General features: G+C 39.9%; 1 protein-coding gene and 1 long non-coding RNA gene across 2 annotated transcripts; both read right to left on the minus strand.

Annotated features, from left to right (window-relative positions):
- Positions 1–15503: 15503 nt before the first annotated feature.
- Positions 15504–23752, minus strand: LOC133542261 (uncharacterized). Its single transcript, XR_009804106.1, has 3 exons — positions 23216–23752; positions 23047–23130; positions 15504–16083 (listed from the first exon to the last, which is right to left on the minus strand). It is a non-coding gene; the product is annotated as an uncharacterized LOC133542261 (long non-coding RNA).
- A 3474-nt stretch (positions 23753–27226) lies between these two features.
- nudt14 (nudix (nucleoside diphosphate linked moiety X)-type motif 14) lies at positions 27227–109122 on the minus strand. Its single transcript, XM_061886449.1, has 5 exons — positions 108931–109122; positions 62274–62317; positions 50567–50631; positions 49856–50156; positions 27227–34811 (listed from the first exon to the last, which is right to left on the minus strand). Exons 1-5 carry the CDS (start codon positions 109009–109011, stop codon positions 34562–34564), a joined length of 741 nt encoding a protein of 246 aa, XP_061742433.1. The 5' UTR covers positions 109012–109122; the 3' UTR covers positions 27227–34561.
- Between the last annotated feature and the right edge of the window lie 21217 nt (positions 109123–130339).

Raw genomic sequence — 130339 nt, forward strand, 5'->3', positions numbered from 1 at the left:
GGTATTTAAACCCTTCAGCAATCCAAGAATTCACCGTGTAGGAAAGGGGTGCACAAAAAACATTTATACCATTTTTCATATATATGTGTGCATGTATATATGTATAGGTTCAAGGTTCACAGTTTATTCGTCACATGCAGACTACACCAAAGTGAAATGCTTTTTTCCATTTTCTTCAGATATTGCGTACAGTGGGATCCAAACACTAATTGCAGAATCTAATACACTACATACAAAAAAAATACAAAATATATATTTTTGTTAGAAAAAATAAATATATATTCATATGAAAAATATATTGTTATACATTATTATATATAGTGTTAGGGTACAGGGTATACATAGATATATGAATATATTATATACACACATACACACACACACACACACATATATATATAATATTCATATATATATGTATGAATATTTATGTATATATATGTATGTATGTACAATATATTTTTATATATATGTGTATATAATATATTTATATATATGTGTATATATATTTACATATATATGTACGGATATTTAAAAAAATATACATAAAACCATCCATTCATCTATCCATTTTCTTCCACCACCACATCGCAAATAGACAACATTCACACTAACATTCACACATGGCAATTACACATATACATATATATATATATATATATATATATATATATATATATATATATACATACATATACATATATATATACATATACATATATATACATATACATATATATACATATACATATAGATATGTATATATACACACACACACACACTATATATATATATATATATATATATACATATATATGAACTAACACATATATATAGACAGAGAGAGAGACAGCGAGAGAGAGAGAGATACATGTACAGTCGTGGTCAAAAGTTTACACACACTTGTAATACACAAAAAAACATTCATGAAGTTTGGTTCTTTTATGAATTTATTAAGGGTCCACTGAACCAAATCTGCTGGGTCAAAAGTATACATAAAACAATGTTAATATTTGGTTACATGTCCCTTGGCGAGTTTCACTTTTGGTAGACATCCACAAGCTTCAGACAAGCTTCTGCTTGAATTTTTGACCACTCCTCTTGAGTAAATTGGAGTAGTTCAGTTAAATTTGTTGGTTTTCTGACATGGACTTGTTTCTTCAGCATTGTACACACGTTTAAGTCAGGACTTCAGGAAGGTCATTCTAGAACGTTAATTCTGACCTGATTGAGCCATTCCTTTACCACTTTTTACGTGTGTTTGGGATCATTGTCCTGTTGGAACACCCAACTGCGCACAAGACCCAACCTCCGGGCTGATGAGTTTAGGTTGTCCTGAAGAATTTGGAGGTAATCCTCCTTATTCATTGTCCCATTTACTCTCTGTAAAGCACCAGTTCCATTGGCAGCAAAACAGGCCCAGAGCATAATACTACCACCACCATGCTTGACGGTAGGAAAGGTGTTCCTGGGATTAAAGGCCTCACCTTTTCTCCTCCAAACATATTGCTGGGTATTGTGCTCAATTTTTGTTTCATCTGACCACAGAATTTTCCTCCCGAGGGTCTTATCTTTGACCATGTGATGTCAGATGAAACAAAAATTATTGCAGTGAAACTTGCCAAGGGACATGTAAGCAAATATTAACATTGCTGTATGTATACTTTTGACCCAGAAGATTTGGTCACATGTTAAATAAACCCATAATAAATTCAGAAAAGAACCAAACTTCATGAATGTTTTTTGTGACCAACAAGTATGTGCTCCAATCGCTCGATCACAAAAAAAATAAGAGTTGTAGAAATTATTGGAAACTGTAGTCATGACATTATGTTCTTTACAAGTGTATGTAAACTTTTGACCACAACTGTATATATATACATACACATATATACAAATATACTAGTTTTTAATAAAAGTCTAATGATCCGTTATTTATTATTATTAATTGGGTAATGGGGTATAATCAAGAGCTTTGGTGGGTTGGATTTAGCCCAAGTGTGCAGGATAGAATAGGATAGGATAGACATTATTCCTCCCACAAAGGGAAACTTATGTGGTTGCAGTGTAGATATAAAAAGTCTAAAAAACAAGGTTAAAACCAATGAAAACAAGAGGGAAACATTAAAGAACACAAAGGAGGAGATGCTGCAACCAGCTGCCACTTCAGTGGCGCACTTTTTACATATAAAACCAAAAGTAAAACCGAGTATAAAATGATATACACCGCGCAAAATGGCTACAGAAATAATAACTTTAAAGAAAACACCATCTTAACATCTCAGCTTCTCATATCTTCACGGCTTAATTGTGTAAAAAGAACAGGGTGTGTCAAGAGGTGATAATGTGTTCTGTCAAATGGTACAATCTTAAAAAAAATGAATAATATGAGAGTCCCCACTCGGACCATAAAAGTGTTTCTTCTCCCTGTGGGTTCATTCAACTTTGAATGATAAATGACCTTGACTGCTGAACTCCTGCTTGTAGGTTTCAGCATCATTGATATATGTTTCCTGGCCACCACCACCCTTCCCTGTTCAGCACAATGGCATGTACTGCAAAATCAACATGTGAAAGAATGAAATAATGCAGCACTTTTGTCATTTGCTGGGGTTATTTTTTTTTTCCTTTTCCTTCCGACTGTTGTATTGTTCACTCTGTGCTTTTTATTTTGTTTTCCGAGAGATCTCTCGGCATCAAATAGTTATGGACTTTTGACTTGCTGAAACGTTTTTCTGTTTTTTTCTCTCCTGTTTATTATCCAATTTGGCACAAACTGTTTCAACTAACTAATAAATCAAACAACGGTCATTTAATAACAACAACGAAAAATGTGCTAAACAATTTATAGACCTGTAACATGAATATTCTTGCTTTAAATCAGTACCAATTCCCATTTTAGATTGAATATGACTTAATATTTGTTGTTGATTGCATAGTATCAGTGAAGATGGATGACTGCACGAGGTGCCACAATCTACAATGTTCAGGGTGGTCTTTGGGGGGAAACAAATGGCAAAATCACAAAAAAGGTCAATAAAAGTACAGTATTTTACAGTATCATAAAATGAGGTGATATTTTTGGAGTATGCAATGGTTGTAAGAATCCTGTAAATATTCTCATTCATTCAGGTCCTGCACCAAGGTGTCAGATTAAAGAGGGCTCCTTTACCATGGCCTCAGACTAAAGTGGACCCTGCATCATGTCCTCAGACTAGAGTGGATCCTGCATCATATCTTCAGATTAGATTTGAACCTGCATCATGCCTTCAGAATAAAGTAGATCCTGCACCATGGCGTCAGACTGGAGTGGTTCTGCACCATGGCCTCATACTAGATCCTGCACCAAAGTCTCAGATTAAAGGGGGCTCCTTCAGCATGGCCTCAGACTAAAGTGGACTCTGCATTATGTCTTCAGATTAGAGTGAAACCTGACTCGTGCCCTCAGACTAGAGTGGATCCTGCATCATATCTTCAGATTACAGTTGAATTTACATCATGCCTTCAAAATAAAGTAGATCCTGCACCATGGTGTCGGACTAGAGTGGTCCTGCACCATGGTCTCATACTAGATCCTGCACCAAGGTCTCAGATTAAAGGGGGCTCCTTCACCATTGGCCTCAGACTAAAGTGGATCCTTCATCATGGCCTCCGACAAGAGTTGAACCCGCATCAAACCAGAGTGAATCCTTCACCATTGCCTCAGACTAAAGTGGACTCTGCATCATGTCCTCAAATTAGAGTGAAACCTGACTCATGCCCTCAGACTAGAGTGGATCCTGCATCAGATCTTTAGATTAGAGTGGAACCTGAAACATGCCTTCAAAATAAAGAAGATCCTGCACCATGGTATCAGACTAGAGTGGTCCTGCACCATGGCCTCATACTAGATCCGCCACCAAAGTCTCAGATTAAAGATGGATCCTTGATCCATTGGCCTCAGACTAAAGTGGACCCTTCATCATAGCCTCCGACTAGAGTTGAATCCACATCAAACCAGAGTGAATCCTTCGCCATGGCCTCAGACTAAAGTGGAGCCTGCATTATGCCTTCTAAATAAAGCAAGTCCTGAACCATGAAGCCAGACTAGAGTGGTCCTGCATCATGGCGTCAGACTTGAGTGTTTCTGCACTATGGCCTCATACTAGATCCTGCACCAAGGTCTCAGATTAAAGGGTGCTCCTTCACCATTGGCCTCAGACTAAAGTGGATCCTTCACCATGGCCTCCGACAAGAGTTGAACCCGCATCAAACCAGAGTGAATCCTTCACCATGGCCTCAGACAAAAGTGGACCCTGCATCATGTCCTCAGATTAGAGTGGATACTGCATCATATCTTCAGATTAGATTTGAACCTGCATCATGCCTTCAGAATAAAGTAGATCCTTCACCATGGCGTCAGACTGGAGTGGTTCTGCACCATGGCCTCATACTAGATCCTGCACCAAAATCTCAGATTAAAGGGGGCTCCTTCACCATAGCCTCAGACTAAAGTGGACCCTGCATCATGTCCTCAGATTAGACTGGATCCTGCATCATATCTTCAGATTAGATTTGAACCTGCATCATGCCTTCAGAATAAAGTAGATCCTGCACCATGGCGTCAGACTGGAGTGGTTCTGCACCATGGCCTCATACTAGATCCTGCACCAAAGTCTCAGATTGAAGGGGGCTCCTTCACCATGGCCTCAGACTAAAGTGGACTCTGCATCATGTCCTCAGATTAGAGTGAAACCTGACTCATGCCCTCAGACTAGAGTGGATCCTGCATCATATCTTCAGATTACAGTTTAATTTACATCATGCCTTCAAAATAAAGTAGATCCTGCACCATGGTGTCAGACTAGAGTGGTCCTGCACCATGGTCTCATACTAGATCCTGCACCAAGGTCTCAGATTAAAGGGGGCACCTTCACCATTGGCCTCAGACTAAAGTGGATCCTTCATCATGGCCTCCGACAAGAGTTGAACCCGCATCAAACCAGAGTGAATCCTTCACCATAGCCTCAGACTAAAGTGGACTCTGCATCATGTCCTCAAATTAGAGTGAAAAACTGACTCATGCCCTCAGACTAGAGTGGATCCTGCATCACATCTTTAGATTAGAGTGGAACCTGCATCATGCCTTCAAAATGAAGTAGATCCTGCACCATGGTATCAGACTACAGTGGTCCTGCACCATGGCCTCATACTAGATCGTGCACCAAAGTCTCAGATTAAAGATGTATCCTTGATCCATTGGCCTCAGACTAAAGTGGACCCTTCATCATAGCCTCCGACTAGAGTTGAACCTGCATCAAACCAGAGTGAATCCTTCACCATGGCCTCAGACTAAAGTGGACCCTGCATCATGTCCTCAGATTAGAGTGAAACCTGAATCATGCCTTCAAAATAAAGTACATCCTGCACCATGGTGTCGGACTAGAGTGGTCCTGCACCATGGCCCCATACTAGATCCTGCACCAAGGTCTCAGATTAAAGGGAGCTCCTTCACCATGGCCTCAGACTAAAGTGGATCCTGCATCATGCCTTCTAAATAAAGTAAGTCCTGAACCATGAAGTCAGACTAGAGTGTTCTTGCACCATGGTGTCAGGCTTGAGTGTTTCTGCACCATGGCCTCATACTAGATCCTGCACCAAGGTCTCAGATTAAAGGGGGCTCCTTCACCATTGGCCTCAGACTAAAGTGGATCCTTCATCATGTCCTCCGACAAGCGTTGAACCCGCATTAAACCAGAGTGAATCCTTCACCATGGCCTCAGACAAAAGTGGACCCTGCATCATGTCCTCAGATTAGAGTGAAACCTGACTCATGCCCTCAGACTAGACTGGATCCTGCATCATATACCTTCAGATTAGAGTTGAACCTGCATCATGCCTTCAGAATAAAGTAGTCCCTGCACCATGGTGTCAGACTAGAGTGGTCCTGCACCATGGCCCCATACTAGATCCTGCACCAAGGTCTCAGATTAAAGGGAGCTCCTTCACCATGGCCTCAGACTAAAGTGGATCCTGCATCAAGCCTTCTAAATAAAGTAAGTCCTGAACCATGAAGTCAGACTAGAGTGTTCTTGCACCATGGAGTCAGACTTGAGTGTTTCTGCACCATGACCTCATACTAGATCCTGCACCAAGGTCTCAGATTAAAGGGTGCTCCTTCACCATTGGCCTCAGACTAAAGTGGATCCTTCATCATGGCCTCCGACAAGAGTTGAACCCGCATCAAACCAGAGTGAATCCTTCACCATGGCCTCAGACAAAAGTGGACCCTGCATCATGTCCTCAGATTAGAGTTGAACCTGCATCATGCCTTCAGAATAAAGTAGATCCTGAACCATGGCGTCAGACTGGAGTGGTTCTGCACCATGGCCTCATACTAGATCCTGCACCAAAGTCTCAGATTAAAGGGGGCTCCTTCACCATGGCCTCAGACTAAAGTGGACTCTGCATCATGTCCTCAGATTTGAGTGAAACCTGACTCATGCCCTCAGATTAGAGTGGATCCTGCATCATATCTTCAGATTACAGTTGAATTTACATCATGCCTTCAAAATAAAGTAGATCCTGCACCATGGTGTCGGACTAGAGTGGTCCTGCATCATGGTCTCATACTAGCTCCTGCACCAAGGTCTCAGATTAAAGGGAGCTCCTTCACCATTGGCCTCAGACTAAAGTGGATCCTTCATCATGTCCTCAAATAAGTGTGAAACCTGACTCATGCCCTCAGACTAGAGTGGATCCTGCATCACATCTTTAGATTAGAGTGGAACCTGCATCATGCCTTCAAAATAAAGTAGATCCTGCACCATGGTATCAGACTAGAGTGGTCCTGCACCATGGCCTCATACTAGATCCTGCACCAAAGTCTCAGATTAAAGATGGATCCTTGATCCATTGGCCTCAGACTAAAGTGGACCCTTCATCATAGCCTCCGACTAGAGTTGAACCCGCATCAAACCAGAGTGAATCCTTCACCATGGCCCAATACTAGATCCTGCACCAAGGTCTCAGATTAAAGGGAGCTCCTTCACCATGGCCTCAGACTAAAGTGGATCCTGCATCATGTCCTCAGATTAGAGTGAAACCTGAATCATGCCTTCAAAATAAAGTACACCCTGCACCATGGTGTCAGACTAGAGTGGTCCTGCACCATGGCCCCATACTAGATCCTGCACCAAGGTCTCAGATTAAAGGGAGCTCCTTCACCATGGCCTCAGACTAAAGAGGATCCTGCATCATGCCTTCTAAATAAAGTAAGTCCTGAACCATGAAGTCAGACTAGAGTGTTCTTGCACCATGGTGTCAGACTTGAGTGTTTCTGCACCATGGCCTCATACTAGATCCTGCACCAAGGTCTCGGATTAAAGGGGGCTCCTTCACCATTGGCCTCAGACTAAAGTGGATCCTTCATCATGGCCTCCGACAAGAGTTGAACCCGCATCAAACCAGAGTGAATCCTTTACCATGGCCTCAGACAAAAGTGGACCCTGCATCATGTCCTCAGATTAGAGTGAAACCTGACTCATGCCCTCAGACTAGACTGGATCCTGCATCATATACCTTCAGATTAGAGTTGAACCTGCATCATGCCTTCAGAATAAAGTAGATCCTGCACCATGGTGTCAGACTAGAGTGGTCCTGCACCATGGCCCCATACTAGATCCTGCACCAAGGTCTCAGATTAAAGGGAGCTCCTTCACCATGGCCTCAGACTAAAGTGGATCCTGCATCATGCCTTCTAAATAAAGCAAGTCCTGAACCATGAAGCCAGACTAGAGTGGTCCTGCACCATGGCGTCAGACTTGAAGGTTTCTGCACTATGGCCTCATACTAGATCCTGCACCAAGGTCTCAGATTAAAGGGGGTTCCTTCACCATTGGCCTCAGACAAAAGTGGATCCTTCATCATGGCCTCCGACAAGAGTTGAACCCGCATCAAACCAGAGTGAATCCTTCACCATGGACTCAGACTAAAGTGGACTTTGCATCATGTCCTCAGATTAGAGTGAAACCCGACTCATGCCCTAAGACTAGAGTGGATCCTGCATCATATCTTCAGATTAGAGTTGAACCTGCATCATGCCTTCAAAATAAAGTAGATCCTGGTGTCTGACTAGAGTGGTCCTGCACCATTGCCTCATACTAGATCCTGCACCAAAGTCTCAGATTAAAGATGGATCCTTGATCCATTGGCCTCAGACTAAAGTGGACCCTGCATCATGTCCTCCGACTAGAGTTGAACCTGCATCAAACCAGAGTGAATCCTTCACCATAACCTTAGACTAAAGTGGATTCCGCACCATGTCATGAGACTGAAGTGGATCCTGAGTCATGTTAGGTTAAAGTGGAGCCTGCACCATGATCTTGGACCAGAGTAGATCCTGTATCATGCCTTCAAATAAAAGTGGATCCTTCACCTCATCATTGGGAACATTCTGGTACTTATTAGACAAGTACATAGGTCTCTGTTTGATCATCTACTTTCAAACTACTGACCTATTTCAGCATCTTATAGCAGTTGGTGAAATTGGAATCAAACGCGTACAATGGATTGGCGAAACAGTCATGTGACTATCTTCCGGAAGCGTGAGAATATGTCTTTGCAAGCCTTAATCGATAATTATAAAAAATTGCGACATAAATATATGGAACGATCAGAATGACACTCAATGCCATTCAAAAGTAGCGTTTCTTCTCCTCAAAAATACTAAGGTAAAAGTAAACAGTATGTTACTTTAAAACTACTCCGACAAAAACAGTTTCTCTGAAAAGTTACCTAAGTAAATGTAGTGCGTTACGACCCACCTGTGTATACGAGTATAATAAAGTAGAAGTGAGTACAACTCTGACAACTCACGCGTTAGTGATGCGTCTACAACATGAGAAGTTGAAGTTGGCACGTTGTGTCAATCGCAAATAAAAACAGAAAACAATCCTTTTCAACTTATATTCAATTGAATAGACTGCAAAGACAAGATATTTCATTTTGGAACTAGATAAAAATATTCTTAAGAACACTTTATTTTGTTCTTCTGCTGCTACCATTGTTTCTTCAAATGTGTAAAAAGGAGAGAAAAAAACAAAGACAGCGCCTGTTTTTTTTCCACTCAGGTGTACCACAAGGGTCAACTCTAGGTCCCCTAAACTTTCAATTCATACTATTTTTTTTGGAAGGGATTATATTGGCAGTCCACGGTTCCATGTCCATGGTTCTCGCATGGGAATCTCCAGGTTGGGGAGGAGATCTTACCCCAAGTGGAGGAGTTCAAGTACCTCAGTCTTGTTCACGAGTGAGGGAAGAGTGGATCGTGAGGTCGACAGGCGGATCGGTGCGGCGTCTTTAGTAATGCGGACGCTGTATCGATCTGTAGTGGTGATGAAGGAGTTGAGCCGGAAGGCAAAGCTCTCAATTTACCGGTCGATCTACGTTCCCATCCTCACCTATGGTCATGAGCTTCGGATTTTGACCAAAAGGACAAGATCTCGGGTACAAGCGGCCGAAATGAGTTTCCTCCACCGGTTGGCGGGTCTCTCCCTTAGAGTGAAGTGAAGTGAAATATATTTATATAGCGCTTTTCTCTCGTAACCCAAAGCGCTTTACATAGTGAAACCCAATATCTAAGTTACATTTAAACCAGTGTGGGTGGCACTGGGAGCAGGTGGGTAAAGTGTCTGGCCCGAGGACACAACGGCAGTGACTAGGATGGCGGAATCGGTAATCGGTTGCTGGCACGGCCACTCTACCAACCGAGCTATGCCGCCTTAAAGATAGGGTGAGAAGCTCTGCCCACGGGAAGACCCAGGACATGTTGGGAAGACTATGTCTCCCAGGCAGGCCTGGGAATGCCTTGGGATCCCCTGGGAGGAGATGGACCAAATGGCTGGGGAAAGGGAAGTCTGGGCTTCTCTGCTTAGGCTGCTGCCCCCGCGACCCGACCTCGGAAAAACGGAATAAAATGAATGGATGGACGGATGGGTTGTATTGGATTTTGGGGTTTGTCATCCTGTTTTAGCAAAACAACCTGCCCATCGATACCTTTTCTTCTTTTCACCTAAAAATGTCCAAGCTAAAAAGAAAGCTGCCCAAGCGACATCTTCCTCTTCAAGTGTCATTGCAATGTTGTACTGAAGCCAGACTGCACATGTGTTTAATGAAGCATGCCACGGTATTTTAAGAATGATTCGCGGCAAATGAATGCCGCTTTCCTTTTGGTTCCCATGGTTGACTGAGCTATCAAGTGCGTGGAAAGGGCAGTTCCGCTGCGATAAGAGGAGACAAGTTGTCACCACTGACACACAACGCTATCTTTTTCATGCCCTCATGTCCCGCTCGGCTGGTGGCACCGTATGCATTTGTTGGCCGCGGTGCAGAACGCTCGGGTTTCATCCACTGCACGTCAGTCAGCCTGTGTGAAATGTTTGCTGAAATGACTTTCCCCACAACAAACGGGAAGTGCATATTTGCATGTCATTAACGCTGCAGCCCTACCCGCAGACAGACATGTCAGCCAGTTCAGCCGGTGAATGACGCCGATGCCATTCGAAGTATCCATCGCTTTCCCATGAGGACTTGCTGCGAATCAAACTACACCTACATTTCTTTCATTGATTGAACTTCCACGCAGCTCACTTTGCAGTGCACCTTTTCATTTCTTTTCTGCTGACTGGCCGAGTTAGAAATGTTGTGTTGAGAAGCCTGGTCCAGCCTGTACTCCTAGTGAAATGGCCTTCCTTTGTTATTATTAGCATTTTAACACATTTCTTATGTTTATAACGAAAAATCATACACTTTGATACTTTGCACTATATTAGAAGTACGATGATTTCTTTAACGTTTTACACTAGCATTTTCCACTAATTATGTTCGTTTGTACCTAAAAAGCAAAGCTTTTGATATTTGGCTCCGTCTTCGAAGTATGTTAAAGGGCTACTGAAATGAGATTGTCTTATTTAAACGGGGATAGCAGGTCCATTCTATTTGTCATACTTGATCATTTCGCGATATTGCCATTATTTTGCTGAAAGGATTTAGTAGAGAACATTGACGATAAAGTTTGCAACTTTTGGTTGCTAATAAAAAAGCCCTGCCTTTACCGGAAGTAGCAGACGTTGTGCGCGTGACGTCACGGGTTGTAGGGCTCCTCACATCCTCACATTGTTTATAATCATAGCCACCAGCAGCAGGAGCAATTCTAACCGAGAAAGCGACAATTTCCCCATTAATTTGAGCGAGGATGAAAGATTTGTGAATGAGGGAAGTTAGAGTGAAGGACTAGAAAAAAAAAGAAAAGGCGACGGCTCCAGGCGGCGGCAGTGGGAGCGATTCAGATGTTATTAGACACATTTACTAGGATAATTCTGGAAAATCCCTTATCTGCTTATTTTGTTACTAGTGTTTTAGTGAGATTATAAAGTCATACCTGAAAGTCGGAGGGCTGCGGTGAACGCCAGTGTCTCTGAGAGAAGCCAATGGAGGAGCCAAGATCACAGCTACCTTTTTGACAGCTGCAGGAGGAGGTCGCATAATCTGCTGAAGTCTCCGGTGAGAGCCGACTTAATATCAATCAATCAATGATTACTTATATAGCCCTAAATTACTAGTGTCTCAAAGGGCTGTACAAACCACAACACAAACCACTACGACATCCTCGGTAGGCCCACGTAAGGGCAAGGAAAACTCACACCCAGTGGGACGTAGGTGACAATATCCCAATTGGTTGACATGTGGTAGAGAAACATGTTCGCTTGACCACTCTGTGTTAAAGCTTCACAACAAACAATGAAACACAGTTGCTAAAGACAGCTGCAATCCACCGCTTTCCACCAACAGCATTCTTCTTTATAGTCTCCATTATTAATTGAACAAATTGCAAAAGATTCAGCAACACAGATGTCCAAAATACTGTATAATTATGCGAGGAAAAGAAACGACTTTTAGCCGTGAGTGGTGCTAGGCTAAAATGTCCGCTCAACCAATAACGTCACAAACACGCATCGACATAAGCGTCATAATTCCGCGACGTTTTCAACAGGATACCTCCCGGGAAATTTAAAATTGCAATTTAGTAAACTGAATTGGCCGTATTGGCATGTGTTGCAATGTTAATATTTCATCATTGATATATAAACTATCAGATTGTGTGGTTGGTAGTAGTGGGTTTCAGTAGGCCTTTAAAGCTCCTTTTTTAGCATGCTAGCAATTTATGGTAGCATTTTAGCTCATTTTTGTGTGCTTAAATCTAAAAGAAATCATAGATTGTGATACTTGGCACTATCTTAGAAGTATGATCATTTATTCAATGTTAGCATGCTAACCCTTTGTGCTAGCGTTTTAACTAATTTTGTTCGTTATACTTGACACCATCTTAAAAGTATGTTAAATTCTCCTATGGTAGCATTTTACACTAGCATTTCAACTAATTATGTTCGTTTGTACCTAAAAAGCAAAGCCTTTGATATTTGGCGCCGTCTTCGAAGTATGCTAATTTATCCTAGGTTAGCATGCTCACATTTTATGATAGCATTTTAGCTCATTTTTGTGTGCTTAAATAAAAAAAATCATGGATTGTGATACTTGGCACTATCTTAGAAGTATGATAACTTCTTCAATGCTAGCATGCTAACTTTATGTGCTAGCATTTTAACTAATTTTGTTCGTTATACTTGACGTCATTTTAAAAGTATGTTAAATTCTCCAATGTTAGCATTTTTACACTAGCATTTCAACTAATTATGTTTGTTTGTACCTAAAAAGCAAAGCTTTTGATATTTGGCGCCGTCTTCGAAGTATGCTAATTCATCCTAGGTTAGCATGCTAACATTTTATGATAGCATTTTAGCTCATTTTTGTGTGCTTAAATAAAAAAATAATGGATTGTGATACTTGTCACTATCTTAGAAGTATGATATCTTCTTCAATGTTAGCATGCTAACCTTATTAGCTAGCAATTTAACTAATTTTGTTCGTTATACTTGACGCCATCTTAAAAGTATGTTTAATTCTCCTATGGTAGCATTCTTACACAAGCATTTCAACTAATTGTGTTAGTTTGTACCTAAAAATAATAGCTTTTGATACTTGGCGCCGTCTTCGGAGTATCCTAATTCATCCTATGTTAGCATGCTAACATTTTATGATATCATTTTAGCTGCTTTTGTTTTTTTAAATCTTAAAAATCATAGATTTTGATACTTGGCACTATCTTAGAAGTATGATGATTTCTTCTATGTTAGCATGCTAACGTTTTATGCTAACATCGAAACTAATTTTGTTCGTTATTCTTGACGCCATCTTAAAAGTATGTTAACTTCTATGTAGGCATTTCTACACCTGCATTTCAACTAATTATGTTGGTGTGGAGGTGGGCGTGGCCTGCCGCAGAACGAGGTGTGCAAGGACCAGCCTCAAAGACAGCGACAGGTGAGTGGATGGCCCAGGTGGGCTTTGTTATCTAATCACATGTCGCCTTTATTAGCAGCAGTCGGACGAGACACGGTGTTTTCAGGCGCTGATGAGTGGACGCAGGAGCAAAAGACATTGTGCAGAAGCCTATTGATACATATGAAAATAAAACAGTGTTATACCCTGAATTCCGGGCTCTCCTGGCAGTGTGTGGTGGTCCGAAGAACCCACTAGAGGGCAACATCTACAGTTCGTGTGTACCTAAAAATCATAGCTTTTGATACTTGAGAGAACGGCGCCAATAACAGAGAATAAAGAAATAGGGTCTAAATTGGTATGGTATGAAAAAGGACATGATTAAATAAGCTCAGCTTCTTCCTACTCCTTCTCGGACGTGCTGTAATGAAACAACTGGAAATAAGTGATGCATTACATTGGATCGTATGCATGTTTGAAATAAACTGAAACTGAAACTCCTGTAAATGCTGTTTTTTGTGCTATTTTTAGGATGCATGACAGTTGCCAATGACAACCCCGGTCATAAACATATAGTTGAATGAATACATATTGACAGTGTCTATTAAATCTGAACATACTCTCTCAAGCTATCATTGCAAAGAAGCAGAGGCAGCTTTGAAGGAGTCCCTTATACAGTAAATCGCCCGCCAGTAAAAGCTGCTGTGATTGGCTCCATCACGCTACTTGCTGCACATAACGAATTTGCTTGCAAAGCAAAACGTATTTACTGAGCATCCCAGATAAGACCGTCTCCTTCCACACACACAGACTTGCCCTGAACCCGACCGTCCATGGCTTCACGTAAAACCTGAGGTGCTCGTAAATATGTATTAAAGCCAAACCACAACTCACTGGGCTTGCAGAAAGCGGGGCAGGAACCTCAAGAGGCGGGTCAACTTTAAAGCAGAAACAGGTTGTCAGCATTCCCTTTGGCTTCTTATCTTAGACCGGACCACTTCTTCACCCCGCTGCGCCTTCCCAGAGCTGGATGCTGATCCATTAAGGTCGTGACCTGGCTGCTGGAGGGAAGGACAGGGATACTTCACACACGCTGGATGGAAATGTGGATGTAAAATATGTACAGCGTGCTTTGGTAAAATGATGAGGGATTCCCTCGATTGGGGTCAAAAGGCGTCACAAGTAATACAAGTGTTCCAAGTCACTTTGACCAACACGCCACACAACTATTAAAACAAGCAGACCTCCACCGAAGCCAAACAATTGCAGTTTTGATCATTCCTCCAAAAATAACCCCCAAAAAGTTATATATTTCAGTGAATGTTATTAGAGTGATGGAGAAATATCTTCTTCCTGTAAGGCTACAATAATAAACTATTGATACTACCAGAAAACTAATATATATATATATATATATATATATATATATATATATATATATATATATATATATATATACATACACACTGTAAATCACACCCATTTAAATCCATTGCAAGGCATGATCACAGCTGCATTCGGGTGCAAGCACCCCCCCAGAACCCCAAAAGGGACAAGCGGTAGAAAAATAAATGGAAGGATGGGCAAGGCATGATGGGAAAAATGCAAAACTTTCTCTCCACACTTAATTAACAATTTACTTTTAGTCGCTTGATATTTCTGATTGATTACAAAGCTTTAAAGATGCCATCGTGGAAGTAAATAAGGTAGGAGTTGAACTTTCACCTACTATTAACATTCAATTGTAATATTTGTTAATTATTCATTAAATTATTACATGTACACACACATATATATGTATATATAGTTATATATACATATACTGTATATACATGTATATACATACATACATATTTACATGTGTGTGTATATATATATATATATATATATATATATATATATATATACACACACACAGTATATATACACACATTTACATACATATATATACACAGTATATATATATACATATATACACAGTATATACATATGTATATATACACAGTATATATATATATATATACATATATACACAGTATATATATCCATATTATATATATATATATATATATACACAAAGTATATATATTTATATGTATATAAATAATGTGAAATCACTGCGTCACTGTATGCTTAAAATTAGTAAAATACTTAATTATTACATGTGTATTATGAATGTGCCTGTTACGACAAAACATATATACTTGCAACGTGTATATAAAACTTTGATTGAGGTTTTTGAATTTTTTTTTTTTTTTAGAGCGCTTTACAAGCAGATTAGATCTCAATAAAGTGTATATAAAATTGGTTATGAATTGACAGTTGAACAACACTTTTTGTGGCAAATGTAGTTGTTTAAGAATTCTGGTGAATAAACCCACCAAAATGCATGTTTGGTCCGTGGTTCATTATTTGTCAGCTGACACAATTTAATATTTTTTTTCTCTGCAATCCTTTTAACATTCACATTAAAAACAACAAAAAACATTATATTGGTAGCACCAACATATTTCCCAGATGGACAAGCTTATATATTTATATGATGTATTGACCAATGGATAAAAGACTGAAAAATGGATCTTTTCCCCCGCCCCCTTGCGCGAGGTCTCATTATCATACAGATGGGGAGTGTGTTGGAATCGTGTTAGCTTCAGACTGTGGCCGTGGATCTTGTCCTCCTGTCAAAGAGCTCCTCTTCGCTCCCACCTGTGAATAGGACACATTGACAAGGTAATCCATCTGCTGGCCTGGCACACATACAGATGGCTTCTGGAGAGTGGAGGTACTGCCATTGTGTCCCGTTACAACATGAAAGTAGCAGGCACGCCATATATATACAGTGGGGCAAAAAAGTATTTAGTCAGCCACCGATTGTGCAAGTTCTCCCACTTAAAATGATGACAGAGGTCTGTAATTTTCATCATAGGTACACTTCAACTGTGAGAGACAGAATGTGGGAAAAAAAATCCAGGAATTCACATTGTAGGAATTTTAAAGAATTTATTTGTAAATTATGGTGGAAAATAAGTATTTGGTCACTTCAAACAAGGACGATCTCTGGCTCTCACAGACCTGTAACTTCTTCTTTAAGAAGCTCTTCTGTCCTCCATTCGTTACCTGTATTAATGGAACCCGTTTGAACTTATTATCGGTCCTGCTAGACACCGAACTCTATTTAATTGTACAACTCTAGCATTTGACAACCAGACAATTGGACAGGGCGACACGGTAAAGAATCTGGGTGTCGTCTTTGACCCAGCTCTCTCCTTTGAGGCACACATTAAAAGCGTTACTATTACGGCCTTCTTTCATCTCCGTAGTATCGCTAAAGTTAACTCCATTCTGTCCACTGGAGACGCTGAGATCATTATCCATGCGTTTGTTACGTCTCGCCTCGACTACTGTAACGTATTATTTTCGGGTCTCCCCATGTCTAGCATTGGAAGATTACAGTTGGTATAAAATGCGGCTGCTAGACTTTTTTCAAGAACTAGAAAGTTTGATCACATTACGCCTGTACTGGCTCACCTGCACTGGCTTCCTGTGCACTTAAGATGTGACTTTAAGGTTTTGCTACTTACGTATAAAATACTACACGGTCTAGCTCCATCCTGTCTTGCCGATTGTATTGTACCATATGTCCCGGCAAGAAATCTGCGTTCAAAGGACTCCGGCTTATTAGTGATTCCCAAAGCCCAAAAAAAGTCTGCGGGCTATAGAGCGTTTTCCGTTCGGGCTCCAGTACTCTGGAATGCCTTCCCGGTAACAGTTCGAGATGCCACCTCAGTAGAAGTATTTAAGTCTCACCTTAAAACTCATTTGTATACTCTAGCCTTTAAATAGACTCCCTTTTTAGACCAGTTGATCTGCCGTTTCTTTTCTTTTTCTTCTATGTCCCACTCTCCCTTGTGGAGGGGGTCCGGTCCGATCCGGTGGCCATGTACTGCTCGCCTGTGTATCGGCTGGGGACATCTCTGCGCTGCTGATCCGCCTCCGGTTGGGATGGTTTCCTGCTGGCTACGCTGTGAACGGGACTCTCGCTGCTGTGTTGGATCCGCTTTGGACTGGACTCTCGCGACTGTGTTGGATCCATTATAGATTGAACTTTCACAGTATCATGTTAGACCCGCTCGACATCCATTGCTTTCCTCTTCTCCAAGGTTCTCATAGTCATCATTGTCACCGACGTCCCACTGGGTGTGAGTTTTCCTTGCCCTTATGTGGGCCTACCGAGGATGTCGTAGTGGTTTGTGCAGCCCTTTGAGACACTAGTGATTTAGGGCTATATAAGTAAACATTGATTGATTGATTGATTGATTGAACTTGTTATCTGTATAAAAGACACCTGTCCACAGCCTCAAACAGTCAGACTCCAAACTCCACTATTGCCAAGACCAAAGAGCTGTCAAAGGACACCAGGAAAAGAGTTGTAGACCTGCACCAGACTGGGAAGAGTGTATCTACAATAGGCAAACAGCTTGGTGTGAACAAATGAACTGTGGGAGCAATTATCAGAAAATGGGAGACATACAAGACCACTGATAATCTCTCTCGATCTGGGGCTCCACGCAAGATCTTATCCTGTGGGGTCAAAATGATCATGAGAACGGTGAGACAAAAATCCCAGAACCACAAGGGGTGACCTGGTGAATGACCCGCAGAGAGCTGGGACCAAAGTAACAAAGGTTACCATCAGAAACACACTACGCCGACAGGGAATTAAATCCTGCAGTGACAGACGTGTCACCCTGCTTAAGCCAGTGCATGTCCAGGCCCGTCCGAAGTTTGCCAGTATCGTGAGATTTTGAGCCAAAACCTCCTTCCATCAGTGAGAGCTTTGAAGATGAAACGTGGCTGGGTCTTCCAGCATGACAATGATCCCAAACACACCGCCTGGGATTCGAAGGAGTGGCTCCGTAAGAAGCATTTGAAAGTCCTGGAGTGGCCTAGCCAGTCTCCAGACCTCAACCCCATAGAAAATCTGTGGAGGGAGTTGAAAGTCTGTGTTGCTCGGCGACAGCCCCAAAACATCACTGCTCTCGAGAAGATCAGCATAGAGGAATCGGCCAAAATACCAGCTACTGTGTGTGCAAACCTGGTAAAAACCGATAGTAATCGTTTGACCTCTGTTATTGCCAACAAAGGTTGTATTACTAAGTATTGGGTTGAATTTTTGTTATTGACCTGAGATAGGCGCCAGCGCCCCCCGTGACCCCGAAAGGGAATAAGCGGTAGAAAATGGATGGATGGATGGACCTAATACTTATTTTCCACCATAATTTACAAATAAATTCTTTAAAATTCCGACAATGTTTTTCACATTCTGTCTCTCACAGTTTAAGTGTACCTATGATGAAAATTACAGACCTCTGTCTTTATTTTAAGTGGGAGAACTTGCACAATCAGTGGCTGACTAAATACTTTTTTGCCCAAGAGGGGTTAGTCCGTCTGTCTCACGATACAAAGGTCCTGAGTAGTCCTGAGTTCACTCCCGGTCTCGAGATCTTTCTGTGTGGAGTTTGCATGTTCTCCCCGTGACTGCGTGGGTTCCCTCCGGGTACTCCAGCTTCCTCCCACTTCCAAAGACATGCACCTGGGGATAGGTTGATTGGCAACACTAAATTGGCCCTAGTGTGTGAATGTGAGTGTGAATGTTATCTGTCAATCTGTGTTGGCCCTGTGATGAGGTGGCGACTTGTCCAGGGTGTACACCGCCTTCCGCCCGATTGTAGCTGAGATAGGCTATGGCTTTGTCCACACTGTATGTGGGGAATGACGTCACACCAAGAGGGGGCGATATATGGAGTCAGGTGATGGGAAAAGGGGGCGTTCCAGGTACAATAAATTATATACTGATTACTCTAAATCTAATTGACTGCCAGATACATTTTCAGGAACAAAAGATACCTAACGAGAACTTTTTAGTGTCATGTCAGTCATTTAGACGCTATGGGTGGAAGGGGTAGTGGGACAATTGGGATTCAGCCCAAGTATTTAGTAAGTTCACAAAATATGCTCCGAAAAACAACATTTTGGGGTAAGTATTAGATTATATTCTATTCTCTGTGGGAAACCTTGCTGTGCCACACTTACACCTAGTAGCACCTTAGAAAAAACTTGGCTACAGTCCAACATTAAAATACAGTATTCAATAAAAACAAGGCAGAGGTGTTATTTGGCAAGTATATAATAACATTACACTGAGTTTGAACAGTAACACTGTTTGAACTGGGGTTGTACAGTATACCGGTATTAGTACCGCGATACCAATTAATCATATTCTGTCCTATACCACCTCTGAAAAGTAGCTGTTCTCCGCCCCCCTCCAGCCCCCCTTCATCACGTCATCACATTGCTGGTTTAGGAGCAGACAAGCATGTTTGGCAGTGCACAATCACGGAGTACTTACAAACAGACACAGACTGTAGACAGAAAAGGGGGAACAAACGCAGTTTTATTTATCTATTTTTTTTGTCCTGTCCAGCTTCTCAGGCAAATCATTTAGTTGATGTAGATGCCCATATTGGCTGTTTGGATTTACTTTACAAAAGAGAAGTGTAGGATACTTCTCTTGTTGCCTTATTTGAATTTGACTTTATTAAATGTATTTATATTATCATTTGGTGCTGCCGGGCTGAAGCAGGAGAGGATAGAAAGAGAAAACAAGTAAGACAGAGGGGGAAATTGTGGGGATAAGCGGGGGATTAGACAGAGACAAAAACAACAGCAAACACAACAATAACAACAACAACAACAACAATAGAACAACACCAGCACATACGATATGTACAAATGATCGTACAAGTGATAGCAAAGACGCAGTTAGCGAAATACATAATAATACAGAAATGACAATTAGCATTTTTACACTGCAAATAGCAATAAAATACAATACTAATACCAATAGAAAAAGCGCTATTGATCATGAACAATACCAATAATTGACCTCTATTATCAACAATACATTTGTTCAAATGCAACAATACATATATGTAATGATAACTAGAGATTAAAAAAAAAAGGAATACCGAAAGATGGAGGGGAAGGGAGAGGCAACTTATATTAACCTTGTAGATTGTTATAGTAACAATGGGTTAAGCTTTGTCAGTGTGCCATGTGTTACCCAGTTTACCCTAGGGCAACAACGTTAATATATGTTTGATGAAACGTGATTATGTGCATGAGTGTATGTATGTATATGTACTTGTATGTGAAGAGAATGTGTATATGAATGTTTGTACAGTAAATGTATGTGTACAGTATGTGTACATGTGTGTTTGTACAGTAAATGTTTATGTACAGTATATGTATATGTATGTTTGTACAGTGAATGTATATGTACAGTATGTGTATGTTTGTACCGTGAATGTGCGTGGAGAGGAACTAACTTGGAGTATGTAGGTATGTACTGTATTTGTGTATGTATGTGGGAGCGTAGGTACCAATGTATGTATGTTTGCATGTATGAATAACAGTGTGTGTGTGTGTGTGTGTGTGTGAGTACATGTGTATTTGTATGTACAATATATTTGACTCCCAGTGTGCGTGGGAGCCAGAGTACGGCCCCAGCCGCCCAGAGAGCCCAACCCAAACAGCAGGTGTGACGCCCAGGGGAACCAGGGACCACGGGCCCCACGCAGCCAGGCCGACCAGCGACGGGAACCAGAAGCATTTTGGCTTAGAAACTAAAAATAAAGGTAAAGAAACTCCCTCATGAAGAGGTGATTTAAGACATGGCTAGCTAACTCGCGGCTACAGTCCAGCACCAGTATGCAGTGTTGTAGCTACTTCTGGATCACTAATCCTCGCCTCCATGGCGACAAATAAAGTAAGTTTCTTACAAGTATCATCCCTGCTAAACATGCTTCACTACACACCGTAGATGACCGGCGTCACATTGCAAACAAACACCATGGTTGGATCTACACCTGAAATCCACTGTAATGATACCAAGTACAGGAGCGTATCTAGTTGATAATATGATTACATCGATATTTTTTGGAGCCACAGCATCTTCTTTCGTTTTTTTTTAATGTATATTATGTTTATAAACTCAGGAAATATGTCAGTGGACACATGAGGACTTTGAATATGACCAATGTATGATCCTGTAACGACATGGTCTCGGATTGATACCCAATTTTATGGTGTCATCCAAAACTAATGTAAAGTATCAAACAACAGAAGAATAAGTGATTATTACATTTTAACAGAAGTGTAGATAGAACATGTTAAAAGAGAAAGTAAGCCGATATCAACAGTAAATGAATAAGTAGATGAATAATTAATTTTCTACCGCTTGTCCTTAATAATGTTGACAAGATAATAGAATGATAAATGACACAATATGTTACTGCATATGTCAGCAGACTAAATTAGGAGCCTTTGTTTGCTTACTTACTACTAAAAGATAAGTTGTCTTGTATGTTCACTATTTTATTTAAGGACAAACTTAAAGTTAGTTAAAGTCCCAACGATAGTCACACCCACACTAGGTGTGGTGAAATTTGTCCTCTGCATTTGACCCATCACCCTTGATCACCCCCTGGGAAGTGAGGGGAGCAGTGGGCAGCAGCGTTTCCGCGCCCGCGAATCATTTATGGTGATTTAACCCCTAATTCCAACCCTTGAGGCTGAGTGCCAAGCAGGGAGGCAATGGGTCCCATTTTTTTTATAGTCTTTGGTATGTTTCGGCCGGGGTTTGAACTCACAACCTATCGATCTCAGGGCGGACACTCTAACCACTAGGCCACTGAGTAGGTTTCTTGCAATAAGAAACATATGTTAAATGTACCCCAAGATTTGTTTCATGAAATAAAGCCAATAATGCCATATTTGTGGTCCCCTTCATTTAGAAAAGTATTGAAATAAATTCTGGTATCGGTACCAAAATATTGGTATCAGGACAACACTAATTTGAACGTAGGAACTTTACAATATTGAATGAAACGATTCTTTGGCGTACCAATAGTGGTAATCGTACCGCAGTTTGAGAATTACTGCTCTAGAGCAGTGGTTCTCAATTCGGGGTACGCGTACCCCTGGGGGTACTTGAAGGTATGCCAAGGGATACGTGAGATTTTTTTTTTAAGTCTAAAAATAGCAACAATTCAAAAATCCTTTATTAATATATTTATTGAATAATACTTCCACAAAATATGAATGTAAGTTCATAAACCGTGAAAAAAATGCAACAATGCAATATTCAGAGTTGACAGCTAGATTTTTTTGTGGACATGTTCCATAAATATTGATGTTAAAGATTTCTTTTTTTGTGAAGAAATATTTAGAGTTAAGTTATGAATCCAAATGGATCTCTATTACAATCCCCAAAGAGGGCACTTTAAGTTGATGATTACTTCTACGTGTAGAAATCTTTATTTATAATTGAATCACTTATTTATTTTTCAACAAGTTTTTAGATATTTTTAATATCTTTTTTTCCAAATAGTTCAAGAAAGACCACTACAAATGAGCAATATTTTGCACTGTTACACAATTTAATAAATCAGAAACTGATGACATAGTGCTGTATTTTACTTCTTTATCTCTTTTTTTCAACCAAAAATGCTTTGCTCTGATTAGGAGGTACTTGAATTAAAAAAATGTTCACAGGGGGTACATCACTGAAAAAAGGTTGAGAACCACTGCTCTAGAGAGCATATTTACCGACAGGATGTTCCGCGTTGGTCGTGTTGCTCAAGTTATTAAGACGCTGTGCAGCATTCCATGCCACCATTGGGCCTTGAAACTCTGGCAAGTGGGGGGGAAAAAAAACAAGTTCAAGTCGAAATGTCACTAAACAAACTTATTTAAATTTCATTCATTCATTTCCTACCAGTTATCTTGATCATGGCAGAGCTGGAGCCTATCCTAGCTTTTAGTGAGGTGAGGGGTGAGATGGTGCGCCCTGGACTGATCACCAGTCAACCACACTACGGACAGTTTACAGTCTCCAATTAACTTTTCCGGTTTTTGGAGAGGGAACAGAGGTTGTGACGCTGAGGTGAGAGTAGAGTGTAAGCAAAACCTGTCTTCTTGTTCCCAAGCAACAATAAGCAGAGGGAAAGTGCTTGAAAATGCACTGCGGGGGAACCAATATGTCTCCGAACGTGTCTGGTTAAGGCATCAAATGGTCCCTTTTGTGACTGGCGTTTCCTCTGCAAAAATCACATCCTCATTTCTGGGAAAAGGATCAAGATCAAGTGTTGAAAATCTGCATTGCATCTACGCGGAAGGGATTCTTTGCTTGAATGGGTCAGCTCGTTTTCTCGTCCACTATCTCCCTTCCGGTCTTATCAGCACGCACTGACTGTCAGCTTGCTGAACGGGAGGGAAGACTCGGGGACGCTACATATTTTATGTGAAAGTGAAATTAAAGTTAGATTCTACTTTTACAATGTCAATAGAAGTGCAGTACATGCGCTTATCAGAGAGGGCTTGTGTTTTAAACTAGGCTGACAATATTCTGAAATCCCAAAAAGAGGACAAATACAGGACTGTCTCAGAAAATTTGAATATTGTGATAAAGTCCTTTATTTTTTGTAATTCAACTAAAAACATGAAAATGTCATGCATTCTGGATTCATTACACATCAACTGAAATATTGCAAGCCTTTTATTATTTTAATATTGCTGATTATGGCATACAGCTTAAGAAAACTCAAAAATCCTATCTCAAAAAATTAAAATATTTCCTCAGACCAAGTAAAAAAAAGATTTATAACAGCAAAACAAAATCAAACATTTGAAAATGTCAATTAATGCACTCAGTACTTGGTTGGGAATCGTTTTGCACGGATTACTGCATCAATGCGGCGTGGCATAGAGGCAATCGGCCTGTGGCATTCCTGAGGTGTTATGGATGCCCAGGATGCTTCAATAGCGGCCTTCAGCTCATTTGCATTATTGGGTCTGGTGTCTTTCAGCTTCTTCTTCACAATACCCCACAAATTCTCTATGGGGATTAGGTCAGGAGAGTTGACAGGCCAATGGAAGACAGTAATGCCATGGTCAGTACACCAGTTACTGCTGGTTTTGGCACTGTGAGCAGGTGCCAGATCATGCTGGAAAATTAATTAATCATCTCCATAGTGCTTTACAACAGATGGAAGCATGTACACAGCTGCATTGACTCTGGACTTGATGAAACACAGTGGACCAAAACAAGCAGCTGACATGGCTCCCCAAACCATTGCTGACTGAGGGAACTTCCGTTGTCTAGAGTTCAGGAGTGGCTTGACCATGGGAATACGGCTATTGAAGCTGTATCTGTTGAAAAGCTCTATGGAGATCATGATTTAATTTTCCAGCATGATCTGGCACCTGTCCACAGTGCCAAAACCAGCAGTAACTGGTGTACTGACCATGGCATTAATGTCCTCCATTAGCCTGCCAACTCCCCTGACCTGAACCTCATAGAGAATTTGTGGGTTATTGTGAAGAAGAAACAGAAAGACACCAGGCCCAAAAATGCAAATGAGCTAAAGGCCGCTATTGAAGCATCCTGGGCATCCATAACACCTCAGCAATGCCACTGGCCGATTGCCTCCATGCCACGCCGTATTGATGCAGTAATCCATGCAAAAGGATTCCCAACCAAGTACTGAGTGCATTAATTGATATTTTCAAATGATTGATTTTGTTTTGCTGTTATAAATCTTTTTTTTTTACTTGGTCTGAGGAAATATTCTAATTTTTTAAAATATGATTTTTGAGTTTTTTTAAGCTGTATGCCATAATCAGCAATATTAAAATAATAAAAGGCTTGCAATATTTCAGTTGATGTGTAATGAATCCAGAATGTATGACATGTTCATGTTTTTAGTTGCATTACAGAAAATAAAGGACTTTATCACAATATTCAAATTTTCTGAGACAGTCCTGTATATGCGTGCCAAGGCGGGCAGCACGCCAAGGCCAGGACTGGGTGAAAGTTTACCAATGATACTTGAACTTGCGTTATGAATAATATATTTACTTAAATAAAGCATTTTTTTCTCCTCAGTTGACAGCAGTGTTGGTGCTAGGAATTTTCAAAATGGGGTCCAAGGGACCCCATCAAGTCATAAAAATGGGGTCCCTTTGTTTTTGTAAGCATTTTGGAAATAAATGATGAATGTATGCATTGTCCTGTTATATCTCACATTATATACTGTGTTTTGGAAAAAGGTGGTCGTAAACGTTACTTAATTCATTAAAAGAAATAATATAACTAATATAAATAATAATATAATATAATATATAAATAGATATAATACATATAAATATAATATATTTGATAAATATAATCAAAATAAATAATATGAAATAATATAAATACAACTGCCTTGACTCACATATGAACTTGAAGTGCCATCCCATTCCTAACCCATAGGGTTCAATATGATGTCGGTCCACCTTTTGCTGCTGTTACAGCCTCAACTTTTCTGAAAAGGCTGTCCACAAGGTTGCGGAGTGTGTTTATAGGAAATTTCCACCATTCTTCCAAAGGCGAATTGGTGAGGTCACACACTGATGTTGGTCGAGAAGGCCTGGCTCTCAGTCTCCGTTCTAATTCATCCCAAAGGTGTTCTATCGGGTTCAGGTCAGGACTCTGTGCAGGCCAGTCAAGTTCATCCACACTAAACTCTGTCATCCATGTCTTTATGAACCTTGCTTTGCACACTGGTGCACAGTCATGTTGGAAGAGGAAGGGGCCTGCTCCAAACTGTTCTCACAAGGTTGGGAGCATGAAATAGTCCAAAATGTTTTGGAACCTTGGAGCATTCAAAGTTTATTTAACTGGGGCCAAGCCCAACTCCTGAAAAACAACCCCACACCATAATTCCTCACACACCAAATTTCACACACAGCACAATGCAGTCCGAAATGTACCCTTCTCCTGGGAACTTCCAAACCGAGACTCGTCCGTCAAAGTGTCAGATGGAAAAGCGTCATTCATCACTCCAGAAAAGGCGTCTAGAATCCAGTGGCGACGTGCTTAACACGACTGTTTGCGACGTTTTGCATTGGACGTGGTGATGTAGTGGTTAGATGCAGCTGCTCAGCCATGGAAACCCATTCCATAAAGCTCTCTGCGTACTGTACGTGGGCTAATTGGAAGGTCACATGAAGATTGGAGCTCTGTAGCAACTGAATGTGCAGAAAGTCTTTGCGCTATGCGCTTCAGTATCCGCTGACCCCTCTCTGTCAGATTACGTGGCCTACCCTTTGGTGGCTGAGTTGCTGTTGTTCCCAAACTCTTCAGTCATCTTATAATAAAGCCCACAGTTGACTTTGGAATATTTACGAACGAGTAAATTTCAAGACTGGATTTGTTGCACAGGTGGCATCCTATGACAGTTCCAGGCTGGAAATCACTGCACCTGAGAGCGGCCCATTATTTCACAAATGTTTGTACAAACAGTCTCCATGCCTAAGTACTTCATTTTGTACACCGGGCCAAGTGATTAGGACACCTGAGTGTCGTCATTTGGATGGGTGGCCAAATACTTTTGGCATTATCGTGTGTATACAACAGACATTTCTAAATGACAGAAAGAAATCTTCGACTTTTACTGCCACAACATTTCTACTTACCCCTTCACTTGGAAGCCCCTGCCTGCACAGTTAATAAAAGTTGTATGATGGTGACATCCTGACACTGGAATATTATATCTGATATTTCTTGGGGAGAAAAAACAAACAAACACAATATTGTTACATTAATGTCATTAAAAGGGTCAAAACGGAGCGTGATTTATATAAAAAAAAAAAAAGCAAGTTTAAAAAAAATATACAAATCAGTTCTCTTGTAGTGGCTGTGCAAGTGTACTGAATGTGTGAAAAAGGCAAAGATGACATCGTCTCAAAATGATTTCTGGGTATTGCACCCATTTTATTTCAGCTTAATCCACCACAGTTAGTGCACATGCAAAGTATCTTATTTTGTTTGTACCAAGAGTCATGTTTTTAAAATTACCCTATATTAACACTGAGTCAGTAGAATGAACTGAATTGGAACAATACCGAAAAACAACGGGCAGAGAGATCCAACACTCTTAATAAAGCGTAAAACACGTATTTGTGTCTATTTTTTTTTTTTTTAAGAAAGAAAGTCAGACAATAAAAACATGACTGAAGACTTTGTGATAAAGAAAAATGTAAATACCTTGTATTTCCAGTACATATCTTGTCAATATGAAGAGTTTTATAGCGGATTACTTTCCTGTAGATTGTCTAAATCCAGCTACCAGTCTGCTAAAAAGAACCCGGAAAAAGGTAAATGAATAAAGCTGTGGTGCCTGATGAAGAAAGTGAGACAAACAGTTAATATATGAACTGCGACGTCCGCATATCAACTCCTAATTTAACAGTACTCCACCTGTCTTACTAAATAGGACACATTTAGCACCTTTATCAAAGAAATCGCAGCGACATGAAAAAAAAAAAAAATGAAAAAAAAAGTGCAGAGATATAAAATAAACAGTCACAGTTAAATAAGCAACTACAGCATAGTCATGGGGAATAAGATATAACACTGAAATCTGCTGAAAGAAATCGTTTTCTGATGCGATGCTGAGAGTCGGATATGTCAGCGCCGTGTTAGACAGCAAACAGGCACAAAATAGTTGGGTTGTGTGCCTGAGTGATGGAGGTAGAAGTGTCTTTAACGTTGAGCTCATGGTCCTATCGTTACCGCAGGCAAGGAGGAATTTGAAAACCACCAGCTGCATACCTCGCCAGCGTTAAAAGAGAGCGAGCATATGGCTTTTTTAGTGGCAAACGTCACTTCCGACTGGAAAAAAATGGCTTGGAAATCAATTGCAAAGATGCAGATATTGTGCAGGTGTGATGTCTCTTAAAGGAGGAATGCACTTTATTTTTTTCTATTTTGCCTATTTTCAAAATTCCTATGCCAGACAAGAACACACGGAATGTTTTACTTTTTTTTTAATCCCTTCTAAATCGTAAAAAATTGTTTGCAAGTCAGCTAACAATGGAACCAATTGGAGTCGCTTTATTCCGCCTATAAAGCATTTTGAAAAAGCTCCATCAACGTTTTATATACAGACTGTACATATATATGTAATGCAGTAACTGACACATGCAGAAAAACTAGAGATGTCCGATAATGGCTTTTTTGCCGATATCCGATATTGTCCAACTCTTAATTACCGATACCGATATATACAGTCGTGGAATTAACACATAAGTATTTCTAATTTTGTTGTGATGCCCCGCTGGATGCATTAAACAATGTAACAAGGTTTCCCACAATAAATCAACTCAAGTTATGGAAAAAAATGCCAACATGGCACTGCCATATTTATTATTGAAGTCACAAAGTACATTATTTTTTTTAAACATGCCTCAAAAGAGCAGCTTGGAATTTGGGTCATGCTCTCCCTGAGGGGGTATGAGGAGGTTGAGGTGGGCGGGGTGTGTATCTTGTAGCGTCCCGGAAGAGTTAGTGCTGCAATGGATTCTGGGTATTTGTTCTGTTGTGTTTATGTTGTGTTACGGTGCGGATGTTCTCTCAAAATGTGGTTTTCATTGTTGTTTGGCGTGGGTTCACAGTGTGGCACATATTTGTAACAGTGTTAAAGTTGTTTATACGGACATTCTCAGTGTGACCTGTATGGCTGTAGACCAAGTATGCCTTGCATTCAGTTCTAGATAAAAGTTGTAGATATTATGTGACTGGGCACGCAAAGCCAGTGCCTTTAAAGTTTATTGGTGCTCTATACTTCTCCCTACGTCCGTCTACACAGGGGCGTTTTAAAAAGTCATAAATATTAACTTTTGAAACCGATACCAATAATTTCCGATATTACATTTTCAACCATTTATCGGTCAATAATATTGGCAGTCCAATTTTATCGGACATCTCTAATAATAACAAATGCCGTACTTTCCGGACTTTACAGCGCACCAGGATAAGGCGCAACCACAAAATTCTAGAAGAAATTTTTTTCCCCATGTATTAGCCGCACCCGACTATAAGTCGCACATACATACGTTGTTACATAAGTTATTTACACAGGAATATTTTGTAAATGTTTATTTACATATCTTAATTGTTTCCTGTAACACGGCAGTAAAACGTATGATCAAACAAAACAGAAGTCATCGTATTGGACCCACAAGCTGCGGAAGCTAGCTCTCCAATCAGCTAAACAGACTCAATAACCCCACGGTGACGTTTTGGCGAATGTAATGAGGAATTTGTGAAATTGAAACAACACCAAAAAGTAAGTGATTAACACTAACACAGACACCGGTAAACATGTTAACATATTAGCTAATGTTAACAACGCAAGCTTGATTACATTACCATAGCACATAAAAACATGCATGAAAACACTCCTACAGGCGTCACACATGGGACGGTTCAGTAAGTAAGACATTTTTAGTTAAACTGTGAAACCTACAAAGGTTGCTTGGAGTGATGAATGAAGAATTCTTTATAGCAAAACGCGACGGACGCTTATTTCTGGTTTATCCCATCAAAACAGGAAGTACATTTTCAACCCGCAATATCTGCAGTGAGCAAACTCGCCCAAAAGTTGGTGCCGAGGCATAGACAATAACACACCATTTCAGTTTAATGCAAACTATTGATGACAAAACCTTATGGGCATTAGCGGAAAAAAATAGCCGCTCCGTTTTATAGGCCGCAGGGTTCAAAATCTAGGAAGAAAGTAGCAGCTTACAGTCCGGAATTTACAGTAACATTTACTTATTTTGCTCATTTTAAGCATACAGTGGCGTATTAATTTCACGTTTACATTTCCCTTTAACAACAGCAAATCTACTACTCACGGCAGACTTTGTGAGAAACAACAAAGAATACTTTTGGACAAATTATGATCAGAACCTTATATTTTTGAGCCTGATTATACGGACGATGAGCTGTGTGCTTAACAGATCCAATATTAAGTGAAACACGAAGCATCGTGTAGCAGTATTGCTAAGTGGTAAACAAGAAATATAAACTATGAACATACTAAAACAATTACTTACTGCACAATGTCTGCTTTCACTGGGATGACCACTGATGGGATTTTTATATCTTCCCGTTTAGATGAAGATTTAATCGTCCTTGTGAAAAAAGTTGCCCCAAACAAGCGTCTTTTTGTGTCTTTCCTGCCATCTTCGGGTATAAGTTGAATGTCAAAGATGGCCACTTCTTGGCCTATGGTAACAACATGCTACTCTCCAGGTGATTTGTAATCTAGAATTAGCTTTTACCAAACCAGAAGATGAAGCAGCAGCCGGACACCAGGTCAACGTTTCAATACAGCAGCATAGGCTAGTTAGCTCTTCGTGATCAATGCGCCGCTAAAAATAGATCGTCTTACAATAGCAATATTGCTGATACTTAGTTAATATTCAGATCACGATATTTAAATAGGCATTGTTGGCGGTTTTTAGATGGTTTTTCAGAGGGCTTCGCGGGCAGAGTAGAGGAGCTCCCATTGACTCCATTGTTAGCTGACTTTTATTAACATTTATTTACGATATAGAATGCATAAAAATATAAAAACATACATTTTCTTGTCTTACATAAGAATTTTGACTCATGGGCAAAGTGCAGTATCTCTTTAACATTTCCAAACATGGATCACATTTTGACAAGTTTGCACAGGATCGGACAGTCTTGTGGTAAAATGTAAATGAAAATTAAAAACCTGTCTCACCAAAAAAAAAAAAAACGTATAAAGTGTCGCTGCCTTAGAAAGTGCAACTCCTTTTGAAATTGCAAGAATTTGGTGATGAAATGCCAGATAAAACCTAACTGCGGATTATAAGGATTAATATTGTACATCACAGCATATCATAACAATGCTCTATGGCAGTCCCCGGATACTATTTAAAGTAGGCCCCTGTGGGCTGTGAGCAGCAAAGGGATGACATCAAAGAAATCTGATTGGAGGCTTTTAAAGACAGCCCTTTTTTACTGCACAGTACCGACTTGGCTCACCTTAGTGTTTCTATTTGTAGAAAAAAATTGTTATTTCTAGTACCCGGTCCATGCGGGCGGTGTAAACTACTGCTGGTTGCTCATTGGTTGAGCAGTTTTTGAATAGAAGTAACAAAAATACTGTAATTTCCGGACGGAAAGCAGCTACTTCTTTCCCACCCTTTGAACACTTAGTTTTATACAACGCTCCGGCTAATTTATAGATTTTCCGGGTTCACACGCTTCACATGCCACCAATAAATTTAGCCTCGTCACATCAGACCACTCAAACCTTTTCCGGCAAGGCCTGCGGAAAGCAAAATTGAAGGACGTGGGGGCCACTGTGATACATTTTGTAGATTAAAGATGCTTAAAGCGACCCAATATGCGTCAATACATGTGTAATTAATTCTAAAATATATTGCAATAAACACGGAAAATAAATGTGCTCTTTTACCTTCTATCAATTCTAACAACAAAATTGCATTAGTGAGTTAAGTTAATAGAATCATTTGCCAATTGATAAGCAAGTTTATACTAATGGTAAAACATGTACTTAATCCAAATGTAAAACTGTGATTAATCTGATTATAAAAATGTATCGTTTGACAGCATAACTAATAACATCTTGATGATAATGAATTTATTTACTTCTTATGATCTGCTGAGGGCCAATAAAAAACAAGGTGAGGGGCGATATTTGGCCCCCCGAACCACACTTTGAACACCACTGCATCAAGATCGATGAAATTGCCGAACGGGTCATGGTGGGCCAATTAAAAAAACTTCACATTAAATCAAACCCACACACGCAATCATTTAGTAAGCCATTTAGCGCCATATGGACTCACCGTTATCATTAGCAGAAAAGACAAAATGCACAAGACGCGGCCCCACATCCTAAGCCGATCAACCGGGCTATCGAAAAAGGAGACAGACAAACAACACAAAGAATGGAAATCCACCACCACTAACGGACCACAAAAGGCAGCAGCGTGGGACAAATACTGCGCTCAATGACTTTTACAGTAGACGCCTGTGTAAATATTTCATGTTTCAATGTGTACACCTGCGGCTTATAGACTTGTCTGGGAACAAAAATATTCGTCCAAAAATAATTATTACAATGTTATCAATTTTGCACAAATAAAATGTGCTTGTTTTCTCATTTTTGGAAATATTTTTTTTAGCTCACATGCTAACTAACATTAGCGTACCCTGTTGCCATACCTCATTTCTGTCCGCTACGGTAACATACTCCACAGTTCATACTTTGCTGCAGTGGCCCTCAATCTCCTCTTGAATAAATTTAGTTTTTAAAAATAATAATAATAATTTGAAAAATAAACTAACAATATTTGTTTCCAAATTATATTTTCACTGTAGTTAACAGCCACATGTTGGGAAAAAATAAATACATTGAAAAACCACCCAAAGTAACTGGAGCCAAGTTAAAACGAGTACTACATAGTGAGAAAGCGGCAATAGTTCGTCCCTGCCCTTATTTGTGTATTCTATATGGGCTGCAAATGTTGAGAAATGACATTTATATGCATTAGTGTGAGTGCTTGACTACCTCAGAATTCAAAAAATTACTGCAAAAACATTCAACTCTGCATAAAAGAATGCCTAGAAAAGACACAGAGGAGAGTATCGCTGATATTGGTAGAAATTGTGTGGGTGAAATCCAAACTGTACCGAATTATTGCACTAGGACACCTGGAACTATTCTATTGCTTCTGCAAAAACTGGGATTATCACTAACATTGTTGAGATCATTACTCTAACCTACTCTGTGAAGGAAGTGACCGCGTATAAATGTTGATTGTCACCTTATTTTGCAACAAATAACGTGTTTTTTCACATGGTGTCTACAGCTCACATTTCTGTGTTAAAGTTCAGTCAATAACATTTCAACACATTTTTTTCAGTCACTCAGGTCCATAAGAGAGGTTCCTACCAAGAGATTGGTTATCTACAATACGTTTTTGCATACTTGTCCAAAAGGAAAATTAAGATATGGTGGGAAATTCTTCCACCTGACATGCGGAACATTACGATGCGGTACCAGCCCTTTATTCGAACGAGGAGGAATACTCATAGATAGTAGGACGATTGGAGACTTTGCTGCAGGTGAGTTTGAAGTATGATATTAAAATGCTGGTCAGCCTCACACATCCAGAGATTCATCCAGAGTTTTATTATCGGACCTGAGCTTTTAGCAAACAGCAAAGTAGGATCCAGTTTGTGTGTGACGCAGCAATTTTTTTTGCATTACAATAGATAGTTAACGAGTTAACGTCCTACCTAAACATTGCCTTATATGATTAGAATGTAAGCCAACACATGAAGATTACTATTTTTCTTTTTATCCAGTCAGACTTCATTCCAGCAAAACTGACGCAACCGAAATGGAATTAAAACCAACCTTTATGTGAACGGAGTCGTTCACGTTCTTATTACTTGTTGGGTGCAGCAGGAGTTCAATACCATTCAGGGTGGCTTTCATCGTGTTTGGTACTCACGCAATCACACAAACTGTGCTTAAGCTAATAGTGCTAAGCAACAATCTGCAAGTATGTTGATACATTTCCAAAAATGTGCGTATTGCGTTGGTATCAATTAAAAGTCTGCAGAACAAGGAAACGGTTTGAGGCATTGCTAACAACACGGTGCAACCATCACCATGATCAAAGGCCGCCGCCATTGACTAGCATAGTTTTTGCATTACTGGCTCGCAGTGTAAAGGAATGCTCCGCTGTTTGCTTTCTTTTTTTTTTTCTTTTTCAAAACCGCATCTTAAATAAGAGATTTCAAAGGGCACATTTCAAAAAAATATATATTTTTCCAAAACTGGGCATTTGAAAAATAGGGCTCAACACAGTAGTTCAAAAAATAGATGTCTGCAGCTGAAGCTTGTGTCAACGCAAAAGTTTAAGCAGTGGAGCATTCGTTTACTTAAAACCAGGGATATGTGATACCATTTTCGATGCCTGGCAACAAACATTTTCATGAAAAATGACATAAAACTCGGGGGAGAAAAGTGCGAGTGACAGCCTGCTGAGGCAGTCTGCATTTAGGAACAATACACAAAAAAAGTTCGACAAAATAGTGGCAGACGTCCACCTGTCATCACGTGCCATTGAAGAAAAAGGCAAACAAAAAAAAAATGTGAGGGGCTATGAGGAGGCGAGTAGGTGTGCTGGGCCAGTGATTTGACATCAAAGTTACTAGTGGTTACACGTTGGTGGAGATCTTGTACTTCGGGGACATGTTGTTATGGAACCAAATGAAGCTAAATATGACGCCCATGGTTTTGGGGATGCGCTCGTTGTAGGCGAACGTCATGGCTTCATGCAACGGGACTTTGACTACCTCAATGAGCTCGCCCTCCCGCGGCTCACCTCCGCCTGCGCTCACGCAGTTGTCGTCGGACACCTCGGCGTAAAACATGGTCTGCTTGGCGCCTGTGACGCCCACGCCCGACCTGGAAACAGAAGAGGCAAATGTAAATGGAAAATGTGTTTTTCCACCAAACTACAAAAGTGGTACCTCCACTTAAGAGTGTTTTGAGATAAGAGCTCTGTCTCGGCGAATTGTTTTGGGAATGTTAGTAACAAGCGTTCCCGCCACTGGTAGGCAAAGCAAAGGCCTACATTAAAGTTACGAAGCAAGGTTGGTTGCATGAACAAAAGCACTCGCTCTTTAATAACCGAGCAAAACAGGAAGGGACGGAAGGGACACATTAACAGCCAATCAAATCACAGTATCACCATTATCACGGAAACAACCGGTCGGAACTAAAGTGCAGGAATGTATAAATAAAATAAATTACAAAATATAGCAATTACTGCGTAACATAAAATATTTTTCTACGAGTCCATATTTTCAATAAGTCTCTAAAATGTATCAATAATTAACTAATTAATCCATCCATCCATCATCTTCCGCTTATCCAAGGTCGGGTCGCGGGGGCAACAGCCTAAGCAGGGAAACCCAGACTTCCCTCTCCCCAGCCACTTCGTCTAGCTCTTCCCGGGGGATCCCGAGGCGTTCCCAGGCCAGCCGGGAGACATAGTCTTCCCAACGTGTCCTGGGTCTTCCCCGTGGCCTCCTACCGGTTGGACGTGCCCTAAACACCTCCCTAGGGAGGCGTTCGGGTGGCATCCTGACCAGATGCCCGAACCACCTCATCTGGCTCCTCTCGATGTGAAGGAGCAGCGGCATAGCTCGGTTGGTAGAGTGGCCGTGCCAGCAACTTGAGGGTTGCAGGTTCGATTCCCGCTTGTGCCATCCTAGTTACTGTCGTTGTGTCCTTGGGCAAGACACTTTACCCACCTGCTCCCAGTGCCACCCACACTGGTTTAAATGTAACTTAGATATTGGGTGTCACTATGTAAAGCGCTTTGAGTCACTTGAGAAAAGCGCTATATAAATATAATTCACTTCACTTTACTTTGAGTTCCTCCCGGATGGCAGAGCTTCTCACCCTATCTCTAAGGGAGAGCCCCGCCACACGGCGGAGGAAACTAATTTCGGCCGCTTGTACCCGTGATCTTATCCTTTCGGTCATGACCCAAAGCTCATGACCATAGGTGAGGATGGGAACGTAGATCGAGCGGTAAATTGAGAGCTTTGCCTTCCGGCTCAGCTCCTTTTTCACCACAACGGATCGCTAATTAATCAACTAATATAAAACACTTACCATGTGATACAGTTTTAAGACACTTAATCAACAAATATAAATAAAAAATGTGTTTGATAAAACAGTCGAAATGCACACACACACACACACACACACACACACACACACACACACACACACACACACGTATACACATTTACATATATCTATACAGGACTGTCTCAGAAAATTAGAATATTGTGATAAAGTCCTTTATTTTCTGTAATGCAACTAAAAACATGAAAATGTCATGCATTCTGGATTCATTACACATTAACTGAAATATTGCAAGCCTTTTATTATTTTAATATTGCTGATTATGGCACACAGCTTAAGAAAACTCAAAAATCCTATGGCAATTTATTTAAGTGTGTATCTAACTGGTAGCCCTTCGCATTAATCAATACCCAAGAAGTATCTCTTGGTTTCAAAAAGGTTGGTGACCCCTGCATTAGCGTATAGCTACAAGGGACATAACTTTGTTTGCTAAGCATTGGGGGGAGAAAGTGAGTGTGAAGGACAGAGCTGAGAAGAAGTGCACGACATACATCAAAGTAAGACAGAAGTCATCGAAAACATTACGGGGCAGGTCGGCATTTATCCACAAAAATATAGAAAACACGGTCAGTGTTTTTGATGGAATAGCAGCAGCTGGAAGGAGATACCACAGTAGTCCTAGGGCAGGGGTCGGCAACCCAAAATGTTGAAAGAGCCATATTGGACCAAAAATACAAAATTAAAAGCCATATTACATACAGATAGTGTGTCATGAGATATAAATTGTATTATGAGGACTTAAAGGATATTAAATGAGCTCAAATATAGCTACAAATGAGGCATAATGATGCAATATGTACATATAGCTAGCCTAACTAGCATGTTAGCATCGATTAGCTTGCAGTCATGCAGTGACCAAATATGTCTGATTAGCACTCCACACAAGTCAATAACATCAACAAAACCCACCTTTGTAGATTTAAGCACAAGGTTAAAAGTTTGGTGAACAAAATGAGACAGAAAATGAAGTGGCATAAATCACGTCTTAGAAAGCCAGCGAAAGTTATACATGTAAACAAACTACGGTGAGTTCAAGGACCGCCAAAATTAGTAGGACAAAACGGCGCTCGCCAAATACTCGAATCAGTGAAGCATGTTTAATATAAACAGTGTGCTTTATAACAGTTAGGGCAGTGGTTCTCAAACTTTTTTTGTCATCCCCCACTTTGGACAAGGGGGAGTTTTCAAGCCCCACCTGCCCCCATCGCCTCAACAGAACGCTAATGCCAAGCTTAACATTTTCAAATTTATTGAACATCATGTGACATCAAGTTGTATACATTCAAACTCAATAACATAAAATAAAATCAAGTTCAATAATAAATAAAAAACCGTGCAGCTGTGGTATAACTTGCATAAAGTTCAATAATAAATAAAATAACTTGCATCAAGTTCAATAATAAATAAAACAAAAGTGTTATAACTTGCATCAAGTTCAATAATAAATAAAACAAAAGTGTTATAACTTGCATCAAGTTCAATAATAAATCAAATAACTTGCACCAAGTTCCGTTATAAATCAATTAAAAGTGTCACTTTTTCGTGTTTTGATAAAATTTACCGCGCTCACAACATCTGTTAAAACCTCATTGAGTTCGGGGCTGAACTGCCTTGACGCGAGTGCTTCCCGGCGAATGACGCAGTGTGTCCAAAGCGCATTTGTCGTAACCCTCTTTATTAGAGCCTGTAGCCCGTTTCTTGACCCTGCCATGGTCTGTGCGCCATCAGAGCAAAAGCCCACGCAGTTTTCCCATTTATGGTCGTGTTCTTTGAGGAAACTGTATTATCTTGAACAGCTCATCAGCAGTGGCTCTATTTTTTATGTATTTCCAAAACAGTAAATCCTCGCACAGTGACTTGCCATTCACAAAGCGGATGTACGCGATGAACAGGCAGTCTTTATTGCTGTCAGTAGCTTCGTCCACTTGTAAAGCAAAACGACTTTATTTTAATTTGTCTAAGACAGGGGTCGGCAACCTTTACCACTCAAAGAGCTATTTTGACCCATTTGACAAATAAAAAAAAACAATGGGAGCCACAAAACTATTTTGACATTTAAAATGAAATAACACTGTCTAATCCCCCTCTGATTCCCACAATTCCCCCCTCTGTCTTCCTTTTTTTCTCTTTCTATCCCTTGCTGCTCCAGATGATAATATAAATACATTTAGTAAAGTCAAATTTAAATAAGGCAACAAGAGAAGTATCCTACACTTCTCTTCTGTAAAGTAAATGTGAACAGCCGATATAGGCATCTACATCTACTATATGATTTGCCTGGGAAGCTGGACAGGACAAAACAATTACAAAATAAAATAAAATAAAAATAAAAAATAAAAAAATGAAATAACACTGCATATAAAGTTTTTTTTTTGCCTTGTGCTATGTATAAACAAACTATGATGGGTTACGTTTATGAAATCAATGAACGACTGCAGAAAAAATTTAATAAAATGTCTGCATGCAACAAAACGTTTTAACTCCGAAAAAGACGTCGGGTTGAAGGTTAAGTAAAATACTTAATGTCTATTTAAGTCCTCCTTGTAGTAATGGAAAAAAAACGCCAAACTTAAATTTTTCACTGGCAGAGAACCAAAAATGCCTTAAAATGTCTATTTCACTGAACAATTAAAACATGTGAATATATGCAAAATTATAGGAAATTAAAATGTGATTTCTGCTCCTGAACCGCAGAGCACAGCGTCTCCACATCCGGGCTATATGACGTCACCTTTATCTTCACACAGGATTGTAAAGCCTCACCTGTGAGGCGTGTGCCATGTTCGTTTTTAATAAAGTTCATGTTGGAGAACACCTGCTCACATACATATGTGGATCCAAAGATCGACAGGACTCCAAGTGCATACTTTTTCATGTCCACATAAAAGTTGGGGATAGTGTTCCAAGTTTCGAACACAAGTTTGTCTGGTTTGGGTAGGTTTTCAATATCACACCGTTTGTGATTCTGAGCAAGAACAGCCTTCTGGCGTGAAACATCTTCAATGTCCGCTGTCAGGCGCTTTAACTTGGACACCCACGTCAGGACGGAGACGCGCGCGGCCGTGGGCGTGTCCCGAGGTTTGACAGGCAGGATGACAAGCTGAGCTGGCCGTGACAGGCTGAGCCGCATCAGAGTGATCAAAGAGTCGCATACAGCTCCGGAGCCGCGGGTTGCCGACCCCTGGTCTAGGAGTTGTTCCTCAAGATCACTTGCAATGTCGCATATACGTCTCGCAACTGTGTCGTTTGACGGTGGGACAGCTTTTAATTTTGCTGCGCTTGTCTCGTCAAGCATGACTGACACCATGTCTATTGCAGCGGGGAGAATCAGCTGCTCAGCAATTGTGTGTGCTTTTTTGGCTTGAACAATTCAGTATGCAACTCTATATGAAGCCAATTTATCCATCCATCCATCCATTTTCTACCGCTTATTCCCTTTTTGGGGTCGTGGGGGGAGCTGGCGCCTATCTCAGCTACAATCGGGCGGAAGGCGGGGTACACCCTGGACAAGTCGCCACCTCATCGCAGGGCCAACACAGATAGACAGACAACATTCACACTCACATTCACACACTAGGGCCAATTTAGTGTTGCCAATCAACCTATCCCCAGGTGCATGTCTTTGGAGGTGGGTTAGGGTTAAGTAACCCTAACCCTAAGTAGGCCAATTTATCCATTTTGTGTAATTGTGGTCCACACATTAGCCTGCTACCCATCCGCGCGAAAGTTTGTTCCGCTCAGCCCCGCCCCCATCAGTTACTGTTGCGTCTGTCAAACTTTCGCTCCTACCTAGAAATGTAAAGCCTACAGGAAAAATAAGTCATTTACATTAATTTATATATCAGATTTCACAGAAAGAATCCCAAAGTGATTTACAGTTTGTATAGAAAACGGGGTTGTAAAAATAAAATCTAGGAATTTAAAAAAAAAAAAAAAAAAAATTAAAGTGGAATCTCCTCCCGTTTCTCGCGCCCCACCTGACACGCCTCCAGCTGACTACTGGATCCATTATGGATTGAACTTTCACAGTATTATGTTAGACCCGCTCGCCATCCATTGCTTTCCTCCTCTCCAAAGTTCTCATAGTCATTATTGTCACCGACGTCCCACTGGGTCATTATTGTCACCGATGTCCCACTGGGTGTGAGTTTTCCTTGCCCTTATGTGGGCCTACCGAGGATGTCGTAGTGGTTTGTGCAGCCCTTTGAGACACTAGTGATTTAGGGCTATATAAGTAAACATTGATTGATTGATTGATGTCTCTATTCCCCACCAGTGGGGCGCGCCCCACACTTTGAGAAACGCTGAGTTAGGGAGGTTTGTGTCATGTTTGTCCTCCTACATCAGGGGTAGGGAACCTATGGCTCTAGAGCCAGATGTGGCTCTTTTGATGACTGCATCTGGCTCTCAGATAAATCTTAGCTGACATTGCTTAACACGTTAAGTAATGAATAATTCCGCTGGTAATCACAGTGTCAAAAATAAAGTTCAAAATATAAAACATTCTCATGCATTTTAATCCATCCATCCAGTTTCTACCGCACCTGTTCAAGAAGTCGCATTAATGGTAAGAACTATTTTATTTATTGTTGGTTAGCTTCAGAAAAACAATGTTATTAAAAAGAATAAGAGACTTATTATATTCTAAAAATATTGATATTACTTAAAAATGCACGCATTTAGTTGTATTCAGTCTTAAAAAAAAAATATGGCTTTCACGGAAATACTTTTTAAAATATTTGGCTTGTATGGCTCTCTCAGCCAAAAATTTTCCCGACCCCTGTCCTATAGAAACCATATTAAAACAAAAAATATGTTTTTTTTCCCCTCATTTTTTCCATTTTACATGTATTTTTGCTAAAGCTCCAGAGAGCCACTGGGGCGGCGCTAAAGAGCCGCATGTGGCTCCAGAGCCGTTGGTTGTCGACCCCCGTCCTAGGTAAATGCTGGACATTATAATCACATTACTTCATAAAACTACTGAAGTTGTTTGTAGTGCATTTTATTGTATTGTTTTTCATGCAATACTTTTATAAAAAAAAAAAAGTTAGATTTTCTTTTTCACCTGTTATGTTAAAATAGTGCTGTTTTGGGGGGGCCAAACACCAATTAAAATAATTTCAATTATTTCAACGGGAGACGTTGCTTTGAGATGCAGGTGTTTTGAGTGGAAAAGCTACGTCACACACTCAAAAGCTCCATCACACAACCAATTAAACTCCTAAGGTGAAGTACTACTATATTTTGTTCCGACTGTTATGCAAAAGGGTTGATGTGAACAGGGTTTTGTGCCAAAGTGACCTGAATGCGGCTTTAGTAAAACCTCAAGGCCCACAATTGTCCAAAAATACATTCTCATACATAAGAATATGGATCATGATTATCTTATTGTAGAGTGGTACCTCAACTTACGAGTACTTTAACACACGCTTTAAGTTACGAGCAAAGTTTGAGTTATGAGCTTCCCCTCTGCAGGCTGAATTAGTATTTGTCCACAGGAACGGACCAAGTTAATGCCAAGGAGAAGAAACTGACTGGACTGAATCAGAGAAACAAACATGTCCTACCGGTTTGCCGCTCCGGGGAGTCAGCCCAACAAAGCCAAAAACAACGGACGTTTATCCATAAAAATACGAAGAAGCTGCCCGGGTTGTGTTTCAGTTTGTTCTGTCTACATGACTTGACCAGCTTTGATTTGTCAATTGTTCTCAATGCTGACTTCTCCGGTCCCTCACTTAAAGATGTCTGTCCATGTGCAACATAAAAAACAATTTCTTAGTTCCTATTGTTACACAACGCATAGGAGACACTTACAAAAATAAGGCAAATTCGGTACGATATTATTACATTATTTCTACTGTAGTTGTTGGTAGTACATGCTATTGGAATGTTTGTCAAACATTTTTTTTTTTTATCTAAAAGTGAGTTTTTCTTTTTAAAAGGCATCTTAAAAGCCTACTGAAACCCACTAATACCGACCACGCAGTCTGATAGTTTATATATCAATGATTAAATATTAACATTGCAACACATGCCAATATGGCCGGTTTAGTTTACTAAATTGCAATTTTTAAATTTCCCGCGGAGTTTCTGGTTGAAAACGTTGCGGAATGATGACGCGTGCGCTTGACGTCACGGACTGTCAGGAAATATTAGCGCAGCACTATTTGCGGGTAAAAGTTGTCTCTTTTCATCGCGCAATTAAACAGTATTCTGGACATCTGCGTTACTGAATCTTTTGCAATTTGTTCAATAATATTGGAGAAGTCAAAGTAAAAAGATGGAGTTGGAAAGCTTCAGCCTTTAGCCACACAAACACACGGTGATTCCTTGTTTAAAATTCCCGGAGGAGAAGCTTTACTATGGATCAGAGCGGTCAAGCGAACATGGATCCCGACCACTTGTCAACCGGCAGGTTTCGGTGAGAAAATTGTGTTAAAAAGTTGCCTTTTACCGGAGATCTGTGGAGTTTGCGCCGTCCTTGTATCTGCCGTGACTTCCCTCAGACACTGGCCTCAAGACACCCGTGGACACACCCCTCCGACTATCAGGTACTAATTAAACTCACTAAAACACTAGCAAGACAATAGAAAGATAAGGGATTTCCCAGAATTATCCTAGTAAATGTGTCTAAAACATCTGAATCCGTCCCAATGCAATCGCCTTTTTTTTTTTCTCACTTTATTATTATTATTATTTTTTTTTAGTCCTTCGCTATCAATATCATCATCCACAAATCTTTCATCCTCGCTCAAATTAATGGGGAAATTGTCGTTTTCTCGGTCCGAATAGCTTCTTGCTGCTGGAGGCTCCCATTAAAAACAATGTGAGGACGTGAGGAGCCCTCACTCTTGTGACGTCATCGTCTGCGAATTCCGGTAAAGGCAAGGCTTTTTTATCAGCACCTAAAGTTTCGAACTTTATCATCAATGTTCTCTACTAAATCCTTTCAGCAAAAATATGGCAATATCGCGAAATGATCAAGTATGACACATAGAATGGACCTGCTATGCCCGTTTAAACGAGAACATCTCATTTCAGTAGGCCTTTAAATGGTAAAAACGTGCTGTTTTGGAAGGGCCAAGCGTGGACTAAATTGATTGAAATTCATTTTAATAAGCAGCGCCGATTTGTGCTGAGTTAGGAGCTCAATCGTGGAACCGTCTGAGCTCATAGGTTGAGGTATCGGTTTATAAGTCTAATGTACAGTCATATCTTGGTTTTTGTACTCCACACTCATTCGGTTTTTAGCAAAAAAGGTTTGATTCGTTTGCCGGGGCGGTTATCGTACAGTCAAACTTTACGCGCCTCAAACTGGTATTATTGGTGACTCAAGTCAGTGTCTATGAAGAATGGATAGTGATTCGCTCAGATTTGGGACACTATGCACAGAGTCCATCCAGGGAACCCCTGTAATCATTTTTATTGTGTGTGGGCGTGTCTTTTTTGAAGGCACACTCTTTGTCTGTTTCCTTTCTTCATATTGGATCAGGATCCATGTAACCTCCAGACGGTTTCTGTGATTTTTTTTTTAATGGAGTAAAACTGCAAAATAAGCCCTTTGGCCCAAAGAATGTTGTGAGTACCAACACTTCGATAAAAAAGGAGGAGGATCACCACAAGAAAGACCTTGTAGTTAAGTATGACGGCAGTGTCTTCTCTCTTCCCCTTCTCGCCATCTTTGCCATCAAGAATGGTTAATAAATGTCAAAGTGATAATAATAACGGATTAGATTTATATAGAGCTTTTTTTAGACATTCAAAGCGCTTCACAGAAAAGTGAGAACCCATCATTCACACGATGATGGTGGTAAGCTACACTTGTAGCCACAGCTGCCCTGGGGTAGACTGACGGACCACCACCAAGTCATTCACTCTCATTACTTAGGTAACGTTGCTGTATGACATTTTTATCCAACTATTGGGGTATTTTCTTAAGCAGATTTTCATTATGCAAGCAAATAATAACCCATGATTAATTACATTTCAAGAGTGTGATTAATCTGATTTAAAAAATAAATAAATCACTTGACAGCCCTACTTGTTAATAAAAAAACATTGATGCATCAACCCCTTGTTATTAGAGATGTGAGTTAATGGCTTTTTTGCCAATATCCAATATTCCGATATTGTCCAACTCTTAATTACGGATTCCGATATCAACCGATACCGATATATACAGTCGTGGAATTAACACATTGTTATACCTGATTTAGTTGTGATGCCTCGCTGGATGCATTAAACAATGTAACAAGGTTTTACAAAATACATCAACTCAAGTTATGGAAAAAAAATGCCAACATGGCAATGCCATATTTATTATTGAAGTCACAATGTGCATTATTTTTTTTATCATGCCTCAAAACAGCAGCTTGGAATTTGGGACATGCTCTCCCTGAGAGAGCATGAGGAGGTTGAGGTGGGCAGGGTTGTTGGGAGGATGGGTAGCGGGGGTTTATATTGTAGCGTCCCGGAAGAGTTAGTGGTGCAAGTGGTTCTGTTCATTTGTTCTGTTGTGTTTATGTTGTGTTATGGTGTGGATGTTCTCTCGAAATGTGTTTGTCATTCTTGTTTGGTGTGGTTTCACAGTGTGGCGCACATTTGTAACAGTGTTAAAGTTGTTTATACGGCCACCCTCAGTGTGAACTGTATGGCTGTTGACCAAGTAAGCCTTGCATTCACTTGTGTGTGTGAAAAGCTGTAGACATTATGTGACTGGACCGGCACGCAAAGGAAGTGCCTTTAAGGTTTATTGGCGCTCTGTACTTCTGCCTATGTCCGTGTACCACTCCGTACAGTGGCGTTTTAAAAATGTATAAATTAAAATTTTTGAAACCGATACGGATAATTTCCAATATTACATTTTAAAGCATTTATCGGCCGATATTATCAGACATCTCTACTTATGTTTGATACACGGTACTGAAAAGCACTTTATGTTGTGTAGTTCAGTAGAAGCATTTAAGTCTCACCTTAAAACTCATTGGTATACTCTAGCCTTTAAATAGACTCCCTTTTTAGACCAGTTGATCTGCCGTTTCTTTTCTTTTTCTCCTATGTCCCACTCTCCGGTGGCCATGATAAATAAAGTACTATCTATCTAATCTAATGTATTGCTTGCCAGTGTATCGCCTGGGGACATGTCTGCGCTGCTGATCCGGCTCCGCTTGGGATGGTTTCCTTACTGCTGGCTCCCCTGTGAACGGGACTCTCGCTGCTGTGTTGGATCCGCTTTGGACTGGACTCTCGCGGCTGTGTTGGACCCATTATGGATTGAACTTTCACAGTATCATGTTAAACCCGCTCGACATCCATTGCTTTCGTCCTCTCCAAGGTTCTCATAGTCATCATTGTCACCGACGTCCCACTGGGTGTGAGTTTTCCTTGCCCTTATGTGGGCTCTACCGAGGATGTCGTAGTGGTTTGTGTTGTGGTTTGTGCAGCCCTTTGAGACACTAGTGATTTAGGGCTATATAAGTAAACATTGATTGATCAATTGTTCAAAGTGTACAAACTTTCAATAAAACATGGACTTTTGTCAAGGATGCAAGCAATTATCCATATTTACAGTGTTTCTTATAAAGAAATCTGCTTCACGAGATTTCACTGAATTAAGTATTGAAAGGCAGCATGGAAATGTTTATATTCTCATGAGTCAAAATATCTACCACAGTTAAAAGTAGAGAGCTCAATATAGTTATCAGATATATCAAACAATTGCTACCCCAAATAACATCTAGTACAATGTGTATGTCATTTCACTCTCTGAGTGTTTATAATACATAACAAAGCCCATTTAGCCGCCACAGTAAATCATTTCAATGCCTTAGCGTGCAGCTTCACCGCCACACAATGCACTTCCGTCAAAATTCTGCACCCTCATAGGGGTCGTGAGGGTTAAGACGATACCCATCTATTCAAATGGAAGCGGACCCACACGTAACAAGGACCATAGACAACACCAACAAAGCTGGAGGAGGCCAGCGAGTCAAATCAAAAGCACAGTTATGAGAGCCGTCAGTCTACCCTGTGCAGGTGCGGTAGGGGTTGTTTTTCTTCCTGCTCAGTTGTCTCATTGGGCTTGCTAATGAAACATTTAAAAAGATTGATGGCTCACTTGATGCTTCCGTTGACCCTGCATATATCTCTGAATCTTTAGCTCTCATCCATCATCAGTGGTGGGTACTAGAAAAAAAACAGTTTTAAATGTTTTCTTATCTTGTGAGGCATACTGTATATATAAAAAGGATTTACACAGCATTTACCTACACCATGTTGGACCACATTTAACTAAATTATTGTGCAGTAAATTAGTATTATACCTGAAACGATTCATCGAAAAGCTATTTGATTTATTGCTTGGATTCAGACACTTGTCCTCCTTTTGGAAATGAAAACCAGTGGTGGTCAACAAAGCTAAAATGGCTAATGAACAGCAAGCAGCGTGCAAGATATCGAAAGTTAAAGTAAAAGTACCAATGATTGTAACACACACTAGGTGTGGTGAAATGTGTCCTCTGCATTTCACCCGTCCCCTTGTTTACCCCCTGGTAGGTGAAGGGAGCAGTGAGTAGCAGCTGTGGCCGAGTACTGTAACAATTTTTGGTGATGTAACCCCCAATTCCAACCTTTGATGCTGAGTGCCAAGCAGGGAGGTAATGGGTCCAATTTTTACAATTTGAGTACAAAAGAGGCTTAAAAGCCTACTGAAATGAGATTTTCTTATTTAAACGGGGATAGCAGGTCCATTCTATGTCATACTTGATAATTTCGCGATATTGCCATATTTTTGCTGAAAGGATTTAGTAGAGAACATCGACGATAAAGTTCGCAACTTTTGGTTGGTAACAGAAAAGCCCTGTCTTTACCGGAAGTCGCAGACGATGACGTCACCCGTTGATGGCTCCTCACATCCTCACATTGTTTTTAATGGGAGCCTCCAGAAAAAAGAGCTATTCGGACCGAGAAAACGACAATTTCCCCATTAATTTGAGCGAGGATGAAAGATTCGTGTTTGAGGATATTGAAAGCGACGGACTGGAAAAAAACAAAAAAACAAAACGCGATTGCATTGGGACGGATTCAGATGTTTTTAGACACATTTACTAGGATAATTCTGGAAAATCCCTTCTCTTTCTTTTGTGTTGCTAGTGTTTTAGTGAGTTTAACAGTACCTGATAGTAGGAGGTGTTTGTCCACGGGTGTCTTGACGCCAGTATCTCAGAGAAGTCGACGGCAGCTTTATGGACGGCACAAGCTCAGCTGATCTCCGGTAAGAAGCGACTTTTTACCACAATTTTCTCACCGAAACCTGCTAGTTGACATTCGGTCGGGATCCATGTTCGCTTGACCACTGTGATCCATAATAAAATTTCACCTCCGGTAATTTTAAACAAGGAATCACCGTGTGTTTGTGTGGCTAAAAGCTAAAGCTTCCAAACTCCATCTTTCAACTTTGACTTCTCCAATATTAATTGAACAAATTGCAAAAGATTCAGCAACACAGATCTCCAAAATACTGTGTAATTATGCGGTTAAAGCAGACGACTTTTAGCTGTGTGTGTGTGCAGCGCTCATATTTCCTAACAGTCCGTGACGTCAATCGTACACATCATTACGTGACGTTTTCAAGAAGAAACTCCCGGGAAATTTAAAATTGCAATTTAGTAAACCAAAAAGGCCGTATTGGCATGTGTTGCAATGTTAATATTTCATCATTGATATATAAACTATCAGACTGCGTGGTGGGTAGTAGTGGGTTTCAGTAGGCCTTTCAATCTTCCTGCAAAAAGCAGCATTGAGCAAAAAATCGAACAGTGCAATGGAACAGATCCCTATACTTTATCAGAAAAAGATTTGTACAGTGATATCAAAAATTATACTTTGGTCGCGTTCTCAGACATATCCAACTGATGTGCTACAGACGGCATATTGCACACCACAAAACAGAAGGAAACTTGGAAAAGCGTGGAGGTCTACAACTTTTTTGTGTGTGGCTGGGTCAACGACATCGGTATCAGGACTCTCCCGGATAAATATGCATCATTTTTGCTCGGGTAAGGTTGCATTTCATGATTTAACTTGGCGCCTACTGCCATGTTTGTTGCTGTTGCACGTGCTGTTTACAATTGTGTTTTTCCTGTCTTTATCAAAATGTAACTATAGATGTCAACATTGTGTATAGGCTCAAAGCTTCATTTATGATTGCTGCCTTCTGTAAAAGCTTAACTCTTTAAGGTTTTGCTTAAATGTGCTTGATTTTATTTAGACTCGCCATGTTGGTGCTTTTCGCAACACTCAAAGCAAACATGTGTTTAAGAAATACAAATAACATTAGGAAAATACTTAAATTGGAAATGATAAACGTTAAAAATATATCAAGCAAACCTTTAACAAAGTGATCACTGCAAACTCATGCATTCTTTGACTCTGTTCCCTTGGACTGGAGTGTGTGCTGCTTTTCTCGTTATTCTTAAAATCTTGCACTCTTCCTCCCTTTTAAATCACATTTCGAGGAACTCTGAAGAAACATTCATCCTTTTTGCGATTTGAACGATTAATACAGCCGAAAACAACACAAGCATGGGTCATTTTTTCTTACCGTAAAATATCAAATAATATTATTTAGCTCATTTACGTAAGAGACTAGACGTATAGTATTTCATGGGATTTAGCGATTAGGAGTGACAGATTGTTTGGTAAACGTATAGCATGTTCTATATGTTATAGTTATTTGAATGACTCTTACCATAACATGTTACGTTAACATACTTGGCACCTTCTCAGTTGGTTATTTATGCGTCATATAACGTACACTTATTCAGCCTGTTGTTCACTATTCTTTATTTATTTTAAATTGCCTTTCAAATGTCTATTCTTGGTCTTGGGTTTTATCAAATACATTTCCCCAAAAAATGCGACTTATACTGCAGTGCGACTTATATATGTTTATTCCCTTCTTTATTATGCATTTTCGGCAGGTGCGACTTATACTCTGGAGCGACTTATACTCCGAAAGATACAGTAGTAACCATTGAGAACAGAGCTAGCTTGACCACCACGCATATTTAATGGTTGGGACATTAGTAGGTTGATTGGCAACACTAAATTGGCCCTAGTGTGTGAATGTGAGTGTGAATGTTGTCTGTCTATCCGTGTTGGCCCTGCGATGAGGTGGCGACATGTCCAGGTTGTACCCCGCAATCCGCCCGACTGTAGCTGAGGTAGGCGCTAACGCCCCCCGCGACCCCAAAAGGGAATAAGCGGTAGAAAATGGATGGATGGATGGACATTAGTAAAATCCATGCAACAGCCTGTCGCCTCAATTATTCAATTCATGAGAGCACAAATAAAAAGACCGCATTGAGTGCCCATTACTTGAAATATGCAAAACATCTGAGTGGTGGCGAACAGAGAAGAGTTTTTAGAGACTTATTTCTTAGAATTAATTCACACATGCTAATAGTGCAATTTCTAACGTTAATGTTCTGCATTGATTTAAAAAAAAAAAAAGGATGAAAGTTATGGCAAGCAGAAAATTTTTTGTTTATGTCAATTATTTTACCTAAAATACCCATTGAACCATTAAATGTGTTTTATTCGACAAATAAATAAATAATCGATAGCTGCAGCCGTAATGACTACTACAATATATATGTTTAATCTGGTTGACTTGTTTTGTTGGTCTTTCTTGTCTGCTTATTGTTCAAATATTATGTGTATGTGATGGATGCCTTTTGAATTATATCATAAAGTGAACAAATACAAATGGTAAAGATAACACTTCTCACCGATAAGAAGTAATCCTCTTGAGTTTTGAAGCAGGCACGTCATAGCCACACTCCTCCAGTACTTCCTGTCTGGCGATTTCCTCCAAGGAGAGATTTGGCTTGTCCACCAGCCCGGCGCACAGCTCGTAGGTGACTCCAGCGGCGGCCGGCGGCCATGCAGACAGGCTTTCCTTCGCTGTAGGCGCTTGGGCCTCCTGGCTCTCGGAACTAGACGCTGCAGCTTCGGCGACCACCTCCTCAGTCTTTTCAGCAGATTGACATGGCTGCGTCTTGGTCTTTTCCCACTCACACATGAATACAGCTATTGGATAAGCATTAATGTTAGTACGTAAGTTGCATTTAAGTGTGTCACGTAAAATACAGCACATTATACTAATGAATAATATCCACAGGCCAAATGTTAAAACACCAACGTCAAGCAAAGTCTCCGATAAAGGGCATAATATCTTTGTATCTATCCATTTCCTCCCAGCAATAGAAGCGAACAAAAGATATTAATACACAGACTTCCTTGAATTTAGTGGCGAACAAAGGAGGTAGGCCTCTTGTGGCGTATTTAAGCAATGTGGCACCAACCAGCATGAATAAACGGGATTTTAAAAATACTATTTTTTTGGTGAGAAGTGGCTACAGAGTAACAATATACTGCAGATCTGAAATTGTCGAAAGAATGAAATAAATAAGCAGCAACAGTGGTTAAACAAAGCTTACCTGGACGGAACTGCTTGACAAGGACAAAACAGTGGGAGGTGGTGTTGAAGATCAGCACAGATACACTGAGGACACATAAAACGGAAATGTTACGATAAAACAATTAATAAAATATATGGATGTTGGCATTCATCCAGGTCGTTGTGTTCTAAGGACATTCAATCGACCGACTGTTCTGTTTGTCTTAGAAGACATTGCACCTCACATCCAAGAGGATTCATCACATCATGCTCATAGATTTAGATTGGTCAGATCTAGTCTTACACTTTAATCGGACAGAGAAGGGATCATGGTCCATTTGAATTAAATTAAGCAAGTTTGGAGACTGTGGCCTCCTTTAAGTTCCTGGGAACATATATCTCGGAGGACCTCAGATTTGTGTACGTCGCGGCCATCCAAATTTAGGATGGAATAGTAATACTTATATTGTCAGATCACTGACAATATAACCTGGTCCCTACAGACCGGAGCTCTTGTAAAAAGAGCTCAACAGCACATGCACTTTTTGCGTCGGATAAAAAGGGCACAGCTCCCTCCCCCCATTCTCACCACATTCTACAGAGGCACTATAGAGAGCTTGCTGGCCAACAGCATCTCTGTCTGGACTGGAGCCTGCAATGCCTCAGACTGGAAGTCTCTCCAGATAGTGGTGAGGACGGCGGAAAAGAACATCAGGACTCCTCTTCCTCCTATCCAGGAGATCGCAAAAAGCCGCTGCCTGACCAGGGCTCAGAAAATCTGCAAAGACTCCTCCCACCCCCACCAAGGACTGTTTTCACTGCTGAACTCTAGGAATAGGTTCCGCAGCCTCCGTAGCAGAACCTCCAGGTTCTGTAACAGCTTCTTCCCTCAGGCCGTAAGACTCTTGAACGCATCATAATTAAATTATCCCCTCAACTCCCCCCAAAATGCATTAACTCGCTGGAATGAAAAAAAAGACAATATAACATACATCCATAATCCAGGTTGCATATGAAAACGTGCAATGTATTTATCTATACGGTAATCTATTTATTTATATCTGCACCTTATTGCTTTTTTTCTTATCCTGCACTACCAAGAGCTAATCCAACGAAATTTCGTTCTTACTTGTACTGTAAAGTTCAAATTTGAATGACAATAAAAAGGAAGTCTAAAAAGTCAAGTCTAAGTCTAATATAATTTAATACAAAAATCCACTTTCCCCATTTTTTGGGTTTGATAATAAAAAACTAAATCCGGAAAATGAATCGTTACCCGCTGTCCAATATCCACATTACTATAGTGTTTGAAAATCAAAAATAGGAATCAAATCAAAACTCTATTCCCCCTTCCTCATTCTATTTGTTTGGACAAATAGGTAGCTTGCACATGCGCAGTGTCTCTTTTCAGGATCCTCGTCTGTGAGTGACCCGTAAAAACAGAAGAAGAAGACAAAGAATGGCGTCAGTGTCGTTGGTCTATAGTTTTATGTCAATACGTCACTCTTGTTCTTCTGTTGTTGTTCCAGGTCACTCACTAACGAGGAAATGAAAATGAGACACTGCACATGTGCAACCTTCTCATATGTACAAATATGAAACGGGGACTGCGGAAAAGAGTTTTCCAATTATTCAATTTTAACAGATAACGGATAATGGATACAGATCTGTTTTTCTTTATTTTTTTTAATTAGCAAACCAAAAAAACTGGGAAAGGGAATTTTTATGTTAAATTATTTTTCTATTCTTAACAAATAAATGGATGGGCGCGATTAAGACTGACCACATAACATGGATTGTCAACACTTCAGCACTGGTCAAAAACGGACCCCAGAGACTCCACTTCCTTCGTGCTGTGGAGGAACTAACTTGAGGAGAAAAAGCAGGCATCTTTTTATGGGGCCAACATAGAGCCAGTACTACGTAACTGTGTGGTTTGCTGGCCCTGCAGAGGGTGACCAGGACAGCGGAGAAGATTATCAGACAAACAGAGTTAAAAAACGTTTTTACCCGTGGGCCATTACGATATTGAATCCCTCCCAATAAGTTACACTGTCATTCAATTTTTCACTGCAGATTGTACTGGTATTTATGTATTTACCTAGCAGAGTAGCCACCTTTAATTTCGTCATGCTCCCATGTTTAAGGACATTAAAGCGTTATATTATTTTCTATTCAACATCTGATCAATCTTAATATAAGACTATATTAGACTAATCTAGACTATATCCGACCAACCTAGGTCCAACACTAGATCTGACCAATCTATAGGTCTATAAACATGAACAGATGAGACCTACTTGGATGAATGGCAAATTGTCTTTTAAGATAAACTGAACAGTCCCGTGGCAATCGATTGAATGCCCCAAAAATACAATTAATCATAGTTTTGCTGTATGTGAATGTATGTCCTAAAATGTAGATAAAAACTTGCCTGTAGTTCCTTGAGTTATCTATAGCAGAATAAAAAAGTGTGAGCACACTTGTCACTCATCCCCGGTCTTTGTCTCTGTGAGGCCACCAGCATACGCATGCACAGAAGATGAAGCTTGTAACATAATAGAAATGATCAGCAGCAGGCCCAAAATCAAATGAGCTGTTCTTTATCCCATTTAGGATATTTTCTGAAGGTTTTATGAAATTCCGACCATTACCTTTTGAGTTATTTTGCTGACTAAGTAACTAAGAGACAGACAACCCAACAAAAACGATTATAAATCCTCCTGGTGGAGGTAATCATGGATATTCACAGTGTGTCAACGCTCAGACCGCAGAGAATGTTGATAACCATCACCTTCCTTTCAAATTCGGAAGGTGTCAAAAATCCAGACAAGGAAAAGTGGAACAGTAGGAGCTGTGTTGAAACATATCTGCACTAGAACACAGGTACAGGTACAATTATGCAGCAGATTGAGGCAAAAACAAAAAAAGTGGGACATGCAGGCCTGAGGCATGGAAGCTGTCCCTTGAGGCAACTCTGGGTCTTTTAAAACTGTTCCACACATTACAGCTCTTCTGCAGCTTCCCAAAAACATAATGCTCTAATGGTTATACCAAGACGCTTGGGATTCTTCATGCGCCATTAAACATGTTACCTCCTCAAGGGGCCTTTAATCCGGAGAGTGGGATATGAGCAGTGATTTTGTTAAGTATCAAAACAGCAGAAAGTAACTTATTCCGGTGCAAAAAAGCGTATTTCTACAGTATTTGATACCATGATCACACAATGTTTTCAGTTAAAATGAGGATTTTTTTTTTTGTCCTGTCCAACTACTCAGGCAAATCATATTGTTGATCTAGATGCCCATATTTTCTGTATAGATTAACTTTACAAATAAGAAGTGTGGGATACTTCTCTTGTTGCCTTATTTTGTATTTGACTTTACTAAATGGATTTATATTATTGTTTGGCGCAGCCGGACCAAAGCAGGCGGGGATAGAAAGAGAAAAAAAGGAAGACAGAGGGAGAAGTTGCGGGAACAAAAAGGGGATAAGACAGAGAGACAACAACAGTAACAACAACCCCGACAGAACAGCATCAGCAAATAGGATATGTACAAATATGATACGAAAAGTGACAGCAAAGAAGCAGATGGTGAAATAAATATTAATAAAACAAATGACAATGAACATTATTGCACTACCAATGGAGCAATACACATATTGATAGTAATAGCACTATTGATAATAAAAAATTACAATAATTACCTCTATTATAAACAATACAATTGTTTCCAATGCAACAATACATTAATGTAATGATAACTTCATTTACAAAAGAAAGCAAATAAATGGAGGAGAAGAAAGAGAATAGAGATGTCCTATAATGGCTTTTTTGCTGATTTCCAATATTCCGATATTGTCCAACTCTTAACTACTGATTCAGATATCAACCGATACAGATATATACAGTCGTGGAATTAACACATTATTATGCCTAATTTTGTTTTGATGCCCCGCTGGATGCATTAAACAATGTAACAAGGTTTTCCAAAATAAATCAACTCAAGTTATGGAAAAAAATGCCAATAGGGCACTGCCATATTTATTATTGAAGTCACAGAGTGCATTTTTGTTCTAACATGCCTCAAAACAGCAGCTTGGAATTTGGGACATTCTCTCCCCGTGAGAGCATGAGGAGGTTGAGGTGGGCAGGGTTGGGTGGGGGGGTAGGGGGTAGCGGGGGGTGTATGTTGTAGCATCCCGGAAGAGGTAGTGCTGCAAGGAGTTCTGAATATTTTGTTCTGTTGTGTTTATGTTGTGTTACGGTGCGGATTTTCTCCCGAAATGTGTTTGTAATTCTTGTTTGGTGTGGGTTCACAGTGTGGCGCATAATTGTAACAGTGTTAAAGTTGTTTATACGGCCTTTCTTAGTGTGACCTGTATGGCTGTTGACTAAGTATGCGCTGCATTCACTTGTGTGTGTGAAAAACTGTCGGTATAATGTGATTGGGCCGGCACGCAAAGGTAGTGCCTTAAAGGTTAATTGGCGCTCTGTACTTCTCCCTACGTCCGTGTACCACTCCGTACAGCCGCGTTTTAAAAAGTCATAAATTTTACTTTTTGAAACAGATTCCGATGATTTCCCATATTACATTTTAAAGCATTTATCGGCAGCCCGATATTATCGGACATCTCTAAAAGAGAAGCTAACTGTATTAACCTTGTAGATTGTTAAAATAGCAATAGGATTCTTCAAGAGTAATGTTTTTTAATTTCTCACCAAACATGGCAAATTATTGGAATTTGGCTGATTGCGTGAAATTGATGGTTGACTAAAGCGGTTTTCAAGAAATTGACAAAAAAAAGCATGCACTTCTTGGTCGTGCGCTGTTGATTCTGTCCAAAATAGTTTGCCGTTTTAAAACATTGACAGGACTTCAGCTATTCACATATAACTCTCCTCAGCATTAATCTGCTACACTAAGCAATCCAACTAGTTTCCAGCCACTAAGGTATAGCAAAGGTCATAGAAGTACTAGTTGAGAAATAATGGGACAAAAGTGATAAAGGCTTTGGATGAGTTAGTCTGCTGGTTTGTGTGTACAGTTCGCTTCCTGCCTATGATGCATATCTTCCACAACTTGAGCAACCACTTGTGATCGCGTCTCACTTCCAAGCACATTTGTGCTCACTGCTAAAAGTATGCAGGCGCAAGTGGCCCAGAACGCCTCCCAATGAACTCAATGAACAAGTCTGTCCTCAGTGCACAATTGTAGCTGTCAATTTCTGAGCAAATGATTATTAAGTATGCAGCATGACTGAATAAGATCACACATACAAGCAGAATGTGTTAAACTATTTGATAGAGATGCCTTGACATTTACATTCTAGACTTAAGTCTAGGTATGGCGAAATAGGACCTGATCTTAAGACAAACAACATTTATTGTTTGAGTAATCCAGGTCTTGGAAATACGCAAAACTTATTAGTCGCCGAAAGCGACTTGCTTTGCCACGATGCAGGTAAATGACCCATTAGTATGCAAGAAGGTCCTTCATCAGCCACACAGGACGATATTAACAATGACAACCTTATGGTTACCACTCCCTGGGAACACACCCACCAAGGACATACCGTATTTTTCGGATTATAAATCGCTCCGGAGTATACGTCGCACCGGCCGTAAATGCATAATAAAGAAGGAAAAAAACATATATATATATGTCGCACTGGAATATAAGTCGCATTTTTTGGGGAAATGTATTTGATAAAACCCAACACCAAGAATAGACATTTGAAAGGCAATTTAAAATAAATAAGAATAGTGAACAACAGGCTGAATAAGTGTACGTTATATGACGCATAAATAACCAACTGAGAAGGTGCCTGGTATGTTAACGTAACATATTATGGTAAGAGTCATTCAAATAACTATAACATATACAACATGCTATACATTTACCAAACAATCTGTCACTCCTAATCGATAAATCCCATGAAATCTTCTTCCTCGATGTAGCTTCTAAACAACTCTGCCAACTCCAGAGGTATGCGCCACTTCCTTTTGTCGTTTTCTGCTGCATATTTCACTACGTCCAGTTTGTAATCTGCAGTACATGATTTCCTTTTCGGTGCCATTTTTGTTCAGTCCTTCTCAGTTTTTATAAGTTACTGCCAACGTTGAAATGATCCATTTTAATAGCTACGGCAGTAGCACATAGCATATAGCAGTTAACATCCCATGACCTACAATGCACTTCTGCCATGACCCTCCCCCGCCGATTTCTTACTGGTTGACGTGTATGTGACGATTGATGACGTGTGTGTGACGATTGCTGACATTTTCTTCGTCTCTTCCGCGAATGAGATAAATAATATTATTTGATATTGTGTAATCTGCAGTACATGATTTCCTTTTCGGTTCCATTTTTGTTCAGCCCTTTTCAGTTTTTATAAGTTACCGCCAATGATGTAATGATCCATTTTAATAGCTACGGCAGTAGCATATAGCAGTTAGCATTCCATGACCCACAATGCACTTCTGCCATGACCTTACCCTTATTGGTTGACGTGTGTGTGACGATTGCTGACATTTTCTTCGTTTCTTCCGCAAATTACATAAATAATATTATTTGATATTTTACGGTAATGTGTTAATTTCACACACAAGTCGCACCGGAGTATATGTCGCACCCGCGGCCAAATAATGAAAAAAAACTGCGACTTATAGTTCGAAAAATATGGTATATAGGGAAACTCTGGGTCTAAATTTGAAAACAGAAGAAGCCCTTTGGAAATAAAGAGGCAAACGTACTCTACAAACAAGAAGAATCCAGAACCAACAGATTTCATATCTGCCAAAAAGATCGATGATGCCCCCAAATCTGGCTTTCACATTTTTAGGTCATTCACCTGAAACGTGCAAAGAAGCTTAGACATGACTCAACCCTGCACAGAGGAAACTGTAATGCCCACTTAAACAAAAATGCTAAACAAATGTAGGTCCAAACGGGAAATACTACTTTGACACCTGGGAAAGAATTGCCGGCTCCCGTGGCCTATTTCCTCTCGGAAATACATGTATGAGGTTAACAGCCTTTGTCTCAGGAGTGCTGTTTTTACAAGGACTTCTTTTGGGGTTAAGAGTAGAGGAAAGAGAGCTTAAATGACCGAGACGTACCTCTGAGCATTAGCGTACCTCAGGCATTACAGAGAAGGAACCAGGGCTTTGACGTGGACGTGTGATATTTCTCTTACACGACGCCCTGGGAGGCTTAAATAATTATAGCTATTGACAAGTACAACAAAGGGGCTCCATTTTCACAAAATAATGAGGTTTCCAGGCCTTGTCCGCACGTCAACTTAGAGTTTTGTCCTTAAAAACTGAACTTTCTGAAACTCCAGTGTAGAGTTACAAAAACTTAACTTCAGCGGGTAAAACTGAACTGTTTGGTTTGTGTCATAAGACATGCATGACATTATATCATCTTTTTAAACATTACTTAACAAAATATGAAGTTATTTACTAATGAGTTTTGGTTTTCATTGTGTGCAACTGCAGACAAGCCTGGTCATCCCTCTGATTTTAAAGACAATGTAAATGTCATTGTACATCTAATATATCACTATACTAATGAACAAGGGTGTTTTAATTCCACAAAGTCAGCTGTGGCGGACTTTTAAGGGTTCTGATTGTTGAAAATTGTCTTTGAATAGGTTTTTGTGTGGACAGAGATCGTTTAGGGATGTAACGATATTTACATTTCATACTATGGATATCGGAACCAAAATGATCAGTTATTATTATTATCTCAGTATTGTGGAATGTGCTCAAAAAGTACTTAGACACACATTCAAATCTTGTCAGCAGGGGCATTTTTTTCTAAATAACTAAAATAAATAAGACAGTTAGAAAACCCACTTATGCATCACTGGTGGTGTTTTAGTCTTAATAATTTATCTGTTTTAATAGATAAGCTTTTTTAGTTTTAAATAATGATTTGTACTGTAGCATTTTAATATTTATATAAATGAAAAGTGTATAACAAATCAAATCTATTTTTATTATTTATCATTTCTGGCGAGCATTGTGGCGTCCTACTCTTTTGAGCGGTTTTTAGACGCGCCGTAAAAACGCCTCTGTCTATAGAACAATAACTAATTGCTAAGAGAGCACAGCTTGTAGGTTTAATGTGCATAATTAAATTGTTTAGTTGCTCAAGCAGCATTGTTTTAGGTTTAGATTGTGGTATGTCATTTCTTGATATGGAAAGACATTATTGTCTCTTGTTTTCATCTTAGGACTTAAAATAGTGAGCTGGTGCCATTCAATTCCTGAGTGCAGTTATCAATCTTGTTTTTTTCGAAAATGTCTATTTAAAAGGATAATACTAACTGCCAGGAGCTTATTATCAATACTGTTTATCGTTACATCCCTAACTGTATATGAGGGATATTAAACTAAATTGTTTTGGGGGCCACATTTCCAGTATGCTGTGGACCGAGGCAGCCTTCTCTTTTCACTATTAGTCTTATTTAATCAGCGTTAAAGGAGCGCTCTGCTGTTTTTACCGACCTTCTGCAAAAAACGTGAGTCTCTCACAAGTTTTGTTTAACTGAACCGACAGTTGAATTGCCCGAATGAAAAAAAAATGTTAGTTAGTAAGGTTAAATGTCAATGCAAGTACCTGCCGGTGTGTTTACAATGGAACAAGTTTCTCTATACAACAGTTTTTAGGAATTTGCTGCAAAAATGTTTGTCTCCCAAGTTTTTAACTGAACTCTGGACTGCCAGTTGAATAGCCCAACTTTATATCCACTAAAAAAAGAAACTCTGTAAGTGTAATTTGACATTAGGGATGGGAATGGATATGTTTTTTTTCCGGTTCCGATTCTACTTTCAATTCTGCAAACGATTCGGTTTCTGAATCTCTTACCGATTCTTATTTGGGAGAAAAAAGACAAAAAACGGTGGAATAGCATCAATTTTGATTAGTTTAGAGATAACGTGACCTTACAAAGCCTACAGTGAGATCTCAAGAGGCATACATAGTATAGAAGAAAAGAAATATAGAATAATATTCTTCTGTAGACTTTAATCATGTGCAAATTACGCTATAATGTCACATTTAGTAACATGTAATATTAAGTTATTACATGCATAGTGAGATATGTCAAACCATTATTGATTATAACTTTAATGATTATAGCTTACAGTTAATGAAAACTTTTACTTGTAAATCTCAGAAGACGTAAGTTTTCAAAAACTGTAAACCATGATGATCTGAATTACAGCATATGGACGACCTACATGTAATAAGTTAATTTCACAGATTAATTTCACATTTTAAGTAAATTGCTGACATGAATGGACTATTTTTTTTAGTTTCCCCTGTATAATATTATGACAGACAAAATCTGGTTGCAGGAAAACATGCCACTTTTCTCTGACTACAATTGAACATTCACCAACACGAAAATGCAAACTTTTGACCACAAACTTAGTTGCTGTTTGGTGACATTAGTTTAACAGCAGACGTAAACTCGGGCAAGTACTGCTTGCCTCGAAGACAGTCAGAATCCGTTACTCGCAATGTGTGTAAAAATGAGAAGGCATTAAAAAATGATAGCACTAACACAGGCCTGGGCAATTATTTTGACTCGGGGGCCACATTTAGAGAAAAAAATGGGTCTGATGGCCGGTATATCTATCTTTAGAAACACTAATACAAAACCTCACAATAATGTCTGATTGAATGCTAAAAACGTCATGACAGACCACCTTAAAAAACGTAATAGAATTTTACATTTTTCTATGAATGATAAAACACTGAATATTGACAACACATGAACGTCACACCCCCTTTCAATCGACACATTTTACAATTAAGTGAAACGCAACAAAAATGTGAGAAACAGTGAAATATGAACCTACAATCTAATATATATACGGGTGATATTTGTAAAGAAATTATCGATTTCAATGCCATTATCAAATCTTCTTATCGAACCGATTCCTTATTGATTCTCTTATTGAATCCAGATAGGTTGTTGTATGTGGAAAAAAACACAATATTGGTTTAACAAAAACTCACTTTTGGCAGCCTTCACTTATATTTTTTAAGAAAAACAATAAATTGAATAAATAAATATTGACTGTTAGTGCCCCTTTAATTGGGCCACCTAAGAAAAATACATGCAGAGAAAATCCTGCATTCATTTGTATTATTTATTAGACAGACCTGCAAACTCTGGAGTGGTGTAGGCTACAAGATAACGTTAACATTATCAGACACATACAAAAAGGCTAACGTTAACGTTACTGTTAGCCACTGACTATGCTTGGGTAAAGTTGGTCTAGCTAACATTGATGCAGTCCTGGTTGACATAAGAGGTAACGTTATTTTAGCATAAAGGCTACAAATGAGCAGATATGGAACTTAACCGGCAAGAGTAAACCTTAGTTACTCACCGGCAAAATCACTGGGACTGCAGGTTGAAGCAGAGGAAGAGGGGTTTTGCTTCATCATCTCTGTCACTGCTTCTCCGCGACACCTTTATCTAATCTTCAGGCTATGTACGGCCTGAACATGTTTCAACATGTTTGTTGTACTGCTCCCCTTGCAGGAAAGCGAAGCCTGGCAATAATTGCAGATAGCCGTTTCCTCGTTGTATTTCTTAGTAAAGTAAAGGCATGCCTTGCAGCATTTTTTCCAGTCCATTATTATTGCTGCTTCTGCATCTGCCGCCGAATGTCTGAGCTACATCATTTCCTGTCACGTGCCACAGGACATTTCCTGTGACACGGAATTTGTTCCCAGGGATTCCAATAAAGAGACAAATCTTTTTCTTTACTATAGTGGCTTCGATAACGAGAAGCGTTTCTCAAAAAGGGGTATCCAATCGATGGAACCAGTTCTTTTCTTATCGAACAATCGGGAGAACCGGTTTTCGAACATCATATATATCTGATGTATCACTAAGCTTTAGAACTTTGTTGTGAAAATCTCCTTCCGCGTCTGTGGAAACGCTTACAACCCACACTGCTTGGTGCCTCGTCTGAGCTGCCGTGACGTAGATTACCATAGTAACTAATTAGATGACCATAGTAACTGGTATATCATCCATAAGCGCAGATTCCAAACATTTAAATACTTTGTATAGTTCAAGACTTACGGTCATTAGAAAGCATTTCTGCACATTATAATGGCAGCTACACTTTCCATCTTAAAGATCTAAGAAAAAGGATTTGGGAATGTCCGGCGGGCCAGATTGAAAAGCTTAACAGACCGCATGTGGCCCCCGGACCTTAATTTGTCCACATGATAGGAGCTGTTAGTACCTGTTGTATTCAGAAGATGTGCTTGGGTTACTGCTGCTGCAGCGATTAAAAACGCGACTCTCATTTATAATTATTGCATGCTGTGTGTTCAAATATTTCAGCATATTGCTCGCATGAACTAGCAGCTTTATAATTGTTACCAGTAGCGCTGTTGCAATCTTCTCTTGTAAAATGTAGTCAACTGTAGAGTGTTTGTTGCCCCCAGGCTCCGCCATTTTGAGATGTGACGTCACTACGCGACGTCATCCCCACCCAGAAGGACTGACAAGGGATTTGTTTGAATAAATGGCTAGCGATTCCAAGGAATTGATTAACTGGGAACCAGTTCTAAACAAGAACCGGTTTTCGATTCCCAACCCTATTTAGAATGTTTATTTTTCAATGTTACTTTCATATTTCCTCAATAAATCATTCGCACCAATTAAAGTGTCAATCAAACGCTGCAAAGCAAGAGTGTGGTTACCTGTCATGAGTTCGCATGAAGTCCCAGGACTTTTTTGTGCCATTCTGTGAAGAGATAAGATGGAAACACAATCTGTGAGTGACTGCAATAAAAAGCACTAAACTATTTGACTGCTGAAATGCTCCGATTAGGCAGAATTAGGTGCTTCCTTTGAAGCGTGAGGTCCTTGAAGTAAGGATATCAAATCATCTTTGATTTATTGAATCTGGGTACTGCTAAAGCAATAAGCTTCCTGACAACGGGCGCTCAGTTCGTGTAAAACTACAAAAGTCTGGCATGCATCTTTGACTAGTAGCCTCTTTGACTGAATATCTTTTGAAAATTAATCAGATTCTCACTTTTTTATGGGACAGTAATGGAACAATGCAATGTGGGAATTGGAGCACTTGGAGATTTTTGACTTGCCATTTTTCAAGGAGCATTATAGTTCTGGATTGGATATACACAAAGACGGGGTTTTTCAAGTGCGATTCAATTCAGTTGGGCAAAATGTTGTAAATCAATCCATTTTCTGCATTATTCTAAATGTGTGGTTGGTCTTAAACTGGATTAGAAGCAACTTAACCAAAGGAAAGCAATACGTGAAGATAGGCGAACACACTTCCACAGAGCAAATAATGTCTTGTGGGGTACCTCAGGGATCACTACTCCGACCAAAATTGCTCAATCTCTATATAAATGATGATTGTAAAGTTACAAAGGACTTAAAGTTAGTATTATTTGCAGGTTCAGGTTCAAGTTTATTTGTCACATGCAGACTACACCACAGTGAAATGCAGATGATACAACAGTTCAGGAGAGAACACAGAAGATAATACAAACAATAACAGAAGAAATGAACAAATTAAAAAGATGGTTTGACAAAAACAGACTATATTTGAATCTCAGTAGGACTAAAATAATGCTGTTTGGTAACAGTAGAAGAGAAAGTCAAACAGATACAGATAAATAAATAAATGATAAATGGGTTGTACTTGTATAGCGCTTTTCTACCTTCAAGGTACTCAAAGCGCTTTGACACTACTTCCACATTTACCCATTCACACACACATTCACACACTGATGGAGGGAGCTGCCATGCAAGGCGCCAACCAGCACCCATCAGGAGCAAGGGTGAAGTGTCTTGCTCAGGACACAACGGTGTAAATATTGAAAAGGGAAAATAAAACCCATTTTTGAGTGTAATAATTGATAACATGAATTGGAAATCTCATGTAAAAAAATATACAACATAAAGTATAAATAAACATGTCAATAATGAATAAAGCAAAACATGTTCCAGGCAAAAAATCCCTTCATATTTTTTACTGCTCACTAGTGTTACCATATCTGAGTTATTGTGTCGAAATATGGGGAAACAACTACAAGTGTGCGCTTCATTCACTAACTGTGTTACAAAAAAGATCGATTAGAATAATACAAAAATGTCGGATATAGAGAACATAAAAAACCCTTTATTAAAACACAATTATTGAAATTTAACGATTTTGTGCATTTGCAAAGAGCTGAAATTATGTATAAAGCAAAGTATAACCTGCCACCCAAGAAAATACAACAATTATTCTCAACAAAAGAGGAGAACTAAAACCTTAAGAGGAAAATCTAATTTAAAACATTTGTATACTCGTACAACACTTAAAAGATTTAGCAAATCCATCCATCCATCCATTTTCTACCGCTTATTCCCTTTCGGGGTTGCGGGGGGCGCTGGCGCCTATCTCAGCTACAATCGGGCAGAAGGCAGGGTACACCCTGGACAAATCGCCACCTCATCGCAGGGCCAACACAGATAGACAGACAACATTCACACTCACATTCACACACTAGGTCCAATTTAGTGTTGCCAATTAACCTATCCCGAGGTGCATGTCTTTGGAAGTGGGAGGAAGCCGGAGTACCCGGAGGGAACCCACACATTCACGGGGAGAACATGCAAACTCCACACAGAAAGATCCGAGCCTGGATTTGAACCCAGGACTGCAGGAACTTCGTATTGTGAGGCAGACGCACTAACCCCTCTCCCACCGTGAAGCCCCTACATACTGATTTTGCAAATCAGTATGTGGAATTAAATTATGGAACGGATTAACCAAACAAATCAAACAAAGCACCAATATGATTCAGTTTAAGAAACTGTTCAAACTACAAGTGTTCACAAAGTACACAGAACAAGAATTATGATGAACATCTTAAACCCCTTTTTTCCCCTTCTTTTGTTTTATTGAGAGAAATATTATTTATGTATTTAATATTTGTTTGCTTACTATGTTATATTATTTTTTATTATTTGTTCACTGTTCTGTTACAGAGAACAAGGATATTGGATGAAATAGCTATGATGTGAAAAGGGGTAGGATTAGATAAACTCTGCTTCTTCCTCCTCCTTTTCAGACGTGCTGTAATGAGACAACTGGAAATGTGTGATGCATTACATTCCATCATATGCATGTTCGAAATAAACTGAAACTGAACTGAACTGAACTATATCATTATTACTAAAGAGTCTGGGAGACATTTTTTGTTGAGAAGATAATGGGTTAAAAATAGTAAGAGAAAACCTTGCTACAGATCTGAACTTCTTCCTCAGCCATTTATGTTAGGTAATCTTCGATAATTCCCAAAGTTTTGAAGAAGCACTGACAAACAACTTCTATGGTCGGGGGACGTCACCATTGACTGATGGGGACCAAAATGTGTCTTAGCTTTAAAAGAAATAGCAACAATGACTTAAAAAGAAGAGGCTGAAATGAAAGGATGGGTGTTTCCGCGCTGGATTAAGTTTCAGGGAGGGAATTCTGATGACTAAATGCTAAAACACGCCCTATTGTTATTCAGCTTCGGTGGCAGAGGTTGTAAATAGCTTTTTATATGCCCTGCGGTCATGTTGTCACATCAACAGGATGTGCAGCATTACACACCATCAGATGTGTGGTTAAGAAGCAGCACAAAGGAGAACACCGGGTGTTCGGTGTGTGGGAAGTGATTTGCACATTGTCTCGGATGTTTCTCATTACTTAGGAGTGTGAAGGAATTTGCTTAGCATCTTGAGAGTCAAGTTTATTATAGCCATTACCTTTGGATGGGGCGGGTTCAAGTACATGCTGGGTTTCAAGGCGGCATTGCAGAAAACGATAACGATATGGAATTATCCACTCAATTTCACTTTCGGCGTGAAATGAAGACATCTGATCGTCACCTACTTATGTTTGATATGCTGGCTGCCGCTCCTCGGACGTGAGACGAGATGCCCAAAAGTCTTATTTTAGCTCATTCGATTAGAACTGTGGTCGGGGTGACTCGGCGGAGCAAGCAGAAAAAGAGAGGCCCCACTACGCTACAAGTAGGGATGTAACTGTATCATTATTATTGCTATAATTTTTAGATGTGCTCAAAATGTACAAAAAGTACTTACCGGTACACTGAAATCTTTTTTAACCAAGTTTTATTAAAAAACAACACACAAAAAATTATTTCCTTTGTAGGAGAACCATTATTGTAGATAAAAACACTGTTTCAAGTAGAAATTGAATGAGCCTATGAAAGACACACAAGCGTTAGAAAAGAGGTAATATGGTAGAAAAATATATAAATAAACAAAACAATTGTGAACATTGTGCAAGATAGAACTTTATGGACATAAGAGATAAAAAATAAAGGAAAAAAAATGTAAGAATTTGGCAAGATGGCACCTGATGGCCATAAGACGTAACTGTACTTTTTGTCCATGTAGATCATCGGTGTCAAACTCTGGTCCGCATGCCAAATTTGGCCCGGCACTTAATTTCATTTGGCGCTTGAGGCAATATCAAAACATTAGAGCTGAGCCGCCGGTATTATACAGCGGTGGTGCCGCTGCAACACCACATTCACCGCTAATACTCATACTTACCAACCCTCCCGATTTTCCCGGAAGACTCCCAAATTTCAGCCTCCCGAAAATCTCCCGGGACAACCATTCTCCTGAATTTCTCCCGATTTCTCCCGATTTCCACCCGGACAACAATATTGGGGGCGTGCCTTAAAGGCACTGCCTTCAAGATCCTCTACAACCTATTGTCACGTCCATTGTTACAAATATGCGCCACACTGTGAACCCACACCAAACAAGAATGACAAACACATTTCGGGCAAACATCCGCACCGTAACACAACAGAACAAATACCCAGAACCCCTTGCAGCACTGACTCTTCCAAGACGCTGCAACCCCCCTCCTAACCACCTAGTTAATGTCGATATTTACCTCATAAGGCTGCAAATAGAAAACAAGCATTCAATTTTTTATTTACATTTTATTTAATATACCATTGATATTTTTTTTATATTATTATTTGAAAATCAATTTTGCATGTCACCATAAAGTTATATAAGCCGTGCTTGTTCAATATTCAATGCAAAACTTGTTTGGGTCCCTATTAAAAGGTTAATTTGTTCGAACTTGGCCCTCGGCTTTGTTAAGTTTAAAATTTTGGCCCGGTCTGTATTGGATTTTGACACCCCTGATGTAGATGAAAATAGTGTTCATGTATGAAATCTAATCTTATACATAGGGCTGCAAAATTACGGCCACAAAAATAATTAAGATGAATTTTATCAATATTGAAGTCATGATTATTGATTATGTTAGGTAAAACAGTGTTGGGGTGTGAACGTGACGCCATCATATAATTTGTTATGTCGAAATAAAAAGGTTATCCATATATTTAAAGACAAATATTTGTGTTTTTTTTTGTTCATTGATAGTTAAGTATCAACGTGTCATCTTTAGCTCTATCTTATCTCAGCCTTTATCTCTATGTTTACATTTTGATAGTGAGGGGTATTCTTTAAGTTATGTACATTTACATGTACATGCTGTATGGCAGGGGTAGGGAACCTATGGCTCTCGAGCCAGATATGGCTATTTATATGACTGCACTTGGCTCTCAGATAAATCTTAGCACGATTGGTAATGAGAAATCCCCCTGGTAATCACAGTGTTAAAATTAAGCTTCAAATTATAAAACATTCTCATGCATTTTAATCCTTACATCCGTTTTTCTACCGCACCTGTTCAAGAAGTCACATTAATGGTGAGACGTTTTGTATGTATTATAGGTTAGCTTCAGCATAACAATGGTGTTAAAGAGAATACGAGACTTATTATACTCTAGCAAATGTCGGTCCTACTTAAAAATTCACTTATTTAGTTGGACTCGGTATTTAAAAAATATTTTACGGCTCTCACGGAAATACATTTTAAAATATTTGGCTTTCATGGCTCTCTCAGCCAAAAAGGTTCCCAACCCCTGCTGTATGGGGACAGATCCATTAAAAGTTCGCGCAGAAATGTCGTATAGAAATTAAATATACACCATAAAATATTAACATGATATGTCTGTCACATGAATGGTTTTTAAAATAACAACTTTATGACATAAAAAAAACACAAGTAAGGTAAAAAACAAAAAACTTGCAGTTTACTTTTTGATATAAACTTAAATAAATAAGCATTGTTCTTCTCCAACAACACCAACAGTGTGGCCAACAAAAATCAACATGAGTGGTACCTCCCATATCGAACACACAATCTTCACAGCCTGCGTTCAATTCGATGAGATGACAAATCACTAAAGCTAGTACTTATGTTATTTGAACACTGGTGAAAGTTAGTAGTTGAATAAAGGAGTGAACATCCCAGTAAAAAAACAAACTACTTTATAAACAAGTTGTGGCAATGTTCTCGACACACCGCCTGCTGCATGTTTCCTCACCTCATTAACTCTCAGTCACAGCACCTACAAGCTGTAGCATATTTCGATAACTTTGTTGCATGTGACGCAACGCCGGACTGACAAGGAAACGAGCAGTCAAAAACTCTGATTGAACTTAGCCGGCATGCCTTGAGGTACTAGAAAGCAGGGCTGGGTGACAAAAACGGTATAAATATACAGTATATCGCGATAGAGACGTAATTTTAAAAATTGTGTTTGATATTTTCTTTTTCTTAAATGTTGGAACTAGTGTGTGAATGTGAGTGTGAATGTTGTCTGTCTATCTGTGTTGGCCCTGCGATGAGGTGGCGACTTGTCCAGGGTGTACCCCGCCTTCCGCCCGATTGTAGCTGAGATAGGCGCCAGCGCCCCCCGCGACCCCGAAAGGGAATAAGCGGTAGGAAATGGATGGATGGATGGATAAATGTTGGAAGAAACTGTAAGTTGCAAAGCAAGGTTGGATGCATGAACAAAGGCACTGACACTGTGCTGTGGTAACCGAGCAACGCAGGAAGTGATCACTGATCAGTGGGAATGACCCGCTAAAGGCCAACAAAAGGTAACGGTATCAACTTTGGTTGGGTCATCTTTAGGGTTTGCATGGAGTGAAAAGAGAAACTGAAAATGAGTACTGCAGAGAGGGAAACATAATTGTTGATGAAACTTGCAAAGTACCCTCGACAGAAAAGCAGTTTTGGGGATTTTTTTTTTTTTTAAACGGACATTAGTCAGACCAACACCTTAGCTGTTAACTTCCTGGCACTAAACATGCAAAAAAATTGTTCTTTTCAATGTTTACATTTTCACACTTCACACTATCATGTTACTTGATTAACCATTTCTTACAAACCCCGTTTCCATGAGTTGGGAAATAGTGTTAGATGTAATTATAAACGGAATATAATAATTTGCAAATCCTTTTCAACCCATATTCAGTTGAATATGCTACAAAGACAACATATTTGATTTTCAAATTCATAAACTTTATTTTTATTTTTTTTGCAAATAATTATCTTAAAACTTCATGGCTACAACACGTGCCAAAGTAGTTGGGAAAGGGCATGTTCACCACTGTGTTACATCATCTTTTCTTTTAACAACATTCAATAAACGTTTGGGAACTGAGGAAACTATTTGTTGAAGCTTTGAAAGTGGAATTTTTTCCCATTCTTGTTTTATGTAGAGCTTTAGTCGTTCAACAGTCCGGGGTCTTCGCTGTCGTATTTTACGCTTCATAATGCGCCAAACATTTTCAAAGGGAGACAGGTTTGGACTGCAGGCGGGCCAGGAAAGTACCCGCACTCTTTTACTACGAAACTACGCTGTTGTAACATGTGGCTTGGCTTAGTCTTGCTGAAATAAGCAGGGGCGTCCATGATAAAATTGCTTGGATGACAACATATGTTACTCCAAAACCTGTATTGACCATTCAGCATTAATGGTGCCGTCACAGATGTGTAAGTTACCCATGCTTTGGGCACTAATACACCCCCATCACTGATGCTGGCTTTTGAACTCCGCGCCTATAACAATCAGGATGGTTATTTTCCTCTTTGTTCCGGAGGACACCACGCCCACAGTGTCCATATATAATTTGAAATGTGGACTCGTCAGACCACAGAACACCTTTCCACTTTGCATCAGTCCATCTTAAATGAGCTCAGGTCCAGCGAAGCCAGCAACGTTCCTTGGTGTTGTTGATAAATGGGTTTTGCTTTGCATAGTAGAGTTTTAACTTGCATTTAAAGATGTGGCGACCAACTGTAATTACTGACAGTGGTTTTATGAAGTGTTCCTGAGCCCATGTGGTGATATCTTTTACACACGGATGTTTTTTTTTGATGCAGTACTGCCTGAGGGCTCAACGGTCAGTAATATCATCGCTTACGTGGAGTTATTTCTCCAGATTCTCTGAACCTTTTGATGATTTTACGGACCGTAGATGATAAAATTCCTGAATTCGTTGCAATAGCTCGTTGAGAAATGTTGTTCTAAAACTGTTCGACAAATTGCTTACAAATTGGTGACCCTCGCCCCGTCCTTGTTTGTGAATTACTTAGCATTTCATGGAAGCTGCTTTTAAACGCAATCATGGCACCCAACTGTTCCCAATTAGCCTGCACAACTTTATCAGTATTTATTTCCACCTTTCCAAACTTCTTTGTCACGTGTTGCTGGCATCAAATTCTAAAGTTAATGATTATTTGCAAAAAAAAAATGTTTATCAGTTTGAACACCAAATATGTTGTCTTTGGAGCATATTCAACTGAATATGGGTTGAAAATGATCTGCAAAGCATTCTATTCCGGTTATATTTACATCTAAAACGGGGTTTGTACATATTCCCTATTTTTTAGCCTTCATTTTAAGAGATTATTGTTAAGTGTTCAAAGTGATTTCAGAATTGTGTTTACATTGATTATTTTCCATGGTTGTTGGCATTTTCTTTCCTTTCTGACTTAAAATCTCTCACAACTTGGCTTGGACATGGATTGTTTCTTCGATGCAAATGAGGATCAACACGAGCGAGGCGTGGACGTGAGTACATAGTTATTTATTATATAATATATACAAAACAGGGAAAACAAAAACACTTGCTCAACGGCATGAAAGACAATTTAACTATAAACTTAATGGCAAGACTAAAGACATGAAACAAAAGAGTGCACTGTGGCATAAATACAAAACTTACATGGATCAAAATGAACAGCGTAGCAAGGCATGAAGCAGATAAACGAGGTCGTGAAGAAGGTGATCTTGCCAGCATGGGTAGCGTGTGTACGAGTGTGAAGATCCCAGAATGATGAACAGAAAAAAAAATACTTAAATACTGGCTGTGATAATCAGGAACAGGTGTGGGACTGAGGGCAGGGGCGTGACAAGGTGAGAACTAAAGCGTTGGCATGGAAACAAACAAAACCAGGAAGTGAAAAACGTGACTGAATGTCCAAAAACTAAACATAGCATGACCAAAACATAACTTACAGGCGTGACAAAATCAAAATCTATTAAATATTTTTTTTAAATTTTATTACATTTTTCTACTGGCCCTTATTTTTGATAGGTCCTAAAAAAGCATCAATAATTGTAGTTATCGTCCGATACAAAACACTTATATCGCGATTAGGGTTGGGCGATATATCGATATTCTCGGTATATCACAGTGCGATATAGAAAATGACTATATCGTGATATTCGACTATACGTCCTCACAGAGTTGCCTTTTGCTGCGGGCAATACACTATAGGCGTTTCTCACTCTTTTTTGTCTCTCCTTCTCACAGAGACATAAAACAAGCACATCTTCTTACATACGTCACTTACTGTCGCGCGTGCAATGATTTCACAAAGATAAAATAAGTCATATTTTTGGTTCGTTAGATAGTTAAAACAAATTTACATTATTGCAATCAGTTGATAAAACATTGTCCTTTACAATTATAAAAGCTTTTTTTTCTCAAATCTACTACTCTGCTAGCATGTCAGCAGACTGGGGTAGATCCTGCTGAAATCCTATGTATTGAATGAATACAGAATCGTTTTGAATCGGAAAAATATCGTTTTTGGAATTGAGAATTGCGTTAAATCGAAAAAAATCGATTTAGAGTCAAATCGCGACCCCAAGAATCAATATTGAATCAAATCGTGGGACACCTAAAGATTCGCAGCCCTAATATATATATATATATATATATATATATTTTTTTTTTTTTTTTTTGACAGTTATTGAAATATCTTGTGTGACATCATGCACAAAAGTGCACATTATTTGTTTTAAACTAATGTAGTTGCGTTCTGTACAAAAAGTGCACTTTGATTTAGTGTTGTTTTGATATGTCATCTTAGTGACATCATGCACAAAAGTGCACAAATAGCTAGTTTTAAAATGTCTCTGACAATCTTGCACTTTCTGTTTGGAAATGACGTGAATGTTTGTGCCACTGCTTAATAACTTTTTAATAAATACAGTAAGGGTAAATTGACTTAGTTGTGGTTTCCCTCTGCATGAAAGTTTAAAATGAGCATATATTAATGCAGTCACGGGGAGGACATGCAAACTCCACACAGAAAGATCCAAGCCCGAATTGAACCCAGGACTACTCAGGACCTTCGTATTGTGAGGCAGACGCACTAAACCCTCTGCCACCTTGCTGCCCCTGAAAAACAACCCCACACTATAATTCCTCTTCCACCAAATTTCACACTCAGCACAATGCAGTCCAAAATGAACCATTCTCCTGGAAACCTCCAAACCCAGACTGGCCCATCAGCTTGTCAGATGGAAAAGCGTGATTCATCAATCAATCAATCAATGTTTACTTATATAGCCCTAAATCACTAGTGTCTCAAAGTGCTGCACGAACCACAACACAAACCACTACGACATCCTCGGTAGGCCCACATAAGGGCAAGGAAAACTCACACCCAGTGGGACGTCGGTGACAATGATGACTATGAGAACCTTGGAGAGGACGAAAGCAATGGATGTCGAGCGGGTCTAACATGATACTGTGAAAGTTCAATCCATAGTGGATCCAACACAGCCGCGAGAGTCCAGTCCAAAGCGGATCAAACACAGCAGCGAGAGTCCCGTCCGTGATTCATCACTCCAGAGAACGTGTCTCCACTGCTTTAGAGTCCAGTGGCGGCATGCTTTACACACTGCATCCCACACTTTGCATTGGTCTTTGGGATGTATGGCTTAGATGCAGCTGATCGGCCATAGAAACCCATTCCATGAAGCTCTCTGCGTACTGTACGTGGGTTAATTGGAAGGTCACATGAAATTTGGAGCTCTGTAGCAACTGAATGTGCAGAAAGTCAGTGACCTCTTTGCACGATGTGCTTCAGCATCCGCTGACCCCTCTCTGTCAGTTTACGTGGCCTACCACTTCGTGGATGAGTTACTGTTCCTCCCAAAATCTTCCATTTTTTTATAATAAAGCCGACAGTTGACCTCGGAATACTTAGGAGCGAGAACATTTCACGACTGGATTTGTTGCACAGGTGGAATCCTATGAGAGTTCCACGGAAATCACTGCACAAGCGCAAAATGGAACGGGAAGAATTAAAAACCATGCTGGAGTTGGGAGTAATAGAAGAGTCCCACAGTGAATGGTGTAGCCCCATCGTTCTAGTGGGGAAGAAGGATGGGTCTATACGGTTCTGTGTGGATTATCGCAAGGTGAATGAGGTGTCACGTTTCGACGCGTACCCAATGCCTCGGGTCGACGAGCTCCTGGATCGGCTAGGCACTGCGCGTTTTTTTTTCCACACTGGATTTAACCAAGGGCTACTGGCAGATTCCCTTATCACGCAGCTGCATACCTGGATGATGTCATCATCCAGGTATGCAGCTGGGAGGAACATCTGCAGCAGGTGGGGGCGGTGCTTGAGTCTTTGAGGCGGGCGGGGCTCACCGCCAACCGCGGGAAGTGTGCGATTGGTCGGAGGGAGGTACAGTATCTGGGGTACCACTTGGGGGGGGGGGGGGGCAAGTGCGACCGCAGGTTGACAAAACAACAGCGATCGCGGCATGCCCACCCCCCAAGACGAAAAAGGAGGTGCCCGGCCTTAAACTGGCGGTGGAGGCATGTGGAGGGGCGTGGTCGACGTACACACAAACCTTTACTAAAAGTTTGTGTGTACAAAAACACATGCAAACTGGATAGCACACGTGAAGCTGATATACTAAACGTGTGCAAAGTGGATTGGGTTTGCTTGAGTTAAGTGAGCAGAATAAGGTGTGCAATCCATCCCGTGCCTCTGTCTTCATTAATATGCAAAATATATGCTGTTTTGCAAACACTATTTTGCATTTTATTTAGCATGTGTGAGAAGGACGCTCAAACTGACAGTTCCACACACGGCTGCAGGATCAGTGCTAACACTGCAAAGACAGATGATGGACAGATGAGAATGCTCTGTCCTACGTATATGTCAACGTTTTGGACGGTCAGAAATAAAAATGATTCCACATGTCGTCTATTCACCAACATCATTTTATAGCTGCTGGGGGACTTAAGGGGCTGATTATTACAAATTCAATTGATGCGCTTTGTTTCAGGATTTTTTTAATAACTGTTTTTTCACATTGAGTATATATTATTAAAATATTTATATATGAAAAAAACTGCTTTAATTATGCAATTTTTTGCATCTTACATGGAGTAAGTGAAGTGAAATGAATTATATTTATATAACTCTTTTTCTCTAGTGACTCAAAGCGCTTTACATAGTGAAACCCAATAACTAAGTCACATTTAAACCAGTGTGGGTGGCACTGGGAGCAGGTGGGTAAAGTGTCTTGCCCAAGGACACAACGGCAGCGACTAGGATGGCGGAAGCGGGGATCGAACCTGGAACCCTCAAGTTGCTGGCACAGCTACTCTACCAACTGAGCTATACTGCCCAAAGTGCAGCCTTTCTCCAATGAACACACCTTCAATGGTCAAAAAAAAAAAAGTGCGTTTAAAATTTAAAACATATTGATAGAAGGAAGTTTTTGTTTTTTTAAGTTATGTACATTTATATGTACATGCTGTATCGGGACAAATCCATTAAGAGTTTGCGCAGAAATGTCATATATGAATTAACTAAACGCCAAGAAATATCAACAATATGTCAGATGAATGTTTTTTAAAATAATAACTATGAAAAAAAAACCAAGTCTTGTAAAAAAACAACAACAAAAAAACTCGGCGTTTACTTTTTGATGCCAAAATAAAACACAGAGCAGTTTGGATAATGAACATAAAGTGAAATAAACAAGCGTTGTTCTTCTCCAACAACACCAAAAGTTTGGCCAACAAAAAAAACCCAGAGTGGTACCTCTCATGTCTAATACACAATATTCACAGCCTGCATTCAATTTGATGAGATGACAAAACATTAAAGCTAGTACTTATGTTATTTTAACACTGATAAAGTTAGTAGATAAATAAAGGAGTGGACATCACAGTAAACAAACAAACTACTTTATAAACAAGTTGTGGCAACGTTCCCTACACATTGCATGCTGCATGTTTCCTCACCTCATTAACTCTCAGTCATAGCAGCTGATGGACGCTGTACTGAGAAAATTAAAGCAACATCAAATAGTTTTCTCCTTCGTTGTATACTTTTAGTGTGATACAAATGAGTCCGTCTCCATTATTGTCCACCCCTTCACCTGGTTTCGATATAGCTGCACTGCAGGACAGCTTTTAAAATGCCCATAAAAAGTGGTGGATGTTTCCAGCATCTTTGAAAAGATAACAAAACGCCAAAGGTAGAAATATAACATGAATGTGCAGTAACTGGAAGTGTTTTTATGGTGATTCCACGTATAGTACATGCAAAATCCTCATTTAAAGGCCTACTGAAATGAGATGTTCTTATTCAAACGTGGATAGCAGGTCCATTCTATGTGTCATACTTGATCATTTTCCGATCTTGCCATATTTTGCTGAAAGGATTTATAGTAGAGAACATCGACGATAAAGTTCGCAACTTTTGGTCGCTAATAAAAAAGCCCTGCCTTTACCGGAAGTAGCAGACGATGTGCGTGTGACGTCACAAGTTGTAGGGCTCCACACATATTCACATTGTTTATAAAGGGAGCCACCAACAGTAAGAGCAATTCGGACCGAGAAAGCGACAATTTCCCCATTAATTTGAGCGAGGATGAAAGATTTGTGAATGAGGATATTGATAGTGAAGGACTAGAGAAAAAAATAAAAATAAAAAAATAATAAAAAAGCGACGGCTCCGGGCGGCGGGAGTGTGAGCGTTTCAGATGAAATTAGACACATTTACCAGGATAATTCTGGAAGATCCCTTATCTGCTTATTGTTTTAATAGTGTTTTAGTGAGATTGTAAAGACATACCTCGAGGTCGGATGGCTGCGGTGAACGCGCAGTGTCTCAGAGAGAAGCCGAGGAGCCAAGCTCACAGCTGCCTTTTAAACAGCTACTGCAGGAGGACGAATAATCCAATGTCTCCGGTAAGATATATATATCACAATTTTCTCATCCAAAAACATGCTGGTTGACGTAGAGAAACATGTCCGTTTGACCGCAGCTTCACATCACACAAAGAAACACCGGCTGTGTCTCGGTGCTAAAGACAGCTGCAATACACCGCTTTCCACCAACAGCATTGTTCTTTATAGTCTCCATTATTAATTGAACAAATTGCAAAAGATTCAGCAACACAGATGTCCAAATTACTGTGTAATTGCGCGATGAAAAGAGACGACTTTTAGCCGCTATTAGTGCTGATCTAGTATGTCCCCTCCAACTCCAAACGTCACAAACACACATCATTCCGTAACGTTTTCAACAAGAAACTCCGACGGAAATTAAAAATTGTAATTTAGTAAACTAAACCGGCAATATTGGCATGTGTTGCAATGTTAATATTTCATCATTGATGTATAAACTATCAGACTGCGTGGTCGGTAGTAGTGGGTTTCAGTAGGCCTTTAAATAGGGCGGTCTGCACCACTTTTTAATTGCACACGCAGTCTTAGTTAATAGCACGCAACACACCCACTAATAGCACAGGCTATTTTATTGTTTGCAACATAGTTAATCAGGCCCTATGCTTTACAGACCATCTTTATGCCACTTTATGGCCGCTTCTTCAAAACGCGCCATTCTATTTACGTGGCTCCACGTGGACCGCATCTTCTCCCAGCCATCTTTGTTGCATTTTTTAGCAGTTCCATGTTGAGACCACAGACAGATATAAATAAGAACCATACGCTACTTTGTATTAGAAATGGCAGCAGCAGGGGATGCATGTGCATGTACGAGCCAGTCAGGCCCCCAACAATAGGATAGAGAATAAGAAGGAGCTTAGTGACAATGTCGGATTCACGCAAAGCTCTTCAGGAAGATTGTTTTATTAAAATCTCCGCAATACCTCCATCGTTTCATTTCAAATTTTCTGGACTTATGTAAATCCCAATTACACAAAAACAGGTGCCAATAGGTCAGAAAAGTTGGTTTTGCATAATGCGTAGGTCTATGCTAAGGAATTACTTTAAATTACTTTACTTGAGTTTAAAGTAGGGCTGGGCGATATGGCCTTTTATTTATTAATAGCTCAATATTTTTAAGCCATGTCACGATACACGATATATATCTCCATATTTTGCCTTAGCCTTGAATGATACATATAATCACAACAGAATGATAATTCTATGTGTCTACATTAAAATGTTCTTGTTCATACTGCATTAATATATAGATTACATTAGATTAGATAGTACGCTCATTTTAAACTCTCATGCAGAGAGGGAAACCACAATTAAGTCAATTTACCAAAACTGTATTTATTAAACAGTTATTAAGCAGTGGCACAATTATTCATGTCATTTCAAAACAGAAAGTGCAAGATTGTCAGAGACATTTTAAAACAAGCTATCAGTGCACTTTTGTGCATGATGTCACTAGGATGACATATCAAAACAAGACTAAATTAAAGTGCACTTTTTGTACACTACAATAGTTTAAAACTAATAAAGCGCACTTTTGTGCATGATGTCACACAAGATATTTCATTAACTGTCAAATAAAAATGAGCTGCATAATAGGAAATCAAATAGTGTATGTCCTTCGCTATGTGGTAGGTTACTGCGGACGTTATTAAATTCTGTTGTTGACTAATTTTTCATATGATGTTGATCTAGAAACGATTACTTGGGCATTTAGTGGGTATGGCACCAAACGGAGATGTTGACATGCAGAGTTTCAAGCACGCTTCATTCTCCAGCGGGTGACTTTTCCAATGCTGCTACAAGCAGTAGGTGCTACTTTTTGTAACAACACTTTTGCGGCATACCTGTTCGTAATCTTCCCGCTTGAAGCCAAACCACCGCCAGAAGATAAACCCCTTGCTGTTTTTCTCAGGATATAATTCTTCCTTTATTTGTTACAGATTTGCACCTTTTTCTCTCGTATTACCACTCGCACCTCTCCGCTAGCATCTCAGCTAATGTTACCCACGCTGCTAACGCTCTGCTCAGCGAGGGCGATGACGCGTCAGTATGTGACGTATGTAAGAAGGTGCGCTAGTCTGTGAGAAGGAGAGACAAGAAAGTGTGAAAAAAGGCTGTAGTGAAATGCCCGCAGCTAAAAGCAACTGCGTGAAAACGTATACTCAAATATCACGATATAGTGATTTTCTATATCGCACAGAGACAAACCCGCGATATATCTAGTATATTAGATATATCGCCCAGCTGTAGTTTAAAGACAACATAAGTCTGTCTTAAGGTTAGTTTTTAAAACCATTTCCTACAAATCAAACTGAAATCATATCGGATAAATAACGATATTGGCATTTTACTGGAGGGTCGTATCGACACACTCCTAATAACAACGGGACAGAACAGTTACCATTATCAGCTCACTGTACAAGAAATTTTGAATACATTTTTTTATGTTATTACTAAACAATTAACATGTGTTAACACATATTCGTGATGATCTGCATCATTTTAGTAACATGTCATCAAAGAGTAAACATGCATTTATTTCAATTTGCATCATAACAAAAAAGGTAATAATAAAAAATGGATAGAAGTTGATAGTCCAACTCACACTGACTAGTATACACAAGCTATAGAAATGATATCAGGAGGAAAAAAAACTGCATTTAGTTTAGATAATATTGTGGCATATATTGGAATATGGCACCTATTATTAAAATTAGTTTTAACTATTAAATGAACCTAAAATATGAATTATTTTATATTATATTTTGTGAAAAATGTGTGTCAAGATTATGAGATGTGATGCAAGTGTAAGCCACAGTGACACTATTGTTCATTTTTTAAAATGTTTTTAGTTTTTATAAATGGCTGTGATGATAATGTCAATGAGGGATATCTTATCACTGCTATGTTGGAATTTTAATTAATATTGACACTGTTGTTGATATTATTCATTTGTGTTTGACTACTTTTGGATTGTTTTGTGTCATCTCAATTGCTCTGTTGATTGCTATTCTGAATGTTGCTGGGAACTGGATCTGTATTATTATGATATTGTTGTGTATCTATTTTGCTGGATTGATTCATTTAAAAAAACATGAATTAATACATACAAAAGTACCAAAAATTAGTACCAATGAGTACCAGTATTGAATTCTAGGTACCAAGACTTAGTACTGGATAGTTCAAACCTGAACGGTAAGCATCCCTAGGTGTCTGGATATTTTGAGGGACAATTTCGCCAGTTCACTTTGTTATTATTACTATAAGTTTACATGCATAGCTTTAACTTGCTAACATGGCTACAGCGCATTTGTATTTGAATCCCACACTGAAAGTTTGACCCTTGATCTCCTCTATGTTTGGCGCTGTGACTCTTGGGACGTGGTGACAGTCAAGTCTTTTAACGGTGGTTGGTTCGTCGACAACAATAATAATAGCAGTGGAGAAAAGCAACACACCACATTCACCATTGTTCTATCAGTCCAAAGGCTTGGAGAGCAACTATGAAATGTATCTATAATCGGTCTTTCTGGCTATCATTCCTTGCCGAAGCCAAGCTAGCCGCACCCCGCTTTGTGTGGAAAACAATCTGAAATGATTGAAATGCCTGTTGAGTCCTGCAAGACTGCCTCCTACACGCTGAGACTTACATATTTTACACTGGCAGCTGCAAAGTCTTCTTTTGTGTTTTTCAAAACCATTGGGCAATTTCAGGTTTACTGTTGGTGTCCTAAAATTATTTTTTAAACATTAGCCAGAATTAAATAAATAAATGGGTTGTACTTGTATAGCGCTTTTCTACCTTCAAGGTACTCAAAGCGCTTTGACACTACTTCCACATTTACCCATTCACACACACATTCACACACTGATGGAGGGAGCTGCCATGCAAGGCGCCAACCAGCACCCATCAGGAGCAAGGGTGAAGTGTCTTGCTCAGGACACAACGGACGTGACAAGGTTGGTACTAGGTGGGATTTGAACCAGGGACCCTCAGGTTGCGCACGGCCACTCTCCCACTGCGCCACGCCGTCCCATTGTGAATTGTGAAACTTATTTAACCAGGACTGTCCAAGCTTTGTGGAACTGTGAGCTACAAGTGGTACAGAAAAACAGATAATGTTCTGTTTCCATTGATAAATTCCAATTCACAATTTAACAGAGTTCTGCGATATGGAAGACATGTGACACAAATGATACAAAATTTGGCTGACGATAGAACTTTTAATGTTATCAATGCAATCTAAAATCCAGGAATTCACATTGTAGGAATGTTAAATAATATATTTTTATATTATGGTGGAAAATAAGTATTTGGTCAATAACAAAAATTCAACTCAATACATTGTAATAAAACCTTTGTTGGCAATAACAGAGGTCAAACAATTACTATAGGTCTTTACCAGGTTAGCACACACAGTAGCTGGTATTTTGGCCCATTCCTCTATGCAGATCTTCTCGAGAGCAGTGATGTTTTGGGGCTATCGCCGAGCACCACAGACTTTCAACTCCCTCCACAGATTTTCTATGGGGTTGAGGTCTGGAGACTGGCTAGGCCACTTCAGGACCTTCAAATGCTTCTTATGGAGGCACTCCTTCGTTGCTCGGGCGGTGTGTTTGGGATCATTGTCATGCTGGAAGACCCAGCCACGTTTCATCTTCAAAGCTCTCACTGATGGAAGGAGGTTTTGGCTCAAAATGTCACGATACACGGCCCCAGTCATTCTTTGCTTAACACGGATCAGTCGTCCTGTCCCCTTAGCAGAAAAACAGCCCCAAAACATGATGTTTCCACCCCCATGCTTCACAGTAGGTATGGTGTTCTTGGGATGCAACTCAGTATTCTTCTTCCTCCAAACACGACGAGTTGAGTTTATACCAAAAAGTTATATTTTGGTTTCATCTGACCACATGACATTCTCCCAATCCTCTGCTGTATTATCCATGTGCTCTCTGGCAAACTTCAGACGGGCCTGGACATGCACTGGCTTAAGCAGGGGAACACGTCTGGCACTGCAGGACTTGATTCCCTGTCGGCGTAGTGTGTTACTGATGGCAACCTTTGTTACTTTGGTCCCAGCTCTCTGCAGGTCATTCACCAGGTCCCCCTGTGTGCTTCTGGGATTTTTGCTCACCGTTCTCATGATCATTTTGACCCCACGGGATGAGATCTTGCGTGGAGCCCCAGATTGAGGGAGATTATCAGTGGTCTTGTATGTCTTCCATTTTCTGATAATTGCTCCCACAGTTGATTTTTTCACACCAAGCTGTTTGCCTATTGTAGATTCACTTTTCCCAGTCTGGTGCAGGTCTACAATTATTTTCCTAGTGTCCTTCGACAGCTCTTTGGTCTTGGCCATAGTGGAGTTTAGAGTCTGACTGTTTGAGGCTGTGGACAGGTGTCTTTTATACAGATAACGAGTTCAAACAAGTTGCATTAATACAGGTAGCGGGTGGAGGACAGAAGAGCTTCTTAAAGAAGAAGTTACAGGTCTGTGAGAGCCAGAGATCTTCCTTGTTTGAAGTGACCAAATACTTATTTTCCACCATAATTTACAAATAAATTCTTTAAAATTCCTACAATGTGAATTCCTGGATTTTTTTTTTCACATTCTGTCTCTCACAGTTGAAGTGTACCTATGATGAAAATCACAGATCTGTGCCATCATTTTAAGTAGGAGAACTTGCACAATCAGTGGCTTACTAAATACTTTTTTGCCCCGCTGTATTATGTTATATTGTATATTTGTTTAAGCCATATTGCCCATCCCTACTTGCTACTAGCCTAAACATCTTAAAAGTGCAGTTGATACCAAATGAGGGTGCAAACTGCATGAACTTTCTCATAGGAGGCACAAGCATTGAAGGGATAGCTCGATATTTTAGATAAACACCAGCACCACCTGTCATGTCACTTACGAGAGAAAGTGTAATTTTGCACAATCGGAGCAGAACATCACTACGGATTTGTAATTGGAGTACTGAAGAGATGACACTCGAATGCAGCCATTCTCTCTCTCTCTCTCTCTCTCTAGGATCTTGTCACCACTCGCAGATGGTGGGGTTCCTCTCATTACTACACCCTCTTGCTGAGAGGAGGGTGGGGCAGGTGCAATGGCTCAGGAGGGCCGCCGAGTCATGTTCGATGTGGATTATGACACAGTGCTAAGCTAAGGGGGGGAGCTTGAAATTAATGTGGTCCCCCTGGCTTTGGGGCATCAAACTCCAGTTTGAATGGCCATTGTGGAGACAGGGCGTATCGTCTTGATCTTTTAGGTGCTTAACGTGTGATGACCGGCGCATGCACCTACTGTGCTCGCCACGCTCGACACTACAAAGCTGGCAGCTGCTGCAGAAAGTGGGGGAAAAGCAAAATCAACTCAGTTCTTCAAATTCAATAGTGCTCTTTGATTCCGAAACATATGCTCGGAGGATTTTGCCTGGATTGTGATCTTCCCAGCATCGCACGCACTTTACAGCTGCTCCACTAATGATCGGCGACGTCTCAGGGAACAAAAGAAGCACACTTTGCGACAGCCGACCTGTGATGAGGATCCACGGGATCAGCCGTTCCCCAGCACGCACTGTTTCAAAATAACAACCATATCCTCCAACACTATCATATCCATATCACACACTATGTAAAAAAGACATACTTTCTTTTACTTCAACTTCATTAATCGCATTGGAAAATATTGCATTATGTTATGGTATCATTTGACAGTCATGCAAAATTATTTTAATTAGATTCACCAGAAGCTTATAAGCAGAGTATCTCATGCTAAATATGTTAATTACAAAATGGTGCATTTAAAATTATGTAAAACAACAACTATTTAGAACCGTTTCGACCTTGGGGCCAAACCTTTCCACTACAGAGGGGTGCAGGACCCACTCAAATAGTAACACTGAATAGTAATCTTACTCTTGATTTTAATCATATTTAATAACTATATCTAACGTACTTACAGTTTAACGTGATTATTACTGACAAATGATATTGGCCCTGCGATGAGGTGGCGACTTGTCCAGGGTGTAACCCCGCCTTCCGCCCGATTGTAAGTGAAATAGGCACCAGCGCCCCCCGCGACCCCAAAGGGAATAAGCGGTAGAAATGGATGGATGGATGATATGAAACCTTTTGGTAATCACAAAGATTATTATCAAGGCTTAGGTTGTGATTGACGCCCTAATTGTCAGCCAACGATTGGCGTGCTAGTTGTCAGCTAGTTATTAGCGCGGTAGTTGTCAGCTAGTTATAAGCGTGGTAGTTGTCAGCGAGTTATTAACAAACTAGTTGCCAGTGGGCGATTAGCGCGCTAGTTGCCAGTTAGGTATTAGGAGGTAGTTGTCAGCTAGTTATTAGCACACAAATTGCCACCAGGCGGTTGGCGTGATAGCTGCCAGCTGGTGATTAGCACGCACTTGCTAGCTACATAAAAGCACGCTAATTGTCAGCTACTTATTAGCGCACTAGTTGCCAGGAGGCGTGTGGGGGTGCGTGGCCTGACCTGAAATTTTTGTTTTATCTGACCACTGAACTTTGTTCCAGAAGGTTTTATCTTGTGATGTCAAATGAAACAGAGACTGAGCTGTTTGGCCACAACACCCAGCAATATGTATGGAGGAGAAAAGGTAAGGCTTTTAATCCCAAGAACACCATTCCTACCGTCGAGCATGGTGGTGGTAGTAATATGCTCTGGGCCTGTTTTGCTGCCAATGGAACTGGTGCTTTACAGAGTAAATGGGACAATGAAAAAGGAGGATTACCTCCAAATTCTTCGGGACAAGCTAAAATCATTAGTTCAGAGGTTGGATCTTGTGCGCAGTTGGGTGTTCCAACAGGACAACGACCCCAAACACACGTCAAAAGTGGTAAAGGAAAGGCTAAATCAGGCTAGAATGAAGGTTTTAGAATGGTTTTTAGTCCTGACTTAAAGGCCTACTGAAATGAGATTTTCTTATTTAAACGGGGATAGCGGGTCCATTCTATGTGTCATACTTGATAATTTCGCGATATTGCCATGTTTTTGCTGAAAGGATTTAGTAGAGAACATGACGATAAAGTTTGCAACTTTTGGTCGCTAATAAAAAAGCCTTGCCTGTACCGGAAGTAGAAGGCGATGTGCGCGTGACGTCACCGGTGTGAGGGCTCCTCACATTCGCACATTGATTACAATCATAGCCACCAGCAGCGCGAGCGATTCTGACCGAGAAAGCGCCAATTTCCCCATTAATTGGAGCGAGGATGAAAGATTCGTGAATGAGGATAGTGAGAGTGAACGACTAGAAGAAAAAAAAAAAAAGACGAGGGCAGGAGCGATTCAGATATTAGACACATTTACTAGGATAATTCTGGAAAATCCCTAATCTCTTTATTGTGTTACTAGTGTTTTAGTGAGATTATAAAGTCATACCTGAAAGTCGGAGGGGTGTGGTGACCGCTAGTGTCTCTGAGTGAAGCCATGGAGGAGCCAAGAAAGTCGCAGCTGCCTCTTTGACAGCTGCTGCAGGAGGAACGACACAAGCTCCGCTCATGTTTACGGTAAGAGCCGACTTATTACCACAATTTTCTCACCGAAACCTGCCGGTTGACATGTGGTAGAGAAACATGTTCGCTTAACCGCTCTGTTCCATATTAAAGCTTCACAACAAACAAAGAAACACCGGCTGTGTTTGTGTTGCTACAGCCGGCCGAAATAGACTGCTTTCCACCGAATGCATTTTTCTTTGTAGTATCCATTATTAATTGAACAAATTGCAAAAGATTCAGCAACACAGATGTCCAGAATACTGTGCAATTAGGCGATTAAATCGGACGACTTTTAGCTGTGTGTATGCGCAGCGCTAATATTTCCTAACAGTCCGTGACGTCACGCGTACACGTCAGCATCAAGCGACGTTTTCACCAGGACACTTTGCGGGAAATTTTAAATTGCAATTTAGTCAACTAAAAAGGCCGTATTGGCATGTGTTGCAATTTTAATATTTCATCATTAATATATAAACTATCAGACTGTGTGGTCGGTAGTAGTGGGTTTCAGTAGGCCTTTAATTTTCCTGCCGTGAGTGGTGCTGGGATAAAATGTCCGCTAAAACCAATAACGTCACAAGCACGCTTCAACATAAGCGTCATCATTCCACGACGTTTTCAACAGGACACTTCGCGGGAAATTTAAAATTGCAATTTAGTAAACTAAACCGGCTGTATTGGCATGTGTTGCAATGTTAAGATTTCATCTTTGATGTATAAACTATCAGACTTTGTGGTCGGTAGTAGTGGGTTTCAGTAGGCCTTTAAACATGTGGACAATGCTGAAGAAACAAGTCCATGTCAGAAAACCAAACACATTTAGCTGAACTGCACCAATTTTGTCAAGAGGAGTGGTCAAAAATTCAAGCAGAAGTCTGATGACCTGTTGCTCTGTTAAAGGCAGCAGTCGGGAAGGAGAGGAGGTGGTTGATGGTGGAGAACTAGCGAGAGAAAAATTTAACATGGCTGAAAAGCACAACTTATTGCAAAATAAATCATCGTTCGCAAAGATGAACACGGCGGTCATGTCCGTCATTGGTGGTCCAGAGAACCCGGAGGAGCAAGACCTCCACAGGGCGATTAGCTCACCAGTTGCCAGCAAGTTATTGGTGGGGTAGTTGTCAACAGTTTCCAACTAGCGACTAACGTAATAGCTCCCAGCTAGTTACTAGTGCGGTAGTTGCAGCTAGTATTTAGCACAGTAGTTGCCAGCTAGTGATTAGCGCGCTAGTTGCCAGCTGGCGACTGATGGCACAACACTGTTATCATTTGAATATCTTTAGTATTGCACACTAACAAAGTACCGGTTTTCTTGTCAAATAGGGCAAGACGATATGGCACAAAAAGTATATATTTTTTAATATCATCTGATCTTGATTAATATCACTTTCTTTATTTTATTCAATAAAGGCAGATTGTTCCGTGCAGGAGTATACTGTTGACTGCTGCGGTATCTTCTAACACAGTGGTTCTCAACCTTTTTTCAGTGATGTACCCCCTGTGAAATTTTTTTTAATTCAAGTACCCCCTAATCAGAGCAAAGCATTTTTGCTTGAAAAAAAGAGATAAAGAAGTAAAATACAGCACAATGTCATCAGTTTCTGATTTATTTAATTGTATAACAGTGCAAAATATTGCACGTGTAGTGTTTTTTTTAGAACTATTTGGAAAAAAAGATATGAAAATAACTAAAAACTTGTTGAAAATAAACAAGTGATTCAATTATAAATAAAGATTTCTAGACATAGAAGTAATCATCAACTTAAAGTGCCCTCTATGGGGATTGTAATAGAGATCCATCTGGATTCATCAACTTAATTCTAAACATTTCTTCACAAAAAAAATAAATCTTTAACATCAATATTTATGGAACATGTCCACAAAAAATCTAGCTTGCATTGTTGTATTTTTTTTTCACAGTTTATGAACTTACATTCATATTTTGTTTAAGTATTATTCAATAAATATATTTATAAAGGATTTTTGTATTGCTATTTTTAGAATTTAAAAAAAAAATCTCACGTACCCCTTGGCATACCTTTAAGTACCCCCAGAGGTACGTGTACCCCATTTGAGAACCACTGTTCTAACAGATTGTAACAGACTGTTTGATTGAGGTAATATATAGGCTAAGAGCTGATCAAACTGAAATGAATCACAATCAGCAATCACAATCATATAATCGTCAAGCCCTAACGTAAAATACAATCAAAGTTTGAAAATTATATAAGTAGGTGGTCCCCGGTTCTTATCTCCATCCTTGGCCTGGACAACGTTGAAGGCCCAGGTCTATGACAAGCAGCACTACAGATACCGAAAAAATTACAGATTCCATCTCTAAATTCATGTGCGTAGACATTGGGGGATGGAATTGGGGGTTAAATCACCAAAATGATTCCCGGGCGCGGCCAACGCTGTTGCCCACTGCTCCCCTCACCTCCCAGGGGGTGATCAAGGGTGATGGGTCAAATGCAGAGAATAATTTTGCCACACCTATTGAGTGTGTGACTATCATTGGCACTTTAACTTTAACTTTAACATGATCTGGTCTACACTGTTAAAAAGAAGGGTGATACGAACAATAATTCTTAATTTTTACTTGTCCTTTTTTTATAAAATAAAGATTCTATACAAAAAAAGTGACATTTGCATTATTTTTGTGTGTGAATATGGATAATTTTAATAATGAATACTATATGGCGATCAGGATATAAAATTAACTGTATCATGATATATATTTGTCCATAGCGCATAGCACTACACTCAACAATACCATGAACTGATATCATTACTTCACTAGCTACTGGTGTTATCCCAATACCAATATGTTGGTCATAAATTGGTCATACTTAAGTCCTCCTGCGTCCAGGGGATGTATTTCCACAATACAAAACTGACACAGGATTTTGAGATACTACAAATATGAGATATGAATTGTAATCATTATAGTATCAACTATGGAAAGCTCTTGTGTTTGGTTTTGCTACAGTCGATATTTGTATAGATACACCCATTTTTTTTTACATTCAGGATCGCTAATCTGCTGTTAGTGGTTAGCAATTGTATCCTTCCTTGGTGTGTAGTGGAGCATATTGAGCTACTGTATTCCTAATCCAGCAGGGATGTTACTTGTAAGAAACGTACTGTCGTTTATTTGTCGCCATGGAGGCAAGAATTAGTGATTTAGAAGTACCTAAAACACCATGGAGACTGGTTAAACGCTAGCTAGCGACGACTTTGCAGTACATTGAGGAAACTTTCATTTTTTTTGCCACACATCATCATGCATTATAAAATCATCTGGTTAGGATTTCACCCGAACGCCTCCCTAGGGACGGGTTAAGGGCACGTCCAACCAGTAGGAGGCCACGGGGAAGACCCAGGACACGTTGGGAAGACTATGTCTCCCGGCTGGCCTGGGAACGCCTCGGGATCCCCCGGGAAGAGCTGGACGAAGTGGTTAAGGAGAGGGAAGTCTGGGCTTCCCTACTTAGGCTGCTTCCCCCGCGACCCGACCTCGGATAAGCGGAAGAAGATGGATGAATGGATGGATGGATGACGATACAAAAATGATATCGTCGAACAAAATGTATATAATTTATAATTGGTAATTGTTGTATATATATATATATATATATATATATATATATATATATATATATATATATATACAGTCGAGAAAATAAGTATTTGAACACCCTGCTATTTTGCAAGTTCTTCGGCTTAGAAATCATGGAGGGGTCTGGAATTTTCACAGTAGATGCATGTCCACTGTATGAGAGATAAGCTAAAAAGAAAAATCCAGAAATCGAAATCTATGATTTTTTTAACAATTTATTTGTGTGATACAGCTGAAAATAAGTATTTGAACACTTGTCTATCAGCTAGAATTCTGACCCTCAAAGACCTGTTAGTCTGCCTTTAAAAGTCCTCCTCCACTCCACTGTATTATCCTGAACCAGATGCACCTGTGTGAGGTCGTTAGCTGCATAAAGACACCTGTCCACCACATACAATCAGTTTAGACTCAAACATTCAGCATGGCTAAGAACAAAGAGCTGTTCAAAGACACCCGAGACAAAATTGTACAACTCCACAAGGATGGAAAGGGCTCTGTAGAAATTGCCAAGCAGCTCGGTGAAAAAAGGTCCACTGTTGGAGCAATCATTAGAAAATGGAAGAAGCTAAACATGACGGTTAATCTCAATCGGAGTGGAGCCCCATGGAAGATATCACCTCGTGGGGTCTCAATGATGTTAAGAAAGGTGAGGAATCAGCCCAGGACTACACGGCAGGACTTGGTCAATTACCTGAATGGAGCTGGGACCACTGTTTTCATGGTCACTGTTGGTAATACACCAAGACGTCATGGTTTGAAATCATGCATGGCACGGAAGGTTCCCCTGCTTAAACCAGCACATGTTAAGGCCCGTCTTAAGTTTGCCAATGACCATTTGGATGATCCAGAGGAGTCATGGGAGAAGGTTTTGTGGACAGATGAGACCAAAATTGACCTTTTTGGTCAAAATTCCACTGTGCGTCTTTGGAGGAAGAATGATGCGTACCATTCCAAGCACACCAGGCCTACTGTGAAGCATGGGGGTGGTAGCATCATGCTTTGGGGGGTGTTTTTCTGCTCATGGGACAGGACTGTACTGTATTAAGGAGAGGATGACTGCAGCAATGTTTTGTGCGATTTTGGCCAAAAACCTCCTTCCCTCAGTCAGATCATTGAAGATGAGTCGTGGCTGGATCTTCCAACATGACAATGACCCAAAGCACACAGCCAGAAAAACCAAGAAGTGGCTTCGTAAGAACCATATCAAGGTTCTGTGTTGGCCTAGTCAGTCTCCAGACCTAAATCCAATTGAAAATATTTGGAGGGAGCTGAAAGTCTGTGTTACTCAGCGACAGCACAGAAACCTGACTGATCTAGAGAAGATCTGTGTGGAGGAGTGGGCAAAAATCCCTCCTGCAGTCTGTGCAAACCTGCTGAAGAACTACAGGAAACGTTTGACCTCTGTAATTGCAAACAAAGGCTACTCTACCTAATATTAATGTTGGCGTTCAAATACTTATTTTCAGTATAACAATTCTGTCTGTGCTTCATCAAAGTTTGTCTAAGTCTAAGCCACATCGTATATTTTCGGCATCGGCCAAAAATTGTTTCAGAGCACCGCTCGGTGTTTGTAGCTTCACCTTTATCAGTAGTTTTGAAGCCAAGATACGTCCATGCTCCTTCTTTTGTCTCCACACTGTTTGCACTTGTAAGTGCTGTGTGTAAGCCTCGGCTCATATTGTCAGCAATGTCACCACGGCATGAAATAAAAAGTGCTGGTATTTTTCCCAGACAGTGTAACATCTGTTTGAATTAATTAGTACCGCAGTAATTTATTAGTGCACTACTGGCTACTAACATTAGCTATCATAGAACACAGCCTATGGTAACGTCAGTATGACAGTAAATTGTTGATTGCTTCTTTGAGACTGTGTTACTATATGTGCACGCACTTAGGACATGTTCGGGTGTAACACAGCTGTGAAGGCCATGAACGCCACTCATCGTGTTCGGCTTGAATGTGTAATTGTGAAAAACCTAAACGTTCGTACAATTTAGTATGCAGCGTTGGCGTTAACACGCTTTTTGTGTCTTTTTATGCATTGTAATCAGAAAGGACTCAAATTTGCGGAAGTCCGCACGTCCTCTGGATGCGGATTTTTATATATTTTTTTTCACCGCTTGGTTGCTTGTTTATTTATTTTTATCGATTATCGCTTTCCGCCGGTGTTTTGTTTTGTTTATATTTGCCGGGTCAAATTGTTAATGTCCGATAACATCGGCCTGTCGAAATTATCGGCCGATAAATGCTTTAAAATGTAATATCGGAAATTATTGGTATCGGTTTCAAAAAGTAAAATTAATGACTTTTTAAAACGCCGCAATACAGAACAGCATCTCCCAGTCAGCAGCTCCTCCCCTCTCCCACACACAACCCAGGAGTTGCAGCACGTCTGCAGCATGAGAGGTTTACTGGCGATGCTTGATGACCTCATCAAACCGCCGCGAGCGAAGCATAACAACAACAAGAATGTGTTGTTGCCGGTGCTGTAGCCTGGCTAGCAAGCCAGCTCGCTCGGTGACTGACTGACAACACCATGTCTATGGTTTGGGATTATTTTAAAGTGTGTCCGACCGATAAAAAACTGGCACTTTGCAATGACTGCAAAAAGTTGGTTATGCAAGGAGGAACCAAGACGTCTTCCTTTAATACGAGCAATTTGATCTCCCACCTCTTCAAGAATCATAAGGAGATACACGATGAATACAAGCGGGAAATGGATGGAAAGCAAACACCGAAAAAAAGTAGTACCACACAGTTGTCACTTAACAACAAAAACAAAAATACAACAAAAAAACACCTCAGGGCGAAAGCCCAAGTTGTTGCCTGTCCCAACACAGCATTTCAGAAGCTCTGGCTGACTGATAGGCCACTTCAAGCACTCACCACTCTCTTGCAGCACATTTGTGTTACTCATACAAATACGTTAGAGCAGGGCAGATTGAGCCCAGTTTATAATTTCCTGTTATACAGTATACCAGGCAGTCTTGCACTAAAGGAGGACTACCTGTATGTTATTGTTTACTTTAGTATACTCTAGACTAAAGCTGTGTGCCGTCATTGTTTTTGTAGCTGTTGTTTTTGAGGCATGTTTAAAAAAAAGAATAATAATAATGCACTTAGTAAAAGTCAAAGTGTAGTGTTTCCCATAGTTGTAGTGGGTGTCAGGATTATCTCAGGGAGAGCATGTCCCAAATTCTAAGCTTCTCTTTTGAGGCATGTTGAAAAAAATAATGCACTTTGTGACTTCAATAATAAATATGCCAGTGCCATGATGGCACTGTATTCCATAACTTGAGTTGAAGTTGTTATATTACTTTGGAAAAACTTGGTTATAGTGTTTAATGCATCCAACAGGGCATCACAACAAAATTAGGCACAATAATGTGTTAAAGGGGAACATTATCACAATTTCAGAAGGGTTAAAACCAATAAAAATCAGTTCCTAGTGGCTTATTTCATTTTTTGAAGTTTTTTTCAAAATTTTACCCATCATGGAATATCCCGAAAAAAGGTTTTAAAGTGCCTGATTTTCGCTATCTGTAAATCCACCGTCCATTTTCCTGCGACGTCATCTAGTGATGCCAACATGGCGGATAGCCCAGCAAGATATAGCGACATTAGCTCGGATTCAGACTCCGATTTCAGCGGTTTAAGCGATTCAACAGATTACGCATGTATTGAAACGGATGGTTGGAGCATGGAGGCAGATAGCGAAAACGAAATTGAAGAAGAAACTGAAGCTATTGACCGAATAGCTATTGAAGCTATTCGGAGATCGCCTTCTAACCAACAATTAAGTGTCGCAGGATATCCATACATCTCTGTGCCATGTCTGTCTTAGCATCGCCGGTAAAATGTGCAGACCAATTGAGGTACTTTCGCATCTTTTGACACTTGAGCAACTTAAATCCGTCGATTGGTAAGTGTTGTTTGGCATTAAATGTGGGTGGAGGGAAAGGCTGGTTGCAAATATAGCTACAAATGTACATACAGCTAGCCCAAATAGCATGTTAGCATCGATTAGCTGGCAGTCATGCAGCGACCAAATATGTCTGATTAGCACATAAGTCAATAACATCAACAAAACTCACCTTTGTGATTTTGTTGACTTTATCGTTGGAAATGCATCTGCTTTGAGTGTCGCAGGATATCCATACATCTCTCTGCCATGTCTGTCTTAGCATCGCCGGTAAAATGAGCAGCCCAAACGAGGGACTTTCGCATCTTTTGACACTGGAGCAACTTAAATCTGTCGATTGGTATGTGTTTGTTTGGCATTAAATGTGGGTGGAGGGAAAAGCTGGATGCAAATATAGCTACAAATGTACATACAGCTAGCCTAAATAGCATATTAGCATCAATTAGCATGCCGTGCTAATCGATGCACACTCCACGTAAATCAACTTGAATCCGTCCCTGATCGTGTTGTTACACCCTCTGACAACACGCCGACGAGGCATGATGTCTCCAAGGTATGGAAAACAGTCGAAAAAACGGAAAATAACAGAGCTGATTTGACTTGGTGTTTGTAATGTGTTTGAGAAAATGGCAGATTGACTACCTATGTGACGTCGTCGCTCCGAGAGCGAATAATAGAAAGCCGTTTAATTTGTCAAAATTCACCCATTTAGAGTTCGGAAATCGGTTAAAAAAATATATGGTCTTTTTTCTGCAACATCAAGTTATATATTGACGCTTACGTAGGTCTGGTGATAATGTTCCCCTTTAAGTCCACTACTGTATTAATCGGTAGATATCGGAATTGGTAATTACGAGTTGGACAATATCGGATATCGGCAAAAAAGCCATTATCGGACATCTCTATTAATTATTATTAATTATTGGTCGACTTCAAAGTAAGCTCGTTTAAATTTTGATTCGCCAAAAGTTTTATCGATCAAAAATACTGCATTTCCAGTATTAGGACTCCAGCGTGTTATTGTTTTCATCATGGCGAGCAATAAACCCAAGAAGCGAAGCTACAATGAAAAGTGGCTTCAGGTTACAAAAAAGTGGGACCCCAAAAAATTACTGTAGGACCCCATTTTTATGACTTGATTTTGTAAATTCCTTGCGCCAACACTGGTATATTCTTTTAAACTACTATTGGTAGCATATGCTAGCCAGTGGTGGTTTTTCTGTATGGCCGCTTTCAGGTGACTTTATTTGATGCAGTTTAGGTCAAGCCTGCCCACCAATAGTTCAAGAGAGAAAATGTGTTTTAAGATCATAATGGATGTATTCACTGAAGGGCTGAGGGGCCACAGGCTGTAAGCTACACAGGCTGAATAATTCAAATCATTATCATGAATAAATGAAGGTGATTAGCCTGCATGAAGTAGCAACTTGAATGAGGCAACAATGGTGAGTATCATTTCCCAGAGTCAACAGGAGACAGTCACCTTTTTTTAATAGAGAGGAGACCGCTAAACAATAATGATGACGAGAGAGAACCACTTAGGACTATAGAGCGTGAGTATATACGCTTGTGAGGGAGCAACGCGAGGCTGCAGATGTGCTGTGCGACAAAAGGATTTTTTGGGGGGGAAAGTGGCTGAAAAGCCTTTGTGGGGACTCCCTGAACAGCCTATCCTGATCTGGAAAGGACTTGGCCAGGATGAAAGAGAGGGAGTCCACCATCATCATCTCCTTTGTTGCCCATCTGCCATATTAGCTGTTCCGCCATTCTCTTGATAAGCTGAACCCCCACCTCCTTGTCACAGGTGTGAACACCAAATGGTGAAAAAACTGTAAGCACAATGGTGACTGAGCTTGTAATGAAGGCAAGTCGGCAAAGGGTCTCGTTTAAAATATGTGTCTCCTGATCCGATATTAGCAAAACAAATAAGCATCAAATTACAGGACTGTCTCAGAAAATTAGAATATTGTGATAAAGTCCTTTATTTTCTGTAATGCAACTAAAAACATGAAAATATCATACATTCTGGATTCATTACACATCAACTGAAATGTTGCAAGCCTTTTATTATTTTCATATTGCTGATTATGGCATACAGCTTAAGAAAACTCAAAAATCCTATCTCAAAAAATTACAATATTTCCTCAGACCAAGTTAAAAAAAACTGATTTATAACAGTAAAACAAAATCAAACATTTGAAAATTTCAATTAATGCACTCAGAACTTGGTTGGGAATCCTTTTGCACGGATTACTGCATCAATGCGGCGTGGCATGGAGGCAACTGGCCTGTGGCATTGCTGAGGTGTTATGGATGCCCAGGATGCTTCAATAGCGGCCTTCAGCTCATTTGCATTATTGGGTCTGGTGTCTTTCAGCTTATTCTTCACAATAACCCATATATTCTCCATGAGGTTCAGGTCAGGGGAGTCGGCAGGCCAATGGAGGACAGTAATGCCATGGTCAGTACACCAGTTACTGGTGGTTTTAGCACTGTGGACAGGTGCCAGATCATGCTGGAAAATTAAATCATCATCTCCATAGAACTTTACAACAGATGGAAGCATGTACACAGCTGCATTGACTCTGGACTTGATGAAACACAGTGTACCAAAACCAGCAGCTGACTGAGGGAACTTCCGTTGTCTAGAGTTCAGGAGTGGCTTGACCATGGGAATACGGCTATTGAAGCTGTATCTGTTGAAAAGCTCTATGGACATGATGATTTCATTTTCCAGCATGATCCGGCACCTGTCCACAGTGCCAAAACCACCAGTAACTGGTGTACTGACCATGGCATTACTGTCCTCCATTGGCCTGCCAACTCCCCTGACCTGAACCTCATAGAGAATTTTGGGGTTATTGTGAAGAAGAAACTGAAAGACACCAGGCCCAATAATGCAAATGAGTTAAAGGCCGCTATTGAAGCATCCTGGGCATCCATAACACCTCAGCAATGCCACTGGCCGATTGCCTCCATGCCACGCCGTATTGATGCAGTAATCCGTGCAAAAGGATTCCCAACCAAGTACTGAGTGCATTAATTGATATTTTCAAAGTTTGATTTTGTTTTGCTGTTATAAATCTTTTTTTTTTACTTGGTCTGAGGAAATATTCAAATTTTTTTAGATAGAATTTTTTAGTGTTCTTAAGCTGTATGCCATAATCAGCAATATTAAAATAATAAAAGGCTTGCAATATTTCTGTTAATGTGTAATGAATCCAGAATGTATGACATTTTCATGTTTTTAGTTGCATTACAGAAAATAAATATCACAATATTCTAATTTTCTGAGACAGTCCTGTATATCGGCTTGGATCTTAAATCTCTGATAAAGTGTGCCAAGCTAGACAGCCAGTTAACATCTAAATGTCCTCCTGTAAACACACAAGGTTGGTGTCGTGTTTTAGTGAAGTAGTTTACAAAAGGTTAACATGGTAGGCTATTTGCTACTGGGAGCTAACACAATAGCTAAGCACACAATAGCAAACAAGCTAGACATACAGTACATATTAAGTGCCCTTAATTGAACAATACCGCAGTCTAAAAGGCAACATTTGTCAATATAAAAGCATAAAGAAAAAAACTTGCAAATTACTTACAGAAATGTGTAAGGCAGAAGTAACAAGCGTGTCCGCATCATTCCTAACTTAATGAATTATTGTGGCCATAAGGTGTAGCCAAAAAAAACAATTACCACTACAATTTAACTTAAAAAAGCATAATATTGTTGCTTTTTTTATTGTTATTCTTATTCATACTTTTTAAATTTGATCTCAATTCTGTACACTGCTGATGGAATTTTAAAGGCCTACTGAAATGAGATTTTCTTATTCAAACGGGGATAGCAGGTCCATTCTATGTGTCATACTTGATCATTTCGCGATATTGCCATATATTTGCTGAAAAGATTTAGTAGAGAACATCGACGATAAAGTTCGCAACTTTTGGTCGCTAACAGAAAAGCCCTGCCTTTACCGGAAGTCGCAGACGATGACGTCACATGTTGATGGCTCCTCACATATTCACATTGTTTTTAGTGGGAGCCTCCAACAAAAAGAGCCATTTGGACCGAGTAAACGACAATTCCCCATTAATTTGAGCGAGGATGAAAGATTTGTGTTTGAGGATATTGATAGAGACGGACTACAAAAAAAAAAAAATCAAGTTAAAAAAAAAAACGCGATTGCATTGGGACGGATTTAGAGGTTTTTAGACACATTTACTCAAATAATTCTGGAAAATCCCTCATCTTTCTATTGTTTTGCTAATGTTTTAGTGAGTTTAATAGTACCTGACAGTGGGTGTCTTCAAGCCAGTGTCTGATGGAAGTCGACGGCAGCTGCATGGACGGCACAAGCTCAGCAGATCTCCGGTAAGTGGCAACTTTATATCCCACAATTTTCTCACCGAAAACTGTTAGTTGACAAGTGGTCGGGATCCATGCTCGCTTGACCGCTCCGATCCATAGTAAAGCTTCACCTCCGTGAATTTTAAACATGGAATCACCATGTGTTTGTGTGGCTAAAGGCTAAAGCTTCCCAACTCCATCTTTCTACTTTGACTTGTCCATTATTAATTGAACACATAGCAAAAGATTCAGCAACACAGATGTCCAAAATACTGTGTAATTATGCGGTTAAAGCAGACGACTTTTAGCTGTGTGTGTATGCAGCGCTAAAATTTCCTTACAGTCCGCGACGTCACGCGTACACGTCGTCATTCCGCGACGTTTTCAACAGGACACTTCGCGGGAAATTTAAAATTGCTATTTAGTAAACTAAAAAGGCCGTATTGGCATGTGTTGCAATGTTAATATTTCATCATTGATATATAAACTATCAGACTGCGTGGTCGGTAGTAGTGGGTTTCAGTAGGCTTTTAATTTTCCTGAGGGAACTCTCCTGAAGGAATCAAAAAAGTACTATCTATCTCTCGATCTAAATCCATGGCACCTAATGATTCGATCCGATTCCTTGGGGTGACCATTCAATTCGGAGTCAATTCTCAATTCAAACAGATTCTCGCAATGTATTATTGGGTATAAAAAATTATAACGCAACTTTTTCAAAACAGGTTACAGGTTAGAAATCCTCCTTCTGGTTGCATGAAGATGGCCTAAAACCATATTTTTAAAATTTGATTGTTATTTTTAAAAAAAAATGTTTAAATCGATTTTTGAAAAGTATGAATCGTCTTTCCGATTTAAATCTTTTTTTTTTTTCACTCCTAATGAATAGATTAGTGTTTTCATAACTCCCATTGTTTTCCTGTCTGAGTAATTTCACTTGAGGAGGCCTTTTTTTTTTACCTTTTAACACTAAAAAAATAATAAAAGTATGTATGATCGTACTGATTGGATCAATATCGGTATCAGCCAATACTTAAGCCTCCAATATAGGTATCATATCGGAAGTGATTGAGTAGTGTCGGGACAACCTTAACGGGGTAAGCACGAAAAGTGTGTACAGTGCAGTGAAGTAAGGGTGTCCTTAAAGTACTTTAAGTACATACACTGCTGAGATACTGTTGAAAAAGAAAGTGAGCTCATACTATTTAACAATACCAGGTTTTGGGGAATGGTCACTTTGTGTTAACAATTTTAAATTAGGGATCCAAAAATAATTGTAGATGGAAATAATGGAAATAGAAATAATCCATACAAGGGTCATGTATTGGGGATTTCTTAATTTATGATTTAACTATTGTACAAGCAAAAATAAAAAATAAGTTAATTGCAGAACTAAATAATAAAACAAAAACACTTTCCTTACATTTGACAGCAAATACCACTTGTAAAAGATATTAGTTGTAGTGAACTTCAGTATGGGACTATAGTAGGATACACTAACCACTTAACCAAAAATACACCCTAGCTCGGGGGTCAGCAACCTGCGGCTCTTTAGCACCGCCCTAGTGGCTCCCTGGAGCTTTTTCAAAAATGAAAAAAGATGGGGGAAAAATATATTTGTTGTTTTAATAATGTTTCTGTATGAGGACAAACATAACACAAACCTTGCTAATTGTTAAAATGCCCACCGTTTAATATGTTTGTGTTTATGCTTCACTGATGACAGTATTTGGTCAATTCTGTCCTACTAATTTTGGCGGTACTTGGACTCACCGTAGTTTCTTTTTCAAAAATGAAAAAAGATGGGGGGGAAAATATATTTGTTGTTTTAATAATGTTTCTGTATGAGGACAAACATAACACAAACCTTGCTAATTGTTAAAATGCTCACCGTTTAATAAGTTTGTGTTTATGCTTCACTAATGACAGTATTTGGCCAATTCTGTCCTACTAATTTTGGCGGTCCTTGAACTCACCGTAGTTGGTTTACGTGAACAACTTTTTCCGTCGCTGCCACCAGAAAAACATGTTTTATGCCACTCCTGCCTTGTCTCATTTTGTCCACCAAACGTTTTGTGCTCTGGATTAATGCACCAACGTGAGCTTTGTTGACGTTATTGACTTGCGTGGAGGGCTAATAATCCATGCTAACATGCTATTTAGGCTAGCTGTGTGTACATATTGCATCATTATGCCTCGTTTGGAGGTATATTTGAGCTCATTTAATTTCCTTTACTTATATGTCCTCTGTGTATTTAATTTATATTTGCATGTCTCACGACAAATTATCTGTATGTAATATTGGCTGCATTTCTGATTGTGTGCCATGTGGTTCCAGACCACAGCAAACGTTACCCATCTTGCAAAGATTGTAATAATCCATTAGAAGAAGACAGCCTCTCTTTTCCTTTAATTTGGACCCACACATCTATACCTTTGGGAGTTTTAAGACAGTAACTTCCAGGCATTATCTCACCCTCTGAGACACTAACGTAATGTGTTGCCTTCATTATAACACTTACAGAAGGCTTTTAACTTTTTGAGGTTCCAAACAGATTACTTATTTTTGTATTTTTGCTCCATTATGGCTCTTTCAACATGTTGGGTTACCGACCCATGCCCTAGCTGGACAATAATTCATCTATTACTGTAGCAAAATAACTGCCTTTGCACAAGGTAATAATGCTGACAAATAAAACCTGTCTACAATCGTGGTTGTAATTTGCAATGGCGTGGATCTGCACTCCATCTACAGTACAGTGTACAGTATCTAATATAAGGCTGCTCCGTAATTATGCCTAAATAAAATGTTACCAGAGCAGGTTTCTTTACACATTCTTAAACAAAGACCGGCGCCTGGCCTATTTTTTTTTCTCTTCAGTGATCATGCTGAGCATGAAAGACTGTTAAAATATGACGTGAGCACTGTCACTCAAATACCTATGCCAGTGTTGCTAACATCTCTGTCTTCCCCAACTCACTAATGTTACATTGTAATATCTGTGCATGGCATATATAACATTGGATATATATGTTGGTGTTAGGGCTTACCTTTGTCCATGTGATGTCAAATGAAACAAAAATTTAGCTGTTTGGCCACAATACACAATACATTTAATCCCAGGAAAACCATCAAGCATGGTGGTGGTAGTCTTATGGTCTGGGCCTGTTTTGCTGCCAATGGAACTGGTGCTTTAAAGAGAGTAAATGGGACAATGAAAAAGGAGGATTACCTCCAAATTCTTCAGGACAACCTAAAATCATCCACCAAGAGGTTGGGTCTTGGGCACAGTTAGGTGTTCCAACAGGACAATGACCCCAAACACACGTCAAAAGTGGTAAAGGAATGGCTAACTCAGGCCAGAATTAAGGTTTTAGAATGGCCTTCCCAAAGTCCTAACTTAAATATGTGCACAATGCTGAAGAACCAAGTCCATGTCAGAAAAACAACAAATTTAGCTGAACTGCACCAATTCTGTCAAGAGGTCAAAAATTCAACCAGAAGCTTGTGGATGGCTACCAAAAGTGCCTTATTGCAGTGAAACTTGCAAAGGGACATGTAACCAAATATTAACATTGCTGTATGTATACTTTTGACCCAGCAGATTTGCTCACATTTTCAGTAGAGCCATATTAAATTCATAAAAGAACCAAACTTCATGAATGTTTTTTGTGACCAACAAGTGCTCCAACCACTCCATCACAAAAACATTAGAATTGTAGAAAGTATTTGAGAGTCAAGACAACCATGACATTATGTTCTTTACAAGTGTATGTAAACTTATATAGATATATCTATCCATATCTATATCTATCTATATATCTCTATATATATATATATATATATATACACATATACATATATGGTTGCATAGACAAAGGCACTCGTGCTCTGGTGACCGAGCAAAACACCAAGTGATCACTGAGCAATGGGAAGGACATGTTAACAGCCAATCGCGTAACAGTATCAACGATCATGTTTGGTTGCGCCATCTTGTTGTCTTGCTATTGATTTTCTGCAAGGAGTGAGAAGAGAATCTAAAAATGATAGCTATAGAGAGCAAATAAATTGTCGATAAAACAGGAAACGTCACCTCGACAGTATGGCAATCTTTTGGATTATTTAAAATGTATTTTCTACCTTCAAGGTAGGGCCGGGCGATATGGCCTTTTTTTAATATCGCAATATTTTTAGGCCATATCGCAATATACCATATATATTTCCGTATTTTGCCTTAGCCTTGAATGAACACTTGATGCATAAAATTACAGCAGTATGATGATTCTATGTGTCTACATTAAAACATTCTTGTGCATACTGCATTAATATATGCTCATTTTAAACTTTCATGCGGAGAGGGAAATCACAACTAAGTCAATTTACCAAAACTGTATTTATTAAAGCTATTAGTAGGTGAGTTTTCAAATGATGCTACATATTATCAGTAATGCTACTTTTGGTAGCAACGCTTGTGCTCCACACTTGACAAATTACGGTTATTTGTTCGACATATTACCGCTTGAAGCCGAACCACCGCCAGACGATGGACCCCGTGCTGTTTTTCTTGGGAATTAATTTTTCCTTTATTGGTTACCAGATTCGCATCTTCTCTCTCTCGTATTATCCCTCGCACGGTTTCGCTAGCATCACAGCTAACGTTAGCCACGCTGCTACCTCTCTGCTGGGCGAGGGCGTATACGTATGTGACGTACGACGTGACAGTATGTGACATGTGTAAGAAAGTGCGCTAGCTGTCTGTGAGAAGGACACACAAGGAGTGAGAAGAGCTTGTAGTGTAATGCCCGCAGCTAAAAGCAACTGAGTGAGAACGTATACTCGAATAATACGATACAGTCATTTTTGTATATCCCAGAGAGACGAACCCGCGATATATCGCCTGTATCGATATATCGCCCAGCCCTACTTCAAGGTCCTCAAAGCGCTTTGATACTATTTCCACATTCACCCATACATTCACACACGGATGGCGGGAGCTGCCATGCAAGGCCCTAACCACAACCCAACAGGAGCAAGGGTGAAGTGTCTTGCTCAAGGACACAACTGACGTGACTAAGTTGGTAGAAGCTGGGGATCAAACCAGGAACCCCCAGGTTGCCGGCACAGCTACTCTCCCAACCGCGCCACGCTGTCCCTAATCGGGGAAAATGATCATCCAACCATCCATTTTCTATCGCTTGTCCCTTTTGGGGTCGCGGGAGGTGCTGGAGCATATCTCAGCTGCATTGGACGTCGCTACAAAACTAAGTTAAAGTTAAAGTACCAATTATTGTCACACACACTAGGTATGGAGAAATTTGTCCTCGGGATTTGACACCTCGCCTTGTTCAACCCCTGGGATGTGAGGGGAGCAGTGAGCTGCAGCGGTGGTCGCGCCCGGGAATCATTTTTTGGTGATTTAACCCCCAAATCCAACCTTTGATGCTGAGCTGAGTGCCAAACACGGAAGTAATGGGTCACATTTTTTTAGTCTTTGGTATGACTCGGCCGGGGTTTGAACTCACAACCTACCGATCTCAGGGCAGACACTCTAATCACTAAGCCACTACATAAATAACATGGAGTAATTTGATTTTGATACAGTAGTTTTATCTTGATAGATTGAAATTTAACACCAATGAGTTGACTGACTATTCAGAAATTATAAATACCAACAAATAACGATAGAATACTTTTAACCGCAACATGTAACTGTAAAAAAAAACAAAAAACATTATGATTTGTACATTTTCAGAATGTGCTTGTTCTATTTTTAAACAAAGAAAACAATCTGAAATTGTCTTTATTTTTAAGTTATCGTGCCGAGATTTCACCAGTGCCGCCCACTTGGGAGGAGATTTTTCTCCATGTGGCCCCCGATCTAAAATGAGTTTGACACCCCTGACTTATATCGAGATACAGTTTTTCAGCCATATCGCCCAGCCCCAGTAGGTGTAAAAGTGAATTAAGTCGCACTTATGGACAGACACGGATCATTATCATTAAAGCTTCCAGGCGAAGTAGAAAACAAGGTGTACCTAATGAAGGGTGCAATGTAGTGTTTACTGTATAAGTTACTATGTAATAGCATTAATAGTCAAATGAATGAGAAAAGGTTGAATAAAAACATATGTAACAAGATTTATCAATCAATCAATCAATCAATGTTTACTTATATAGCCCTAAATCACTAGTGTCTCAAAGGGCTGCACAAACCACAACACAAACCACTACGACATCCTCGGTAGGCCCACATAAGGGCAATGAAAACTCACACCCATTTATCATCCACATAAACCATGCTCAGTCAATAGAAACCTCATGTAGGACATTCTATTCGACATATACAATATAATTATTGTTGTTAGCCATGACTTACACTTTAAACCAGAGGTGTCAAACGTACGGCCCGACGGCCGGATAAGGCCCACGAGCATGTTTTACCCGGCCCGAGGGATGAGTTTGCTAAGTATAAAAATGAACATGAAATGTTTGAATGAAAGAAACTGCTGTTCTAAATGTGTCCACTGGATGACGCAATAGCAGTTCTTTGTATCTTTGTAGAAGATGTTTCATATGTACAAAATAAACCACATGATGTTAATACATCAAACCATATAAATAACATACTGTTATTTGATTTTGATGTAATTTTTTTATCTTGATAGATTGAAAATGACCCCCAATGAGTTGACTGATGAACATTATCACATCATTTATTCAGAAAGTATAAATGATGACAAATAAAGATAGAATACTATTAACTGCAACATGTAAGTGTAAAAAAACAACAACATTATGATTTGTACTAGGGCTGGGCGATATGGCCTTTTATTAATATCTCAATATTTTTAGGCCATATCACGATACATGACATATATCTCGATAGTTTACCTTAGCCTTCAATGAACACTTGATGCATATAATCACAGAAATATGATGATTCTATGTGTCTATATTAAAATATTCTTGTTCATACTTCATTAATATATGCGTATTTTAAACTTCCATGCAGAGAGGGAAATCACAACTAAGCCAATTTTCCGAAACTGTATTTATTAAACAGTTGTTAAGCAGTGGGACAAACATTCATGTCATTTCAAAACAGAAATTGCAAGATTGTCAGAGACACTTTAAAACAAGCTATTAGTCCACTTTTGTGCATGATGTCACTAAGATGACATATCAAAACACTAAATTAAGGTGCACTTTTTGTACAGAACACCACTACAATAGTTTAAAACAAATAAAGTGCACTTTTGTGCATGATGTCACACAAGATACTTCAATAACTGTCAAATAAAAATGAGCTGCATAATAGGAAATCAAATAGTATATGTCCTTCCCTATGTGGTAGCTTACTGCGGCCGCTATCTCCTTCTGTTGTTGACTATTTTTTGGATGTTGATGTGGAAATGGTTGCTTCGGCATTTTGTTGGTGTGGCACCGGCCGGAGATGTTGACATGGGGAATTTCAAGCACTCCTCAATCTCTAGCTGGTGACTTTTCAAATGATGCTACATTAGCAGTGGTGCTACTTTTTGTAGCAACGCTTTTGCCGCATAACTTCACAATATCTTCCCGCTTGAAGCCAAACCACCGCTAGACGATGCAGCCCGTGCTGTTTTTCTTGGAATTAATAATTCCTTCATTTGTTACCATATTCGCACCTTTTCTCTCTCATATTACCACCCGCACCGCACCGTTACCATGTCCATGTCGCCACCTGTCTGCCCCGCGGGAGCGTGTGACGTTGCACACGTGACGTATGTAAGAAGGTGCGATTGTTTTACGTCTCTGTGAGAAGGAGAGACAAGATTGAGAAAGGCCTGTAGTGTAACACCAGCAGCTAAAAGCAACTGCGTGAGAACATATACACCAGGGGTGGGCATTACGTCGATCGCGATCGACTGGTCGATCTCGGAGGGTGTGTCAGTCGATCTCAAGCCAGCCATTAAAAAATATACATAAAAATGAGCAATCATCAATCATACCAAGACTTCACTTTCGTCAGTTGTTTGACATTCTCGGCACCCGAGGATCTTGTGAGATGACGCTGGCTGCTGCAAACTCATATTTAAGAAAAAAATCACTAACAGGGCGGACGCAGAGAAACACATTTTATTTCTAGAGACTCCGTACCTACTGTCAAAACTCTAAAGACCGACTGCACAGTTCCTGTCTTCACCATAAAAGACCTGTTTCATCCTGCCTGTGCTAACAAAATAAGAGTCTCAGAAAGCTAGCGTGCACAAGCTAGCAAGCTACGGAGTTTGATGCCAATGTATTTCTCCCCCGCCCTCAGCGACCGCTTTCTCACTTGCTTGCCCACCCGCACACTCATTGACGTCGCTCACCTGCTGCCAGACATTAAAGGGCCACACACATATGCTACTCTCATAACAAAGTGTTTAAAAACGAGTATGCAAGTTGGACAAATGAGATGCCAAATCCAACCACTTTCATGTGGTATTGGACAGAAAGGAGGACTTTTTTTTTCCTCCATTTGAAAATGCGGACGTTATCAGCACCACTGTCTAATTCCAATCAATGCAAGTCATCAGAATCAAATACACCAACTTATATTCTTGTCTTCATGAAAGAAAGGAATCTATGTGTGTTAAACATGCTTGTATTATCATTAAACACCATTAACTTGTTAACAAAAATGTCTATTTCATAAATAAATAAATATAAATTATAAATAGGAATGAGGTAGATCTCCTCGACTTGGTCAATTGAAAAGTAGCTCACCTGCAGAAAAAGTGTGAGTGCCCCTGATATACACAAATTAGGGCTGGGCGATATATCAATATAAACAATATACCACAGGTTTGTCTCTGTGCGATATAGAAAATGACTATATCGTAATATTCGATTATATGTTCTCACACAGTTGCTTTTAGCTGCGGGCATTACATTACTGCCGTTTCTCACTCTTTCTCGTCTCTCCTCCTCACAGAGACGTAAAACAAGCCCGCCTTCTTACATACGTCACATACTGTCGCGCCTCTAGCGTCATACACTGCTCCCCTCGCCTCCCAGGGGGTGATCAAGGGTGATGGGTCAAATGCAGAGAATAATTTCGCCACATCTAGTATGTGTGTGACAATCATTGGTACTTTTTAACTTTAGAAGGTGCGAAACTGATCACAAATAGAAGAACAATAATAAATGCCCAAAATAAAGACCAGGGGATCCATCATCTGGCAGTGGTTTGGCTTCAAGTGGGAAGATATTCAGCAGACAACAGCAATATGCAAAGTATGCAGCAGAAGTGTTACTACAAAAAGGTAGCAACACTATTAATTTGTTCTTTCATTTAAAAAGTCACCCGTGAGAGAATGAAGAATATTTAATATATACAGTTTTGGTCAATTGACTTAGTTGTGATTTCCCTCTCTGCATGAAAGTTTAAAAGTAGCATATATTAATGCAGTATGAAGAAGAATGTTTTAATTTAGACACAGAATCATCATACTGCTGTGATTATATGCATCAAGTGTTCATTCAAGGCTAAGGCAAAATATCGTAATATATATCGTATATCGCAATATGGCATAAAAATATTGCAATATTAATAAAAGCCAATATCGCCCAGCCCTAACTCAAATATCAGAATATAATAATTTTCTATATAGCACAGAGACAAACCCGCTATATATCGATATATCGCCCTGCCCTAATTTTTACATTTTCAGAATGTACTTGTTCTAGTTTTAAACAAAGAAAACATCCTGAAGTTGTCTTTATTTTTAAGTTATCGTGCCGTGATTTTACCAGTCCGCCCTACTTGGGAGTAGATTGTTCTCCATGTGCCCCCCCCCCAATCTAAAATGACTTTGCCACCCCAGCTTTCTACTGATACTGTTGAGGACAAGCTGCCATCAATAACAAATATCAACAAGTCTTATTCGGGTTGTTATTAAACTTGTCGAACCTAAAAAAGGAGCTTTAAAGGCCTACTGAAACCCACTACTACCAACCATGCAGTCTGATAGTTTATATATCAATGATGAAGTATTAACATTGAAACACATGCCAATACGGCCGTTTGAGTTTACCAAATTACTATTTTAAATTTACCGCGGAGTTTCTTGTTGAAAACGTCACGGAATGATGACGCGTATGATGACACGTGTTTGTGACGTTATTGGTTGAGCATTTTTTGCCCAGCACCACTTATGGCTAAAAGTCTTCTCTTTTCATCGCATTATTACACAGTATTTTGGACGCTGTGTTGCTGAATCTTTTGCAATTTGTTCAATTAGTAATGGAGACTATAAAGAAGAATGCTTTTGGTGGATTGCAGCTGCCTTTAGCAACCTAAACACAGCCGGTGTTTCTTTGTTTGTGGTGAAGCTTTAACACAGAGCAGTCAAGCGAACATGTTTCTCTACGTCAACCAGCAAGTTTTTGGATGGGGAAATTGTGATATTAAGTCGGCTCTTACCGGAGACTTGAGTGGATTATGTGACCTCCTCCTGCAGCTGTCAAAAAGGCAGCTGTGATCTTGGCTCCTCCATTGGCTTCTCTCAGCGACACTGGCGTTCACCGCAGCCCTCCGACTTTCAGATATGACTTTATAATCTCACTAAAACACTATTAACACAATAAGCAGATAAGGGATTTTCCAGAATTATCCTGGTATCTATATCAACGACGGTTGTGTTGGATCCACTATGGATTGAACTTTCACAGTATCATGTTAGACCCACTCGACATCCATAGCTTTCGGTTCCCTTAGAGGGGGCGGGTGGGTTGCCCACATATGCGGTCCTCTCCAAGGTTTCTCATAGTTATCATTGTCACCGACGTCCCACTGGGTGTGTTTCCCTTGCCCGTATGTGTGCTCTCCCGAGGATGTTGTTGTGGTTTGTATTGTGGTTTGTACAGCCCTTTGAGACACTAGTGATTTAGGGCTATATAAATAATCATTGATTGATTGATAGTAAATGTGTCTAGTAACATCTGAATCGCTCACACTGCATTCGCCTGGAGACGTCGCCTTTTCTCTTTCCTCATCCACAAATCTTCAATCCTTGCTCAAATAATGGGGAAATCGTCGCTTTCTCGGTCCGAATCGCTCTCACTGCTGGTGGCTATGAATATAAACAATGTGAGGATGTGAGGAGCCCTACAACCCGTGACGTCGCGTGCACATCCTTTACCGGAAGTAAGGAGGGGAAAAAAAGCTCAGCCTGCCCCCAACGGCTGCCTTCGCTTCGCCGAGTTGAGAAACGTGGCTTCCCTCAGAGACACTGGCGGTCACCACACCCGTGGCCACACCCTTCTGACTTTCAGATACCATATAATCTCACTAAAACACTAGTGCCACAATAAGCAGATAAGGGATTTTCCAGAATTATCCTTGTAAATGTGTCTAATTACATCTGAATCCCCTCGCATTTTTTTTCTTCTAGTCCTTCACTCTATCAATCAATCAATCAATCAATGTTTATTTATTTAGCCCCAAATCACAAATGTCTCAAAGGACTGCACAAATCATTACGACTACAACATCCTCGGAAGAACCCACAAAAGGGCAAGGAAAACTCACACCCAGTGGGCAGGGAGAATTCACATCCAGTGGGACGCCAGTGACAATGCTGACTATGGGAAACCTTGGAGAGGACCTCAGATGTGGGCAACTCCCCCCCCCCCTCTAGGGGCGGTATAGCTCGGTTGGTAGAGTGGCCGTGCCAGCAACTTGAGGGTTGCAGGTTCGATTCCCGCTTCCGCCATCCTAGTCACTGCCGTTGTGTCCTTGGGCAAGATACTTTACCCACGTGCTCCCAGTGCCACCTACACTGGTTTAAATGTAATTAGATATTGGGTTTCACTATGTAAAGCGCTTTGAGTCACTAGAGAAAAGCGCTATATAAATATAATTCACTTCACTTCACTCTAACTTTCCTCATCCACAAATCTTTCATCCACGCTCAAATTAATGGGGAAATCGTCGCTTTCTCGGTCCGAATCGCTCTCGCCGCTGGTGGCCATGATTGTAAACAATGTGAGGAGCTCCACAACCCGCGACGTCACGCGCACATCGTCTGCTCCTTCCGGTACAGGCAAGGCTTTTTTATTAGCGACCAAAAGTTGCGAACTTTATCGTCAATGTTCTCTACTCAGCAAAAATATGGCAATATCGCGAATTTATCAAGTATGACACATAGAATGGACCTGCTATCCCCGTTTGAATTAGAAAATCTCATTTCGCTAGGCCTTTAACAGTGCTGCTGAAACATAGCATGTTAGCCTGAAGCTGTACATTAGCTGCCAGGTTTCACACCAACGGCAGTGTAAAAGCAGAGTCTACTGTAAGCGAGAACAGGCATTATTATTCAGTATTGTTGTTCACAAATGTCAATTGTCGCTGTCGGGGTTTGTGTTTAAGGTCAACGCAGCCTTCATGTTGTGCTAGCTTACAAAGTGAAAGGGAAAGGGGGGTTGGGCTAACCCGCAGCATCTTTTTTTGTCACACAAACTGCTCACCTGGTTGTAGTGCAGCCTGAAGGGCTTTAGGTAGTCGGAGTCTGTGCAAGGAACCACGTCAATGTTGCTGATCTCCTCCATAGTTGAGCGCTTGGGTTGTGTGGCTCGGCGATGTTGGTCTGACTGTCACCGCGGAACACTGACAGCAGAGGAATCCTACGGAAGCCTGCGGAGGACAAAGCGCACACGGCTGTCATCACCGCACATGTTGGGAACAAAATGTTTTGTTCCTACTAGGAAAGCTTTTGGGGGGGGCACTTTTTTTATGTAATTATATTGTTTGCCTTTGATTTTTGGGTGAAGGGATCGAATTATGCCGAATATTTCATTGAATACAAAATTGTGAGCGAATTTAGTGTTTTAAAAAATCCATCCATCCATCCATTTACTACCGATTATTCCCTTCGGGGTCATGGGGGGTGCCGGTGCCTATCTCAGCTACACTCGGGCGATAGGCGGGGTACACCCTGGACAAGTTGCCACCTCATCAGAGTGCAAAAAATCAGTTTATACAAATTCAGTGCAGCATTTTTTTTTAAATGTTTAAACTTTTATTTTAAATTTCAACGTTTACTAACACAAGATAAATGGTAATCAAAATAAGTACAAAAACAGTACAAAATCAGTACAAAATAAAACAGCGCCAGGGGTTGTAAATTCAAAGTAACTAAAATAGAATACAAAATATATACAGTGGGGCAAAAAAGTATTTAGTCAGCCAGTTCAAGCAAAAAGTTCTATTTTGGTTTCATCTGACCACATGACATTCTGCCAATCCTCTGCTGTATCATCCATGTGTCGATTTTGGTGTTAACTCAACTCATCGTGTTTGGAGGAAGAAGAATACTGAGTTGCATCCCAAGAACACCATACCTACTGTGAAGCATGGGGGTGGAAACATCATGCTTTGGGGCTGTTTTTCTGCTAAGGAGACAGGACGATTGATCCGTGTTAAGGAAAGAATGAATGGGGCCATGTATCGTGAGATTTTGAGCCAAAACCTCCTTCCATCAGTGAGAGCTTTGAATGGTTGACCAAATACTTATTTTCCACCATAATTTACAAACAAATTCTTTAAAATTCTTACAATGTGAATTTCTCGATTTTTTTTTCACATTCTGTCTCTCACAGTTGAAGTGTACCTATGATGACAATTACAGACCTCTGTCATCATTTTAAGTGGGAGAACTTGCACAATCGGTGGCTGACTAAATACTTTTTCCCCCACTGTGTGTGTGTGTATGTGTGTGGGTGTGTGTGTGTGTGTGTGTGTGTGTGTTACAGGATCAATTATGTCTTGTAAATCATGTATTTTCTAATGTTTTATTACTGTTATAATTACACAGAATATGTAAGTTACATGTAAATACCTGAATATTGTTTGATGTTTTGTTAATGTGGAACCATTGTCTCGTTGTCCCTCCTACTGCAATAATTACTGTGACACCTGTCTTTTTATGTGCGCTGGACACGCCTTCCAACTTCCCTTTTTGTCTACGATAACGGGAGAGGTAGGCGTCCATGCGACGACAGAAAATAGATTTGTCTTGTTAAGAACTTCAACTCATTTCTTGTTCATTATTATATTTGTGTCGGGGCTCGACGATGGCACAAAGTTTTTGACGACAATTGTATTCTGTATTATCAGGTATGTTTTTATTTTACTGTGTAGGTAACTACACTTCCCTTTTTGTCTACGATAACGGGAGAGGGGCTCGACGATGGCACAAAGTTTTTGATGACAATTGTATTCTGTATTATCAGTAAAGTGCAGTGGAGAAACCCATGGTGTCGGTCGTGTTCCATAGAAGCACACACAACGCAGAGGAAAAGACCACCGGTTACATACATATATATATATATATATATATATATATATATATATATATATATAAAATAAACAAAATGCAAAGCCGGGGCAGCGCAGTGGAAGAGAGTTTGCTGCGTTTGCCTCACAATACGAAGGTCCTGAGTAGTCCTGGGTTCAATCCCAGGCTTGGGATCTTTCTGTGTGGAGTTTGCATGTTCTCCCCTGACTGCGTGGGTTCCCTCCGGGTACTCCGGCTTCCTCCCACTTCCAAAGACATGCACCTGGGGATAGGTTGATTGGCAACACTAAATTGGCCCTAGTGTGTGAATGTGAGTGTGAATGTTGTCTGTCTATCTGTGTTGGCCCTGCAATGAGGTGGCGTCTTGTCCAGGGTGTACTACATCTTCCGCCCGATTGTAGCTGAGATAGGCTCCAGCGCCCCCCGCGACCTCAAAAAGGGAATAAGCGGTAGAAAATGGATGGGAAAAAAATGTATATATATATATATATATATATATATATATATATATATATAAACCCAAATTAATCATAAAAAAAAACGTTTTCAAGCAACATTCTAACAGCGATAGCAAGCGTAAAAAAAATTATTTAAAACATTTTTTTAAAACCTATATTACCTTTGAAAGCTACAAAGCACCAACACTGTTGAAAAAGTGAAATACAAATCAGGCTTCAAATATTGCAGCTCCGCCAAACACATCGCAGTTTTTTTAAAGCATGTTTTAAAACATTTTCTGTCCTAAATCAAGCATTTCCAAGAATGAAAATGGCAAAGTGAACAAAAAATATTAATAATTCAGTAGTATTGGCCACTAATCGCTAATTAGCAACTGGTGCACTAATCGCTAGCCAGCAAATGTTGCTCTTATTGCTAACCGACAACTAGTAAGCTCATCACCTGATGGCAACCAGCGTCCTAAACTCTTGGTGGCAAATAAAACGTTAATTGTTCGCTAACTATTAGCTAGCAACTCGACTGGAAATCGCTACCTGACAACAAGTCAGCAAATCGCACTAACTGCTAACTGACTGCAGATACTTTTAGTTTTTCCTTGGCCGAATGAGGGCTCAGATCAAAGGACGTCACTGTGAGTTTGTGAATTCCTTCGAGACACTCCTAATTTAGGGCTATATTAATAAAAACGTGATTGATAACTATAGAGCTAATTGCTACCTGGCAATCAGAGCGCTAGTTGCTAGCTAGCAACTTGTCAAAAATTGCCATCTGACAACAAATACACTCATTGCTAGCAACTGGCACAATAATAGCTGACTGACTACTGCTCATTTCTAGCTGGAAACTGGTCCGCTAATTGCTGGCTGACAACCAGCACGCTAATTGCTAACCGACTGCAGTTATTTTTAGTTTTTCCTTGGCCGAATGAGGGCTCAGATGAAAGGCCGTCATCGTTGGGTGGCAAATAAAACGCGAATTGCCAGCAAATTGTCAGCTGGCAACTCGTCCGGAAATCGCTACCTGACAACAAGTCAGCAAATCGCTAACTGACTGCAGGTATTTTTAGTTTTTCCTTGGCTGAATGTGGGATCGGATCAAAGGCCATCATCGCTTGGTGGAAGATAAAACGCTAATTGCTAGCTGGCAACTCGCCTGGAAATCGCTACCTGACAACAAGTCAGCAAATCGCTAACTGACTGCAGGTATTTTTAGTTTTTCCTTGGCCGAATGAGGCCTCAGATCAAAGGACGTCACTGTGAGTTTGTGAATCCCTTCGAGACACTCCTAATTAAGGGCTGTATCAATCAAATTTGATTGATTGATGAATTGATCCATTGACAACCAGAGCGCTAATTGCTACCTGGCAACTATCCATCCATCCATTTCCTACCGCTTGTCCCTTTTGGGGTCACAGGGGTTGCTGGCAACTTGGTAATTAGTAATATTGATAACATATGAAAACGTTCCAACAACTAAATAAATAAATGATAAATGGGTTGTACTTGTATAGCGCTTTTCGACCTTCAAGGTACTCAAAGCGCTTTGACACTACTTCCACATTTACCCATTCACACACACATTCACACACTGATGGAGGGAGCTGCCATGCAAGGCGCTAAACAGCACCCATCAGGAGCAAGGGTGAAGTGTCTTGCTCAGGACACAACGGACGTGATGAGGTTGGTACTTGGTGGGGATTGAACTAGGGACCCTCGAGTTGCGCACGGCCACTCTTCCACTGCGCCAAATACTTTGCGGTCACGGACCCCTACATTATCCCTACTTGTGACCAGGTCAAAATTTTCAAGTTTCAAGTTCAAGTTTATTCATAATACCACATAACAATTTCAATAGTAGTGAATATCATCAATTAAAGACGTTGGTACGTGAAAGGGTCCCCCAAATAAGCCAGAAGAAGCTTTTGACGGGGGGTCCAGAGGACAGTATATATACATGGAAGGATGAATCATGAAACATGGTAGCAAGCACAACAACAACAAAAACAAAAACTAAAACAACGCTATATGATAAAGACAAGATAATAGTACTAAAGCAAGCATACACATACATACATACATTCATTCAACCATGCAAAATTCAACAGTAGTCTACCCCACATGAGGCATTAAAGATAGGTGGTTAATAGATAAGTTGTCAGTTTCTTTTTGAAGTTGGAGAATGGATACAGCATCTTGAGGCTCTCATTAAGCTGGTTCCAAATCTTTGGTCCCCTGCATACAACACTTCGAGCGGTACAAGCCAGTAAACGATGTTTGCCTGATATCAGATCTAAGTTACGAGTGTTGTGGGCATGCTGGAGATGGTAGATAATAGGGGTGTGGGAAAAAAATCGATTCGAATACGAATCGAATCATTACGTTGTGCGATTCAGAATCGATTGTCATTTTTGAAAAATCGATTTTTTATTTTTTTTTGTTTAAATTTTCACGGTGGCAGAGGGGTTAGTGCGTCTGCCTCACAATACGAAGGTCCTGCAGTCCTTGGTTCAAATCCAGGCTCGGGATCTTTCTGTGTGGAGTTTGCATGTTCTCCCCGTGAATGCGTGGGTTCCCTCCGGGTACTCCGGCTTCCTCCCACTTCCAAAGACATGCACCTGGGGATAGGTTGATTGGCAACACTAAATGGTCCCTAGTGTGTGAATTTGAGTGTGAATGTTGTCTGTCTATCTGTGTTGGCCCTGCGATGAGGTGGCGACTTGTCCAGGGTGTACCCCGCCTTCCGCCCGATTGTAGTTGAGATAGGCGCCAGCGCCCCCCGCGACCCCAAAAAAGGGAATAGGCGGTAGAAAATGAATGGGATAGTTTACATTTTTTTATTATTATTTTTTTTTTTAATCAATCCAACAAACCACTACACAGCAATACCATAACAATGCAATCCAATTCCAAAACCAAACCTGACCCAGCAACACTCAGAACTGCAATAAACAGAGCAATTGAGAGGAGACACAAACACGACACACAACAAACCAAAAGTAGTGAAACAAAAATGAATATTATCAACAACAGTATCAATATTAGTTATAATTTCAGCAAAGCAGTGATTAAAAATCCCTCATTGACATTATCATTAGACATTTATGAAAAAAAAAAAAAGAATAGTGTCACAGTGGCTTACACTTGCATCACATCTCATAAGCTTGACAACACACTGTGTCCAATGTTTTCACAAAGATGAAATAAGTCATATTTTTGGTTCGTTTAATAGTTAAAACAAATTTACAATATTGCAATCAGTTGATAAAACTTTGTCCTTTACAATTATAAAAGCTTTTTTTTGTAAATGTACTACTCTGCTGGCATATCAGCAGACTGGGGTAGATCCTGCTGAAATCCTATGTATTGAATAAACACAGAATTGTTTTGAATCGGAAAAATATCGTTTTTGAATCGAGAATTGAATTGAATCGAAAAAATCGATATATTATCGAATCGTGACCCCAAGTATTGATATTGAATCGAATCGTGGGACACCCAAAGATTCCCAGCCCTAGTAGAAAGGAACAAAGCTACAGAGCTTAAGATTCAACCTGTAAATGACTTGATAGGTTAAGCAAGCATTTTGATAAATATTGAACTCTGTCAGTCTTAAGAGATGACATTTATGGAATAGATGTCGAGTGGGGGCATTAAACCTGGACCATGACAGGGCCCAAATTATTTTCTTTTGCAAGGATTCCAATTTGTGAAGGTAAGTAGGGAAGGTGTTACACCAGATGATATTAGAGTATGGTTCAAAGAGAGTTTTGTATAAGGTAAGTAGAGCATAAAGAGGAAGATAATGACGAAGGTGAAAGAACAGGCCAACATATTTGGATAATTTGTTTAACGGATGGCTAATGTGACATTTTTAAATTGAGGTATTTGTCAATGATGACCCCCAGGAATTTTGTGGAGTACACTCTCTGTATTTCCTGCCCATTGATGTTGATATGGCAGTGCTCGGTATTTGTCCGGTTTTTATTAGAACGAAATTGAATACAATTTGTTTTATTTACATTAAGTGAGAGCTTATTGCATTTGAACTAGGAATCCACTTTCACAAGCTCTGAATTGACAGTTACTTGTAGATCGTGTAGGCTCCTGTGTGAGGTAAACAAATTTGTATCATCAGCAAAAATTATTTTATGAAAAGTTTCGGAGGAGTTTACGAAATCATTTATGTATAGGATAAAAAGGAGAGGCCCCAAGATGGATCCCTGGGGAACCCTATAATTTATGGTCATACAGGGTGAATTGTGATAATTGACACATACACATTGTCGCCTTCCGTATAGGTGAGGACGGAACCAATCCAGAGATACCCCTCTGACACCATAGTGATATAGCTTGTACAATAAGATCTCAAAGTCTATTGTGTCAAAGTCCAAAGAACAAGTGGAAGCTGACCTCCCCCCCGCCCTGGTGGGTGTCACCCCCTCATTGAATAAAAGCCTTATAATGGAAAACCATCTGCAGGTTTGCAATCTCGCCGCAACCAACTTCCTGCGTCCAGCGAGACTTCGCGTCACACAAGGGCAGGACGTAACACATTTGTGCGCTGATTTACATCAAAACAAATATGAAAACAATGAGCGGACCGCCACGTTCCTCCCGCCTTTTACAGTGCCTGATCCGGCCAAGCTGCCGGGGCACGATAAGAAAGGGAGGGCCTGCTGACTGAAGGTATTGTGCCTTGGACACGAGTCCACATGGGACTCAATTAAAGAGGCCAGGCAGAGGAAAGGAAGCCAAATGGACGTGGGAGCATGTCAACTTTTTGTGTGGTACCGTCACAGAATGGTGGCAACGAGGACAAAATGTGATGATGGCCATAGAACAGGAAATTGAACTTTTTTGATAAGGTCGATATTTTTACGTTCTGTTGTTTTTGATGTTTACAAACGCAGGGAATACCGTATCTTCCGGACAATAGAGTGCACCGGATTGTAAGGCGCAGTCGCGATGAATGGTCTATTGCAGTGGTTCTCAAGTGGGGGTACGCGTACCCCTAGGGGTACTTGAAGGTATGCCAAGGGGAATGGGAATTTTATTTTTTTTTTAATTCTAAAAATAGCAACAATTCAAAAATCCTTTATAAATATGTTTATTGAAAAATACTTCAACAAAATATGAATGTAAGTTCATAAACTGTGAAAAGAAATGCAACAAGGCAATATTCAGTGTTGACAGCTAGGTTTGTTTATGGACATGTTCCATAAATATTGATGTTAAAGATTTCTTTTTTTGTGAAAAAATGTTTAGAATTAAGTTGATGAATCCAGATGGATCTCTATTACAATCCCCAAAGAGGGCACTTTAAGTTGATGATTACTTCTATGTGTAGAAATCTGTATTTATAATTGAATCACTTGTTTATTTTTCAACAAGTTTTTAGTTATTTTTATATCTTTTTTTTCCAAATAGTTCAAGAAAGACCACTACAAAGGAGGAATATTTTGCACTTTTATTCAATTTAATAAATCACAAACTGATGACATAGTGCTGTATTTTACTTCTTGATCACTTTTTTTCCAACCAAAAATGCTTTGCTCTGATTAGGGGGTACTTGAATCAAAAAAATGTTCACAGGGGGTACATCACTGAAAAAAGGTTGAGAATCACTGGTCTATTGGACCAGCAGCGGGGCGGAGCGGCTCCAGGATAAATGTCAAGTGTATGGATTGCCCAGGTGGGCAAAATTCGATAATCCTCTGTCAATGTATAAAAGGGCAGCAGCAGAGGAGGAAGAGAGAAGGAGGAGAAAAAACAACACGTGCAGAGCGAGAGCGACGGAGAACAAGAGGCAGACGAAGACGACGATGTGCTGTTGAAAACCAGACGGCGGAGCGAGCAGAGGGAGGCGCAGCTGAAAAGCGACCCGACCGAAGACAAAGCCTTATTGAAATATTCAAGCAAAGTCGCAATCTGCTCGACGTCATGTCAATCCTTGGTGGTCAGTGGAACCCGGACGGCAAAAGTCTGTCACAAATTTATTCGTGAATTCGGCCACCGTGTTCAGTGGAGAAGTCTGATCTACAAAGTTTGCAGGCAGCATACCCCTTCCCCTTCGAGCTGTCCTGGATGAACTGAAATTATTTTTTCCACTCATTTTGGAACTTGCAAGCGTACTTCTTCCTCTTACTAGTCGTTTTTCTGCTTCGTCTCTGTTATTTTTTTTGGACATTACTACTTGCCGTAGTTTGAAGCAATGCATGATGGGAATCCGGATGTTGTGCGTCAGTGTATTAACGTGCCGCCTGGAATAAACATGCTGAGAAATAGCTCCGTGCCTGCCTACTTTATGGGTTATTGAAAAACCTATGGATAACAGAGACATATATAATAGTCTCTTTTTCTGGTGAGAGGACGCTAAAGGCAGTGCCTTTAAGGCACGCCCCCGATATTGTTGTCCGGGTGGAAATCGGGAAAAACTCAGGTGACTGGTTGCCCCGGGAGATTTGAGGGTCACTGAAATTCAGGAGTCTGCCGGGGAAATTGGGAGGGTTGGCAAGTGTGTATGTGTACATATTTCTTTTACTTTTTATTCATAGCTGTATGTAGAAGTGGCTGGTTCTATCCGCTGCTTTAATGTCTTTAATGTCCTTTGTCTTCTTTGATGTTTCCCTCTTACACACACGTGAGAGGGATGTGTACTATGGCTATGAGTTGTTGTTGTTTTTTTCCCTTGGCCTCAGTCTGGACCCCCTCTCCAGGGCCCAGGCTTGGACCGATTTTCTTATTATGTTTAATTTTATTTTAATCTTCTATTTTTTTCTCCCATTCCCCCCACTTGTTTACCTGTATCTCACCTTTTTTTGTAAGGGGCGCTGGAAGTCGGCAGACCCGTCAGCGATCCTGTTCTGTCTCCCTGTAACGTTTGTCTGATCTTGAATGGGATTGTGCTGAAAATTTAAATTTTCCTGAAGGAACTCTCCTGAAGGAATAAATAAAGTACTATCTAATCCATCTAAGTATGTCAAAAGATGGAGCTAACTGTTTTAATGACATTCAGACTCTACTTAAATCTCCTTATCCGCCGGAAATGTGTCCCGTGAAAAACTCTCTAATAACTAAAGTTCCTTGGGTGAATGATGTAAACTCACTACACATGTATGTTTTAGCGAGTTTACAGACAGATATGAGTAAGAACTTTACAGTACTTTATATTAGAAATGGCAACAGCTGAGGATGAATGTCCCATAACAAGAAGATATAGTAAAAGAAGAAGCTTATTGATAATGGAGTCGCTACGGACTACAAAGGCGGACGCGCGCAAATTTTCAGGAAAAGTTGCATAATATTGCAAAACAAAACGCCAGTGTTCACAATGTCTTCCCTTATACACTCACCATAATAATACTGGTATGTTGAAGCACAGCACGTCTGACTATGGCAGCCATAATGCGCCGATAATCCATCAAGGTGTGCGGCTTCATAGCTTACCAAAGTCGTACTAAAACATTTTGATTGATTTTTGGGCGCCGTGTGTAATGTTCTATATTTTCAATGGAACACATAAATATATTGGTGGTGTTTACTTAATTCATATTGCAGTCTACACTCCCCTCACCTCCCAGGGGGTGAACAAGGGGATGGGTCAAATGTAGAGGACACATTTCACCACACCTAGTGTGTGTGTGAAAATCTTTGGTACTTTAACTTTATTATTTTTACTGCCATCATAGTGCAGCCTACACATATCTCTTATGTTTGGCTGCCATCTACTGGTCACACGTATCATTACACCATGTACCAAATAAAATAGCTTCGAGGTCAGTAAGCAAAACCAGAATTATTCCGTACTTTAGGCGCACTGTCGAGTTTTGAGAAAAAAATTAATTTTTAGTCACCCTAATAGTCTGGAAAATACAATAAAACCCAGGACACAGGGGGACTTTGAGGGCAGTTATTGTGTATTATTGACTTTGTTTTGTACGTAATAAAATTGTATGTAGTAAACGAGACTAGGAAAATAGTTAAACTATTGTGTTGATATTAATAAACTGTCAATAACACTCACTATAAATACAAAGAAATTATAGTTAATACATATCGGTAGGGAGGCTTTGATCAGGGTTTTTTTTGTTGCCCATTCCGATACGGCCGATACCGATGAACCTCAAAGACCTCCAGTATCCTGAGAATCATTCAACGAGTTTGTACATATGAACAAAAACAACAAAAAATATTTTGAGAAAAAAATATCGATCAATACCTCTACTGTATCAATTCTGTCATATCAATTATTTACTGATACTACCCTTGGTATCGACACTGCCAATTTATGGATCATTCTGCCCTCATTTTAAATGTTGTGTACTGATTGTGGCAATGCCGACACACCCACTGTACAGCGTCATCCTCCAGTGATAAAGCTACTTAACATACTAAGAAATGTAGTTTTATTTGACGTGCACGCCTCACTTTGCAAATAAAAAGAGAATTTGGTCATTTTGATGGTCCTGTCTGCTCAGCTAAATTTGAAGTGAAGTATATCTATATAGCGCTTTTTCTCTAGTGACTCAAAGCGCTTTATATAATGAAAACCTATATCTAATTTTTACATTTAAACCAGTGTGGGTAGCATTAGGAGCAGGTGAGTAAAGTGTCTTGCCCAAGGACACAACGGCAGTGACTAGGATGGCGGAAGCGGCGATCGAACCTGCAACCCTCAAGTTGCTGGCACGGCCCCTCTGGCACGGCCCCTCTGGCACGGCCCACAACAATGCAATTGAAAGTAATATTTACAATAACTGTTTTTTTCAGTTGTTTTTTTGTTTTGGTTAGCTTATTTTTGCAGGTTTGACAGTTGATCCTGTTTGTTAAAATAATGTATTAATTTTACTAATATGAGATAACGCGTGTAATGTTATATAATAACTTACAATATTACATAGTATATTTAAAAAAAATCATGTTTGGTGTTTATGAAAAAGAGTTTTAAATGAGGGTTTTTCTTGTTTATAATAAAATGTGACCTTTTGAGCCTGAGCCTGCATGGAATGTGGCCCACAAAAAAGGCTTCCAAAAAAAAAAACGTCTTATCAGCGACCACTGGGGCACGGGTAACGTGTTGATCCCATCCTTCCATGGACATGTGGGTGCCAGGTCCTGGGAGTCAGGAGCAATTACTGCTTGCAGCCAGCTGATGGAGAGCAGGCTTCATGGGGCTTAAGGCCACCAAAAACTGGAGCCTCCTCACGTCGCCAAAGGTCTTTTAACTGTCTTGTCTGTTTACTCTTTTAACTGTTTTTATTCATGACGCCAACATCAAATATTTCATAAACACGCAGATGTACAAACCAAACTGTCTTATAGACGACAATACTGCTCGGAATATTCATAAGGTCAACAATAATATGATTCTAGAAGGTGTCCAGAAGATGTTTCAGGAACTACAGTGGGGCAAAAAAGTATTTAGTCAGCCAGCGATTGTGCAAGTTCTCCCACTTAAAATAATGACAGAGGTCTGTAATTTTCATCATAGGTACACTTCAACTGTGAGAAAAAGAATGTGAAAGAAGAACCCAGGAATTCACATTGAAGGAATTTTAAAGAATTTATTTGTAAATTATGGTGGAAAATAAGTATTTGGTCAACCATTCAAAGCTCTCACTGATGGAAGGAGGTTTTGGATCAATGGATCATGGATCAATCGTCCTGTCCCCTTAGCAGAAAAACAGCCCCAAAACTTCACAGTAGTTATGGTGTTCTTGGGATCCAACTCAGTATTCTTCCTCCAAACACGACGAGTTGAGTTTAAACCAAAAAGTTCTATTTTGGTTTCATCTGACCACATGACATTCTCCCAATCCTCTGCTGTATCATCCATGTATCCATTTTGGTATAAACTCAACTCGTCGTGTTTGGAGGAAGAAAAATACTGAGTTGCATCCCAAGAACACCATAGCTACTGTGAAGCATGGGGGTGGAAACATCATGTTTTGGGGCTGTTTTTCTGCTAAGGGGACAGGACGATTGATCCGTGTTAAGGAAAGAATGAATGGGGCCATGTATCGTGAGATTTTGAGCCAAAACCTCCTTCCATCAGTGAGAGATTTGAATGGTTGACCAAATACTTATTTTCCACCATAATTTACAAATAAATTATTTAAAATTCCTACGATGTGAGTTCCTGGATTTTTTTTTCACATTATGTCTCTCACAGTTGAAGCGTACCTATGATGAAAATTACAGACCTCTGTCATCATTTTAAGTGGGAGAACTTGCACAATCGCTGGCTTACTATATACTTTTTTGCCCCACTGTATGAACATAATATGGTTTTTCATGTGTGTACCGTAAATTCTGAACAACTACTTTTTTTACCCTGCTGTTCATAAAACGGTGCAACAAATATATGGATTTTTTTTTACTGATGTCACAGCGGGGTTGCAGCTTACTGCGCTGTTTGTTCTCCCGGACGACTCAGAACTGTCAGGGTTGCCACTGACAGTTTGTTTGTGTTTTAGTTTCTCCTCTGTGTATTTAGTATTTCCTGTCCTTAGTTCCTGTCAGCAGTCTTATTTTGGTTCAGCTTCCTGTTTGTCTCCCTGTGTGCTGTCTTCCCTCAGCTGCGGCTGATTGGCACCTGGCTACACCTGTAATTAGCCCGCTCCTATTTTACCTGCTCTGTTCCTCTAGTCAGTGCTGGATTATTGATTTGTCGTTGCCACATGTCGCTCTTGTGTCGTTGCAACCTGTCCTGATTTGTCAATGTCATCATTACAGCTACTACCTGTCGTGCTACTATTTGTCCTTGTCGTCGTAGCAGTAAGCTGTTCCTGTTAGCTATTCGTAGTTTGTCTTCTCCTAGCTTTTTGGTTTCGTGTTTTCTTGTTAGCCATTAGCTGTTTCCAGTTTTTCTGTTTCCTGCTAGATACCTGTTAGCTTCCACGCTAGACCTTTTGTTTGCTATCCGCCCACGTGCGCGCTTCTGGTTTGAACCCTTTGTTTGGTTTTGTTCTACTTGTTTATATTAAAACCATGTTTTCTCACTCCATGCCTGCCTCCTCTCTGCATCTTGGGGTTTGTCAACAAGAAACTTTGACAGGAACAGGGCTTGCAGGTAGGAACATGGATTAATCTTGATAAATCATCCAACTTACAAAACAAAGGCAAGCGTGCCTATCGCACGCGGAAGCCAAGGCAAAAAGTTAGCGCAGGAAACATGGAAATATGGACATGGAACCTCACGAAACTGTGGCATGAATTAAACAAGACTTACGTAGACAAGGCATGAAGCGAACAATGACGGCAGGCCGACTGACTGGCAAAGGCAGGCTTAAACAATGTCTCTGATTAGACACAGGTGAGCGTCCCGAACACCAGAGGCAGGTGAAAACAATAAGCAGCCATGGCAACCAAACCAAACTCAGGTGTCACAAACAGGTACTAATGGAGTCCAAAATTAACAGAAAATACAAACACATGATCCGGACCACGGATCATGACAACCATATTGCAAATATATTAAAAAAAACAAAAACAAGCAAAGACACTAAATAAGTGTGTTATTTGTTGTGCTATTCCGCCAGCTTTTGTATTACTTCGCTCACTGCTGGTGCTGCAGTGCTGCATCGTCCTTCTGTTTATACCGAGCTTTCAACCAGAAGTAGAAGTGCCGTTCTGTCTACAAGCAACGTTTTTAAGTTTTGCAATACAACTAAAACTATTCTTACTTACTTAACCACTCCATTTGTGAAGGCTGTAGAAGTGTTTTCTGGCATATTTGTGCGTGCTATCGTAACGTAATGAAGCTAGCGTTGGTAGCATTAGCTAATATGCTAACACGTTTACGAATGTCTGTGTTACTAATATTTACAATTAATGGTCTGTTTTCAATCTTTTTTCATGTATAAGGATTATATGGTGCATTAAAAGAGTCATATTATTATTTTATTTTTTTTCTAAATGTAAAACACTTCCTTGTGGTCTACATAACATGTAATGGTGGTTCTTTGGTCAAAATGTTGCATAAATTATGTTTTACAGATCATCTTCGAGCTTTAGCGCTTTCATGGCGAGTTTATTGACAGATATAAGAAATAACTTTACACTACTTTATATTAGAAGTGGTAACAGCAGAGGATGAATGTCCCACAAAAAGAAGATAGAAAAAAAGAAGCTTATCGACTACGGAGTCGGCACTGACTACAATTTTTCAGGATTTATGTAGATCCCAAATACAGATCAGTAAGTACCAGAAGATAACAAAAGTTGCTTTTGCATAATATTGCGAGACAAAAGGCCAGATAATATGTCTTACCTTATACACACGCCATAATAATACTCGTATGTTGAAGCACATCAAACAGTGCAGCCTACACGTATCTCTTCTGTTTGACTGCCATCTACTGGTCACACTTATCATTACACCATGTACCAAATAAAATGTCTTCATGGTCAGTAAGCGCAACCAAACTTATTCCTTACATTAGGCGCACCGGGTTATTATATCAAACACTTATTTGGAACATCCCACAGGTGAACAGGCTTATTGGGAACATGTGGGTGCCATGATTGGGTATTAAAGTCATTCACAAACAATGATGGGGCGAGGGTCACCACTATGTGAGCAAATTGTCGAACAGTTTAAGAACAACATTTGTCAACAAGCTATTGCAAGGAATTTAGGGATATCACCTTCTATGGCCCATAATATCATCAAAAGGTTCAGAGAATCTGGAGAAATCACTGCATGCAAGCGATGATATTACGGACCTTTGAGCAGTCAGGCGGTACTGCATCAAAAAGTTACATCAGTGGGTAAAGGATATCACCACATTGGCTCAGGAACACTTCAGAAAACCTCTGTCAGTAACTACAGTTCGTCGCTACATCTATAAGTGCAGGTTAAAACTCTACTATGCAAAGCCAAAGCCATTTATCAACAATACCAGAAACGCCATCTGCTTCGCTGTGCCCGAGCTGATCTAAGATGGACTGATGCAAAATAGAAAAGTGTTCTGTGGTCTGACGAGTCCCCATTTCAAATTGTTTTTGAACACTGTGGATGCCGTGTCCATCCATCCATCCATCCATTTTCTACCGCTTGTCCCTCGTCTTCCGGAACAAAGAGGTAAAGAACCATCCGGATTGTTCTTGGCGCAAAGTTAAAAAGCCAGCATCTGTGATGGTATGGGGGTGTATTAGTCCCCAAAGCATGGGTAACTTACACATCTGTGAAGGCACCATTAATGCTGAAAGGTACATACAGGTTTTGGAGCCATATATATTGCCAACCAAGCAACGTTATCATGGACGCCCCTGCTTATTTTAGCAAGACAATCCCAAGTCACATTCTGCACGTGTTACAACAGAATGTGGGTACTAAACTGGCCTGCCTGTAGTCCAGACCTGTCTCCCATTGAAAATGTGTGGCACATTATGAAGACTAAAATACCACAACAGAGACCCCAGACTGTTGAACAACTTAAGCTGTACATCAAGCAAGAATGGGAAAGAATTCCACCTGAAAAGCTTCAAAAATGGGTTTTCTCAGTTCCCAAACGTTTACTGAGTGTTGTTAAAAGGAAAGGCCATGTAACACCGTGGTAAAAATGCCCCTGTGCCAACTTGTTTGCAATGTGTTGCTGCCATTAAATTGTAAGTTAATGATTATTTGCAAAATAAAAATAAAAATGAAGTTTCTCAGTTTGAAATTTAAATATCTTGTCTTTAAAGTCTATTCAATTGAATATAAGTTAAAGGATTTGCAAAGCATTGTATTCTGTTTTTATTTACCATTTACACGTGTCAACTTCACTGCTTTTGGGTTTTGTACATCCTGTCTTTGTTATCACGATTGAAGTGTTAGGTTTCTGTCACCTGTCTCCAAGTGTGTTTTGATGCCAGCACATGACATGTTACTATAGCAACAGAGGCCTGCCGAAGCTGTTTACATGCTGGTGTATTATTCTACAGTATACTATACAGGAGCTACGCTTCTCAGAATACAGATAATGCCTTATCCGGGATATGGTTTCCATGCAACCTGGTTGGTCGCGCAAACACAATCAGACGAGCCTTGTCGTATATAACATGTGCACACACGTGTGTAACCGTGGCAACTCTTGACCGGGCCTTATTTTAAACAGGATCTGGACACAGGGCTATCCATAGCAGAGTTTATCAGGAGGGGTCAAGCGTGGATTTGGGTTGGAGCCTGAGGGAATGCACTTAACAAGGTGGCTGTTGTCCCGCTGTTAGCAGGCTGGAGGTGTGCGTCGCACGACAAAACATGTCCGCCACTCGCCTTGTCCTTCAAGACCCTCGGCGGGCAAAAGTCCAAAGAGAGCGGCGTGTCAAAAGGGCGTTGGGTGAAGAAGACACGATGTGAGTGATGAGTGACAGCGAGCAAGATCGTTACGTTTGCATTTTCAGCTCATAAAGCTCGAGGCATGTATCGGAATAAATACAAACCCCGTTTCCATAGGAGTTGGGAAATTGTGCTAGATGTAAATATAAACGGAATACAATGATTTGCAAATCATTTTCAACCCATATTCAGTTGAATATGCAACAAAGACAACATATTTGATGTTCAAACTGATAAACATTTTTTTTGTTGCAAATAATCATTAACTTTAGAATTTGATGCCAGCAACATGTGACAAAGAAGTTGGGAAAGGTGGCAATAAATACTGATAAAGTTGAGGAATGCTCATCAAACACTTATTTGGAACATCCCACACGTTTGCAGGCTAATTGGGAACAGGTGGGTGCCATGATTGAATATAAAAACAGCTTCTCAAAAAATGCTCAGTCTTTCACAAGAAAGGATGGTGCGAGGTACACCCCTTTGTCCACAACTGTGTGAGCAAATAGTCAAACAGTTTAAGAACAACGTTTCTCAAAGTGCAATTACAAGAAATTTTGGGATTTCAACATCTACGGTCCATGATATCATCAAAAGGTTCAGAGAATCTGGAGAAATCACTCCACGTAAGCGGCATGGTCGGAAACCAACATTGAATGACCATGACCTTCGATCCCTCAGATGGCACTGTATCAAAAACCGACACCAATCTCTAAAGTATATCACCACATGGGCTCAGGAACACTTCAGAAAACCACTGTCACTAAATACAGTTCGTCGCTACATCTGTAAGTGCAAGTTAAAGCTCTACTATGCAAAGTGAAAGCCATTTGTCAACAACATCCAAGCCGCCGGCTACTCTGGGCCCGAGATCATTTAAGATGGACTGATGCAAAGTGGAAAAGTGTTCTGTGGTCTGAAGAGTCCACATTTCAAATTGTTTTTGGAAATATTCAACATCTTGTCATCCGGACCAAAGTGGAAGCGAACCATCCAGACTGTTATCGACGCAAAGTTCAAAAGCCATCATCTGTGATGGTATGGGGGTGCATTAGTGCCCAAGGCATGGGTAACTTACACATCTGTGAAGGCACCATTAATGCTGAAAGGTACATACAGCTTTTGGAACAACATATGCTGCCATCTAAGCGCCGTCTTTTTTCATGGACGCCTCTGCTTATTTCAGCAAGACAATGCCAAGCCACATTCAGCACGTGTTACAACAGCGGAGATTCGTAAAAAAAGAGTGCGGGTACTTTCCTGGCCCACCTGGAGTCCAGACCTGTCTCCCATTGAAAATGTGTGGCACATTATGAAGCGTAAAATACGACTGTTGAACGACTGAAGCTCTACATAAAACAAGAATGGGAAATAATTCCACTTTCAATGCTTCAACAATTAGTTTCCTCAGTTCCCAAAGGTTTATTGAGTGTTGTTAAAACAAAAGGTGATGTAACACAGTGGTGAACATGACCTTTCCCATTTACTTCGGCACGTGTTGCAGCCATGAAATTCTAAGTTAATTATTATTTGCAAAAAAAAAAAATTAAACTTTATGAGTTTGAACACGAAATATCTTGTCTTTGTAGTGCATTCAATTGAATATGGGTTGACAAGGATTTTGCAAATCATTGTATTCCGTTTATATTTACATCTAACACAATTTCCCAACTCATATGGAAATGGGGTTTGTATTATTTTAAGAGCCCGAGTTGGGGTTTACAGATCATACGATACAGATGTTGGAGTATTGACCGTTACTGATCCGATATCAGCACAGAACATATACAGAGGCGTGTGTAAGAAAAAGTTTGATCAAGTGAAATTAGTCAAAGAGAAAAAATGGTCACTGTAAAAAAACATTCTGTAAAAAAACGGTCATCTACTGGCAACTAAGGATGCCAAACGAAAACCATAAAATTAAAGTAAAACATTGTAAACCAAATAATGATCAAAAACATTATATTTACAGAAATTTTCATGAAACATTTTCCGGAAAAAAATCATACTTTTACAGATTTTTACTAAATTATTAAGGTCAACCACCGTTAATAAAGTGACGATTGATACAGTTCTGCAGAAAAATACCTTTATTCTACAGAATTTTTCCAAATTATTACGATCAACAACCTTTATTTAGGTGACAATGCTTGCAGTTCCACAGAAAAATATCATTATTTTACAGATTTTCTCTGAATTGTTAAGATCAGGGGTCTCAAACTCATTTTACCTGTGGGTCACTGGATGCAGAAACTTGGTGCAAAGTGGATTCACCTTCTTTGGATGGCTATCCGGCCCTAACAATATACTTGCCAAACTTCCCGATATTACCGAGAGTCTTTCGGTGACATTCCGAAGGATTGTCCCAATGTTTGCCCGGAAGAGTATATTATGGGCGTGCCGTGACAGCACTGCCTTTATCGTCCTCTGCAACCTTTTGTCGCGTTCGCTCACGCTGACATACAATAGTGAATGCAAGACTTACTTGATCAACAGCCATACAGGTCACACTGACGGTGGCCGTACGAACACACTTTAAGACTGTAACAAATATGCGCCACACTGTGAACCCACACCAAACAAGAATGACAAATACATTTCGGAGAACATCTTCACCGTAATACAAGAGAACAAGTACCCAGAATCCCATGCAGCCCTGACTCTTCCGGGCTACACCCCCATACCACCCAACCTCACCCCCCTTCCCACATCACCGCGCCCCCCCCCCAGTGCGTTGGTTGAGGTGGGCGGGGTTTGGTGGTCGCTGGGGTCTAGCCCGGAAGAGTCAGGGCTGCATGGGATTCTGGGTATTTGTTCTCTTGTGTTTATGTTGTGTTACGGTGAAGATGTTCTCCCGAAATGTGTTTGTCATTCTTGTTTGGTGTGGGTTCACAGTGTGGCACATATTTGTAACAGAGTTTACAGTTGTTTATACGGCTACCCTCAGCGTGACCTGTATGGCTGTTGATCAAGTATGTCTTGCAGTCACTAATGTATGTCATATTTCAGAGAAAATTTTTAAATTGTTAGTATGAGCATTAACCTTTATATAACTGGCTACATATATTTTTCAACTTGAATGTAAAAATACACATAAATATTTTAAAAAATAAGATTTACCTTAAAATTACATGTAAAACTGTTAGATTGTTAGTATGGACATAGACTTTTATATAACAAGCTAAATGAAGGTTAATTACTGTAATTTTACATTAATTTGAAAGTAATTTGAGAAAACCAAAAATGATATGTATAATTCATTTAGTATCTTTCTGTAAAAAAATACTAATATACATAGTTTGTCATTACTGGCATATTACTTAAAATAACAGGCGGTTTGTTTATTTACAGATAATGTCTTCAATTCTACAGTTTTATAACCTATTTTAAAAAAATGGAAAAATTACAGTAGAAATTTAAAGTAAATTAACCATAAAAATAGGATTTTTTTTTCACAGTCTAGGTATGAAAAACACTAACCTGTTTATTATTAACAGTGAATAGGCCGGCGAGGAAATGAGAATAATCCAGACGCTTTGGGTGAAGTTTGGCTCATCTCACGAGACTGTACTTTCCTCATATTTGACTCGTGTGTCATTCCTCTTCTCTCATATGGTGTCTGAACCTGGACAACCGTCACATGTTTGGAGAAAAGACTGTGGGTGACGGAAAGAATCATGATGGTGTAAGGATAGGCTGTCAGATACAGGATATTATGTTGACCATCGCATCAAAGACATGGAGATGGGCAGCAGGTATGACAACAGATGGAACTCCTAGACGTCTAGTCTGAAAAAGCAGAAGATGGAGGGATGAGTTACCAGCACAAAGTGGCACTGCTTGGCAAAGAAGAGCTCCAGATTGGACAAAACTGAAAACTTGTGAGGAAGCCATTTGTCCTGCAGGGGAGTGAAATAGGCTGAAGAAGAAGAAGAAGGACAAGGAGACGGACAAGAAATAGAAAAAAAGGGAGAACACAAAAAACAAGAAGAAGATGAACAAGAAAAATATAAATAAGAAGAAGAAGAAAAAGAAGAACAAAATCAAGAAGACAAAGAACCAGAAGTACAGGAAGGAAGAATAAGAACAAGAAGGAATAAGAAAAACAAGAAGGAGATAGAGGAAAAGAAGAATAACAATAAGAATACAAAGAAGACAAAGAATAATAACAAGAAAAAGGAGAAGAAGAAGATGAAGAAGAAGGAAAAAAAAGACAATGAAGAAGAAAATCAAAAAGAAAAAGAAGAACAAAAACAAGAAGTAGTGTAAGAAGGAAGAATAAGAATGACAAGGACAAAAAGAGGGCAAAAGGAAAAAAGACAAAGGAAGAAGAAGAAGAAGGACTACAAGAAGAAGAAAAAAATAAGAACAAGAAGGATGAAGTAGAAGAAGAAGAAAAGAAAAGAGTAAGAAAAAGGACAAAAAAGGAAGAAGGAAGACGAACAAGTACAAGAAAAAGAAGGAAGAAAAAGAAGAACAAGAGGAAAAATAACAAGAAAACGGAGAACAAAAACAAGGAGAAGAAGTATAAGAAGGAAGAATAAAAAGAAAAACAAGAACAAAAAGAAGACAAAGACAAAAAAGACAAAGGTAGAAAAAGAACAAGAACTACAAAAAGAAGAGGGAAAAATAAAAAGAAGGCAAAGAAGATTAAAAAGAAAAATAAGATAAAAGAAGAAGAAGAACAATAAGAACGAGAAGACGAAGACAAAGGAGACGAAGATGAATTGAAGAACAAGAAGACGAAGACAAAGAAGAAGAAGACGACGAAGGACCAGACAAAGAAGAAGAAGAAGAAA

This window comes from Nerophis ophidion, linkage group LG24, assembly GCF_033978795.1.
Source record: "Nerophis ophidion isolate RoL-2023_Sa linkage group LG24, RoL_Noph_v1.0, whole genome shotgun sequence".
NCBI lineage: Eukaryota > Metazoa > Chordata > Actinopteri > Syngnathiformes > Syngnathidae > Nerophis > Nerophis ophidion.

Bases quoted from the DNA above. Each gene is read 5' to 3' on its own strand.
- nudt14 (XM_061886449.1), bottom strand. From the start codon at position 109,011: ATGGAGGAGATCAGCAACATTGACGTGGTTCCTTGCACAGACTCCGAC. The intron at 50,157-50,566 runs GTAAGCTTTGTT...CTTATCCAATAG, and splicing joins TGTCAAGCAGTTCCGTCCAG to CTGTATTCATGTGTGAGTGG. The intron at 34,812-49,855 runs GTGAGAAGTGTT...TTCTGTTTCCAG, and splicing joins AAGAGGATTACTTCTTATCG to GTCGGGCGTGGGCGTCACAG.